Source organism: Vitis riparia, chromosome 1, assembly GCF_004353265.1.
Source record: "Vitis riparia cultivar Riparia Gloire de Montpellier isolate 1030 chromosome 1, EGFV_Vit.rip_1.0, whole genome shotgun sequence".
Classification (NCBI taxonomy): domain Eukaryota; kingdom Viridiplantae; phylum Streptophyta; class Magnoliopsida; order Vitales; family Vitaceae; genus Vitis; species Vitis riparia.
The window spans coordinates 19821390-19965568 of record NC_048431.1 but is presented as its reverse complement, the minus strand read 5'-3'; the positions used below and the strand labels follow the sequence as shown (position 1 = coordinate 19965568).

The following is a 144179-nucleotide window of genomic DNA, read 5'->3' as shown; positions in this document are numbered from 1 at the left end:
GAGTGGGATTTTTGCAGAAGTTCCTTGTTCGTGGAACCTAACCCTAAATCTCAATAGGCTTTAGCTCAAAGGCCCTAATTATGATTTATGAATAGGCATGCTGAATGAAACTTGATTGAACAAAGGCCTAGCTTGGACATTAATATCTTGAATCCTAGGTTACATCAGTATGACAAGCTTTGAAAATAGAGTCGCAAACCATGAATTTCCATCCATTTCAAGTTTGAAGTAAAAAATGTCACAATCACATGACATAGAGAGAGAGAGAGAGAGATGTTCACAAGATTGGAAATTCACAGGAAACCTCTAAACTGGATAGGCATAATAACCCAAAAGTCATTTAAACCAATCTACTCATGACATGTGCTCAAGCCTGTTACTCATTTTGATTTTGCAAAATCCCACTATATATGCTTGCAAACCACTTCCTTTTATTCTATATTATACCAAATTATTCTACCACCAAAGTCCTCCATAATAGGTTTAGCGTAAAGAAAAATTGTGCCAAGAGTTGACGGAGGAGAAGGTAGCCCATGTGTAATGGGTGGTGCATGGAAAGTACTGTCCTTCTTCTTCCTTTGGCTGAGAATTGAGATAGCTTCACCCCATGGGATTAGTTGGGAGTTGGGGGAAGGTTATGGTCCATACCTTTGACCCACTACAAAAGGATGGCAGTCGGTCTAAGTTTACAACTTCACTCTCAAGTTTGTTATACATGTAGGGGCGAATATGGGAAAAATGCATGGCATGCATCAGATCAGATGTAAGCTTGGCCACCTTGTCTGAAACCCTGTGCTTTGGGGCTGCTAGAAAATTTTGGGCTAAAGGTGGTCCAAGCCCAAGGGCTGCTCGGCCTGACCCATGACAGGCCCAATAATTAGTAGATGGTGCTCTCAGTTTCCTAGAATGCAAATAGCACACCTAGTATACTGCAGAAAACAAACCAGAAACTTCTTTTTAATGGATTTCATGTAGGATATCTACCAGAATACACCTAGAATCTCACTAACAGGAATTTCCAGTGGCTATGAAAAGGAAAACTAGATGGATGCAGAGTGAGATTAAACAAAGGATGTACAATGGTCACCTACCAAATTAGCCTAAACATTTGGTCTAGCAGTTGCGAAGTTCAGAGATTTCAAGTTTCATAGATAAAAACATGACATGGACTGTACTCTTCACTCATACTACTACTATGAGTGGAAAAGGATTGAGCAATGACCACAACATGCATGAGCTCTGTACATGAGAATCAATATTCCATTAATATCTCTTCTACTACATGAGCTGTGTACTAATGCGTCTAGGGGCATGGCACTGGGCAAATATCATTCGTTCACAATCGCAAATGGAAATGGAAAAGCCATTTAGTCAATTGCAGCGATCAGTTGCTATGTGAGTAGCATGATTTGACTTGGCCATAAGGGTGCACGTGGGTAGAGCCCTAGTTTGTTGCCACTTGTTTTATTGATTGGGATGATCACTTAATTGCTAGATGCTTGACTAAATGATTGTCATTAATGTACAAGTATGATTAGTTTGGTAAATAACAAGTAGCGCTTAATTCTAAGGCTATGTTTGGTTCTCGGAAAATTTGAGGGAAAATGTAAAGGAAAGAAAATGGAGAGGAAAAGTAATAAGAAAGAAAAAGTGAAGGAAAATAAAAAATAAAGTTAAAGATAATAAATTATTTATATTTGCTACTTCAAACTAATTTTATTTATTTTAACTCATTAGTATAAAAATTAAATAATTTTAAAATGCATAAGTTTTTAACTAATTTTAATTATATTTAATTTTCTTTGGAATATTTTATAAGACAACCAAACATAAGAAAATCATTTTTCTTAACATTTTTTTTTTCTTTCCTTTGGAATTGACATGTTCAAAGCTCTTACATTTTGATTTGCTTATATGCATGATCTCAATATTTGTAATAAAGAGTAGGTTAGGTGGTGCATAGTTTACTAAGTAGTGAGCTTATCGATTTGAGTAAGGAATTCATTTAGTGAATAATAGAGAAAATAAATAATTTAGATATTTATCCTTAATTTAACTATTAATATTTATCTATTTATTATTAGTTTGAATTATAGTAGAATGTAAAGTTTGAATTAGAGTAAAAATCTACTATTAGTTTGAATTGAAGTAGAAGATAGAATTTGAATTATGGTAGAACTCAAATGTATTTATATATAAATATTCGTAATCATCAATGCAAATGGTATGTCATTCATAATGTTTTTATCCAATTTAAAGCATTCATAAAAATAAAAAATAAAAAAATCGAAAAATCATCACATTCTACTCTGGCAATGGTGGGGAATATCAAACCCTTACCACATTCTTGGCAACTAATGGTATTTCTCATCTTACCACTTCTCCACACACCAGAACAAAATAGATATTATAAATGTCATCATTGTCATATTGTTGAAACAAGTTTATCTCCTCTCTCATGTTTCGATGCCTCTCTCATATTAGTTATATGCATTTGCCACTAATGTCTATCTCATTAATCACATGCTAACTCCCACTCTTCATCTTTCCTCTTTATAGGCAAAACTTTTTGGATCTCAATCAAACTACTTTGAACACCATGTCTTTGGTTGTTTGTTTTATCCTTAGCTTCGTCCATATTCTCCACACAAACTTGCATCTCGCTCCACACTATGTGTCTTCCTCAATTATTCTCTTACCCAAAATGCCTACCTTTGCCTAGATTTTTGTACCTCCAAAATTTACACCTCTACACTTTCTTTTCAATTTTCTTCAAAGTCATCTCAATCGTTTGCAATCAGATACCTTATGTGATTGGCTCCCTTATGTGTTTAATTTTCTAATTTAACCTTCCTTGATACCCAACCCCTTCATGTGCATATCTTCCCCTTCATGTGCATATCTAATGCCCTCCAAGCCATTTGCATCCACACGTCCACCTCATTCTTTACCCTTGCATCATTTTTCACCTCAAGTTATTATTACCCTCTCCACTCAAATCTCCTCTTTTAATGATTTTAAACCTGCCTACCACCACTACTACCCAAGCTCTCAGAGATCACAAATGGCATCGAGTTATGTTAGAGTATGGTCAACGTCGCGATATATCGGCCATGCATGGTCAACGCGGGTCAACGAAAGTCAAACACCCGAGAGGATTTGAACCCCAAACCAAAAGGTTTGGGGTTCACCCGCTTACCACCTGGGCTAACTTGCCCTTTGATATATAATATGCAATAAATTTATATATACTTAAACTCATTATATAAAGAAAATATAAGAATATTTTAAAGAGCAAATTAATTATAATTATTTTATAATTAAATGCAAAATATTTTAATTAATTACCAAAAATATAAAAATTATATAATTTTCTTCATAGTGTTTTTAATATCATTAATAATTAATTAAATATTAAAAAATTATATATATATCATAATTTATTTTATATTGTTTAATACAATTGAATTAAATGGATCATATTTTAATACTAATATATATTTTAAAATTAGACATATTATAATCAAATATCATGATATTAGGTGTAATTTAATAATAAATGTACAATTATAAAATTCATATTTTTATTGATGCATACAATATTATTATCAAATATGATAAATCATGTTATACATATATCAAAATTTTCAATAAAATAACTTTAAAATGTCTATTATACTTCTAATTATATTATTATGAGGTTTTCCTTACATTTTCATGAGTTTTTAACAATTTTAAGCTTACCGATATTTTTTTTCCAAAATATCCGCCGATATATCTCTGATATATCCGATATATCCGTAAAATCGAAGTACCGATATATCCGTGATTACCGATATTTTTATCCTTGGTTGTAAGTGAATTTTTTGTACTATGTTTACCTGATGGTTCTATTGACATGTACAAAGCAGGACTTGTTGCTAAAGGACTTTACCAATGACTGTGTATTGATTATCGTGATATGTTCAATCCTACTGTCAAAGCCACCATTATAGGCCTAATTCTTAGTATTGTGGTCAATCATTGCTGGTTTCTAAGCTAACAAGATGTTAACGATGTTTTTATTCAAGGCCACTTGTTTGAATATGTTTTCATGGCTCAACCTTCAAGATTCATTGATCGTGATTATCTCAATCTTGTGTGCAAACTTCACAAACCTATCTATGGTCTTAAGCAAGCACCATATGCTTGGTATCATAAGTTCCATCAGTTTCTTATCATCTCTAGCTTCACCAACTCCCATGCTAATAGATCATTATTTTTCCTCAACATTGGTGGTATCATGGTCTATCTCCTTGTTTATGTTGATGACATTATCATTACAAGTGACAATGATGGTGTCGTGCAGGAGGTCATCTTAACTTTTGCACAATAATTCTCCTTCAACAATGTTGGACCCCTTTCTTATTTTGTTAATATTGAAGTCACACAACATTGTCATGGGTTATTTCTCTCTCAACATCGATATATTGGCGATCTTTTAGCTCATACTCATATGTTAGATGTCAAACCAATCACCACACCACTTGCTACGTACTTCTCAAACTCTTAAACTCCATACTAGTATCGTCCTATTTGATCCAATAGAGTATCAGACTATTATTGACAATCTTTAATATATTTCTCTCATTTGGCCTTATATCACTTTTACAGTGAATAAACTCTTATAGTTTATCCATCACCTTACTATTGATCATGGTTTAATTCTTTATCATAACTCCCACATCTTTCTTTATGTCTTTTTTGATGTAGATTGGGTTAGTAATAAAGATGACTTTACTTCTACAAGTGTTTACATTATCTATCATAGTCATAACTCTTATCTCATGGAGTTCCAAGAAGTAAAGAATTGTTACACATTTTTCTATAGAAGCAGAATATCATTTTGTTGCTCTTACATTTGCTAAATTATGTTGGGTATGCTCATTTTTTATTGAAATTGGTGTCTATGTTCCCCGAGTACCTATGATTTACTACTATAATGTTGGTGTTACTCATCTTTGCTCAAATCTAGTTTTTCATTCCTGCATGAAACATGTTGCATTGGATTATAACTTTATTTGTGAACAAGTTCAAAGTGGTGCTCTTTGTGTGACTTATTCCTCCTAAGATAAACAAAAATATCTGGCAACTCCAACTTTTCAAAAAAATAATTTTTCATCATAAAAACGAGTCTTGTAGTGAGAACGCACATAAAATATACAAGTCACATTCATCCAATTCTTAAGTAAAATAAACATTGTAAGTTTATGTAGATTTTTAGTTTTAAAAAAATAAAATAAAATAAGACTAAAACCATAAAATTTGAATTAGAATTGAATTTTAATATTTTTAAAGTTCAATCCCTACAATACATCAAAATTGAAATAAATCATGAAATTTCTTTATTTATAGCTAAAACACATGACTCACACTTATTTAAATATCTATTAAAATGAATAGTTTTAATTATTTTTTGGAAATGAAAATTTAGGATTCAATATCCTTTCTCAAATTAAAAATTTGGGGAAATAATGAATTAATCCTAACCATACATATGTCAATCATAAATTCATTGATTTAAAGATGCACTACATTCAAATGAGTGAGTAATCAATGAAACTTAACTTAAAAAATTTCTAGCATTTTCTTAACAACCAGATATAATTACAAACCTTAATTACTCATCAATTACCAATTTTATTACTAATTACATAATTAAACATTTTAAAATTTTTATTATTGTAATTTATTTTGATATATTGGGATATTTGAAAATTGTTATAAAATAATAAAGTAATGTTGTAAAATAATAAAATGAAAGAAGAAAAAAAACAAGAAAGAGAAATTATAATGTAGGAAGAAAACTACATGAATTTTCATTAGAGGTTTCTCTCTTTTATAGGAAGCCACAAAAAAATATACATCATTACGGATAATCATCTACATGTTTTTACAATTCGATAAATTCTCATATTTTATAACAATCTCCCTTGGATGGTCATAAGAATATAGTAATTGTCTTGTTAAAAACCATGCCAGTAAAACCAGTGTGGTTGTAAAATTGTTGGTTAACAATTTTAGTTTATATAGCTTCTAGTTAAACAACAAAATTTTAGAAATTGTCCATATGAGTCCTACTATGAAATAATTATCAATAGAAATTTTTCATAGTTTCTACCTATAATAAATTTTTTGTATAGCTTATGGTTGTACAAAATTAAAATAACAATATTTTCAAGTTTCTACCTTAAGTATAAAAAATATGGCTTATATGGCTTCTGGTTATGAAAACATTTTTTGTATAGTTTCTACTAGACATTCTATTTTATCATAACAAAAATGTGTAAATTTGTACATAACTTTGAGTTATGAAATATTCATTGTATAATTTTTGGCTATAAAATTATGTTTTGCATAATTTCCAGTTATACAATATAACTAAAAGAAATTAAAAGCTAAGATCTTTCATAGTTTTGGGTTATGATTATTTTATCAAAAATAAATGCAAATTGTTAACCAAACCACGTACACATATGAACAAAAAATAAAGAAAAATACATGATTTTTAATATGACTTGATGATTAATGTGATCTCTACATCCACGAAGTGTATTAACACTCAACAATCCACTAATAAAAAAGAATAAGAAGAGTTATAATGGTGAAGCTCTAAAAAAAAACCCCTTAATTGCGGTCGGATTCTCTAAAAAACAAAACCCTAAATATAAAAGAGTTAAATATATAATATGAGCAAACTTATCAATCATCACCTAAAACAAAAAAAAAAAAACAAAAAAACTCCAAGGAGCGCTGCCACTTTCAACCCTTGCGAGCTAACCGAGCAACTCGACCTCTGACATCCCAAGTGAAGTGCAACAAAACCGATTCAAACTTCACAATTCAACACAATTTTGTACATAGCTTCATGCTATGAACTATTCATTTTATAGCTTTTAGCTTTATAATATTGTTTTGTATAATTTCTAGTTATATCATATAATTAAAAAATAATAATTAGAAATTATATGTATAACTTTCAATTATGCACATGTAATTTTGTAATTTACCTTATAATTTCTAGTTATAAGGATTACACATATATTTCATAACTTCTTATTATGATTTTTTTTTTTCATGATTTTTGACTATAAAGAAAAACATATTTTCTAAATAATATTTGCACATGTTTATGCATTAAAATAAGATAAACAAAATAGAAAATCAAAGTATGATTTTATCGCATATAAATAGAAAATTAGAGTATAAGTTTATGACATAGATTTCATGTGAGAAAGAAGAGAAAAAAGTCTTTCTATTTCTTTTGTAGAGACTATTGGTATTGATAACTTGTTATAGAATAAAGTGAAAGAAAAAAAAAACAAAGAAAAAAGATAATAGAATGCATTGAGAAACTTGAATGAATTTTCATTAGAAGTTTTCCCTTTTTATAGGGAGTTAAAAGTGTAGTGCCAACAAAAGCTTTGATGCTAACAATGTTAGTTCAAGAACACAAAGATAAAACAATCACACATACGGTACACGAGGTTTTAACGTGGTTCGGCCAACCATGCCTACGTCCACGGATGAGAGATAATGATTCCACTATACAATAGAGAATATTACAGAGGATAGAACCAGATACAACTATTGGGTTTCCGAAACATCCCATATTTCCCCACTCCTTGTATCCATACCTTACTACGAGTCATCTCGCTCCACCAGGTACCTCCCGTTCTTCCTCACATCTCTATCTACCTTGTATAGTCTCTACAGGCCCATCTCCATCTCATAACTTTTTCTCCTCATGATCTAGAATATTTATAGAGATATTTTCAACAACCTTCCTTATTCTATAAGGAAGTCTAATATTACAATAATATATCAACCTAGAAATATTCTATATAATATTCTTTACAAAAAGGAATCTATACTAATTAGGAATTTGGGACACTTCCTAACAATCTCCACCTTAGACCAAATTCCATGAAGTTAATCTTCAATCTCTCCATGACACAAACTTTTTTGTATTATATCACCACGAGAGAGCAATCGACTCCACCTTCAGTGAAAATTCCTTTTGTTTTCATCTTGTGTGCTTTGTGATCTTTTGCTCTTCCAGAAATCTTCAACCCAAGCTCTGATACCAGTTGTAGTGCCAACAAAGTAGGGAATTAAACCGAATTCCCAACCCGTGAGAAACAAAATTAAAGAAAACACACGCCAAAGAAAAGATAATCACACGCACAAGACAGTATTTACGTGGTTCGGTAATTTGCCTACATCCACGGAGTTGCAGGGATATCACTATTATCAGGGAAGAATTCAGAGTACAACCTGGCGGCTACAATATTCTCTTTATATATATAACACGACAACCCCACCACACTAAAAAACCCTAATCATAAAGGGTGGTTCCACAATGGGCTAAACGGCCCAACAGGCCTCAATAAATCTCCCATTAAGAAGTCATGCAATATTATTCGGGTCGGGTCGTCAAATTGGATCAAACAAAACTAGGCTCCACAAAGCCCAACAAATCTCCCACTTGGAGACTAGTCCAATCACCAACATCAAACCGCTATCCTCCAAGAAACAATCCCTCATCCCTACAACTCATCCTCCTGTCCTCAAGCTAGAAGACCAATTGAAGCTGCGCACAGCTTCAACTTCTCAATAGTGACACCCTTAGTCAACATGTCTGCAGGGTTCTTAGATCCACAAATCTTCTCAAGCATTACCAGTTTATCCTCAACAAGATAACGGATAAAGTGGTATTTTGTTTGTATATGTTTCGACTTTGAATGAAAAGCCGAATTTTTGGCAAGAAAAATTGCACTCTGACTGTCACTGTGTAGAATGCCCATCTCCTGCTTCTTACCCAATTCATCTAAGAAACCATGTAGCCAAATCATCTCCTTTCCAGCTTCAGTTGCTGCAACATACTCAGCTTCTGTAGTAGACAAAGTAACAATCTTCTGTAGATTTGAAACCCATGATATAGCTATACCACCTAGAGTAAAAACAAACCCAGTAGTACTCTTTCTACTATCAATATCACCAGCAAAATCAGCATCTACATAACCCTACAATTTCAAACTTGCACCTGTGAAGCAAAGATATGTATCTAATGAACCCTTCAGATATCTTAGAATCCACTTGACTGCCTCCTAATGCTACTTTCCAAGCCTACTCATGAATCTGCTCACAACTCCCACTGCATGTGCAATGTCTGGCCCTGTACACACCATAGCATACATCAAGCTGCCAATAGCTGAGGCATAGGGCACCTTGCTCATATGGTCCCTTTCTTCTTCTGTCTTCGGTGACTGTTCTTTGCTTAGTTTGAAATGGCTCCCCAAGGGTGTGCTCACTGGTTTAGCTTCATTCATGTTGAACCTGCTGAGAACTTTCTTCACATACTCTGATTGTGAAAGCTTCAATGTACCATTAGCCTTATCTCTAATGATTCTCATACCAAGGATTTGCTTTGCAGCTCCCAAATCCTTCATTGCAAATTGTTTGGACAATTGCTTCTTCAGATTATTAATATTTTCAATGTCAAACCCTGCAATAAGCATATCATCCACATACAACAGTAATATGATGTAAGAATTGTCAAAAGACTTAACATAGCAACAGTGATCAGCTTCACATCTCTTGAACCCAATTCTATGCATAAAACTGTCAAACTTCTTGTACCACTGTAAGGCCATACAAGCTCTTTCTTAGTTTGCAGACTAAACTCTCTTGTCCCTGAACAATGAACCCTTCTGGCTGAATCATGTAAAGGTCTTCCTCCAAGTCACCATGAAGGAATGCTGTCTTCACATCTAACTGTTCAAGATGTAAGTTTTCTGCAGCCACCATTCCAAGTACAAGTCTAATTGTTGACATCTTCACAACTGGAGAAAATATCTCTATGTAGTCAATGCCCTCCTTCTGTTGGAACCCTTTAACAACTAATCTGGCCTTGTAACGTTTGCTACCATCATGCTCATTCTTTATTCTGTATACCCACTTGTTGTGCAAAGCCTTCTTTCCTACTGGCAATTCAGTTAGTTCCCATGTCTAATTCCCCAACAGGGAATCCATCTCATCCTTCATGACTAACTCCCACTTGCTTGAATTCTCATCTTGCAAGGCTTCATCATAACACTCTGGCTCACCACCATCAGTCAACAGGAGATAATTTAAAATAGGTGAATAACGCTGCAGAGGTCTAATGTTCCTGGAAGATCTGCGAACTTCAGCTACAGGTGTACTCAAATCTACCTGTGAATTTACATTCTCCTTATCTTCTTCACCCCTTTTTTGGACAGTACTTTCAGTCAATTCATCTAAGTTGACAAACTTAGATTTCTTTTTATCTATCTCTGTAACATCTGACACTACAGTTGACCTGTCCTTGTACATAACCTGTTCATTAAATATCACATTTCTACTTCTGATGATTTTCCTGTTTTGTTCATCCCAAAACCCATAGCCGAATTTCTCATCACCATAGCCAATGAAAAAACATATTTTTGACTTTGCATCAAGTTTGCTACGAGCATCAGAATCAATATGAACATAAGAAACACAACCAAAAACTTTTAAATGTGAAAACTTCACCTCTTTACCGCTCCAAACCTCCTCAGGAAGTCTGAACTCCATGGGAACTGATGGTCCTCGGTTTATCAGGTAAGCTGCAGTGCTAACAGCATCAGCCCAAAAAATTTTGGGTAGTCCAGCATGCAACCTCATACTTCTAGCACGCTCATTGAGAGTTTGTTCATGCGCTCAGCCACACCATTCTGCTGTGGTGTCCCAAGAATGGTCTTCTCCATCCTAATTCCCTGTGCAGCACAATACTCATTGAACCCTCCATCTATGTACTCTCCTCCATTATCTAACCTCAAACATTTTACTTTCAAACCTGTTTCTGTCTCAACCATGGCCTTCCACTTCTTAAAAGTTTCAAATACATCAGATTTATTTTTAGAAAATAAACCCATACCTTTCTACTTGAGTCATCAATAAAAGTGATGTAGTACCTTGAACCTCCTAGGGATGCAACCGGAGAAGGCCCCCACAAATCAGTGTGTACTAGTTCCAATTTTTCAGCCTTCGGTGTCCTGCCAGTTTTCAAGAAGCTTACCTTTTTTTGTTTTCCTAAGATGCGACTTTCACACATGTCAAAATCAATGGATTTCAATTCTAGTAGTTTTCCTTTTGACAACAGCATCTTCATCCCTTTCTCACTCATGTGACCAAGTCTACGATGCCATAGGCTTGTATCAGTACTTGCATCAGCAACTGCAATTATGTCTCTTGGACATGAGGTCATATACAAAGTACCAGTCTTCTTTCCACGAGCCAATACCCTAGCTCCCTTTGTAACATTCCAAGTACCACCAACAAATAGTATTGCATGTCCTTCATCATCAAGTTGTCCAACAGAAATTAGATTCCTCCTCAGGTCAGGAATATGTCGAACCTTCTCCAGTAACCAAACAGACCCATTGGGCAACGATATCCGAACGTCTCCCAGACCCACAACATCCAAGGCTGAACCATCAGCCAAATACACCTTACCAAAATCACCTGCAACATAATTCTGTATGATTTCTCGGTGTGGAGTGGTATGAAACGAAGCTCCTGAATCCAAAACTCAATCATCAAGTGGACTGTCTACTGCAAGAAGTAATGCATCATGTACTTCTTCTGTTACAACATTAGCAGAATCATCTTCATTCTTCTTCTTAGGGTTTTTGCATTGCCTTTTAAAGTGACCTGTTTTCCCACAATTCCAGCATTGTACTTGTTGGCCTGATCTAGATTTGCTTCTGTTCCGATTAGAATTTCTGGAATTTGATCTACCCCGATTTGAATATCTGTCATTACCTTTGCCTCTTGTCTCAAGGTTTAGGGCAGAACCAGATCCTGAGGTTTCACCTGCATCTCTTCGGCGAATCTCCTCAGCCAGAATTAAATCTCGTATATCATTGTACTTGAGCTTTTCCTTTCCCGTAGAATTGCTTACTGCCATCCTCATTGCCTCCCAACTGTTTGGCAAAGAAGCCAAGACGATCAGAGCACAAATCTCATCATCAAAATCAATTTCTACAGACGACAATTGATTTGTGATTGTATTAAATTCATTCAGATGTTGTGCTACTGATGCATTCTCTGTCATCTTCAAATTGAACAACTTCTTCATCAGATGCACCTTATTGTTTGCGGACGACTTTTCATACATACCGGACAAAGCCTTCATCAAATCTGTTGTGGTCTTCTCCTTTACAACATTATGTGCAACAGACCTAGACAGAGTTAACCTAATAACTCCTAGAACCTGTCTGTCAAGAAGCGCCCATTCCTCAGCCTTCATACTCTCAGGTTTTGTCCCCAAAAGAGGCATATGCAATTTCCTCCCATAGAGATAATCTTCAATCTGCATCCTCCAATACGCAAAGTCTGTGCCATCAAACTTTTCTATTCCAGACGCCTTTCCTGCTTCCTCTGCCATTGCTCCCACTCAAACCTAACCCTAGGCTCTGATACCAGTTGTAGTGCCAACAAAAGCTTTGATGCTAACAATGTTAGTTCAAGAACACAAAGATAAAACAATCACACATACGGTACACGAGGTTTTAACGTGGTTCGGCCAACCATGCCTACGTCCACGGATGAGAGATAATGATTCCACTATACAATAGAGAATATTACAGAGGATAGAACCAGATACAACTATTGGGTTTCCGAAACATCCCATATTTCCCCACTCCTTGTATCCATACCTTACTACGAGTCATCTCGCTCCACCAGGTACCTCCCGTTCTTCCTCACATCTCTATCCACCTTGTATAGTCTCTACAGGCCCATCTCCATCTCATAACTTTTTCTCCTCATGATCTAGAATATTTATAGAGATATTTTCAACAACCTTCCTTATTCTATAAGGAAGTCTAATATTACAATAATATATCAACCTAGAAATATTCTATATAATATTCTTTATAAAAAGGAATCTATACTAATTAGGAATTTGGGACACTTCCTAACAAAAAGATTTTCCTAGGGAGTGACAAAGAGATATACATATCATCCACATATTCCTTGATAATTTCTCATATTTATAACAAAAATATATTAAATTACCTTTTTTTCATCCATATTCTCATAATTCGATAAATTCTCATATTTTATAACAGAAATATATTAAATTATCTTATCTTAATATTATAAATTATCAAGGTAATAAATTGGATATGTTGGATACTCTTAAATAGCATTAAATTTGTGTTTTGTTTCAAAAAAAATTCAAATGCTTTTTCCTTAATTATATAAATGGGATAAAAGGGTTTGATATATTAATTACAAATAATTCTCTTTTAATTTGGTGGGCCCATCCTATTTGTTATTAAATAATTTTTGAATATTAAAGTGGTTATTTTTAAATAAAAAAAATATTTTACTAATTATTTTACAAAATAATTGAAGACATATTTTGTATTATTATTATTTTTGAAAAATAAAAGTTTCTTACCTTTGTTATTAAAAAAAAAAGTAAGAAAAATATTATTTTTAGAAAGCTCATTTTTAATATTATGACATTAGTTGTTGGAGTTGGGTTTGGGTGCCCAAGTGGGCTAACCCGACCCGACCTAAATAAATGAGAAAATGGCGAAGCAGATTCTAGGAGTTTTAAAAGTACCTAGAAATTGGCACTATAAAAAAATAAAAATAAAAAGTTTTTTTATTATCTCTCTCTTTCTCAATCGATGAGAAGTCTTTCTTTTTTCTCCCTTGAAAACTAGAGAAAGAATATATTTTCTTTTCTCTTTCTGAAAATGAAAAATGAAAAATGCATTTTCTTCTTTCCCTTAAAAATAAACAAGAAAGAATATTTTTTCTTCTGAAGAAACAAAAAGTCCTTTCTCTTAAAGTTATTTTGTTTTCTCCAAGAAAACGAAGGTTAAGGCTATGCTATGAGAAACAAATGGTTCTCATATTCGTAGTTTCATTCATGACTTGAGGCGAAAAATTTGGCTAGTGAAACAACCAATCTGGATCTTGGGCATTTAAAAAGGTAATGGAAAATCTTATTATTCATCATTGGTATCAGAGCCCTATTAGGTTGTTTTCTGGTTTTTGTTTTTATTTTATTTTTCTTTGTTTCAAAAGAAGAAGAACATTTTTTGTTTTCTTTGAAAAAAAATAAGTAGAGAAAGAAATGTTTTCTAGTTATGGTTCCAAAAAAACTGATTTGGTCGAAAAAAAAAAAAAAGATAAGAGCCACTAGGAGAAAAAATAGGTTCAAAGTGTAACCACTCTAGGAGTTTTGGACGAAATTCAAATGGACAATAAAAATAAAAAATAAAAATAAATAAAAAGACAAAAGCCATAATTTCTAGTTATGGTTCCAGAAAAACCCTTCTCTAGAACAAATAAAGTGGAATTTTTTTTTTTTTGAAAAAGTAATAATAATACAAAAATTTAAATATGTTTTGATGCCTTTCTCATGCTCACTTGAGACCCAAGTTCGAGCTTTGATGCCTTCATTCCTATTAAGAGAGAAAGGATTGCCCATGAAGAGGCTTGATCCCTTGACCATAGGTATAAGAGTCTTGTACTGTACCAACTAGGCTAGATGTTTTTTTTTTTTTCATAAAAGACTAGTTATTGAAAACAATATCTAGAGTTATGGAAGACATTGTGAATAATCCTAATATTGTTGTTCCTTTTAGCTTTAAGAGAGAAGATTAGTTTTTTTTCTACATGTTACTTTTTTTTTTTTTTATGTTTTATACATGAAATGTAAATATCTTATATGCAAGATATAACATGAATATTTATCGTTTGAAAAATATGTATGTCTTTTATGTACATGCATATCTTTAAATATTCTTTTATATATGTTATTGATACATGCTAGTTGTATAATATTTTTTTTATGGAGTGGGAGATTTTAGGCTAAAAAGAAATTTAAGTAATTTCTTGCCTAAAATTAGAAATAGTTGCATAGATTATTTCTAATTTGAAATAATTAAAATTGTATATAAGAGCTAATTGGGAACATAGTAAACTTTCATTTCTATTGCAATTTAAGGTTATTACACATTAGAAGATGATTAGAGCAGGTAAAAGTATCAATATCCATAAAAGTATCAATTAATAAGATTGTGTAATATCTCTAAGTAGTTGAATATATCAACTACAACTAGGAACGTCATAGTATAACTAAACGAAGCTGAGAAACTAAATAGCGATAATTACAAGATTTGGTCTTGCAAAGTTTAGTATATCTTTGAAGAGCGAGAGACTCCTGATACACTAAATCATGTCATGTAAGAACCTAAACAAGGAAACTTTGCTTAACATAGAACAGATTAGGAGGCTTATATGGCCTAGAAGAAAGAGTTCTTTAACTCGCATTACATTATTAAGTTGTATGCAAGATGATCTCTTGATTGAGTATGAGGTATACCAAACTGCTCATGAGATGTGGAAAGATTTAAAAGAAAAGTATGGTGGACTTTCAACTACGAAACTGAGAGAACTTGTAATGAAATTTGGAAATTACAAGATGCGATTGAACCATACAATGAAACAACATCTCAGAGAGATGAAAAGAATTATAAGAGAGCTTAAGACACCTGGACATGTCCTCACTGATGAGCAACAAGTTGAGGCGGTCATCAGATCTCTACCAACGAGCTGTGAACACATGGTGGTGAACATGACACATAATGAGAGTGTTAAGACCTTTAATGATATAGTTCACCATCTTGAATTAAAAGTCGAGCGACTTGTGGTTGCTAGGCCTAATGAACAAGCTTATGTAGTTAAATATAGTTCATGCAAAACTTTCGACTTTAAGCGTAATAGAAAATTCTTTAAGAAGAACAAGAAATCTGACAATGCTTCAAAGAAATGAAAAACGGGGGCACGCAAAAAGTTCAATCGTGCTAAGAAAGATAAGAGCAAGTTCAAATGCTATAATTGTGGCAATTAAGGTCACTTTACTCGTGAGTGCACTAAGTCAAACTAGACTTAGTTCCCACTAACCATATAGCTAGAGACCAAGGTGCATATGTAAAGTTTTGACGAATTAGTTTTTGTACAAGATGAATCTATGTAGGAAACAACATTAAAGTTGAGGTCAAGGGTATTGGAACGTGTAAATTGGAGTTGCATGGAGGATGTACCTTATTCCTACATGATGTTCTTCATGCTACAGATATCGATGAAATTTGGTCTCTATGTTAGTCCTTTTTGGTTTAGGTTTCAATTTGAATTTTCATGATTCAATAATGGAGTTGTATTTGGGAACAACATATTTTGGTTCTCGATTTATTTTGCATGGTTTTATGATTCTTGACATTGATAACTATGTGTTGTCTAATACTAATGATAGTTATTATTCATTAATGATTACTTCTACAAATGTGTGTGATAATATGATCATATGACATGCTAGACTTGGGCATATTGGACAAGGAAGAATGAATAGACTAACTAGAGAAAATTTTCTTAGTCAATTCACTAAAATTGATATGCCAACTTGTGAATATTGTCTATTTGATAAAACTACAAGAAAACCATTCGGAAAAAGAACTAGAACTAAAACATTATTACAATTGATTAGTTTTTTACATTTGTGATCCTATGAGTGTTAAAGCAAGGTATGAGGCCTTGTACTTCATCACATTTATAGATGACTTTACTTGTTACGATCATGTTTATTTGATTTTTCATAAGTTAGAAACATTAGATTGTTTTAAATGCTACATTAATTTAGTTGAGAATCAGTTAGACAAAATGATTAAAAAAATAAAGAATAGACTGGGGTATAGAATATCTATCAAAACAATTTAAAGATTTATGTCATGAAAAAGGTATTGGTACATAATAGACTATTCCAAGGACTTCACAACAAAATGTTGTTGCTAAGAGGAGGAATAGAATGTTGTTACACATGGTTAAATGATTCGTTCCCAATTGGTGTCTCAGCTGATTCGTGTCCTCTCAATGGTCCTTGACAGTGGTGCCATTTGATTCATGTCCAGCTGTTGTCCCTTGATTGTGGTCCTCAGAAGAGAGTAATCAACAAAATTTATAACCTATTACACCATGTACTAGGATAGCCTTAGCTAGCATAGCATAGTGGCTCTAGGGTCGTTCATTGGGATGGGTTTTCACTTCACAATTGATATTAATTCAAAGATGAATTGGTGCCTTTTCATTTCAAGGTTAGCTTTAAAAGAAAACATAAAGATGTTTAAATGAAAAAGGTTTGGTTTTAAACTAACCAAAAATAGAAACCGATTTTACTTACAAAGAAAAGTGTTTTTTGGAGTTTAGATCACTAGGTTCAGATTCCTCATACAAAAAGGGAGTTTCGGTCACTTGTTTCTTTTCCTCGCATTAGAGAATTAACATATAGTTAATTCTCTAACCGGTGCGGTACAGATGCTTCCCCTTAATGGGTTCAAACACTAAATTCCTCTCACTGATGTAACTTGCAATGGCCCGTGCCTCTCACCTAGCATTTGCCATTCAAGGTGATCTTTAACCTTGGACTTCCCGTCTCAAGCTCGCAAGAGATAACTAATGGATGTCTCCTTAGAGTTTAAAAGCTTACCAAGTGTTGGCTATTCTAGAAAATCCTACCTTCAAACCACCTCCCAAAGGCTCGCAAGAGATAAACAAGTGCATCTCAATGGATGGAGATCACTTGCCTTATCAAGTGTTGGCCCAGGTGAGTTAAAGGGGTTTTAAGTTAACTAAAAAGATAAAAATCATTAACGGGTCACACTTTCTCTTAATTAAAAACTAAAACAACAAAACTTCCAATTTATGCATGAAGAAACTTACCTAGCTTTCTTCACTCCAAGAGACGAAGAGTCTAGCCTCTCATCCTCTGAGGAAAAATCCTCAGAGTTTGGTTGGCTAGAAATAAAAACTAACGAGAAAACAAAACTATGAAGAAGAAATAGAGCAAGTGCTCTGTATTTTACTTCCTTCCAAAACTGTACAAAGGATGCGTCGTGATGGATCTATATGGATCAATCTCTCATCTTTACATTGGTTCAAAGATATATATAGAGAAGATATTTTCTAAGAAATATCCCAATAATATCTTTGACTGATTACAAGGAGAGAATCCAAAATATCTTGAGAGAAAAAATCTAACTTAGTCGGTGGCAAATATCTCAAGATGTCGGTCGGAAATATCAGGAAGCTTTAGGAGAATACCGCGACACTGTATACTGAGAGAAAAACTCTCCGGGTAACCGCTGTCTGAGGATCCGAATATGTATATCCGGAGAAGTTGAATCGTCTTCCTCTCATCTCCGGATGTGAGATATCCGGATGTAAAATGTCGGCACACGACTCACATCCGGATGTAAAATGTCGGCGCACGGAACGTCCTCCTTTCCCATCCAGATGTGAGATATTCGGATGAGGTGGAATGCCAGCCGAATAGAATTCTTCCCCGTGTGCAAGGTGTAGGGACCCTTTCCCGGACGACACGGGGCGTGCAAGGCTATCCGGATCAACTCCATCCGGATTCCCAAAGAAGACATGTGGCGCGCTTTCCTATCCGAACTCCCTCAAGGAGAAGCACACGACACTCTTGAACATCACACCCGGACGAGAGTATTTCCTATCCGGATATTCTGTCCGGATCATTGACTTCCGCCGCCATCCTGTCCAGACATCTTTTACTCCTTGCGTTCCGGATTTGCTTATGGCAAAGGACTTCAAAGCTTTGGTTCTTCATGTTTCTGAGCTTTCCATTGCTTTGCCATGGATTCCAAAGAACTCTCCTCAATCTCTGATTGCTTTGGTGATCAAAAAACTATCAAAACACCAAAACTTAATACAATTTGATTAGAATTGATTACAAGGGTCCTTAATATGTTAATTGGGTTAAAAGGTGATAACTACTACTCAAAAGTGTTTATAAGAGTTAATTACAAGCTATGAGATAGCACTTTTTGAGTAGTAATCACTCCCCCCAACCGACATATTGCTAGTCCCTTATCAATGAAGGAGAGAAAAATAAAAATAAACAAACTATAATTTACAACATCATGCTGATAAAAAAAAACAATTTTCAAGTGGCATGATGATCTAACTCTCACATGGAATATTAAAGAAATAAAACTCAAACTTCAACAAGAGTTATCAAATAACTTGTCTAATCACAATTCTTAAAGAGAAAACATTATGCAAATTTAAGCTTTTAAAAGAGTTTCCACTCCCAAAGGGTCAAACCTTACTCTTCCACAAAAATCTAAGTGTTATTTATTAGTTTTTGAATATAGTATGTTGAACTAATCTCTCCCCCTAACCTAGTTCTTTTTCAAAGCTTAGCAAACTGATCAACCTCCAATAGGCGAAGAACGCACCTCTTTTTTCACAATTTTTTTCTTGTAGGAGTACAAGGCTAAATGTATTATTTTCTAAATTGTCCATGTAATGGGGGTCCATCGATGACTCCCAACCAATTAAGGTTTAGGGCATCAAGTTTTAAGGATCTTTCAACCACTAACTCCTCGGATTTTGCCCCGGACTTTTGAGAATGAATTTTTAATACCCAAACACCTACAGTATGTTAAACTCCACCTATCCACCCTTGTAACGAGCATTAAGGTCGATGACTCCCAACCAATTAAGGCTTAGGGCACCAGGTTTTAAAGATTTTCACCATATACCCCTCAGACCTTGCTCGAGTTTTAAGGCAAGCAAACATTTTTTCTTTCTTTCTTTATTCTTTTTTTCAAAGGCTCATTGGCCTTTTACAAGGTGTCCCAACACTATTAAATGAGGTCAAATGTACCAAGTCTAAAATTTTCTTAAGTCAAGAGGGAAATAGTTTTTCATCTTATAATCGGAACCTATTGTGCACAGTGTGTGAATAGCTTAAAGTGGAAGAACTAAGGTTGAATTCAATAGAAGCTTCAACAATTCATCACTTTAGTAAGCATAATACAAAATCGAAGTCAAGTGAAAAAACAAAAATTCAATTTCTCCCATTTCATTTTGAAAATTTTTCCTTAATAACCATGGAGAGTAGAATAAAAAAAAAATTTAAATTAAGCAAAAAGCAACTAAATTACCAAAATAACTTAGCATTTAATAACAAAAAACTTCCTTCCTCAACTCTCTGATGCGACTCATGGTAGCTTAGCTTTAAAGGCGTATCAACAAAATTTATACCTTAAATACTATTACTAAAGTAGCCAAGCTACTATAGCATAGTGGTTCTAGGATCGTTCACTGGGAAGGGTTTTCGCAAACACAAGTGATATTCAAATTAGGAAAATAGGTGATTTTCTTATGGATGTTAGCTTTAAAAGAAGATGAAAATGTTTGAGAAAGATTTAAACTAATTTAAGCTAACATTAAAGATTATAATGAAAGGGTGTAAAAACAAGTTTCTCAAAGATAGGATAGCTATGCTTTGGCTCTTATGCAAATTGGAAATCTCAGGATAGGCTCCTCGCGTTGGGGTTGCAACTATGGTGATGCTTGCTTCCCGAACCGGTATGGATTTAGCAAATCAAGTTTTAATCCTTTAAAATGGCAAAACAGATGGTAGTGGATTTTATCAATGGTTATTCACCTTAGACTTCCTTTGAATGGCTCGTAAGAGATAACTAATGGTCTAAAGCCAAAAGCTTACCAAATATTGGCAACTCAAAGTCATTCCAGGTGATAAACTCACCTTTCAATGGCCATTGAAATTGGTTCTAACGGATTAATGCAAAACTTGGAATTGAAAACCTCACCTTCCAATAGCTCGTAGGAGATAACTAATGGATAGAAATCCAAAATCTTATCAAGTATTGGCCGTTGGAAGTTGTCCAAAGGAAATAAAAACCAAAATTTACATTAATGAACCATTAATGAAAAACGACTACCTTACCTTCCGGGTGTGAGAAATTTCCATGGGATTGCATCCAAGCCATCACATAACATCCACACTTTGAGAAACTTAAAGGTTTTAGCCAATCATCCTCTGAGGAAAAGTCCTCAGAGGCTGTTTGGCTACTAAGAAAATGAGAAAGAAAAGAGAAAAGAAGAAAATCAGAGCTTTATATTTCTAAGCTAATGTACAGAGAATCGATCTCCCAAAATCCTATCTATTCCCAATCCAATTTTTTTTGGAGGTGTTGTGCACCTCTATATATAGCAAAATTACAAGATAAAGCCTTATGATGGCTGAATACAAGGTTACAAAAGGAATTTACATGAGAAAATATCAAGCTAAAAATATCTGGGAAGTCGGTGGTGCGTGCGTGGAGAAACAGAGGAGATTTGGCATTTTCGCAATGTGAATTTCTCCTTGCGAAAATTTCGCAATGTTGCGAAATGGAAAAATTTCACATCGTGAGGAAAATCCCCTTGCGAAATTTCGCAAGGAGAAATTCACCTTGCGAAATTTGCGCAAGGTTTGATGCAGTTGTCTTCCGAAGGCCATATCTTCCTCATTTCAGCTCCAAATTGTACACGGTTTGAAGCATTGGATTCTTGACTTCCTGAGATTTGAAATGGTATATAGCATGTAGAAAATGGACTTCGGGAAGTGCCCCAAAAGTGCGAAAGAAGACTACAGCTGCTGTCCTCTGTTCTCCTCTTCTCTCCTCTTCTCCATTGTTCTTGTTTGTGCTCGTGTTTCCACTTGAAATTCAAGCCTGTAAACTTCCAAAATCCTTGCTTTAACTTGTCCAAGTAGCTCCTCCATCATTTGGCATGCTTGAATTGATTCATAAGCTGATAAAAACATGTAAACTTGCCACAAAATGGTTAAAACCAATTACTAAGGACCTTAATGAATTAATTGGGTTAAATGAATATGATTACTACACAAAGGTGCTTAAAACCATTATAATTAGGTCTACAAAATAACACTTTTTGGTAGTAATCACTCTCCCCCCAACCAAGCTGAACATTACCCTCAATGTGACAAAAGCGATTGAAAAATAGGGAGGAAGTGGTACCTCCTTAGTGACATAGAGTCTGAGTCATATTGGAGAAACCACATGTTTAAAAAAAAAACAAAAGAGTTAGTGAGTAGAGAAAATAGAAAAATGTCAAGTTTAAAATGATGTCTATATATGATGTATCATCAATAATACATCTAATCCCAAAATATAAGACATAAAAAACATGGAGCTATATATAATATATAAAGACAAAAAGTAAAGAGATGATCAAGTAGTGGTAAGGTCCTGTGGAGCTGATGCATCTGTGGTGGCCTCCTGAGTGGGTTGGATCAAGACTTTAGCCTCTGTTCTGGTAGTCTCCTTAGGTGGCATAGTCTCCTCAACTGGAGTTTTCAGTTGGAGCTATGGGCTTTGATGGTTTTAGGAGGTCAGAAATGGAGTGAGAGGCTTCATGTGTATGATCTCAGTGAGAGGGCTCTCATTTTTAGATGTATGGTTGCGTGGTTCGTCTTCAAAGGGCCATAACTTTGTCGCTTCAACTCTAAATCGCGTACCATTTGAAGCATTGGAGTCCTGACTTCCCAAGCTTTGAAACGACATATGGTATGCATGAAATGGACTTCGAGAAGTGATCGAAATGTGTCTAACAGTGGCCGAAATGGGGGTGCGGCTTCATGGTGTGCGTGCTGAAGGATTTTAAGGCATGCAGATTTGGAGTTGAAACGAAAAAGTTATGGAGATTTCGCAACCATTTCGCAGCTGTGAAATGAGTGTACGGGGCTGCGAAATGGCACTTGTGTGCCAAAGGGTGGTTTCGCAGCTGCAAGACACCCTTCCAAATGGCTCCTTGGCTGCGAAATGGAGGATTTCAAGGCGTGGAGGTTTCGCAACCATTTCACAGAGGGTGCTAGGAGGCTGTGAAACCATCTCGCAGTGAGAGGGCAATTTTCGCAGCGGCTCCATTTTTGCTTTTTGAGCTCCTCTTGATTCTCAACTTCCTTCTTTCAACACTTTTGACATTCCTCTTGATTTTGATCATCCAAAAACCTATGTTATATCAAAACAAATTAGAATTAAAGCATTGAAATCAAAATAAAAAACAAAAAAAAATATGGACTAGCTAGTCTTTAGAAAAACCAAGTCCATCAAAAAAATTTGATCCTGATTTGGCTTGCCCGGATCCCATATGAAGTTTGCATCCCTCACTTGAGATATGCTTTGTATGATTTTGCCATAAAAAGTTTGGGGGAAAGGTGGAGGGATGTAATTTTTCATCATTTCTTTCTTGATGACTATCCTCTATAGTTTTCCTTGTATATTAACGTCATAGCCATCTTTCTCTATTCTTTTCCCCTTTTTCTTTCCTTTGATTTCCTCTCTCTTTTCTTTCTCTGTTTCACTTTCTACCATATCTTGTAGCTTGGACATGAACAAATCAACCTCTTCACCACTCCTCAAAGTGATAACCGTTTTAACTTCCTTCACCATTGAAGATTCTCCCTTTTGAGCTTCCACTTGATGGAAACCCTCAGAATTTTGATGAGGTTGAGAAGGAAAGTTTCTTTTTTCTTGCATTGTGTTGAGGTTGGCAAATCTTGAGATTGAATATTGGAGATTATCTATCTTCTGAGATAGATCATTTTGCACTCCATCCATCTTTTTGTTCAATGAACTCTCTACACTGTCAATTCTTTGACTGAGCTGAGCATTGATGGATTTTTGTTCTCCAATAAAATCTCCCACAACCTTGCTGAGATTCATTATTACTTGATGAAGGTTTGAGGCTTGCTGAGGTGCTTGAGCAGGTTGCTGGTACTGAGGTGGCTGTGGTTCCAAAGAGAAATTTGGATGGTCCCTCCAATTGGAATTGTAGGTGTTGCAATCACCAATCATTTCTCTTACCGTTGGAATGGTAGGACACTCTTTTACCAAGTGCTCATAAGATAGACAAACGGCACAAGGCATAGCTTGCAATGGTGTCTGAGAGATGGCTTGCACTTCTTGCATCTTCTTCATTTCTAACTCTTCCAATCTCCTTGCCATAGCTGCAATCTTTGCTTTCATGTCTATGTCGTCATTCAAAATATTCATCTCACCCTTAGCATTAGGTTGAGACATCATTCTTCCCATATTTCGAGCATTCGGTTTATTCCATCCTCTTGAAAGTTCAGCCACATATCTTATGAAGTTCATGGCTTCCTTTGCTGTCTCGTATTCAATATGGCATGCACAACTAGCAATTTGTGAATTGAAAACAGAGAAAATAAAAGAAAACAAAAGAAAAACAATTCTAAGAAAAAATTAAGGTAAACTAAAAACTAAATAAAAGGTATATTAAAATATGAACAAATAAAAAGAAACAAATAAAAAGAGTTAGTAAAAAGAAAAGAAAAGTCACCAAACTTGTGATGAAGATCACAAGTACTCTGAAAAGGTCATATCATTGTAAAGTGGCACCATCCCCGGCAACGGCGCCATTTGATTCGTTCCCAATTGGTGTCTCAGCTGATTCGTGTCATCTCAATGGTCCCTAACAGTGGTGCCATTTGATTCGTGTCCAGCTGTTGTCCCTTGATTGTGGTCCTCAGAAGGGAGTAATCAACAAAATTTATAACCTATTACACCATGTACTAGGATAGCCTTAGCTAGCATAGCATAGTCGCTCTAGGGTCGTTCACTGGGATGGGTTTTCACTTCACAATTGATATTAATTCAAAGATGAATTGGTGTCTTTTCATTTCAAGGTTAGCTTTAAAAGAAAACATAAAGATGTTTAAATGAAAAAGGTTTGGTTTTAAACTAACCAAAAATAGAAACTAATTTTACTTACAAAGAAAAGTGTTTCTTGGAGTTTAGATCACTAGGTTCAGATTCCTCATACAAAAAGGGAGTTCCGGTCACTTGTTTCTTTTCCTCGCATTAGAGAATTAACATATAGTTAATTCTCTAACCGGTGTGGTACAGATGCTTCCCCTTAATGGGTTCAAACACTAAATCCCTCTCATTGATGCAACTTGCAATGACTTGTGCCTCTCACCTAGCATTTGCCATTCAAGGTGATCTTTAACCTTAGACTTCCCGTCTGAAGCTCGCAAGAGATAACTAATGGATGTCTCCTTAGAGTCTAAAAGCTTACCAAGTGTTGGCTATTCTAGAAAATCCTACCTTCAAACCACCTCCCAAAGGCTCGCAAGAGATAAACAAGTGCATCTCAATGGATGGAGATCACTTGCCTTATCAAGTGTTGGCCTAGGTGAGTTAAAGGCGTTTTAAGTTAACTAAAAAGATAAAAACCATTAACGGGTCACACTTTCTCTTAATTAAAAACTAAAACAACAAAACTTCCAATTTATGCATGAAGAAACTTACCCATCTTTCTTCACTCCAAGAGACGAAGAGTCTAGCCTCTCATCCTTTGAGGAAAAATCCTCAGAGTTTGGTTGGCTAGAAATAAAAACTAACGAGAAAACAAAACTATGAAGAAGAAACAGAGCAAGTGCTCTGTATTTTACTTTCTTCCAAAACTGTACAAAGGATGCGTCGTGACGGATCTATATGGATCAATCTCTCATCTTTACATTGGTTCAAAGATATATATAGAGAAGATATTTTCTAAGAAATATCCCAATTATATCTTTGACTGATTACAAGGAGAAAATACAAAATATCTTGAAAGAAAAAATCTAACTTAGTCGGTGGCAAATATCTCAAGATGTCGGTCGGAAATATCAGGAAGCTTCAGGAGAATACCGCGACACTATATACTGAGAGAAAAACTCTTCAGGTAACCGCTGTCTGAGGATCCGAATATGTATATCTGGAGAAGTTGAAACGTCTTCCTCTCCTATCCGGATGTGAGATATTCAGATGTAAAATGTCGGCACACGGCTCACATTCGGATGTAAAATGTCGACGCACGGAACGTCCTCCTTTCCCATCCGGATGTGAGATATTCGGATGAGGTGGAATGTCGGCCGGATAGAATTCTTCCCTGTGTGTAAGGTGTAGGAACCCTCTCCCGGACGACACGGAGCGCGCAAGGCTATCCGAATCAACTCCATTCGGATTCCCAAAGAAGACATGTGGCGCGCTTTCCTATCCGGACTCCCTCAAGGAGAAGCACACAACACTCTTGAACATCACACCCCGACGAGAGTATTTCCTATCCGGATATTCTGTCCGGATCATTGACTTCCGCCGCCATCCTGTCCAGACATCTTTTACTCCTTGCGTTTCGGATTTGCTTATGGCAAAGGACTTCAAAGCTTTGGTTCTTTATGTTTCTGAGCTTTCCATTGCTTTGCCATGGATTCCAAAGAACTCTCCTCAATCTATGATTGCTTTGGTGATAAAAAAACTATCAAAACACCAAAACTTAACACAATTTGATTAGAATTGATTGCAAGGGTCCTTAATATGTTAATTGGGTTAAAAGGTGATAACTACTACTCAAAAGTGTTTATAAGAGTTAATTACAAGCTATGAAATAGCACTTTTTGAGTAGTAATCATTAAATCAATGGTGGCTCAAGCCAATCCTCCTATTTCATATTGGGGAGACACATTGTTGACTACTTCTCATGTACTTAACCAAGTACTCTCAAAGTTTGTTTCATTTACTCCATATGAGTTACGGAATAACCGAAAGCTTGACCCTAGCAATTTGCGACCTTGGAGATCAGTGGCTTATGTTCACAATTCTTCTCATAAATATGGAAAATTAGATCATAGAGAAAGAAACTATATCTTTATAAGATACAGTGAACACTCCAAATGGTATGTGTTCATAGGTGAGCATGAAGATGGAACAATAACTATATTAGAATCACGAGATGTCACTTTCTTAGACGACGATTTCCCACGTACGGGTGAGATTGATAGGGATTTACATCTTTATGAAATGATGGATCCCGACATAAGATCCATACTCAAATAGCAATTGATGCTTGAATCGAGTGGGAGTAAACTAGTACTTATAGCAAGTACAGTAAAAAAAGTTGATGTTGAGAAAAAGTTCTTGATAAATTATTCCTCGACGATGATTTAAGATTGAATGGGAAGTTCATATTGTCACTCAATATGATGATGTTTAGTCTAAGTCGGTTCAAAAGACTCTTACTTGCCCAACTAAGGATGAATGGAGAAAAACAATGGAAGAGAAATTGGAGTGGATGCGAAAGAATCAAGTTTAGGACTTGGTTGATCTGCCTTCAAATTGAAAAGCTATTGGAAACAAATGAGTTCTTAAAATAAAATGAAAGGCAAATGGATCCATTGAAAATTATAAAGCTCGATAAGTGACTAAAGGGTATACCCAACAAAATGGTATAAACGATGAGGAAACCATCTATCCAGTAGTTAGGTTTGCCTCAATTCGCCTCATTCTAGCTATAGTAGCTCATATAGATTTAGAGCTACACTAAATGGATGTTAAGACAACTTTCCTTAATGGAAAGTTGAATGAAGAAATCTATATGAAACAACCAGTGAATTTCATTATCTAAGGCCAATAGCACAAAGTGTACAAGTTAAATTGATTGATTTATGGCTTTAAACAATCATTAAGACAATGACACTTAAGATTTCATTATGCAATAACTTCGTATGTTTTCACAATGATTGATAAGGACCATTGTGTTTATATTAAGCAAAATAAAGATAAATATTTGTTATTATCTTTATACATGGATGATATACTTATAGCTAGAAATGATTTGGAGTTTGTATAAACCATTTAAAGATGGTTGTCATCAACTTTTAAGATGAAAGATATGGGAGAAGCATTTTACATTCTTGGAAAAAAGATCCATAGTGATCGTTCTCACCAACTAGTGACTCTTTTACAAGAAAACTATATTAAGAATATCCTTGAATGATTTAATATGCAATATTGCAATCCCATTGACACTCCATTTGCAAGAAGTGAAAACTTAAGTAAAGAAATGAGTCCAAAGACTCTAAAAGAAAAGAGAAAAATAACTAATGTTCCTTATTTTGGTGTTGTTGGGTATCTAATGTATGCTACGATGAGTACGAGACTATAAATATATCTGCTATATTGTTGGGATGGTGAGTCGTTACTAAGAAAATCCTAGAATGATGCATTGGAAAGCAGTAAAGAGAATTCTTCGATATTTAATAGGCATTATGGACTATTCTTTTTGTTATCAAGGCAAATAATTTTGCTTGTAGGTTACTCACATGCCATTTGGGCAGGTGATCTAGATGAGCACAAATCAACATCTAGATACACATTCTTGCTTAATAATGGTGCTAGATTATGGAAAAGCAAGAAACAAACTTGTATAGTTTTGTCAACCATCGAAGCTGAATTTACTGTTCATTCAACTGTAATATAAGAAGTTGTATGGTTGAAAAGATTTTTGCAAAGCTTGGGAATAGTCAAGGATGTTTTTGAGCCAATGATAGTCTAAAGTGATAGTCAATTTCAGACCATTTATGTAAATGGTCTGAAATATCATGGAAGAATTAAACATTTAGATACCAAGAATAATTTTAAAAGAGATATTATTGCACAAAGAGAAAATGATCCTGAATATTTACCTATATGTGATATGGTTGTTGATCCATTCACGAAATCCATTCTAAGAACATGTTTTTTGTACATGTAAAGTCATTGGGATTGCGTAGGTTATGATCTATGTGGATCATATGTCATGGATCATTATTGATTGAATATAAGATACTTTATACATGATAAAATGATATGAATATTTGTTATTCATATAATTGAATATGTAATTAGTACTTACATATATAAGTATGTCAACAGGCAGAGGTTGGCTCTCTCAAATGAGCAATTGTCCCAATCAATATGTTTACGAGTTGAAATGAGACACGTTATACTAATGTTGATAAATGAGTGAAAAGTATACAAGAGATGATGAGTGTCGCCTTGATTAAGTGTCAAGATGAGGTCTATAGTAAATGACATCTTGACTGAATGTAATCGCCCACAATTACATTTGCCTATTTGAACCGGACTTGAGTTTTAACATAAAAGGTTTAAGAAGAACCATAGATGCAAAACTCAAACAAGCTATTAGTGTGAAGCTCTTAGTTGAGGTTTGTATGGTGGTAGTTTGACATACACTCTCTAAGTGAAGAGAAACCACCATAGCATGTATTTCATACTACATGTGTTTGAATGTGACTAATAAGGAAAGTGAGTGATTAATCCTTGCATCCTCACTGTGTGAGATCCTTAGGGCTTATTACAATTATGATAGCCCATATTGTACTCATTGTACTTTTGACTATGTTTTGAGGTGACAAACTAATGATGCTACTTTGGTTTGTTTCTGACGAAAATGAAATAATTTATCCTTATGGGACATATTGGGCAAACAATTAATTTAGATCTAAAAGGTATGAGCTCATAAGGAAGACTTTTTTTAGTTACATTGATAAAGATGTGTTCATGTTCGACCGGTTATATTACTTTTGTAGCTGATATAATTATGAATGCATTTATAATATTGGATGATATACAACTTTGAGGGATTAAATGTATACAAATAAATGTAACTAAATAGGTCTGGGATACAGCGAGAGATGATTATTATTGTTCACTCATATTTTTTTGGGTTGAGCTATTATGTATCCCTAATATGTGCATAAGTTTAATAGCTCCCAAATTGCAGGTGTGCTTGCATAGTCATACGACCCATTTGCCTATATGAATGACCTTCAAAAGTGGAATATAATGGACTTGGATGAGTGATTGGGCTAGTTCAGCCCATCTTGTGCAAGTGGGAAATGTTAGAGTTGGGTTTGAATGCCTAAATGGGCTGACCCGACCCAACCCAAAAAAAATGAGAAAATGGGGAAGCAGATTTTGAGAGTTTTAAACTACCTAGAAACTGCCATGATTAAAAATAAATAAAAATAAAAGGTTTTTTTTTATTATCTCTCTCTCTCAATTGGTGAGAAGTCTTTCTTTTTTCTCCTTGAAAAACCAAAGAAAGAATATGTTTTCTTTTCTCTTTCTGAAAATGAAAATGAAGAATGCTTTTTTTTTTCTTCCTTGAAAATAAACAAGAAATAATAATTTTTCTTCTGAAGAAACAAAAAGTCATTTCTCTTAAAGTTATTCTATTTTCTTCGTGAAAACAAAGGTCAAGACCCTTATGCTATGAGAAACGAATGGTTCTTGTATTCGTAGTTTTATTCATGACTTGAGGTGAGTGAAACAACCAATCTGGATCTTGAGCATTTCAGAAAGTAATCGGAAATCTTATTATTCATCATTAGTCAAATAATTACTCCTCAAAATGGCCTCATAAGATGATGTGCCCATTCTATTTGTTATTATATAGTTTTTTTTTTTAATGTTCTAAGTGTTTGAATTTTTTAAAATATTTTGTAATTTATGTTGAAAACACTCTCATAAAATATATTATCTCGTTTTTCTGTTAATTTTGGGGAAAAAAAAGGTTTTTTATTTTTGTTTTTTTTTTCTAAGAAAGAAAAGGTTATTACTTTTGTTATTTTAAAATAAATATTTCTTAATTTCTAAAACATATTTGTCGTTCATCATAAAAAATAAAAAAAAAAATCTCTTTGAATATGTCCAATTAAAAACATACTTATCCTTGCAAAAACTATTTTCTAAAATTTATTTTAAAAAAATTGTGGCTAGAAAAAGAAAAAAAAAAACGGTTAAGAAAAATGATTTTTTCATATTTAGTTTTATTATGAAAAATACAAAAAAAAAAGAGTCAAATTTAATTAAACTCATTAAGAAATTTGTATATTTTTAAATCATCTAATATTTATATAGACATGTTAAATAAGTGAAAAAAAGTTTGAAATAGTATATAAAAATAATTTTTTTGACTTTAAATCTTTTTTTTTTCTTCTACTTTTCATCTTTCTATTTTCTTCCCCTCACATTTTTTTTCAAAATTTTCTCGAAAAAAAGTGTGTTTCCACACATTCATGTAAAAATAAAATAATTATAAAATACGAACCCTCTAAAAATAATTTAAGTTTCATAATATACTTATCAATTAAAAGATAGTACCTAGGATAATTAAAAGTAATATTTATATTATTAAAAGGTAGAAGTTAGAGGTAGAACATTTGAGCAAAAAGTGTATGAAATGCTAATTATATTTTATTATTTAAAAATTTAAATATTTGGAGCAACTAATTTGTTAATATGATATAAAAGTTATGAACTTAAATAGGTGATTATTCTTTCATAATTAATCTTATGTATCATTTAAACTTTTTAATTAATTATTTTTGACAACAGAAATAAGAAATATGTTTTTAAAAATAATGAAAATAGAAAATATGTAAAAATAATAAAAATAAAAATGTATATTTTTGGATAGTTGTTGTGAAAGTAATTATTAAATTATGTTGCATTTTAAAATATCCAACAATTTTAATATTAAAAAAGAAATGGGATAGTTCCAAGACTTAAAAGGGTATTTTGGGGAGTAGGTTGGGTAGGATGTAGGAACAAGAGATGGTGGAATCAAATCAATCTCTTTACATATCCACCTAATGTTTTTATGCATCTACCTATTTTTATTTTTATTTTTTAAATAATTTTTATGTATAAAAAAAAAATTAAAGAAGAAGGTGAAGAGAAAGGAAAAGGAAGGGAAGGGAAGGAAAGCAAAGGAAAAAATAAAAGGAAGAAAGCAAAGAAAAAGAAAATAAAAGAAAAGATAGAAGAAATATGGTCAAAGATTTAGATGACCATATTTTTATCAGTGAAAATTAGTTTTAAAAAATAGTAACGGGAAAACCTTGTTTGTTAGTGAAATTTCTTTTAGGAGGAAAAGCCAATGAAGCAATTCATTTCTGGTGCACCAGTGAAATTGATATGCATGTATCTTTTGGGACTATCAAATCTCCACATACTCCTCTAAAATCATGTGTTGAATGAGCAACGGTAGTTAGTGATTTTGGGTTGAACTCGTAAATATATTCAGTATTTAGACCATGCCTTGTCAACGAAGGTGATGATGATTCAGGCATGAAATGGTCTGTGCAATACTAGGTCCTGTGTGGTCCGAGTAACATGCATGATCTTCCTCCACCCAAGTAAGTGGGTTTGAACTTTGAACTCGTTTTTGAGATTTATTAAATTTAAGTTTACCAATTCGAAATGGCTTTGTCAACTAAGGTGACGGCTCTATGTTAGGGGGCACGATGATGTGTCTTTGACTCATTTCCATTTTCATATCTCTCCTTGTGTAATAGTAAAGCTCATTGAAGTCAGTATCTTTCACAAAATAGACAAACTTTGCTCCTAAGTAAATAGCTTTAATGTATGAGGCAGACTTTTTTGATGGTAAGGAAATAGCTGAGTTAAAATTTTAATTTTTTTTTAAATATTAAACATATTTTAAAAATTATATTTGCTTTTTTAATTTTTAGAAGGATATTGTTATAATATTCTCCTAAATTTCTTCAAAAGTTTTCATGACCCAAACTAAAACTAAAATTAACGGCAATCGCGGCGACTACTAAACAAATGGAATAAGATTTCTTCGCCAATGATTTGGTGACACGTTTCAGGAAAGGGCACAAAAACAACCACGGTTCAACAAAATAGAATTGATATTTTACTTTAGTGCCCTTGAGCCGTACACACGTCCACTTTCTAGGATGACCGTTTCACACCGAACAATCCGGGGGCGGGGGACCCACAGACCTTTTCATTTAATGGCCGGCGAGAGATGTTGGCGTCAGTTCGCCGGTTGAGTTGCTGACTGAGGCATGGGAAAAGGAAAAAACAACTAGCGTATCTTCCCATCCTTCTATCCCCACATCACGACGACCACGTCGTCTTTTGACTCCTTCTCCTCCCTCGATTCCCTCCAATTCTCCTCCATTTAATCTCTCCGATTTCTCCGTTCCCCTCCATTGCTTTCTTCGCTTTGGGTTTCGGCAGTTTTGTCGTTTTTTTTTCTCATTTCTGATTTTATTTCCTAAATTTTTTCTTTTTTTTTTTTGGCGGAAATGGGTTCACTGAACGGAGATGGAATCGCTGGCTATGACATGGCTGGAGAATATGAAAGAAAGGGCGAGAAAAATAGTAAAGAGGATATTTCAGGTGGATACGTTTGCGAAAATTTCTCCAGTTCCGAGATTTTCTCAGACGGGGGAGGTTTGAATTCCGATGATAGTGGAAAACAGGAAGCAAAGCGATGTCCGTTGGATATGATAAAAGATTCACAGGAAGCTATGGAATTTGATCAACAATTCTCTGAAATCGAGATCGAGAAGAAACACGTACCTGTTGAAGATCGTCAGGACATGTCTGCAATGACGGAAAATTTGAATGAAGTTCAAAATGTTCCATTAGAGGACCTTGGCTCCGGTGCTGATACAGCCGTTAGCTCCGAAACCAACGGCGATGAACAGATCATTCCTCCTCATTCGCAGCTACCAAAGCCAGAGGCACCACCGGGACTCTTGAATCCTCCATCGATGGAAGATTATTATCGAGTAGAGCGATCGCAGTCCTTAACGGAGAACTTGCCAGCAATTGGTAAATACATCCGAGACCGGAGCAATAGCTTATCGGCGGCAATCGTCAAGCGGATATCGTCTTTCAAAGAGAGCGATGAATCGAAATCGAAGTGGAATAATGTGACAGAGTTCAATCTCTCGGGACTCAAGGTGATCGTGAAGCAGAAGGATGAAAACAGAGACTTCGCGCTCAAAGGTCGAATCAGTTTCTTTTCCAGATCGAATTGCAGGGACTGTACTGCGGTTCGATTGTTCTTCAGAGAGAAAGGTCTTAAATTCGTGGAAATCAACGTCGATGTGTATCCGTCGAGAGAGAAAGAGCTGATGGAAAGAACTGGGACGTCGTCCGTACCACAGATTTTCTTCAACGAGAAGTTCTTTGGAGGTCTGGTGGCTCTGAATTCGCTTCGGAACAGCGGGGACTTTGACCGTAGGCTGACGGAGATGCTCGGGAGGAAATGCCCCGACGACGCTCCAGCACCACCGGTGTACGGTTTCGACGATTACGAGGAAGATACCACCGACGAGATGATCGCGATAGTTAGGGTTTTGCGGCAAAGACTGCCAATTCAAGACCGTCTGATGAAGATGAAAATCGTGAACAACTGCTTCGCCGGCGCTGAGATGCTGGAGGTGATGATACAGCACTTCGATTGCGGCAGGAAGAAGGTACGTTGGATATCCTAATCTAGTGTGTCGCACACCACAGTATTAGATGGTCTCGCGGGAACAAACTTCATTTTTGTCGCATCGTGCGGCACTGACTCCGTGAGACTATTTAGTTTGGTGGGGTGCAATACATGGGATTATTCTCATCCTTTTTCTTTTACTGATTCAATTTGAAATGAAGTCAAGACTGCCAAATCGCTGACTAGCCGTAGTCTGAGGGATTTAAAAAAAGTAAATAAAAGCATCGAGTAAAACACGTGACCTAGAATGACGGTTATATCCTTTTAGTTAGGAACGTACACAGGAGCTGCCAAACACCAATGATGACGAACACGCCTCAGCTATGATTAAAATGGAGAATCGGCACTCTCTTTTAGTTTTACCCAAAATCAAATTATAATTATAGTAATATAATAAGAATTTTTTTTTTTTTCTTTTTAAAATCATCATTTAATGATTATACCAAATTGGATTTTCATGATTATACTAAATTAGTTTTTTTTTAACATTTATTATAATTTATTAATCTTTTTAATTATTAAAGAAATAAAGATACATTTCTAGATACATTCAAATAATTATGTCTAATTTTAGCTTCATCTAGAAGGGAAATTATTAAAATCATGATCCTTATCCCATATTATAATCATGGATTGGATGGATTTCTTTTCTGTAGGACAAGTATTTTTCATTTTCTAGAAAATTATATATGTTTGTTGGGATCCAATCATCCAAAACATTTTTCACATGGTGAAGTGATTCACTACTAAAAAAACACTATAAAGTGAGCTTACTATAATAATTTCAGCTTCAAGATGAAGTCTTAAAAATTGTTTTTTTAATCTATATATTTAAATAGTTGCAACCAGCGTAGATTAAGAATTACGCTTGAATGAGTCTGGTTAGTTTTATAGATATTTATTTGGAATTAAATTTTGGAGAAGAGACTGTTTGGTGAACTACCTTTTAGGATTAACTTCATATATTATTTCAAATTTTTAAAAATTACTGATTAGTGATTACCTAATGTGTATTTGCAAATGTACTTGTTGTTTGTCGTCTTGGATCACATGTCAACTCTCCAGCTTCATGGTTATTATGAAGGGGTGAGACACCCAACGGGCTGATATGATTCTTTTGAAAGTTAAAAAGTTTGAAGCCACTTATGGCTGTTAGTGAGAGGGGGTCCCATCTTATTATACAGGAACGCTCCCCTTTTCAAAATCTTGGCTCCCTCATATTACCCACCTGTTCCATGCTTTTGATTGATTGTTATGACCTAACACCCATGAGCCTCCTACCCATTGCCTGGCCTTTCTCGTGGGCTGAATTTGTTCTTCTTTGAATTACCACAGCAAAAGGTAGATGCAGTGAAAAAAAAAAGGCCAAATAGTAAAGACCTTTAATTTTGTAAAATTGGATTGGAGGAGCAAATTGGTCTTTTCTTCTTGTTCTTCCTTTATACCAATATGGGGCCTTTTCATTGTTACATTATAGAAGGCTAGGAGTTAATTAAAATTGTTTAAATGATATATTTATCTAAATAATTGCTTTAGTTATATGATTTTAGTTTTTCAAAAATTAAAATATAATTAATTATTTAATAAGAATAAATGTCAAATTAAGTATGCCATACAATCATGTTGAGCCAAGTATTGCTCTGGGAAAGTAGACTGTGTTAGGCATCCAAGTGCATCTTGGAGTTAACCTGCCTTGTGAATTATTTTGAGGAATGCAACACTTTGTATCTGCATTTTTGCATGGGTATAGCGTTATTACTTCTGATTTAGCAAAAAAAATATATAACAAACGATGCCAATCTACTGGAACAGCAGATTGGTGAAGAATTAGATGAATAATTCTTATAATTTCAAATGTAACTGTTTGTATCTGCTTCTAAGTATTTATATCTCTATGGGTCTCTTAGTGAAATTTATATTACAATATATGTAGGCCATTGAGATTGGGAAGCAGTTGACTAGGAAGCACTTCATTCATCATGTCTTCAGGTAAGTTCTCATCCCTCATAATGAATCTATTGACTCTGTAAGACAAGTATCAGTTTTATATGATCTCAGTACAAGTACCATCTGCAGGGAACAAGATTTTGAGGATGGAAATCATTTCTACCGTTTCCTTGAGCATGAGCCTTTTATTCCTAGATGTATCAATTTTAGGGGATCAACAAATGACAGTGAGCCCAAAACCGCTGCTGCAGTTGGCCAAAGGCTCACCAAGATAATGTCCGCAATTCTTGAGTCCTACGCCTCTGATGACAGGCGCCATGTTGATTATATGGGAATTAGCAACAGTGAGGAATTCCGGAGGTATCACTACTTGTCAATTGATTTAATCTGCTTATATAATCTATATTCTGCCTTTTACTCATGCTATCTATTAGTAGTATAGGAATGGGAAGCTATAACTTTCATTATGCATTATCCTTTTTCTATGAGAAATACATAAGATTACCGTCCTCTAGAGTCAACTAATTAGCCCTCTGGTGGTTTCCCAGTTTTTCTTTTGCTTTTTTGAATTTAGAATACACATTCTTTCTGGGGCACATCTCTTCCATTATTTCCTTTTCCCTGTATTTTTAGACTGATCATATGCAAAAGATGCTCCTAGAAATGGCCAAGCATGCTGTAGATATCAAGCACCCAAGCCTATCAGGTTGGAACAACTAACAGTCATGGACCAGGATATTCGAACTTTTGTCCAACTTTTAGTTATGCAGACCAGTGAGGTGTTACCGTAGAAACAGAGGCTGTAATTAGTGTGGTATTTGAAGAAATAAAAAAGAAGCAAGATGACCACAATGATAAAACCCAAGGATTTCAAAGGTAAGGATACTTTTGCAGCCTTTTTTCTTATATTTTGGTATGAGGCAAAGGATTGATCATCCTTAGTAGTGCTTATTATCAAAGGTCTATACCCTGTGCTAGAAACTAAGACTAACCTTGAATATCATAAACTTTGCAATTAAGCTTCTAATGTTGGCTATTTTGATTTTTGGATTCTAGTATGTGAGTGGGCAATGCATTAGTTATGGGACCTTCCTTAACATATACAAGCATTTGAGTAATGGTTGTTTAGTAATGTGCAATAGTTGTGTGGCCTTGTAGGCATTTGTAAGTCATTGAGTCCTTGCAAAGGCCTAGAGAGTCAGGTCCTTATACCTACCCCTCATAGTAGTCTTGCCACCTTAGTATGGCCTCCCCGAATCTCTTTCTCTTCCTTGTAAAGAAATAATAGAGGATTGCTATGAACCTGAATGGAATCCAGAATGGAAACTCTAAAGTAGATCCCTTGAATCCAAACAAGTTTCCAAAATTTCCCAAACACATCAAACTCTCAAAATCATCACTCCTTTCAAAGAATCCTCTCTAGTTTTGGTATATAGATCTTCTGTGGTGGCAATTCAAACAGTTTCTATCGGCAACCATGAAACCATCTTTGGTCTTCCTGTCCATCCATCCCATACCCCAAGGACTATAAAAGGAAGGGCTACAATGGTTCACATCTGAGTGTCACAAGGATAGGCATTCAACCTCTTTCCTAGAAAGAGGAAATGTTAGTTGGCTATGAGCTCTTCTGATGTTAGATGGAACAAGTTCAATGATGATATTTACAAAGATTGAAGCACGCCCACACAATGTTCATCATCCTTCCAAATTACACTAGTGATTTGACTTGACCTACTCTTGCAAATACAATTAAGATTCTTGCCCAACTTTAGAAGTTGATAAGAGACCAAGAGAAACTTTCCTTGCAGCACCTAACTCATTGATATACAATTCTACAGAAGCTAGTCCCAGTCCTTTCTGTGGCCTCCAACTCTTCCCCCATGACATTATTCTGGTTTCTGAAAATATCACTCAACCCAAAATTTTAAGAGAAGCATCCTTGAAGAGAAATTTCCTCACATTTCCACTAGTGTAGGAATCCTCTTATGAACATTTCTCCAAGAGATGTCCATTAGTACGCTTTACATCTCCTTGAAAGAAAACTCCTAGATTTCCTACCAAACCTTGGCATCCTACCTTTGTACAAATGCTAGCTAGAAGGTGAAAAGTTCCTGGCCCACACTTGCCTAGAAAAGCTCTTTTACCCTCCATAGCAGATCTACAGGATTTTGTCTTTTTTCACCTCCTAACTTTAGAACAAAACCTATACCAAACTCTTGCTACCTGAATCAGCATATGTATTGCAGAGTGAATGATGATGAAATTATGGTTTCTAAGTACAGATTTATGCTACAATGTGCCAAGTAACAAAGTGAAGTTACTAACTTGAGAAGATAGTTGCTTAAGCAAATTGCAAAGATAAGTTTCAGAAAGGTTTGTGGCAGCTTTTGTGATTTTCAAGAAATGGTTGCATAACATTCTCACTACAGCGAAGAGAAGCCTGGCTTGTCAGAAACAACCTGTAGACTCCATATCACAGAGAAGTGGAAAAAAGCTTCACAAAATCACTTGGATAAGAAACATGGCAGTAAAACAAGAGTTTCTTCTCTGTAAATGATGTGATCTACCCAAGTTTGGGTACATCAAGCAGGAAAGCTTCTACTTTGTACACAGTGAAGGGAGCCTTTATGCCCAGCATGCCCAAACCAATTATAAATCTGTGGAAGTAGAACTTAAGTGAGAAGGAACTAGAGATCTTTCTGAGATTAGCTTGGCAGATTGTTCAAGTGACAATGACAATAATTCTAAATAAAAGTGATCAGAAAGACAGCTTAGAGGTTGATGAAGAGTTTGGGCATCAGTCCTCCTCCCCTACACCCGAGTAATGGTTTTGATTGACACAGATTTAAACCATATGATGTGAGGAAGAAGTATTTGCCTCCAGAATTCTGGACTTCTCTGAAGCAGCTTCCCAAGTAGTTTCATAGAATTGCCCACTTGATTCTGTAGCTGTACTCAATTCAGATATACCAAAACCCCACTTATGACCAAGGAATGCATTGATGACCTAGTAGATCCAAGACCAGCACATGCACTCAGTCTCTTACATTTTAAAGAAAAAAGGGTTCTCAAGCAATGTTGTACTGGGAACAGAGAAGTATTTTGTTGGCCCTTACAAGGATTACTGGAAGATACCTCACCATTCTATCTCTCCTAGGCATTCTCCAAGATGAATAGGTCTGCAATGGATGCCTCAGAGTAGCATTTAAATCAGGTCTGATGAGAGACGAATTTGATAATTCCCTATTAGGAATTGAGTACTTATTGACTGATGATTACCAGGCAGCTGTGCTCTAAGAAGAAACATTTGGGAAAGATAAGTCTATGGCATTACACCAGGAAAGACTTAGCTGTGCGGTCAAGAAAACTGACTCCTTCATAGCATACCAGTTACTTCCAAATTAGAAGGTTAAGTTATATTATGTCAAGGTTTTCTCAAATGTGGAGGAGAATTATGCGAGTACGATCATAAGAAAGGGGAAAATTGATTGCTGCATTTAGGTGTTGTGTTGTGTTGGAATTATATTGCAATCTAGTCTGTAATAAGATAGCTAGACAGCATTAGTAATTACCTAGTTGGCTAATAGGAAAATTAGGTTTTAGCTAGTAACTGATGCAGCGGGTACATGATGCTGCAGTGGATTTTATGTTTGCATCACTGTGACATGGGTGGTGTAACAGCAAGAGTTGGAAAGGAAATTCTTTACACTCTGAGAGTTCCTTTCATGAAGTTTTAATCAATGGTTAGCATCACTTTGATGCATGAGTAAGGATTCAACTGTTACTAGGGGGTTTTAGTCTATAAAGAAGGGTTGCATCTATTCTTTTGTTCTTTAAGCACATTTCTCTTTGTGGTAAATTGCCTGCAGTTCATGTGATTCAAATTGTCCTTTTTTCTTATTGTTATATTCTTTGTTCTTCAAGCACATTTTCTCCATAGCTAATGCTTAATATGATCTCTAAGAAACCCTAAACACAATTTCCCAACTGAAATGCTGGATTTTGGAAGATTCTCTGTATAGCATCACTTTCCTGTGGGTGCTAAGCAAATCATTTCATCATTTGTAATAGGGATTTAGCTGTCAGTTGTACCAACATTGGCATTATGCCAACATTACTACTTCCAATCGCCTAAGTAACCTTTCTTCACTGATACTAGATGGTCCATCAAGTTGAAATGAACTTAAATTTGATCAAATGACAAGAGTTCATGAATTTCCTCCACTTTCTTTCCTTCTAGTGAGTTTCTTCAATATACTTGAATGTACACAAAACTCTTCCTCTCTCTCTCTCTCTTTCTCCCTCCTTCTCCCTCCCTTTCTCCTCCCTCCCTCTCCTTCTCTCTCTGTCTTACACACACGCACACACAGTGTTTCTCCCTTCAGACTGGTCTTTGCATAGTGGATCATGATCCACAATGCACTGCAAAAAATGCAGTGTCCCACACTTTTAAGTTAATGAGGCCGAAGTGATGTTATTTTCTAGTTAAAATGATGGTGATGGGTATAGTCAGGGGTGTGATGGTGGCTGCTAGTTAAAATAGTTGTGGGGACCAACAATAGTATGCAGTTGTGTTCGCTATTGGCAAAAGAAAGTTGCATTGTTTTGTCATCATATTTGATGTGAACTAAAAGAAGCAATGGTGAAGATCAATGGTTTATATTGGCCACTCTTGATCTGGTTGCAGTTGGTGGGTTCAAACTTGTGAATTTAAAGCACAGGACCTAACTTTCTTATTGATTATGCATGTGTTGGTAGTTCATCAGTTGATAATTTGAACATTTATTTAACTTGAACAGATGAATTGTGGTTCACCATCCAATCTGATTATGGTCATGGAGAGCTTAAACTGAAATAATTTCTTTTGAGAGTAGAATGATGTGGCTACCAAGGCGAAATCTTCACAGCACACTGTTTTGTCATTACTTTTCTCATGATTATAACTATTCTTTCTTCTCAAAAAATGCAGATATGTAAATTTGGTTCAGGATCTTCACCGGGTAGACATCCTAGCACTCTCAACAGATGAGAAACTGGCCTTCTTCTTGAACCTGTACAATGCCATGGTCATCCATGCAGTGATTAGAGGAGGGCGTCCAAATGGGGTCATTGACAGGAGATCCTTCTTTTCTGACTTCCAGTACCTTGTAGGAGGCAATGTCTACTCCCTCAACACAATTAAAAACGGGATCCTCAGAAATAATCGGAGATCGCCATACTCCTTAATGAAACCCTTCAGCAATGCTGACAAGCGCCTAGAGGTGAAAACCTTTTTATCTACTACATTTTCTTTATTTTTAATCCACGTTTTACATTCTAATGTGGAAGCTGGAACTGCAGCTGGCCCTTCCAAAAGTGAATCCATTAATCCATTTTGGACTCTGCAATGGAACAAGATCAAGCCCCTCGGTCAGGTTCTTCTCACCCAAAGGGGTTGAAGCAGAACTAAGATGTGCTGCAAGAGAGTTCTTCCAGAGGGACGGGATAGAGGTGGACTTGGACAAAAGGACAGTCCATCTTAGCCGGACCCTCAAGTGGTGAGTCATGAAACCATTCCCATTTTTCCGTTTAGGACTGGGAAAATAATGCTAGCTTCTTGTTTATTGATGGAGGACCTTCCTACACTGCAGGTTCAATGCAGATTTTGGACAGGAGAAAGAGGTCCTCAAGTGGATCATGGATTACTTGGATGCAACTAAAGCTGGTCTGTTAACTCATCTGTTGAGCGATGGAGGACCCGTTAATGTGGCATACCACAATTATGATTGGTCCGTGAATTCCTGAATTCCCAAATTGATCCCTAGTTCATTCTCATGGTTTGGACATGGCAGTGTGTGAAGCATTTTATAATAGGAGTGCCTAAACTGGTGAGATTGATCTTCTTTATTATGTAAATATTGTAGATTTTGAAAACCCTGATCATTGTGGCCCTAAGAAGAGGCTTCAGAAGTTAAAAGAAAGTATATTTTATATTTTTCCTTTTAGGCGTTATAATCCAAGTGTCTGTTTTTCTTTCTTTCATTTTTTTCCCGGTTGTAGAGAAGGCGTGTATCTTGGTTGAGTTTGAGGAAACTAACTCCAACCCAACTCAATGTTTGGGCTTATTGAGTGGATTTTAAGTATCATTTTTAATTCTTGGATTAATTTTGGATTGAGGGTTTTTTTTTTTTGAACTTAGAATATAATTTACATTCCACTTGGATGAATAATTCAGATCAACTCAAATAAGAATTAATAATTTTTATTATATTTAGTATATACTTAGTATGTGGGAATGACTGTCTCATTCATTTTCTCTTTCATTCTTATGTTTAAATAACTTAAGAGGGTATTTGGTACCTTAGAATAAGGAGTGATAATGAAATAAAAAATAATTCCAATAAAAATCAATTTTCACAAGTGAGATTTTAATTTATATATTATGATTTATTCATCTTATAAGAAAATATAAAATAGTCTCAAATTTCTATTTTATTATTAAATTTTGATTCATCAATCGAAAATTTATTTTAAACCATGTGTAACGGTGTTATTGTCAATTTATTTATTTTTCATTCCCATTCATCATTCCCCAAACCAAACAATGTCCTAAATATTTGAAAAACATTATTTATGGGTAGATTTAATCTAGTCCACCTAATTCAGATTTCATTCATACAACTCAAGCAATCAAGTCTAAAAGCGGGATTAGGCTTAGGTTGAGCACCTTAAATTAGTGTGTGGATTGGGTTGAGCTAGTTGGTTGCAAACCCGACCCAACTTACCCATGTTGCAGTCTTTGAGCCCAGCCCAACCCAAGAGGGGACTTTTATTTCATAATCCCAAATTTTAAAAAATACAAATAGCCAAAATAAACATGTTTGATATTTTATTTTCAAAAAACGGTCTGGAAAATGATTTCTGAAAACAAGTTCTGGAACATGCAAAAATTGTTTCTAAAGTTGAAAACAAACCATTTTCCAAAATTTTATCATTTAGGCCTAGCCCAAAGGGTTGATCGGGCCCAACCGTCCAAGACCCAACTCCAGGCCATTTCCGACCCTGCAACCTGCATCAGGCCCAACCCAACCACCTTCCCTCCTTTATTTCCCGCCAAAATTATATATAAAAAAACAATAAATAAAAGGCCGAATTGCAGAGACGAGGCTAATCGGATATGGAGAAATCAGGAGCGGCGCCCACCGGTTGCTACAAGTGTGGCCGCCCTGGCCACTGGTCACGTGACTGCCCTTCCTCTAACGCGAACCCTAACCCTAACCCGAATCCTAATTCTCAAAACCAATACTCCTCCTTTAACAAAGGCACTGCCTCCAAGCCGCTAGCCAAATCCTCCGAGAAGCCCAAAAAGGCCCCGAGAACAAGACCCAATCTCACTCCCGAGCTTCTTCTCTCCGACAATGGCCTCGGTTACGTCCTCCGCCACTTCCCTGGCGCTTTTAAGTTTCGCGGCCGCGGACATGAGGTACTGGCGTTGTTTGGGTTTTGTGTTTTTGGCTTTAGGATGATGAGGACATCTGATATTTGCTTCATTTTCTTGTTATGGATCATGGTTACAGCTCAGTACTAGTGGTATTTGTTCTCATTTTTAATCGTTTAACATTCTCCTGAGGCCTGGGGCTGGGGTTAGGGTTTGATTATTAACTCTGCAGCTGTAATTGTAATTTTGATCTAGAATTCCTCGTCTTGACTTGTAATGTTGTTTTGTTGGATCTTCATGGTTGATTTTGTTGCACTTGCACATTTGAATTGAATTACACGCAAGCAGCGAAAATGAGATCTTACGAGGCAAATATTGTAGGGTTTGTTTTATGGGTAGCTTTTCTTGTAAGTTCCTGATTCTTCTTCCGAGCAATCTCTTTCCGACTCTCTTTCGAAAATTTTCCCATGATTTTTGCACATCTCCCAATCTTCTTTTTTTAAAAGGCTGTCTTGCATTAAGAGCTCTCTTGTCCATGGAGGCAAGTCGTATAATCTTAACATAGATGCTAAAGCCTTGTTTATGATAGTTATTAGCTTCTGCTTTTAAGAAACAGAAGTAGAAGTTGAAGGAGATTACTATTGCTGTGCAGTTGATTGGAAACTATATTTTAAAAATAATTTTATTAGACACAGAGGATAATTTTGATAATTTCATAAATTTTAGGAAGTAGAAATCTTCTTCCTACATTGCATTTCATCAGAAGGTGTCTCCTTGTTAATCCAAAATTTTTGTAGATAAATCACTCTAGGAAGTGGGTGGCCCATGTTCGAGAGTTTTGTCCAAATATTCTTAAAATCTGTGTTTGATGTTCTAATATTGTTTTTAGCATTTAAGATTCTCTCCCTAACAGAGCTTAAGAAAGAGGATAATACAAGTTGGCAAAAAGAGATATCACCAGCTTAGGCAGAGGGAATTACCATGGGGTAAGGGTACATTTCTTGTCATTCTAAGTCTTTGTTATGGCTAATATGTATATGAACATAAATCCATGGACTCTCAATAACAGAAATACAGGTCATAGGAATTATTTGGCCCATTAGAAATATGGAATCCTTCATTACAAAAGGCTAGTAAACCACCCCAATAGACCTATCAACAAGCAAAGAAAGTTCAAAGGATGTTATTGCATTGGAATCTCAAAAAACGTAGCAAAATAGCAACTTAAGTTGATGTGGAAGTGCAGGTTAATGGAAAATCCATGTTTTTTTTCTATGTTTGAGTTACTCATGTTGGTACATCCTGGGTCCTAGGGATGTCAACAGGTTTGACATTGTTAGCTTGTTGATCATGATATTAAATACCTGTATAAATCTGAATCACACAAAAAAACATAGTAACCCATCAAATTGCAAATTTGCAAGCAATGCTCAGAATCAATTTTTGGTTGATTAAACTTTCCTATAGGTGCGTTATACTTTTATGTCCTTTCATTCTACTAGATCTTTTTCCCTTCTCCATGAATTTCCAAGCTAAGGTATAAGGAAGAAGAAAATGTCATGTCTTAGTATTTTTATTTCTTGTTCTCATCCATTATTGACACTTGGTGCTAACTTGATGTAAATTAATTTTATGGTAATAATAAATATTTTTTTGATAGGCTCATTTTTGTTATGATTATTAGTGCTTCATTTGCCTCACCTTTTATGTTTCAAAGAATATTCACCAATTGTATTTTGCAGGTTAGTGACTTGGGGAACCTGATTGGCTTGTACTCTGAATGGCACTCTCATATGCTTCCGTACTACTCATTTGATCAATTTGTACACAAGGTGGAAAAAGTGGGCACAACAAAACGTGTGAAGGTATATGATATTCGTTTTTGTAATGATTCCACTTTTCTAATTTTTCAACATGATGAAGAGACTCTGCTTAACCCTCTAGTGAACTTGAGCTCTGATTTAACGTTAAACTACCAATTTAACCTAAAAGTTTAAACTGTTAGGTAATAGACCAACAATATATATCAAGCAAAGAAACATGTTTTTCAATTTGCATTTGGCTGAATTAAGAAATACATTTATTTATTTTGATTATAGTGTTGAGAATTGGATATGTACATGAACATAAGAAGGAAATTCAAGAGATAAAGAGTTGGACTGTTGCTGATAAGGTGTTGTTACCATAATGCCATTTTGTTCTTGAAGGGGTAATTAGTTTCTTTGATAGCATGGATTCACATTGTTATGCCAGTGACTCTTGAGGATGACCCCAAGGCAATCCTGTGAATCTTGTAACTTTCCTAATGTTCTTGGTTTTTATTTTTATTTTTTAAGATAAAAATGATACTTAAAGAGAAAGATCATGTGACAAAGACGAGAACTCACAGGAAGCAATATCCATTAAAGCAACCAAAAGGATAAGGTAATAAAAACATTGATAAAAGGAATCTATCCGACTTTGGTCCATGAAAGTATTGTTGCATAAGTAAAGGATTGACCCAAGTATCATGCCTTGGTTGCCCTAATTCTATTAGCAAATTCAGCTGGTATCTTGAACTAGGACAAATGGTTCTCAGAAATGCTAGTTGGAGTTGACCTTATGAGAATAATTCTCCACTAAGGGGGCAGTAATTGCTTGAAAGTCTTCTATATTACTGGATCTAAAACTCATGCACTAAAGGATTCTCAATCAGCTAGTTTTCAGATCAATGATGGTATAATGACTTTGAGTCATTATTAACTTCCGCATGGTCATAGTAATTTATTCTTTAGATATTTGGAAAAGATAAATAAAGAGGAAGGAGAAAAAGCTGGAGAAAATAAATGAGATAAAGGAGCGAATTAAAGGTTCTTTTTTTCCCTTTATTTGTTTGATAGGCATATAAAATGATTTTACAAACAAAACTGAAGAAATAATGTACCAAAGTAAATAGGACATAGATAATGGGTGCTAAAAGGCACAACAACAAAAAAAAAGAACATAAAAAACAATTACCTCCCTCAATGAGAACCAATCATTCTATAAAATCAATTAAAGACATTGGACCTTCTTCCATGTGCAAATTAATCTGCAAAAAAAGATAAGGAAAGTACTTTCAGGATTTGGTCGGACTGGTCCTTACTTTCAAACAATCTTTGATTTTTTTCTTTCCATATTGTTGAAAAAATGCACAAAGGAGACCTTACATCTTTTCACAAAGTAGTCATGTTAGCCTAAAAGGGTCTCTCTGATTGTGGAGGATAGTACCCGAGTTACACCAAAGAAAGAGAAGATTAACTGCTATAAAACCCTTGTCTTATCTTTCTTACTTTAGTTTCCTTGAGATTCAGTGTGTATTTTGGTGCTTGAGTTAGTCATTTTTGCATTATTTGGCGGCAAAGTTCACTACGATAGCACCATTTATTTGGAGTTGCATCAATATCCTTGGTTTCTGGGATTTTGAGCCTTAAGTTTCACATGAACTGAATGACAGTTCAATAATTTTGTGATAAATGTTGTTACAAACTCATAGTCAGCTTCTTTTGGCCTTTAACCTCCATAAATCTCTGGTTAGTTCTTTGTTGATCCTAACTCAGTGCACTGTTTATATCAAAATATTAAGAGCATGGGTACAAATTTTATCTTGGTCAGCCCCAAAAGACTCCTGTTGTGGTAGATTGGACAAGCTTTAAAATTAGCATTTTCTTGAAAGGTAAATCCAGAGCTATTCTTTGTTGTAATATATTTTTGAGGGGATGGAAGTTATACATTTTAATTGACCTTTTAGTTCAACAAAAATAATGATAGAGGTGTTAGACTGTTAGCATAATTTAATTTGTGCGAGGCTATTTGTATTTGTGCGTGCAGACTCTAGAATATGAACTTTTTAACTTTGTGCATTATAAATGGAAGAGGAGAAGAAGTAGGGTCAAATCTATGAGTAAGGAAATTTTAATAATTTGCCCAATACAAAGTAAGCTGTAACATTCTACCATTTTGGAATTATTCTGAACATTGAACTACTCCTTCCACCAATATAATTCCTTAATGCGGGGTTGTTAATGTACAAGAAGTACTCTCTGCATATAGTTTTCCAATTAACGTTTAAGAATATGGTTTATATTCATTGAATAATCCAAGAACAGCAGGTTGCTTTTGGTTATCCATAACAAACTTCATTTCTTGATTTCTGGTTCAAATTGATTTGATGTTTGTGAAATTGCTATGCACATACCATTTCTTAATGTTCTGTATTTTTTTCAACAGATGTGTATCAGAGAGTTGAGAGAGAGAGTCGAAAATGGAGGTGATCTGACAAAGTTCCATGAACCACCTGTTGAACATGAAGATTGCCCAAATCATGAGCAAGGTATATTTACTACCTTGCCGCGCCCCCCTCCCCCCAACAAGGGGACACTTGGTGGACACATTCATGCATTTTAATTCAAGCAGAAGTGTAGCAATCTCAATACTATCGTAGGCAATGCGATAAAACAATTTGCATTCAATAGTTTAATATGTAACTAGTAGTTCATATCATATCCTATGCCAAAGTTGGTCCCATTTGACACCATAACATAAACTTGAGGTGAGATTGGGCTTGGTTCAGTGCTGAACCCCACCCAACTCACTTGAGTTGTGAAATTTCCATATGTTCTGTTTACTGTTGACACCTGTAAGTGATAGTTATTCCCTTTCTGATGATGTATGTTGCAATAGGACAAAGTTTAAATAAATGGTCCATTAACACTGACTCTATGGAAATTAAGAAATAATAAAATATGTGGTTCAGTATTCTTGGGAATGTAGTAGAGAATGTTTTTGTTGCTGACAGCCAACATAAAAGGGAAAGTCATGAAGCTTGTTCCTTCATTTTTGTAATCTTGTCTAGCTTTGATCTAGGGCTTCGAGCTACTGAAGAAGTTATGAACTCAGTGGATCCAAGTCATTATCAGGGAGATACATCTTTAAACCATGAGGATGTACAAGAGGACATGCTTCATGAGGTTTATAGGAGTGCTACTGAAGTAAGTATAATCCTTTCAATTTTTTATTTTTTATTTTTTATAATTACCTGTTTGTCTTGTGCTTGATATAATTATGCTGTTTCTATATCTTAGTCACAAGACACTAACTTGTTTGTTGAGTGTCTCTTTTATGGAGCTTAGGCAACTATTTTGCCTAATCAAGAAGGAATAAATAAGAATAAGTTGACAATTGCCTTTTTTCCTTTTTTTCCCCCTCTATTTTGTTGATAATTGTGACTCCAATGAGTTTTCTCAGAATAAATATGGTTTCTGAGGTTAGTGATAATTATGCATGGATGGATAAAAATTTTATGGGACCTGATCCCTGAAACATTTGAAGGAAAGCCAGCATTCTTGACATTCAGATGAAAATTATTTGTGCTATTATTGCTGCTGCTACTTTGGGTCTATATTGGTGGTGTGGTTCCCTCTGTTAGATTCTGTTATGGAGCATGATCCTGTTATTTAAATCCAGTTCATGTCCATCACTTCAATGTCTTTATCCATCTATGAGGTCCTGTATCTATTTTCTACTCCTATGACTGGCTCCTTACTAGCATTTAATATCTAGGGAGCCCTAGCCGACCTATATAACGCATAATTTGAGAACAATGGTTATCAAATGATATGAATAAAGTATTATTATTCATAGATTGGCCCCGACTATGTATCATAATGCTAATTTTTTTGAATAACCTGTTTTAATTTCTATGTATTACTATTGTTTCAAGATAGGCTTGCTTTGCCATTATAACTGCAGGAACCATCTCAAACCTTGGCCAGTGACATGGTTGCTGGGGATGTACCTTCTGAAGGTAGCTCCGAGAAAGAATTACCAAATCAAGTTCCTGAGAATGGACCTATTCGCTCTGATATTCAGATCACAGAAGAGCAAAAAGCTCGAATGGAAGCTAACAGGCAGAAGGCACTGGAGAGAGCTGCAGCCCGGGTCCATTTGCAGCAGGCAGTCTAACCTTTCTTTTTTCTTCTTCATTTTGTGCATTGCAAATCCTATATTAAATTTCTGTGTCAATGTTGGTTATCATTCCCACATTTACAAACGATAGAGTGGAATATATAACAAACAATATTATTTCTTTTAGGCCTCTGTGTAGCAGTTTCTCATTTTTATTTTTTGTATTTTGTTTTGAACTTCTAGGGGGGAGGTTTCATTCTTCAAAAGCCTTCCACATGATTGAGAAGACAGATTTCTCCTGTGTTTCTTTTTCTCTATTATATTATTTATGTGAAGCTGGTTAGTTGGTGAAAAGGAGCTTTTCATTATGCAAAAGAAGTGATTGAATGTGAGTCGGCCAAGATGCAATATGATATGGAGGTTAACATAGCCTAGAATGACCAAAAACCAAACTCTTGAAGCATTCTTGATCTTCATGCACTCATAGATATAGTGTCACTACCACAAGATGTATAGAATTATGGTGTTGTTCATCCATTATGCTTTTTGGCGACTCTTAAGAGTAGGGGAAGATCATGGGCACCATCTGAGTATTATTTAAATATAGCTTGCGAGCCAGGGAGTTGCTTGTTCAGGCCTTGAAATTGAAAGACTACCCAAGGGAACTTAGTAGATAAGCATGGAGAGAAAGATTAGCTTGCTCTGATGCCTCAGGGCCACAGTTGATGCTTAGATGACCACAAAACTCACATGAATTTCATCTCTAGATTTTGACCGGGTTTGCAGAAAGTTTTGGATACTAGTTTGAGTTTATTGTGTTCCACCCTCAGGCAGATGAAGGATATGGTTGGAAGACTATAGAAGTGAGTCGAAAGATAGTTGTTAGAAATATGAACTGCATTTGGTTAAGCCAGTATTAATTCTCTATGGTACATGACTATAAATGCAAGATTAATGATCTTAAGAGTTGTTCATTCTAAGATCAAAGCTTTCTCTCCTTGAAATTCTTTCTTTGTGTTCTAAGTTTTATTTTTGAATTAGAGCCACTCTTGACAAAAGGTGATGGCTTCCTCTAATGGAAGTTCTGCCACTCCCGAATTATCTTACAAATCACAGGTTATTCTTGGTCCCACTTTGAAATCCTTGAGATGTCCTATTTATTCGCATATACATTAGTCCAATCCAGGGAATCTGAAGATACCACATGATAGGTTGGGCACAGGTACTACCCAAAAAGGAATCCAACCTCAGTACACGACTAGTAGAGATGTAGTCGTTACCTGAAAAGGCAATCCCAAAAATAAGTCGGGCCAAACTTTAGTTTAGTCAGACAAAACAGGTCATGCTGTAGATACCACCTGAAAAGGCATTTCAAAGGTTAAAAGGCCTTAAGCATAGCGTAGGCCTTTTCTACTTGGAACAAAAGCCATATTTGAAAGGATCAGTGATACAGTTTGAAATTGAATCCACTTAGAAGGGTTTGGATGCTACCCATATTATCTATCGTCCAAAGCTTACTTTCTCCATTAAAACATTGTGAGGAATAATAGCAAGGATGCACCAACAACAGATGGAAGCCTTGACTTACAAGCAGCTTGTGAACAATCGAGTCAACATGATGAAAGACTTTCTCTTAACTAGCTTGACAAGACTAGCGACCTAACTAGATTGAGATTTTGAGTTTTGGAGGGTCTGTAGCTACCACGATCGTCTTAAGGACACGGACGGAACAGAGCATCAGCTCCAATTCTCACACCTACCCGAATAGGAGATCTTGAAGAAGTTGACCATAGAAATGCATTACAACCTTAGGATGCAACCCCCATCTCTTGTTTGCTACTTTTCCAATTGATCCAGAGGTTCACATGACTGTATGACGCTTTTACAAAGTAACACACCAACTATGTTCAAACCTTGCAAGCAATTAACAATCTTTCACATCCAACAAAAATCAAGAGAGCCAATCCAAGTTTTCGTGCACTAATTCACTCGCAAGTTAGCCCAAATCAACAACGACCACAACAACAACAATTATAATAATAATAATAAATAATATTAATTGCCCTTAAAATGGGGTTACATCCTAGAAATCCTCTACTACGCCCTTTAGCTAAAACAATACAAGCTTTTATCAACAATTGTTATTGAAGGCAAATCAACATTCAAGCATGGAGGAATAGTGGGGTTCACTGGGCAGGCTGTAAAAGGGAGATAACTATTATCTATTATGATCTATTATGGGAGATCACTATTGTTTGGAGAATATGTTTGAATACTTAGGGCTTATTTTAGAACCGTTCTAAAAAATAAATTTTTTTCTTTAAATAAAAAAAGTACAACATATTTGATAACTGAAAAATATTAAATAGTTTTTATTTTCACTTGTCTTGTAAGAGTTGTTTTAAAAATAACTGTAGCAATATAAAAAATGATTAAAATAAACACTATGAATTTTTAAAACATTTAAAATAAGTTAAGAATATTTTAAATTGTCAAGCATACTTTTATTCTACGAAATATCAAATAACAATTCTTAAAAATTGTTTTCAAAAACTATTTTTTCAGAACTATTTTTTAAAATATTTTTCAAACAGAACCTTAATTTTAGTTTCCATTTTCTAATAATTTGAGTTCAAAAAATGGAAGGGGTGGATATTAATTTGGTGCTTCCAAAATTTTCTTAAGAGAAATGGAAATAATTTTCTAAAAAGTGAAGATACAGACTTAAATAAAATAATTTAAAACATAAGAGGAATATAAATATTTATGAATAATATTATAATATTATTATCTTCTTCCTTTTTTATTACCAATAATATTATTTTTTTAATAAAAAATAGTTTATTTTAATAGATCAAATTATGAACAATTGGCCAATTCCTTTGCTAATCATAGATATATTAGTTTTTTTTTACACCAATTAAAATAAATATTAGAAAAAATAAAATAAAAAATATAATTTAAGTGTCATTTGGATAAACTTTTTATTTTTCATCTTTAGAAATAAAAAATACTAATAACTTTAACATATAATATAAGAACTCTACGAGACTTATCTTAAAAAGATAATAGTTTAAAACTATTTAAACAAAATTGAGGTATCATTTTTAAAAAAAATATTTTTACTATTAAAAATAATAGTCTTTAAAAGTGTTTTTTAAGAATAGGAGATAAATTCATATTTCTATGTAAGAGTTCTCTCACATGATATATACAACTTATTATTATTTTTTATTGTTGAGAAAGTGTATCTAAACAAACATTTATTTAATTATTTTTCATATAAACTATAGTTCATGTCATGACACGTGCCACGACATGTGGCACATGCGAAGATTGGTTTCATGACTTATGATAACACATGACGCATGCTACAACCCATGGCATGACAAGTGATGTGTGCCATGATGAGTGATTAATATCAAAACAAAAAGAATACAATTGTTCAATTCATTTCTATTCCCAAAACACTTAGTTAACTACTATGAATACTTGTCTTGTAATAGTTTACTCTACTTGATTAGAGAAATGGAAAGTAGTTAGAAAGAAAAATAAAGAAAGGGAGAATTCATCCGGCATAGAAAATAGAGAATTAAATATCCCTTGACTTCATCATCGGATCTTCTTCATCGAGAGGTAGAAGTCACTGATCTTTATCTAACTAATTTTGTTTTTCTTATTTTTAGTTTGAAAAGTGTTAATTAAGTTATATATTTAAGGTTTTTAAAAAATAACAACTCATTGACCTTAATTTGATAACTAATTCATTCTCGATGAATATATCGATAAATTAACAAGATTTAATTAGGTAAACCATCCACACTATTTTAAATATTTACATTCAAAATTATATTTTTAAAGCAATATTTGAGATATAAATTGTTTATATCGATGTCATATTATCACTTGTTTTGCCTAATTCATACTTTTTCAAATTAGGGTTGAGATTGATGCTAAGCTTGAATAGCTTTCTAATGAGCCATTGATAGCTTTGAGGGTTCAATCTCCATAGGTCATATATAACTAGTCAATTTAATTTCCCATTGTATTAGAGTTAGACCATTCATTTACCTTGTAGATGTATTTGATTTGAGGATATCTTAATTAAGGAATTAATATTTTAAGAGTTAGATCATTCATTTTTTTATTTTTTTAATATATATATATGTATATTAATAATCGAGAACTTTTAATAACCAAACTATTAGGACTCTTTTCCATGGTGGCCTAAAACTCGAGATGTTTATCACCCCACAAAAACTAGCATCGGGTAAGTTCAAGATATCATTGGTGATATGATTCAAACTCAAGATCATTTGCTATTTATTGAAAGCATACTTTTCCATTAGTGTTTGCCCTCACCAATTGGGCTATCCTGACCAGAATTCTCAAGATTCCAATTCTTATAACTTATCTATATGAGACTTGTTTTTTTTTTTTTTTTTTTCCATTTGTAGGGAATAAAAATAAAAGAAAAAGAAAGTTAACCAAATACTAAAATAGGAATAAAATAGGATGAAAATCTGAAAATTTTAAATTTAAACAAAAGTTAAAATAAAAAACTAAAATGGAGATACAATTCTCAAAAAGGGTATATTTGTTTTCTAAATGTCTTAACTATATCAACTAAATAACAAAGATCCCATTTTCAAGAATATATTCCAAGTATAACATTGTGGTTCAGATGTAGCTTACTTTAAAAAATTTTATTTCCTAAAATATAAAATATTCTCAAACCTAGGGTCTTCCTCTGCCTAGCTTATGATAATACCCTATTGTTGTCATTAAAAGGAAAAGGGGCCATTGTTTGAAACAACCTTTTGTGATCAAAGACAAAGAAATATGTTGAGAGCTTTTATTTATGCCCTCCCACTGGGGAGCAGGGCCAAGTATCATGGCTTCATGGCTTCTGTGGGTGCTATTAATGTTAGGATAAGGTCTCTATACTCAAATTGTTTTGGGTCCCAAATATTCTACATACCCTTCAACAGACTCCACCTACCCCAAATGTTCATTTATCTTGAGTTTAGGTTCACTTCAATTTAAATAAAAGTTTGCACCAAAGGGATTATTTATATTTCAAATTTCAAACAAAAATTTAAAATTTTAGACCATATTTAGTATTTATTATTGAAAATATTTTTTTAGTGTTTAAAAAAAAAAAAACATGTCCCATTAGTGGTGGATAGGACGAAAAAAACTCGTCTCATTGTTATTCCTATTCATTCATGAAATAATTGATATTTTTTTTTTGTTATTAAAAAATACCAAGGAAAAAAATATAGTTTTATAATGAAAAATAGAAAAATAAAATATAATATAATTAAAAATTTATAAAAAGATTTAAAATAAATTAAATGAATTTTGAAATAGTATATAAAAATAATTTATTAATTTAATTTTTTATTTTATCTCCCACTCAAAAAGCAAATATATTAACCTCTTCCATTTAAAAAAAAAATATTTATTTTAGGCTGGTCAAAAGGTAGAACCCAGAAATAATTAAGATGATTGAGAGGTGGGTTGAGAGGTGAAGGCAGGTTTTCCAGACTTTTGCCAGTCAAACGTTGAGAAAACCAAGTTCTGAAACGCAGGCCAATAGGATTTTATGATTTCAGCGGCAGTATCGTCACCAGAATCTACCGCTCCAACCAGGCTCACACATGACAGCTGGCAAAATCTTGAGCATCCCTTTAACGTGAACCCAACTATATTACTCCACTCCTTCCTTTATGCCCCCACATGACATGCTACGTGATTAAATGTTATATTGTTGGTTCCCCCATTTATTATTATTCACCATTTCGGCCTTCAATTCTCTCACCCATTTTTTCTGAATCCTACTCATGTTCTCTCCCTTGAATTATTTTCACTCCTGTACCCATTACCCATTGATGGGTCTTTGGATTTTTGGGTTTTTGCAGTCTGCATTTTGCTTTCAGACTGATCATGTCATGAGAGCTTGAGGTTCTTGCTGGGACTCGGTTTTGAGCAGTCCGAGATGTTGAATCAGGAAAAAAAAAAAAAAAATTCATTCTTTTTTGTTTGTTTAATAATGGCTGCTGCAGATTGAGAATATAGAAAAGAGAAAAAGAAAGGCATTTCTGGAGTTTGTGCAGTGTTTGGAGGGAGCACTCACGTGACGGTTGGGGCTGTGTGTCCGTGAGTTTTTTTGCCAAGCACGAAGTTGGAGAAACGATGGTGGAGTCAGAGCTTCAGAGCTCTCCAATGGAGTGAGGTTTGGGTGCCTTTTTCTTCCTAGGGTTTTCAATTCTGTGGAAGTGGGTAGATGGAGCTCTGCTTTCACTGTGATTGTCTCGGCTCGTTTGAAGCTGTCGAGTCAATGAGTCAAAGAAACAAAAGGCACTGATCGTGACTGAATTTTGGCGCCTTTTTTTTCCTCCCTCTGCTCAGTAAAATGGTAGATCTGAAGGATTGGATACGGCAGTCACTGAATAGTGAGAGCAAAGGAAATTTCTTGTGTCGATTTCAACATTATAAGCTTTTGATTTGATACGAGTTTTTGATTTCATGGCAAGGTACTCGTTTTTGTTGTTTTTGTTCTCTTTGATGCACCTTCAACCTCTGGTGAGATCAGGCGATGGTGAAACGCTTCTAGCCCTAAAATCGTGGATCGATCCTTCGAACTCGCTGCAATGGAGAGGAAGCGACTTCTGCAAATGGCAAGGAGTGAAGGAATGTATGAGAGGCAGAGTCACCAAGCTTGTTCTCGAGCATTTGAACTTGAATGGAACTTTGGATGAGAAGAGCCTGGCACAGTTGGATCAGCTTCGAGTGCTCAGCTTCAAAGAGAACTCTCTTTCCGGCCAAATCCCCGACCTCTCCGGCCTAATCAACCTAAAATCCCTCTTCCTCAACAATAACAACTTCTCCGGCGACTTCCCTAGCTCCCTCTCCGGCCTGCACCGCCTCAAAGTGATCGTCCTCGCAGGAAACCAAATATCCGGCCAGATTCCAGCGAGTCTACTCAAGCTGCTGCGACTGTACATTCTGTACTTGCAAGACAACCGCTTTACCGGAGAAATCCCTCCCCTCAACCAAACTAGCCTCCGGTTCTTCAATGTGTCTAACAACCAACTCTCCGGCGAGATTCCCCTGACTCCCGCTCTGGTTCGATTCAATCAATCATCATTCTCCAATAACCTAGAACTATGCGGCGAACAAGTTAATAGTCCATGCCCCCGCTCGCCTGCAATCAGTCCGGAGTCTCCAACAGTGCCAACCCCAAGCTCATCCTCCAAACATTCGAACCGCACAAAACGCATAAAGATAATCGCAGGAAGTGTCGGTGGAGGTGTGCTTCTAATCTGTTTGATTCTGCTCTGCGTGAGTTATAGGAGGATGAGGAAGAAGACGGTGGAGGAGAGGAGCAAAGGAAAGGCCGTCGGCGGCGTCGGATCGCCGGAAGCAGCGAACGGCGGTGGCGGCGGAGGAGGCGGGAACAATGAGAGAAAGCAAGGGGGGTTTTCGTGGGAAGGAGAGGGACTAGGGAGTCTGGTATTCTGCGGGCCAGGGGATCAGCAGATGAGTTACAGTTTGGAGGATTTGTTGAAGGCGTCGGCGGAGACGCTGGGGAGGGGGACGATGGGAAGCACGTACAAGGCGGTGATGGAGTCTGGGTTTATAGTGACCGTGAAGAGGCTCAAGGACGCCAGATACCCCCGGCTGGAGGAGTTCAGGGCACAGATGGAGCTTCTAGGGAGGCTGAGGCACCCCAATTTGGTGCCTCTCCGTGCCTACTTCCAGGCCAAGGAGGAACGCCTCCTCGTATACGATTACTTCCCCAACGGCAGTCTCTTCTCCCTCATTCATGGTACGTACCACCGGCGCCACCCCATTTTTCATCTCATTTTTGTCTTTCCTTGGTAATATTAATCTTTTTTATTTTATTTTCCTAATATCAAGTTTAACCGCCGGCTGCCCGATATCGGTAATCTAGATAGATAAGAAAGATGATTTTTAGGATCGAAAGTTTAGGCATTATTTGGCAGAAATGTTTAGAAAAAGGCTGTCATCATAGGGCCCTTTTTCATTATGGATAGTCCTGGAGACCACACTCATTCACACACCCAGCCCCACTCCCAATCTTAAACCAATAACATTTAGGTATTTGATGTATTTATTTTAAGAAACTCTGATTTAAATTGATAGTCTAAACGCTTTGATCATCTTGGCAAGGGTCCTTGATAAAACGACTCGTGTTAGAATTAGAAATGAGGTTGGGATTTGGGAAGTGAAGACATTTAGGTAACGAGAAATAAGTAGGAAACAGGAGAAAAGTGTAGGAGCTTGGCCACAACCACAAGGATGACACCTCAAAATTTTTGTATCATTGATACGTTTTTTTCTCTCATTATTTGGAGTTCACGAAATTTGTGTGGTGGGAATTAGTAGTCACTTGAGAAGTGGGGGAGTGCTGAAAGTACATAATATGGATCTGGATGAAGGGGCCCGGTGCTCGCCTGGTCGGACAGCTCTGCTCTGTGTCACCTGTCTGCACTCTTCACAACACGTGTGGCCCCGTCAAATGCCCTCCCTAACCACGTCCCCTTCTTAAAACCAAGCAAAGCCATTTGGAATTTCTTTCTTGCCCGCTTCAATCCAAAAATTCCCCATACTCTGTAATTGTTTTTAAGATGAAAATTAAGGCAAATGATTGGATTCTCATTGGAGCATGTGAATTAAGCATCTTTTGAAACACGCGCAAGACGCTCTACGAATTAGAAAATGCCAAACGCAGATGAGAGTAGAAGCTCCCGCCCGAGCGCGGCTACAGAGGAATTCGCTCTCACTCTCAGTTTAATGAGCCCTAGAGAAAGATACAGTGAGCATCGGGCGAAGTGCTAGCAGGTCCAGTAAAAGAGCTGCCCCCTGCCTGTCCTATTTGGTTCAGCCATGTGAAAAGCGGGGGTTCAGGACACGCTCATGTGCCCACCCACTCCACCTGGTCCCACCACCCACACTTCATCTCCCGTCTTTCTAAAGCAGTAGTTAAAACCAAATCTAAATGATAGAAAGCCATTCATCTTTTTGGTATTTTAATAATGTTATGTGTCCGTGTCGCAGGGCTTTAGCTTTCTCTCTCTATCCATCACCGTCTGGGGGATTTTAGGGGAACCTGTATATATATTTGGATTTACTGATTTGTTGGATGGGGAGGTAAAAGCAAAACGGGCATGTACTTGACAACTAGATAATTATAAAAACCGAAGCTGCTTTCTAATTGACAACCAATTTTGAGTCTGGCCCCCGGCCTCTAGTGTTGTCCCGCTCACTCACCCCATTATTATACACTGCGTCTCCCCAAAGTTCGTCGTCTTTTTACTCTTATTAATAGCTATTTTGCTTTTCCAAATTCTTAATTATTGTACAAATTGCGTAAGAAAACATTGTTTACAGATGGTTAGCTGACTGACTTATCATTATACTTGACTAAATTAAATCTTTGCTGTAAAAAGTCTGGTCTTTTGACACTGGATTCCGGCTCTCTCTTAATTTAGACTTGACACCTACAACACGTGAGATTTAATTCCCACTCCTTACTCCTGTGCTACTGTACACATCACTTTGCTTGAACATGATGATCATCTCATTTACCCATGTGAACTGTCCACCTTGCTGATGCACTGAATTTGGAAAATTTTCCTTTCTTGTTCGATTGGATCTAAAAATATCTTGAGAATTTTTTTTTTTTTTTTTAACTTTTTGTTGAAGAAAAAACAATTTAATCGCTTTGGTCAAATTTAGGTAGCTATCATGTGATTTCATTTGTTTCAGGCTGACCCATTTAATCAGTGCAACTTTTATTTATTCATTTGCATGTGATTGTGATGAAAAAGTCATATGTTCAAAAATGTAGAAGTAATATGAATTTCATGGAGGATAAAAATGTTTGTCCATATATAGGATTAGCAAGTTTAGATGAAGTTTTAAGTTCGTGCACACGCCAAAAGGTAGAAAGAACTCTTATTATCAAGCAAATTCCCACGTATAGGGGAAACGTGTAATTCCAAACCAATGAAACGTTAAATCGTACCGGTTCTGAGGCCTACTTACCTGCTTTTATTGACTCTTAAGAAGCTTGATGAAAAAGGTTGACAAATAAACAAAAAATCACCCTTTTGAGACTTTTTACTTGTATGTTCGTCTGCCAGCTTTTTTATCCTGTTTTGATGAGCTTGCTGCAAATAGTCTTTCTGTAAACAGACTACAGCATTGTGGCCTTGAAAGTTTTTATTAACTGCTGCCACACTGGAATCTCCTCTTTTTGGTTGATCCCCCATCATGCAATGTGAATAATTTTCATGGCATCAGTTGAATTTCTGTTTGCCTATATATTTGAGGATGATATGAAGAGCTGAGTTGCAGTTGAGTTCCATGAAATCAACATATTTTCTACCATAACTTGCTTGTGAAAACCTACTTTTAATCGCTAATGATAGATGTGTCTTCCCCATGTCTCTGATCACTGATGTCTTTCATCCCCCACAAAAGTGACATCTTAGCCCAGAGAGTTTGCAGCCCTCCAATGAGTCTATGGAAATGTAAAACCAAACTTGAGTTTGACTGGAAGGTTGCTTCAGTCTTGGAAATTCCACATTTTTATCGTATTTTATTGGAAAACAGTTTTGATATATAATATCATCGTACAATATCATGATGAAGGCCTTTCTAGTACAATGAATGGTTGATAAAGTTGATTTATTTACTTTTTTCCCCTCTTCCCTTCATTTCAAATCTTGCGGGAACTTCTAGATGGGAGGTAACCTTCCTAGGAATGTGAGTCTTGGGGTGATTTGCTCTGTTGACTTATGTGATCCCTAGAACATTTGTGGTCATGGCAACCCAATTGTTTGGTTTATAGTTGTTGATTTGAAGATGTAAATCTCTTCTCCAATCTCATGCTTAAGGCCACTTATAAAACAATTAAATATCTCTAATAATCTTTTAAATATGTTTGCCAATTCCAAACCATTATTGATATGCTTTAACCAAGCTTTTTTGTCCAAGCTTGATCGATTTCCTTGCAAAATCTTCATATGTTATGGGACCAAAATGAGAAAATAGTGCTTCATAAAAGTGTCTTTTTCAAATGTTTGTTTAGTCCTCTCATAAGACTACACTGTCCTCCTGGTGGACAGAATCTGATTGCACGTTGTGGGTATTTTCAATGTTAAAAGTAAAGGATCATTCACAATAGTTTTCCCAGTCCCTCATATTTTCTCTAGAAAACTGTAAAAATTCAAGCAAATTACTCTCAAATGTAGTTAGCAGATGTTTGGAGCTAAACAAGGACCAAAACTACTTTGTTTGCTCATAGGTAGCCGGAGGCACTTTAATGGTAAACTAGTTGTACTTAAGATTTGTGGTGGCCACCTAGTGTCTTAGCTCACCTAAGGCCTCAGTCTGTTTGCTCAAGGCCTCAACATTCCCATCATTACTCTCACAAGGATACTTCCCCCTTCTATTATCATTATTAGACCATTCCACTGTGATACAAATGAATGGACAGATGAGGGATGATGGTGGCAGTGTTGAGAATGAGTAATTCAAACTCTTTTGATGAAATAATAATATTTTTCTGTGTTATTACAGAATGCTGTAACAATTCATTTATAGGTCTAGATTCTACTGAGGTATGATATAGGAGATCACAATGAAAGATAAGTTACAATCTAGGGAATGCATTAGTCTGAGGAAGAAAACTACTACATGAAGGAACTAGGTTACCATCAGTTGGACTGATGACATAAAAGGAAGAGTTGAGAATGCCTTTAATCTCCATGTTCATCCTCTCTTAAACTCACTCTTGGAGGTAACTGTCCTCTTCCATGCTGGAGAGTGATCAGACTGCAGGCCATGCAGCAAACATTGATTCCCATCATCTCCCCCCTAACAAGGACCAACTCCTCAAGAATAGAAATCAGAAGGTTGAAGATGTTGTATCATGATCCTCTCCATTACCCTTTATCAAGAACAACATCTTTTATTTGTAATGGCTTTCCTTTCTCCACTTTTTGTTGTAATGAAGCTGGTCTTATGTGCTTTTGCTCGGTTTCCTCAGGAGTCAAGTATTTGATGGTAGTTATTGGTAGTGGGACTATCATAGTGGGTAGTTAATTGGGGTCAAAGTGATTTACAGGGGCTGGAAGGTACCGTTTCCTTCTAATTATAGACTTTCCATCTTGTAGTGGGACATTGGGGCCAAACCAACTGCCTCCAGGAGAGTCCTTGGGTTGAACATCTTAGGATGTCATCTTTGAGCCTTCAGAAGAACCAGCTTACAAGAAAGCTCTCCACCTGCCCCATGTCATGATTGACTAGCTTCTTAAACTTCATTTTGGTAGTCACATAAACTTTACATTTGATGAATTTTACATGGGGAATTCAATATGGTCCACAGAGTTTATGGGTCCATTCTACACAGTCAAGTCTTCAAACAAATCAGTCTGTTCCAATAGTAAGATTGATCATTAATTTTAACAACTTTAGCCCATTGGAGAGCCTCCATTTCCAAATGGAAGGATGCTTGACTTGTTGAGGGTTGAGGTTTGATGTTAGTTGAAGAATTTCTTGATTGTAGTGTCATCTCTATTGATTTTTTCCATTAACCAAGGAAAATCCAGCCTAGTGATCTGACAAGTAATCATTTGTTTCAATTCTCTACTTCTTGGATTGGAATCATGCTTGTTTCCTGGACTTGATCATAAGGATCAGGTGTCTTCATATCTGTTTGCATGAGATGCATGCTTTTAGAGAGATGATTGTACCTGGTGTTAAGGGGGAGATCATCTTTGTCACTTCATGCTAAAGTTCATTTACCCAGTCTAAAAATGTATGGACGCTTAGTATGATACAAGATGATAGAAGCAATCCTGGGAACTATGAGCAAATCAAATAAATTTCTTAGATGAATTGATGTGTTTTTCTGTGCTATTTCAGGAGATTGTTGCAACTAATTATAGATCCTCTCTAGAATACTTGGAGGCGTGATCTTAGGAGGTCACAATCTAATTAGGGAATACATTCTTAGGAAGGGAGCTAATTCCTTCTTATCTGGCACAGCCATTTATTATAATGGAAGAGGCAAGGATTCCTCAATCTCCATGCTCATCTTCGCTTAAAATCATTCCCAGATATAACCATCTTATCAACAAACACCAATTACCAAAAAAAATTCCCAATTCTAGAGGGAAAACCTCATTTGAGAACTACAGAATTGGATTCAGTCATACCTTTTCCAAGGTTTAGTATCTCTAATAATTAGCAGAAAAGTAATCAATTCAAATGACCCAGCAATGAGATAACAAGTGGACAATTCAGGCCAATAGATGATTTAAATGACTGATAACATATATCTGAACCCTTTATTATTTTAGCCAACTTCATACTTGATAGATGGGAAAGGATTCTGCTCATGCCACTGAGTGGCATTAGACGAAATGTTGAAACTCATCCATAGGTAAGAATCTGAATCATCAAATCTCATGGTATGTTTGATGCCTGCCTATAATTGGTGGATGTTGCCTGTGGACCTCTGCCATTTCACCAAACATTGTCCAACGTCAATTTCAGGTCACAGTAAAATAGTAACACATAAAAATGAAACACTCGTAGTAAACTAGTTCTTAGCATAGTTACTCAGCTAGCTTTGTTTTATTAAAGTAGTTTCTCTACTTGAGGATTATGGAGTTCATTTTTATATAGGAGACAAGAAAAATATACAAAACCATGCAATTAAATTACTTTTTAACATAAAAACTCATTTTCAGAGGACTCTCCAACATATAAAATTATGTATATGGATTTAGATATAGGATATGTATAGATAGATATAGATATATAGTTTTTTCCAATGTTTTCTACCTCATGTGTTTTCTACCAACACCAAGTCATTGTTGATTAAGAAGCGCAAGTATGTTTCGAGATTTTATGCTTGCAGGGAAGTTAGTTAATTTTTAAAATTTTCAGTCTTGGAGGGATCACATGATTGGTCATTGTTGTGTATCTAACAAGGGATTTATCATGTTGTTTCTGGGTCATATAAATAATAACAATCCAATTTTCAAAGGTGGATGCCGCATGCATCAAGAGACAAAATTCTAATGTTTTGCATAGTAGTGGATGCTGCCATATTATCACTGAAGATGATTGTCATGTTTTGATAACAGCATAGACCTAACAATTTTTTCCAGAGCAGCATGAAAATTGTCCATTGTAAGATGGTGGGCTTTGTCATTGCATTCAGACTCCGCTACTAGTAGCCAAATAGAGTTGTCTGTTTTTCTAAAAGCTAAATCTAAATAATTAGGTCTCACAGGAGGATGACTATTTCCATAACCATTGTTTGCCCTTGCATTTGTATTGTGATTGTCTTTGTTTCATTCATTAACAATTGTACCCGTACAGGATCAAGAACTTCAGGTGGTGGAAAGCCTCTTCACTGGACATCCTGCCTAAAAATTGGAGAGGACTTGGCTACTGGGTTGCTCTATATCCACCAGAACCATGGCCTAACCCATGGGAACTTGAAATCATCCAATGTCCTGTTAGGATCTGACTTTGAGTCATGCCTCACAGATTATGGTCTCACCACATTCAGAGACCCAGACACTGTAGAAGAGTCCAGTGCTTCTTCCCTTTTCTATAGAGCACCTGAATGTCGAGATATCAGAAAGCCGTCCACCCAACAGGCTGATGTCTACAGCTTTGGTGTAATCCTATTGGAGCTCCTAACAGGTAAAACTCCCTTCCAAGACCTTGTTCAAGAACATGGTTCAGACATTCCTAGATGGGTCCGTTCAGTTCGTGAAGAAGAGACTGAATCTGGAGATGACCCAGCCTCTGGCAATGAGACCTCTGAGGAGAAACTTGGAGCTCTCTTGAACATTGCAATGGCTTGTGTCTCACTATCACCCGAGAACCGGCCAGTGATGAGGGAGGTTTTAAGGATGATTAAGGAAACAAGGGCAGAGGCTCAAGTGTCATCAAACAGCAGTGACCACTCACCAGGGAGATGGTCTGATACAGTTCAGAGCTTGCCCAGGGAAGAACATTTGAGCATATGAGTGGTTGGTAGATTTGGCGGCTGAAGCATCGTGTACTCTGATTTTTTGAGTCAGATTTTTATTCATCAACTAGGCTTGTAGAGTGTACTGGTGTAAAGGGTTTTAATATTTATTCTTGTGTTGTTTCGGACAGTTTGCAGTCACAGAAGGTTGGATTACTTTGTGTGAAGTTAATAATTTGGGGAAGGGGAAGGGGAAGGGGCTTTGATTTCCTGGGGTTGGTGGTGGTTCTTTTTCAACTATGAGAGCAAAGTCATTTTTTATCTCTTTTTGGAAACATCTCATTCACAGTCTACAATTCAAGCGTGATATGGGAGTTTACAACTCTATTGTTTTGAACTTCGCTATAGCATACAGAACTGCAGACACTCTAGGAACCAGGATGCAGAAATTTGATTGAGAATGGGAGAAGAGAGTGTAATCAGGTAAAACATGGAGATACATGCAGGAGGCTTAAGGCTTAAGAGAAAGACACCTATTCACTTGTTATTGCTACTATTCCTCTTGCTACTGGAACAGTAGAGTAAGGACATCTATCATCTCCTACTCATCTCATAATGGAAGGACTCCGGTCATGCGTTGGAATGAAGAAAAGAAGCACCGAAATATGCTAAGGTGAGTGATGAGACTTCACCAACCTTCTTTTCCACCTCGCATGCTCTCTTCTCATTCAACATGAGGGTGCTTACATACTCCATTCAAGAATTTGTTGGTAGGTATTTGTTACATGTTGTCAGTGAATGAAATGGGATTGACTAGTTTAAGTCAGGTAATTTTGTTGCAAACATTTTTGGATTCATTACACGTAATTCTTTTGCTATTGAAAACTTGAGATTCGCCAATCAGAAATGTGAGAGTGCTTGGTATGGCCAATGGTAACAAAAAGATGTGAATTGGTTTTATGTAGAGATGATCAGAAAAATAGGCTATTAGGAATTTCACATGAGCCCTCAAGTGGCCCGTGTGAGCATTCAAGTGATCTAGGTAATTTTTAGTGCTTTATATAGTTGCAACTTGTACGGATTAGTTGGATTGATTTAGTTGTAAAATTTCAAGATTGCAATAAAGAAGTAAAAATAAGTTTATATTTTTAAAAAAATGAAAAAATATTTGATATAATATAAATTCAATTTTTTTTTTCTTATAAGTCTAAAAAAAATGAATATTATTATATGAGATGATAACATTTAAATATTGTAAAAACATTAAATTGAGTTCACATTAAACTTGCATTATCTTAAACCTTAGTTGAAACCCAACTTGAATTAAGCTATTGAAAAAATCTAACCCAAGTTTAACCTAATATTAAAAGTAATTGTTCAGGCTCACCCAAATGTCAAGTTGGGTTCGGGCCAAGTCAAGCCAAAATCTATCTAAGTTGTACCTCTAATGTTTTGTTTTAACTTTTTGGAATGTTTTATTTTAAAAATTATGGTTTTCACTATTTAAATATGCCTTACAATGATAAAAAAACAGTGAGACACCTTAAATTACTATTACCATTATTCTTCCATGTATTCGCATACGTCCCAAGAGCCAAATTTGTTATTTGAGGTAGAGTTGTGGTGATTTTTATTTTTATTCTTGGACAACCTACTTTGATAGAAACAAGTAATATCCCCGTCGGAAAGCACATATAGAGTTTTTCATGGGAATACAAGGTGAATAAGTGCAAAATTCCATTTAATTTGAAAGGAGGCCTCCATTTAAGTTAGACGAGACCGGAAAACCATTGGTGAGCTTAAGCGTAAATATGAATGAGATAAACTTGATAACAAAGAAACCTTACACAAGGGTCCTTTATAACAATTTTAATAGTGAGTCCTAATATATTCCACAACATGACAATATGTAAAACTAGTAAAGAGGTTTAAGATATTTTACCCATTAGTTAGGAGACATTTCTATTGTGAAGTTGTTCAAAATTCAAATACTAACTGCTAAGTTTGAAAGTAGAATACAAGAAAATGAAACATTTTTCATATTTTTATGCAAAGTTGAGTGAAGTCATCAACTATAATTTTAATCTAGGTAAGAAGATCCTTGAATCTAAGGCAATTAGAAAAAATTCTTAAGTCTTTCTTTAAGGAATTTAGATCTAAAGTAACTATCACAAAGGGAAGCAAGGTGTAGAACCTTAATTTTGTTCCAACTAGTATGATGCAGGCCCACTTTTACACATTCTTCAATATTCATTTTGACATTGTATCAACATTGTTCCACTATTACTATGTTTTAATTTTATTTTGTATTTTAAATTTAACTTTTTTTTTGTTTCCATTTTTAATGTGCTATGATAAATGTGATGTGTTGACTCTCCAAAGTATATAAGCATGTTCTCTAACCCAATTTCAGTTATGATTTTGATTTAATTTTTAATTTTTAACTTTTATATAATTGTAAATAATAATAATAATAATAATAATAATAATAATAATAATAATAATATTTTAAGAGGAAAGCCTAAAAATCAAGAGTGAGAGTATTAAAAGGAGCTTTAAAAGTTGAAAATGTTGACCTATTTAATAAAATTTAATCTCTTGAATCTTATAACAAAAGTTTCTTAATAAAATAAATTTATAAGTTTGTGCATAAATTCATTCACGGGGAGAATAATACAATGACAATCAAAATTAATAAGATGAAAAATACTAGGCTGGAACCTTTCATTCATCCTTAGGATTAGGCATTGATCCTCCAATGATTGTAATATTAACTCAAGCTCTAATATGATCAAAATTATTAGTAAACATCTCTTGTAAAATATGAGTAATGTTAAATCTCTCTAGAGTCTAAATCTCAATTTCTCCTATCCATATTTTCATTTTTGCTTGACCCTTTCTCTAAGGGGTTTTTGTATAACAAGTGCATAATGTTCACTAGAACGTCTATGGATTTTATCATAAGCTTGATGAATTAATTTCAAGTTATAAGCATTTTCTACTATAACTAGTGTTCAAAATAATGTCTCATTCTTTCATAAAATATTCCACTTTTTCCTGCATAATGGATTCACTATTTGCTTGCCAACTTTATATAATTCAGAAAACAATAGTTTTCTTGAAGCCTATTGTTCATACCTCTTATCAAAAGATATTATTAAATTATGTTTGATATCTTAGAAGAAATTATTCATAAAGGAAAATTAGCTAATGATGAGAGTGGACTTGGCTACAAAAGTATTGTTGAGGTTCCCACTAGTGGGAAACAATCTTTGTACAACCTTTGTAAAGGCCAAGGAAGTTGCTTCTCCATGGAGGCATCCTCAAGTACCACTTTTTTCTTTGCTTTTTTTAAAGGTTTGGCATAAGCAAAATAACTATTATTGTAGGCTCCTTGATAGGTTTCAAGCTCATAAAAATAGATAAGCGAATGAGTCAATTTCCTTAAAAAGTAAAGTTTGGACATTAAGAAGAGTAAAGCCTCTTACACTAGGTGTAGGAGTAGAAACAATCAAGTAGACACTATAGGAAAAAAGGTCAACCATAATGCTTTTTAAATGTCAAGAAAGACATTCAATGATGCTTCCTCAAAGCGTCATCTTCTAGCCTATCATAGTAAGTATAAACATACAATGATGCTTTCAGAGAGCCATTAAAGACAATCTTGATGCTTCAAAAAAAATTTATTGTGGGTTATGTCTAACTATATTGACACTTTTATAAGCACCATTATTGAGCATAAGAAACCTTGACACTTTCTAGAAGCACCATCATATAACGGTTTCAAAAGTTTGTTGGCACATTTAGGAAGCATTATTATTGATTTCAATATACCTTAACCCTTGAAAGAAGTGTCATTTTTAAGGGTTTAATTACCTTGGCACTTTTGAGAAGTGTCATTGTTGGTTGCTCTTATTCCTAGATACTTAATAGATGCACCAAGGAAGATTGTTGTTTAATTTAAAAATTAGTTGTACCTATGGCCATGTTATTTTTCACCTGGTATTGAAATAATGAGAACAGATACAAAAAAAAAATAAAATCATGTACTAACAAAATTAAATTAATTATCACTAATTTTATTTGTCTCTAATAAATGAAATAACAATGATAGTACAATTCCAATATTTAGTAATTGCATTTTATAAATGAAAAACATAAGAAAGCTCAAAAACATTAAAATGAAAAAGGAGTGATAGTTCTAACATTCACTTCCTTAACATAGACCATATTTTCTTTACATATCACCCAATTATGCCTTGATCTTCAATATATTGCATCATGCTAGTTTATTTAACTACAAGGTTTCCCATTAAGATAACGTACATGAAAAGAAACTAAAATTAATTACAAGTTCAGAAAGAAGATAAGAGAGTATTGTTAGATATATAAAGGATGAAATGGTAATGATAATATAACAAGAAAACAAATGTGTATACCAATCTACAACTATGGCCATAAGAAAATTTACAACAAAATTATTGTCAATAGTTATAATAGAAAGAAAATTATCAAATATCAGATAAGAGAACAACAACTTTGCCCAAAATAAAAATGTAAAATAAAACAACTTTGCAGTTGAGAATGTTCAATTAAGCATCATCTAATAGTGACGAATCTTATCAAATGCATAACATCAATAATGGAGGTTTGGAAATATCATATGACATGAAATGAATAAGGTTTTCACCATAATAATTTATTAGCTAAGTTTTTTGCTATGTTAAAAGGATCATTATTTCCTACCATCGGACATGGACTATAGTACTACAATCAAAATGCAAGCTTTTATCTTATTTTATATATTTATTGCAATTTTTTAATTAACAAATAATTTTTTTTCTATGAAATTTTAAAATAGCATGCATGCTTCAAATTGTGTATTTTTATTTTTTATTTTTTAAAATTTCATTTATATATTAAAAATTAGAATTATTAAACCCAAATAAAAAAGATCAAATAATTGTTTTTTTGTTTTTACTTTTTGTCAACATCAAACTCTTTTGCACTTTAATAATTTTTTTATTTATAATTAATGACATTTTGTATATTATTTTTATAAATTATTTAATAGTTTTGTTTAATTTTAAATTTATTATAAAAATGGGTATATATATAATTAAAATAAAAGGTAACTTTCTATCATAAGATTGTGGAAAAAGAAATTTCAAGAAATATTTTAAATTTTAAATCTTCATTTATATATTTTTTATCGTAAATAATTTTGTACTAAAAAAATAAAGTTCATAGTAGAATGCCAAATATTATATGTGAATTATTCTTGCCATAGTTTTAAAGGTGAAAAGTAAATTTGTAACTGAAAGTGATATTTGACCACAAATAATTTTGTGGCAAAAAGTAAAGTTTATGACAAAATATCATATATAGTTCTATAATGATTCCTAGTATATTTTTGGTAAGTAAAATTATAGGTTACATTTTGCAATTTGTGGTAAAAAAGTAGAGTTCATGACACAATGTCATATGTTGCAAGGGAATTATTTTGACCATATTTTTAGTAATTAAAAGTAATCTTATGACGAAATGTAACATTTTATCATGAATAATTTGGTGGCAAAAAGTAAAGTTCATGACCAAATCCTATGTATTTTGCGAGAGTTATTCTTGCTATATTTTTAGCTATGAAAAGTGAATTTGTGATTAAAAGTGACATTTTGCTTTGAAGTTCAATTCATGGCAAAAAAATTTGTGGCAAAAAGTTATATTTGTTGTAGCATCATGTTCTTATTCAATCTCCCCAATAATTATTTAAAAGCATAAAAGATATTAATTGAATAAATTTAGGCACAAATTTGTGCATTTTTTTATTTCATTCATGGCAACAGTACCATTTTTATGACATCACATAATACTCATGCATATAGACAACTTCTTTTTAAAACTTTATAAAGTTTTTAAAAATATGCAAATAAAAATTTCCATTTGTAAATCTCAAAAATATGTAGTGAAAAAAAAAGGCTGGGATTGGGATGCTACCAAATGGCAAAAAATCACAACTTGTTCCACTAGATTCATATGGGGAGTAGTACTTAGAATGACTCAATTTATGATAAGTATACATAGCGATGCATTTTGCCTTCTTTTTTTTTTTCTTCCTCTTTTCTCATTTGCCTATTACTTAATAGAAAACTTAATTTATAAATTCATATCTCAATTCAATTATGTGTTGAATTAATGTACTGTTTTATATAGTGAAGAAATAAACAAAGGCAACACAACTACTGTCTTGTTAAGCTCATCATATGTTGACACCTAAAATCCATTTAATTTATAGATATTTTCTTTTTTAGAAATCAAAGATGTGAAGATAGATTCCTCGAGTATCATGGAGTTTCTCATGCATAAAGAAAACAATAAACTTACTATGCACTTGCGAGAAACTTTAATGAAGAATGAGTTCCAACAATCCACTTGAATGATGTGGGTTTACCTATTCCATGAATCCATGATCCCATTTGTGAAGACTTTTTCATTTTCACAAAGTAATAAGAAGTAAATTTAATTTAACAAACTTACTTTGAATCCTTCTCCAACTTTACTCAAATTTCAAACTCCAAAACATTTAGGGTTTTTTTATTAATTGCAACATAACAAAGAAATTGATTTTCTTCATATAATAAAAATAGAGTTTTGAGAAAAATAATGGAGATAAAATAGAACTACTTGGGCTAGTAACTTGTAACATCGAAAGTCACATTGCACCAAAAATAATGAAGATGAAAGGGAACTGCTTAGGCATAAGAGTTACTAAGTGGAAATTGAATCTAATATATTGTGATTCCTAAAAAGAAAACAACTCCAAAAAAAAAAAAAAAAGATAATGGAAATTAAGATGTGAAGGAGGTAATAGTTTTCATTATTTAATTCCATGAATGCCTCTCTTTCTTCTTGAAATTCCATTTCCAAAAACTATAATTCATAATAAAATCATCCAAACTATGGTCTTCTTTATACATCTCTGAGATACCACGTCCTTGATTTTGTCTTCCTCAAATAACTTTCCTATTCAATAAGTAGTAATTTCAAACAGTACTAATTTATCTAAGTATAGGAAAAAAAAAATTAGACAAAGAAGAAACTAACTGGTAGTGGCAATGCTTGATAATAGATTTTACAAGTGGTAACCTTTTATGGAAGTCTATTATGACCATCCCAACGGGTTAAGGAATTTTGGTGGTGGCTACCGATGTAGAATCAAATGGTTTAAGACATCTTAGTCATGAATTTCACTAAAAAGAAAGGGCAACTTAATAATTGGAGAAGAAATGGTTTCTTACCAATTGAGTTATCAACAATTGATAGATATCGACTAGATTCTACTTTAAAAGCTTTGATCTAGAGTGAATGCCAATGTTTATGGGGAAACTTGGTAAATCTTTGAAATTAGGTTAGCTCTAATTGACACAGTTGGGGTTTGGGAAAATGAGAGGAGGGATATCTAATGATTTATTACGGGCAACTCATTGATTGGTGGTTCATTGGCTAATCTTGGTAGTGATCTTTAAGCTTTCTAAGGAAAAGTCAGGTTTTGAAATGGTGAAGGGAATATTTGCCAAGTGCTTACCTGCTTGTGGTATATGGCAAGTGCATTTATATAGGTTATTTTATTCACCTCCCTTGAGGTTTTGGCTAAGTACACCTAATTTTCATTGGTTTGAAATTTCATCAAATACCTCCCTTATTTTGAGTAGGAGGAGAAGTGAGTAAAAATGATAAATGAAAAAGAATGTATTTGATGAATTTTCATATTAATGGAGGCTATGTGTATTTAACTAAAACCTTAATGGAAGTGAATGAAATTAACTTACATATACTTTAGGGTAATGACATTTCATAGAAGCGCCAAGGTAAAATTTCATAACCATGATGCTTCCAATAAGTGCCATTATAGACTATACTATATTTACATAACCTACTTCAAACAACAATGCTCTTGATAAGTGCCATCTTATAACCAACTATAACTAAATAAACCATATCAAAAAATGATGCTTTTAATAAGAGCAATAGAATATAAAACTATAAGAAACGATGATGCTTATAATAAGTGTCATTGTAAATCCCTATACAATGATACTTTATAAAAACGCCAAAGATTAAAGCTTCATGGTTTCCTATTTTTATAGTAGTGACATGCCTCCAAATTTTAAGTAAGTCTGGGTTAGGAAAAAAAATCTTAGATTACACTTAGGGTTAGAACACCTAAGTGCCAAGATAGGGTTAGAACATCTAGTGATTGGTACTTTATTAGTGGCTACATGAGACATATGACAAAGGATAAGAAATTCTTTAGTACTTTTGAGGAGTTCAATGGTAGTAATGTAATTTTGGAGATAATAATAATGTTAATGTTAAAGAGAGACACACTGTTTTCATTTAAGCTTAATAAGGTTTTTTTATGTTGAAAGGGTGAAAGAAAATTTAATTAGTACTTGTGAAATTTATGATGATAATTTGAGTGTAAAAATTTTCCAAAATAGATGTGATGTCTTAAATAAGGAAATGAAGCGTATTTACTTTAGATATAGGATCATAAATAATTGTTGTGCAATTAATCTTAACCCTAGTACCTTTTTAGCATGCATTAGTGCCAAATTAGATTCAATTGAGTTGTGAGGCAAGAGGCTAGGATACAAATTTTAGAGATTTCATTAAGATAGTGATTATGAAGCTAATTAATGTCCTTAAATTAAGTGTTCCAAGAAACTTAATTGTGGGGAGTGTCTTAAAGGAAAACATGTTAGAGGGTCACACAAGAGCATTATAGATAATAATACTTCCAAGCCACTATATTTGTATCACATTGATCTTATGGGTTCAATGAGTACAAAGAACATAAATGGTAAGAAGTATATCATAATTATAATTAATGACTTTTCTAGATGCACCTTTGTAGCTTTCTTGAGATAAAAAATTGAAGTAGTCAAATACCTTAAGGTCATGTACACTAGGATTCAAAATGAGAAAGGTCATCCTATTGTTAGGATTATGAATAATAAGGGGAGAGAATTTAATAATGTTGACTTTCATCAATTTTGTGAAAGTTACGTTACAACATATGAACTTTTAACTCTTAGAACACCTCAACAAAATGGAGTGACTAGGTAAAAGGAAATATAAAGTACTTCAAAAAATTAAGTTAAGGTTCATTTTCATGAGTTACCTACTGATTTTTGGTCGAAGCAATTAAAATAGCTTGTTACACTTCTAATAGGTCGAGTGAAACAAAAAACTAAGAAAAATACATATGAATTATAATATGGAAATAAACCTAGTGTTAAGTATTTCAAGGTCTTTGGGAGTATGTACCATATCCTTAAGGATAGTTAAAACTTAGGAAAATTTGATATTATGTCTAATTTGTGTGGTTTTTTTTTTTTTTTTTGTTATTCATAAAAAAACAAAGCCCATAAAGTATATAATCTTAGCTTAAAATTTACTTGGAAATCTATAAATGTGATCACTCATGACTTGATAAGATGATGATCCTTAAGAATACCTAGGGAAAAGAATGAAGAAGTTCTAGAAGACTTGAATGGCTTATTAGATGAATTAAAAGACTTAAAACTTGATGAAAAGAAAATAAGAGTCAAGTAAAACAAATAAAGAGTTCCTAAAAATCAGTTTATGTCAAACATGATTGGAGACATTTCTCAATCTATGTTTACAAGGAGATAAACTAAGTTAAAGGAGATAGAATTTTTGTTATACCTCCTAGTTAGAGCCCAAAAATATTGAGGCATTATGATATGAATCTTGGGTTATTGCACTACATGAGGAGTGAAATTGGTTTATTAGAATTGATGCATGATAGCTAATCTCTAGGCCTCAAAATCAAAATATGATAGTTATTAACTATATTTTCAAAAATAAATATGATGACTATGAAGTGGTTATTAAGATATAGGCCTTAGAAGTAGAGATATAATGTAACAAACTTGATATATTATTTTATTTCATATTAGTTCTTCTATCATATTTTTATTATCTATGTGTTAATTCACTTGTAGGAGTATTTAGGTCTATATCACTTGCATTGAATATAACTTGAGTGCATTAGAAATTATATGAAAAATTCAAGTCTTGGGTTCCTTACAAGATGATAAGTTGTTTGCAATTGGTTTATAGACTTGGATAATCCATTGGAGGTCATAGTGCATTACCTTCAAGGTGGTAGGATGACTAGCCTTGGTCATCGAGACATGTTTCCCATGTTATGTATATTAATGTGTATGGTAACACTAAAAAACCTAATAACTGGAAATAATATGTCAAAGTATCATACGAAAGCATTTCAAGCAAAACAACATAGTTATTACAATTTTTAAGATACAAAATTTTGAGTACACAAAAGCTCACGTTAGAGCTTAGTTACAAACCTTGTACATAGGCAAAGGAAATGGTTATATACCAATAATCTATTAAAAAAGAAATAGATAAAAAGGGCAAGAATGACTACATATGTTGTTGTTTGTCCTTCGGAACTTCCTTACACTACAAGAAAAAAGGTCATTGTTGACATATATTATCTTGACTTAAGGTGATATGTGTCAATGTTGCTTATTTTAATGAACAACTATGACATATACAACTTGTTTAAACCAATAATGACATATATAAAATTTGTTGAATTCTTTCATGACTTATATAATAGAATCTTGACAGATAATTTATAAGTCAATGTATTCAAGGTACTTAAATAAAATCAATAATGATAATAATTTGTTTGATATGTGTATATCTAATTTACTTACTAAGTATTATAAATTGAAGTGACAACAATCAATTTTGATTAAGGAAGTTAATATTTAATAAATTTTTTTAGTAATGTTAATATCAATTTTCATTATGAGTTTAATATATAAAAATTATTATTGGAAGATGAAATAAATAATACTATTTTTAATTTATTGAAAAAGGATATGCGCGGTATTTTGAAATTTGTTATAAAGTCCTATAAAAAGAGAAAGGAAGGAACGGAAAGACATATTTTATACTTCAACAAGCCTTTACCATTTTCTTTACTGAAAACCCTAAATTTTCACTCTCCATTGAAAACCCTAACTTTTGGAAGACAAGAAAGAAGGGAGAAAGAAGGGGGAGAGCCATCGTTCTTAGAGAGAAAAAAGAGAAGAGAAAAATGCAGGTTTTTTTCATCTTGCCCAGATTACATCAAAGGTCTGATCCCACTTCGTCCGTGGTCCGATCGAGCTAAAATTTGGAGGAAAGTTTCATGACTCATTCATCTTCAATCTGAACGGTGAGGATCGGATTTGTAGTTTTGGAAAGTTATTAGAAAGAAAGAGGAGAAGAGAGAAAAACGCAGGTTTTTCTCATCATACCCAGATTTCATCAAATGTCCGATCCCGCTTCGTCCGTGGTCGGATTGAGTTGAAATTTGGAGGAGAGATTCGTGGCTCATGTATATTCAATATGAACGGTGGAGATTGGATTTGGAGTTTCGTACAGTCATTAGAGAGAAAGAGGAGAAGAGAGAAAAACGCAAGTTTTTTACATCATGCCCAGATTTCATCAAAGGTACGATGTCACTTTTTCCATGGTCTGATCGAGCTAAAATTTGGAGGAGAGGTTCACAACTCATTAATTTTCAATTTGAACGGTGAAGATCGGATTTAGAGTTTTGGAAAGTCATCTTTCGGCCAAAAATAGAACCTTTGTTTTGGTGGGCTTTTCTCTCCGAACTGTTTTGATCATTAGCTTTAATCGAGGTCAATTCGTGGTCCGATTGAGTTGCAATTTTAGGAGCACATTTAGGACGCATTGATCTTCATTCTAACAGTGGAGATTGGATTTGGAGTTTGGAAAAATGGTATTTCAGTCCGAGAACCTTGACAAAAGTGAAAGAAACATTGACATATGTCATAGTAACAAAGATTTGATCATTGGTAGAAATAGAAACAACCTTGACATATGTAAATGTCAAGGTAGATTTAAACTTTTCTTGACACTGGCATAGATGAGATATATAAATAGTAACATACCTTGACAGATATACCCTACCTTGATGGTGAAAAACTGTCAACGAAAGACTTTTTTCTTGTAGTGTTACTATCTAGGTTTTACTAAGTCCTTTTCTAAAAAGATTAGAGAACTATAAAGTGAGTATAATTTAGTGAATGATAATATAATGCAAGCATTAGGATAATCAATCCAAATTAGAAAGAGAGTTTCAACATGTCAATAACACTTACCACAAATAATTTATAGTTTAACAATAAGATAGTGTTAGGACAATAAGTCGTTACTTTTTGTTAGCAATTTTGTTTCAATTTATTTTCTAGCCTAGGAATCTTTTTAGATAGTGACTTACTCTCCATTGAAGGTTTAAGGTTGTTGTTCGTCCAACTGAAAAGTTACAAATATATCTATAAAGGTTTGACTTGTGGCAAGTTAGGTGATCAAAGGGTATGGAAAATATCAGCATATTTTTCTAGAATTTAAAATAGTTTATTAAATATTTAAAAATTGCAAGGATTGCTCGAGCAGGGTAATAGCACTCAACATTGAAATTGCTCAAGCATTGTCATTACTCAAAGACTTGAGTAGCACTTAAGCACCTGAAGTGCTCGAGGCATTCATGTGGTGGTTAAGTGCACTTGAGCACTTGTGCAAAATATGCCTAAATATGATAGAATATTTTCGAAATATTCACATAAATCAAGTTTGAAAACTTTGAAATATCGATTCCCTAGGGCTTTTATGTCCATATAAACCTGATTATAATCCTTTTTCGGGAGAGACACCTAGAGAGATTGATAGAAAGATCAAGCCTACCTTGCCACACCATTCTCAATCTTTTAAGAAAGATTCACAGCATTGAATCTAGGGTTATTTGAAAACTCACATCCCTTCAACAGGGTTGAAGCATATTCACTTGAGCAATTGGAGGTTGTTATGTCATGAACGCGGATCAAATTATGGGTACTAGAGAATAAGTCTTTAGGGTAAATAATTCAAGTAAATTTGTGTGACTTGATCTCATATGGTGGATTTAAATTAGAGGTTTTAGATCCCGTAGTTTTTATGTCCATAGTTAGTGTGAGAGTTTTTCACATAAAAAATCCATATGTCTCATTGCTTATTTCAGTGATTATCTTAATTCTTTTTGTCATAGTAATTATCATTGATATCTCGTAGATCCCAATTCTTAATCCTTATATTATAATTTTTAAATACACTCATTTAAACCCCCTCTAGGTGTTATCCTATTGAACCATGGTTTTTCAGATAGGTATACAATATCATATAACCCAATGTATAATCAATCAACCACATGCATAATATACAACTACAGTGCTACTACAACTTTTGATACATCCAAATATAAAGTAAATATCATTGCTACCACACCCCTTCTTCCACCAGTATATATTATATGTGTCTATAGATGATATATATCTCATATAACATGGTGTTAAATATGCATAGTGCCCCTATGTTACTCAACACACTACTCAAATGCATATGTTGGAAAATCTCTTATTCCTTTACACTTTTTTTTTTTAAAAAAAAAATCATATTTTAAATTGAAAAATGCCCTTAGTTTGAGTAAATTCCCTTTTCTATTTCAAATGAAAAATGGGGAAAGTAACAAAATAATTTTAATTTTCCAATTTTCATATAAATTTGATGATATAATTATTCAAAATTTCTTGATGATATCATTTTAGGGTCAAATAATAATATGTTCTCTCTTTATGTTTACTTGAGACTTTTTTTGTTAATGACAAAAAGAGGGAGAAACGATATTTTGCTATATTGGTAGCTATTTTATCAATATTAATTAATGTTTTATTATATAATGATCACATTTACGCCCCATGCTTATTATCAATATCTCACCACTTATTGTTTTTAGCTCATTATGTTGCTTTTCATTATTACATTATTTTTTATTACCCTTAATATACTGCTAAAAGTGCTTAAAAATGATAACATTTTAAATCAAAAGAAGTATATATTAAAGGGGAGCATTTTAACAACTTTGGTTTGTCATCATAAAAAATAAATAAAATAAATAAAATAAAATAAAAAATTGTTAATCTCATATTTTGATGATAACAAAATAAGTTTTGGACTCAATGGTTTATCTTGAATGTGTTAGGAAAGAAGATCTCCAAAGTAGTAACCAAGAAGAAGTCACATTAAGCTAAAAGGAAATCAAGAGAAACATATCAAAGAGAAGGTTTATCAAGATTGATCTTTAAATTTCTCTTATAAGATTATAATTGTGGGTGCTCTAAATTAAGATTATATTTCAAATTTTTGTTAAAGGACCTTCATTCATGCAAGTGCCTAAATTAATTTTATATTTTTGTAAATTGGATGAAAATTATTTTGAATAAAAATTCAAGCTCAAAACTTCTTAAAATCACTTTTAAAAGGGTATATCAATTATGTTGGAATCATACTTGTCATGCCCTATTTAAAATTGGTCATAAATTTTTAAAATTTCATAAATTGGTCAAAGTACATGAATTGGTTAAATGGGTTGGGTTTAACTGGTTGAGCTTGGACAAAATGGCACAAACTACCATAAGTATGTTTTAACTAGATGTGGCTAAAAACATTGACAAGTTGAGAACCAAACAAACCAGTTGGGCTTGATTGATAAAGTTTTGTTTCCTAATAGTCACTTGCTAAAGCATTAAATGCAAATGGTTAGTAACTAGTCCGTCCAAAAATGTTGATAAGTTAAGCCCAGTTGTATCTAATGACTAGTTTGGGTTTACTTCTCTTATATAAAGGCATCAAACTTCATGTATTAAGTATAAAAGAGTTTCAAATCCTTATTAAAATATCTTTTGAACCTTAAGAAAATATTTTAAGTGCATTGGGAGTAAATTTGCATTTCATTCTCGATGCACATTTAAATCCTTCTTTCATCTTGTATCCAGTTTCACTTAGACTGGTACAAGAATATTGTGAGACAAATTTGTCCAATTGTAACCTTCTAAGTTTCTCAAATGTAATGTTACTTAAGGGGTTTGCTAAGTATGGGTTATTATTTGGAGAGTTCAAGAGTGAGACATCTTTTGAAGAAAATTGTAAGACTCATTAGAGTCCATTACCCCTAGTGTAAAGCTTGAAGTTGGTTTGAAAGTCTTCATATATTGAAACCTTGAGGTTAATTAAAGCAAAATGAGAATGGATGTAGTTGTAAAAGGAGACCAACACCCCCAAGGCACATCCCATGTTGTATCATGCCCTTCCAAATAGGTAGAATTTATGAGAAATTTCTATACATGCAACTAACAACAAAGTCAGATAGAGGTTCCCATATCCCCAATAACCGCAAGCTCTAAGAACTTGACTTGCATAACACATGTAGACCCAAAATCAGAATCAACTATCCAACATTTAAGTAATTTAAGATTTGCATTTGTTTAACTCTCTTAGGAGAAAGAGACGAAAAATTTTGGTTTCAATTCCTTAAAATGAAAAATTAGAAGAGACCTCATGCAGCAGTTCCAATCTTTAAAGTAATGAAGGATGGCCTCGAGTGGGTATGCTCCCTTGTCCTTACCCAAATGGGCATATTTGACACAAGCTCACATAATTTTGGAAGCATCCTTATTTGGGGTTTGGAACGTCTACCCTAAAAAATAAACAATATTAAAATTTGAAGCTCATGGTGGAAACTTTAATTTGTTCATTATCTAAGAGAATAGGTTATGAAACAATGTGTCATCTTTAGACTTTAGTGTCTAAACCACTTAAGATAGATTATATATGATATTCCAATACCTCCGTTGAATCATATTTTGTTGTTCTCTCATTTGAAAGACTTAATTAATTAAATTCCATTGTTGTAAGTGAATTTAATGCTTTAGGAACTTAATTTTAAGTTATTAAATATATACATTTGATAAAATAATTTAATATTATAACTAAAAGTAATTAAAAAAAATAAAATAATGACTTTTTAATTTAAAATATGTTTTGCTCTAATTACCCATATCTTTTTCGTTGAACAAACAACTTCAATATACACTTACAATCAATGAGATTAATAATTATGTAATTTAAAATTTTAAGATTTTTTTTTTAAAAAAAAAACCTTAATGCTTAGAAAAATAATTAAATAATAAGTTTTAAGTCAATAATTTAATTTAAAATCATCTTAATTCATTAAGCATTAAAGTTTTCCCAAAAACAGTTTTAAGAATGTTGCAAAATAAATATTAAAATATAAATGGTTACTAGCTAATTTTGTTAAGGTATCAACAAGTTTAATATACAGTGTTATTATCACGATGCTATATCGGTGATCAAAGAATTAATGGTTCTTGATATTCTATTGGTGACCAAAGAAGTTAATGATACTTCAATAGGTTCCTCTTAATGGTATAAACAAGTTTCGAATTTGTGAAATTTAATAAATCCACATGATAAATACCTACATGAAATAGAGTGAGCCATTATAAATGGTATTAAAACCAAAACTTAATGAATTCATATGACAAATACATACACAAAAAACAGAAAGCCAAAAGTGAGTAAACTATTATAAATGATATCAAAACCAAACTATGATATGGGCATTATGTTCCACATGATAAGGAACTTGAGCACCTTTTAATTATGTAAATGGAAGCCAAAAGAGAGGTGCATGCATTTCCCTACCAGTTCAAACTGGCGGATAAATGATTGCTTTTGAAGGTGTTTTAGGAGATAGCCCCAGTCCTTGCAGCAGTTGAGGCGAGCTTCATGTTGTCCAACCAGTACCGTCCACCACATTTTCTCAACTATTCTCGACGTGTAGAGAAAGAAAGCGATGTGTTTTTTTGTCTTAGGGTTTGGACATTAGTTTATAGAGCATCCATCAACTTCCACTTTGGACGTACCCTCCTAGCTACAAAACACCAACCATTGTTCTTCCAAACACAATATGTTCCTTCTATTTCATCTAATATTCTCAGTCCTATGCCTGCATGCAAACAAGCATGGAGATTTTATATATACACACATACATTAGTTGATTAAAATTATCTATGATCCTTGTCTAAGGTCTAGGGGTTTAGGTCAAAGAGGGCTTTGTTTTCTATTAGCCTCGGGCATCTGATGCCTTCCAAACAATAATAATATGCCATCTCATTGGCTGGTTTGGAGCTACTTATAGTTCAAAAAAGTTTGGCTTACATACAATAATATGATTTGGTCTCCCATGGCCACGGATACTGCCATTATGTGACGTGAAATCTGAAATAATAGTTGGATAGAATACAATTTGGTGTTCCATGATCACGGGTGTTAGTGACTAACAAGCCAAGAGTCAAATGGATCAAACGGCGACATGTTGTTCCTCTGTCTTTGGACGGCATCCCATGTTCTAATTCATCTCTAATTTAAGGTTAAGACTCTTCTAAGCGGCACCATTTTTTTTTTCAGCTTTGAGTTGGATGTGAATGAATGCTTCTAATTTGTTGGTTGTGATATGATATTTTGAAGATTAAGAAATTGAAGAAAAAGAGAAAGGAAAGAAGGAGGTTGTAGTTTGAATCCACACATCTACAGTTGGTAAGTTGATATTCTATACTGAGAATATAAGGATATATATGGCAAGCTAAGTACCAGAAGGCAACTGAAAGATACATTAAGCAGTTGAGGGAATCAAATAAGAGATTATTCCTTTGGGTGGGGGGGCTGAACTATCGTTTCCTCATTAATCAACTTAATTTCTTCTTTTTTCAGTGATTCGGGTTTAACTTAAAACTCTAGTTGAAGTAATAATATAAAAACTAAAAGACATGTTCTTGCTTGGCAAGAATGGAGTGCAAGTGGAATATCGCCATTTATCATAGAAAATGGAGTACAAGATACGTCCACAGACATGAATCAGAAGCTCGAGCAATTGAAGTTCCAGAAAGAATAAAACTTGCACAAAGAATAAAATCAGTTCAAGTTGCAATTTGAAGACAGGGATGTAGGTCGAGGAGTTGAGTTGATTGGATTGATGGGTTATCGTAAATTGTTGATTGATGATTCTCACGTCCCTTCCTACTTGGTCTCCTGTGTCAAGTGCTGATATTGTTGGTTGGTATTCTAGCATTTGTTTGATGTTTGATACTGATCTTGAAAGCTTTTTATTCATTCTGCATTCTCTGGATGCTCCAATTCTGCTAAAGATGAATCCAACGTTATCAACTTTAATAGCCAAAAAATGAAAAAAAAAAAAAAATGCATTTGTAAGCCAAGTTATACAATTTTGGTTTCCTTTCAAAATCAGTCTTAATTAGTTTTCTCCCTTTGGCTTCATTTTTGTAATGAAAATCAATTTCAAGGCATCCTTAGTCTAACTTAGCTGGTGAACTAGTTAAGGATGTTTTAATTTCAATACATCCCTACTTTCAAGCACATCTACATATTTTCTTCCCCCCTCTCTCCCCCTCGAGTTTGTTCTAATCGTACCAAAACCATACTTCATTCACTAACTATAATTATATCATGGTTACGTCTTATATTACCTCAAGGGAAAAGGAAACTATTTCAGTAAAATTTAACAATCTTAATTCCCTAACGATCGCACCAAAAGTTCGAGTTCCTTTTGGGTTTCCTTCTTGATCAATAATAACGACACCATTATCGTCATATCATATTATCATTGAATAACTAACATAACCACACACTACTTATCATTTTGAGTGAGCAAAAAGACTGATAAACCAATCAATCGAATCAAACCAAATCAAGATTAGATTTTTGGATTATAAATATTTTCTACCTTTAAAATCAAACCATACATATAACTTTTTAAAATCACCACTAGGGCACTTTAAATGTAACTTGAATTCTCATATCATATGTTTGATGTTTTAGTTTGAATTACTATGAATATCTGTCAAGTCCGATGTAAAAATGTTTACATTATTACATGGGCATACAATATTTTATGATGATATTCTAGATAGTGATACTTTTGGTCGTAATTCTTCTAATGTGGTAGCGGAATAAATCTAAATGAGGTAAAAAAAAAAAAAAAAAAAGGAATAAATGTGAATTGAAATTGGTTTGGATTAGTGGACAAATGGATTCTAAATTAATTAAAGTCAACTAATAGGATTCGATTCTCAAATCAAATCGGTTATAAACAGGAAACAGTGATTTGAAAGTTTAATACCAACATCTAATCTTGATCAGTTTTGAGGTACAGTAAATACTTAAATTGTACGCTAAGTTAAAGATAAGGCCATAAGGGGAAAAATGAAATTCATTCTTAAATATTCCTTGTACACATAATATTTTATTCCTCGAAGGCAATAGGTTTTAGATGCCTCTTGCACCTAGTAGTTTCTTTAAATAGAAGAGCACATTCCAAAGAAGGCTTGTACTTTTTCTCTCTTTTCTTTGCTTTTTGGTTGGCCCTACTTGTTATCAAGAAAAGTCATGCCGGCGCATGAGAGCTTCGAATATAAAACATAAAAAATGGGTGGGTAGAGGGGCTGTGTGTACTGTTTCTGGAAGAGTGGTTGAGAAACCAGAAAATGAAAAGCCTACTTTTTCTTCTCAACTCCTGAAAACAATGGAGTGAGGCATATTGAGTCCCAACCCAATGGATCATCCTTTTCCATGTCGTCATTAAAGTAGAATCCAAGTTAGGTTTTGGTCTGGAATATTGATCTCTTTTTTTTTTCTTTTTCATATTTTCTCACGCTCCAAAATTTACATATGACTTGGTCCCAGTTGGGCAAGTTTTAAAGTGCTCTCCTTGTGACAATTGTCGCTACATGGAAGCTCTACTTGTGTATGTCTTTTTCTCCTTGTGCTCCTTGTCCCCTTCGTCATTCTCTTTTCTCCCCTATATATATACCCCTTTCAACCATCATTATACACCCTGCACTTGCTCTTGTTGCACTCCCATAAGCTGAAGTGTCCATTTCAGGAGAACAATGACCAACGCAAACCCACCTCTCTTGCAACATTATGGAGTTCTTTGCCAACACGGAGAAACTCCTGCAGTTCAGCAACGTGATTGTGGGAACAATGGAGCTGCCATGGAGGAATGCCAGCTGCCATTGATAGATCTTGAGGGCCTGTGGAGTGAGAGTGAAGAGGAGAGGCTGGCCTGCGCATCAGCAATTGGTAGGGCGTCGTCCAAGTGGGGATTCTTCCAAGTGGTGAACCATGGGATCAGGCCTGAGCTGCTGAGTGAGATGAGGAGAGAGCAAGTGAAGTTGTTTGAGACACCATTTGAAAGGAAGGCTGCTTGTCAGCTTCTGGATAATTCATACAGGTGGGGAACTCCAACTGCTACTTGTCTCAAGGAGTTCTCTTGGTCGGAAGCTTTCCACATTCCTCTCACTAAGGTTTCAGAAGAAGCTTGCTATGGAGAATTTTGCTCCCTGAGGTAGGCACCAACTGCAGCAGAAACCAGTTACAGTCAGCAGTATGTGTGTGTAAATAACCAGGGTGAAAAATAATGTTTGTTTGTCTTCTCCTTTACTAACGGAAATACTGGCATACAGGGAAGTGATGCAGGAATTTGCAAAGGCCATGTCAAACCTTGCAAGGTTGCTTGCAGGAGTTCTAGCAGAGAGTTTGGGACACCAGAAGGGAGTGTTTGATGAAATTTGCGACGAAAGCACCTGCTTTCTTCGCTTGAATCGCTACCCTCCCTGTCCAGTATCGCCAGAGGTGTTTGGCTTAGTCCCGCACACTGACAGTGATTTCCTCACAATACTTTACCAGGATGAAGTCGGTGGACTTCAACTCATGAAGGATTCCAAATGGGTAGCTGTTAAACCAAATAAAGACACACTCATTGTCAACATTGGCGATCTTTTTCAGGTAATTGTATGATCGTATAGTTGTTATACTCGGCTGATTTATTGGTCAACATTCAGGGCATAGGTCTAGTTGGCCTTATTTGGCCTTATTCGGCCTTATTCTTGTGCTGCCTCAGACAGTGTCGTGTTGCTTTCCATATAATAACAATAACAACACTTCAATTCAGCCTAACAGTCCTTTTATGTCCTGTGTTGGCACTTTCCTTTTGTCCAACATTCCCCCAAGTCAAACCAAGTTGTAATGGCAGCTATTAATATAAATCATTTGAATAGTCAATATCTTCTCTCCTTCTGATAATTAAATATTGCAGGCGTGGAGCAACAATGAGTACAAAAGTGTAGAGCATCAGGTGATGGCTAATGCAATAAAGGAGAGATACTCAATAGCTTACTTCCTATGCCCCTCATATGATGCTTTCATAGGGAGTTGCAGCGAGCCTACTATTTACAGAAAATTCACTTTTGGAGAGTACAGACAACAAGTTCAAGAAGATGTCAAGAAAACTGGACACAAAGTAGGCCTTCCAAGGTTTCTGCTTCAGACCACACAATAGATCATAAGCATGGTTGTTCAAGACATATAGCACTACATTGAGTTTGTTTGCATTAAGTTTGAAGGAGAAACCTAATCCAACTGGCCCACCATACTTACCATAGTAATTTCAGAGCTCAAACAAGCAAACCAAAGAGAGATCAGAGAATAGAACTGTAAGAATAACATATGTTAGGAAGAAATAATTCTATTTATTGTGTATGACCTCTTAAGAGTTTTTATGCATTCTGTTGCTGGATTTGGAGATAGATAAATAAATAAATAAAGACCAAAACTTTTTCCTCTTTCTTATTTTACCTTTTTTTTTTGGTTGGGGGGATTGTTGTTGTTGGATGTGGTGGAGGGCCTTCTGAGTTTCCAATAGTGATCTACCTTGCAGTTTGGATACAGAAAAGAAATACCTATGCTTAAATCTATGCATGCATGTGAATATTTTGTGTTGACTGTCGTGTCATGTCCAATCATAAATATATAATTAGTTAAATGCACATTGTATTTTCAGGTTTCAGGCTTGGAAAGATGTAAACTATCAATAAGTCCAAAAACACAAACTTTATGTTCTTATCGGACTTTGGCAGGACTGGCACCATCTGTAACAAAATGGAAGACAAATTCAAAGTTGTACCAAGAGCAAAGGTGCCCAAACATGCAGCAGTGAGATCTCCAAAGCCTTAACGCTCATTGGGGAAGATGGACAAAAAGATAATTTGGGTATTCCTGCAATATGATTCTAAGATTCTTGGCAAATAAATGAACCATATACAAAACATAGAACCACGGTATTACCAATCCCAGCTCCATTATTTCTAATACATCTAACATACTGTGGAAAATTACTATGCTTAAACAAGAAGCATCTAAAAGCCAATCTTCAAACAATCATAAGCAAACAGCTTAATCAGCTCAGTATGATTGTTACACCCTAAGGATAAATTTTCCCCTGAAATCCTGAAAAATAGAACCCACCCTAGATTCCTTCTCCTGGAACAGCTGTGCTCAACAGATCTGAGAAAGTTATCAACAAAAAAGTTCAAATGGTTTTCTAAACCTGAACTTAGCTGCTTTCATCCAATGATGATATTATGCCAGCTAGAGAAATACCATTCCATCAAAGTGAGGCATCAGGTCCAAAAATTGTATACAAAATCACGATCTGGACTGATGTGACATTGTCCTTGAAATTCTCTCGTTTGTTTCAAGCCAAACCTTTCAATGAAAGGAGGAAGCAAGTTGAAATGATTAGCTTCTAAAATGTTATATAGAGCCACCAAGATTTTCTTAGTTTCACAGGAAGCCGCTTTTTGGAAGCAGACATGCCATGTAGAAGTGGTCTTAAGATGTATAGCTCCACTGTCACCAAGATACAACTGACCTCTTAAGTAAAGTCCTTGGAGCATTTCACTTGATTTCTTTCTTCTAATTTCATTTTTCTTTTCACACAGACCATTTCTTAAGTGCCCAAGACATCTCAAAATCCCTTTGGAAGTTCAAAATAAACAAAGAGAAATTTACATAACAAATTGACCAGTTTCACCTACAGAATGAGAATGGCATCTATCATACATCAATTGAACAGTGTCATAAATTTGTCATTATCATCACCTTGCATTCAAATGAAGTATGATCCTCACTTTTGAGTAGCCTATGTATCAGCAAGAGAATGCACTTCATAAGAAGTGTTCATCCAATGTCCATCCACAAAGCCAAGCTAACACTTAACCAAAGAAGAGATCCCCATAGTTGTTAAATGCCTAGGACAGGGGCTAGCTGGTAGCCTAGGCCGTTCCCTGTCTCACATGTAAGACACTTCTTGTCAATGCTTCACGTGGCTAAACACATGTTAACATGGCACCAGTTCTATTGCTTGCTTGGACACTCACGAAAGGCTCCACCTTTGTTTAGAATGACACGTATGCATTTTTTTTGTTACACAGCCTATACCTATTTCAAGTCACTGATTTCTTCATGCTTTATTTCCTCATGTTCTTCCACATGCAGAAATGAACTTATAAAAAGGAAAATTTTGCTCATAAATGTATAATACATTAGAAATGATAAATACAATATTGCACATTTATATAGAAATTTTCCTGTGCCTAAAATTTGAGGAGTTGTAGTGTTTATTGCTGCATATGCTTGTCAAAATGGGAAACCTGTCTCCTTATTCACAAACAAGCACCCAATGTAAGATGTAAAATATAGCCTATCAAAAGTTGATTCTCTTGTAACTTAATTAACACTAATTATCCTTTATCAAACAATCTATCACATACAATGAGAATATTGGAGAGAATTTCATCTACTTAAAAAATAAAATAAATAAATAAAATAAAAAATAAAAATAAAAATAAAAATAAAAATAAAAATCATAGACAACTTCACCATCAAGAAACTAATGCTAATAAAATTCCCAGTTCCCAACATACCTATAAAACATGGAAAAGATTACCCATCCTTTGTTTTTTGCAGGTATCACCATGCGGCCTAACCCCAATCACCCTTTCACTTCAAGTTAAAAAAGAGAGTGATCAAATGCAACAATAGTAGTGGCTGACAAACATATTATGACAACCGGATAGAAGAAGCAAGATATCAGAGAGTGATAGAATTCTAAGAAGGAATATTCTAGAGAAAAGATAGAGGAAAAGATTTTAGAGGACTGTGAAAGAATTGTCTTCTTGACTAAAGAATGAGTCTCCATATTTCCGCGGTATATTCCTACAGCTTAAATACTATTACAATTTGTTAAGCATGAGTTGTCAAAACTAATTCTTAACTAATCCTCTCTAACATCCCCCCTCAAACTCAAGGTAGAAAGATTTTCTATCTTGAGTTTGTGTTTGAATTCAATAAACTGAGTTGAGGAAACTGTCTTTGTGAACACATTTGATGGTGAACCTCTACCTCCTTCCGAATGACCTTTTCACGCACAAAATAGAGATCAAGCTCTATGTGCTTTGTTCTTACATGAAGAACAGGATTTGCAGAAAGCAAAACTGTGCTAAGGTTATCACACCAAACCAGGGGAGGCTTAACTAGTGGAAATTGCAACTCGCTCAACAATGACCTTAACCATGTGATTTCAACCACCACACTGCAAGACTTCGACATTCAGCTTCAATACTAAACCTTGAAACAGTATGTTGCTTCTTAGATTGCCAAGATATCAAATTTGGTCACAAAAATACACAATGGCCTTAGGTCGAGCATCTGTCATCGAAATTAGATGCCCAATCAGCATCACAATATCCAACCAAATCAAGGTTGGATGATCTCTTTAAGTGCAAACCATATTGCAAAGTGCCCTGTAAATGTCTCAAGATTCGTTTCACGGCCTTCCAATGCTCTTCTGTAGGATTCTACATAAATTGGCATACTCTATTCACACTGAAGGAGATCTCAGGTCTCATGATGGTCACATACTAAAGAGCCCCCACTGTACTCAGATAACTATGTAAATCCTCCACAAGATCACCATCTCCAACTCTCAATTTTAGACCATTGGGCAGGGGAGTTAATGTAGGTTTGCAATGCACCATTTTTGTCTTTTGTAGCAAGTCTCAAATAAACTTAGTCTAGGATAAATGTAGGCCATTATTAGTATGAGAAACCTGTATACCTAGGAAACAATGCACTTCCCTAAGGTCTTTCAAGGAAAATTCTGAGTTCAATTGAGCTATTAAGGAAGTAATTGCAGCCGTGTCACAACCAGTGACCAAAATGTCATCAACATAGACCAAGACATATGTAGTATAACTAGGAGTGAACCTTAAGAATAGTGACAAGTCAGACTTGATTGACACAAACCCAAAACTCAGCAATGCTTGATGGAGCCTCTCAAATTAGGCTTGTGGGGCTTTTTTCAAGCCGTACAAGGCCTCATGAAGCTTACAAACCAAATCAAGATTTTTTTCATCAATAAACCCCTGTGGTTGTTGCATAAACACCTCCTCTTGCAAATCTCCATTGAGGAACGCATTATTTACATCCAGTTGCTTGACTGCCACCCAATTCCTTGAGAAAGCAATGGTGAGGACAACTCTTATTCTAGAAGGTTTAACGATTGGACTAAAAGTCTCAGTAAAATCAAAGCCAACCTGTTAGTGAAAGCCTTTGGCGACCAATCATGCTTTATACTTTTGAACACTATCATCTGGATTTTCTTTAGTTTTGGAAACCCATTTGCAACTTATAGCCTGTCTACCAGTGGATAAAGGAACTAGTGACCAGATGTTGTTCCTTTGTAATGCATCATACTTAGCCACCATAGCCTTTTTCCACTCATCTTGTTGAAAGGCAGCTGCAACACTCAAAGGTTCTCTTACTGTAGTAATAAAAATTTTGGGTTTAACAATTCCACTCTTTGCTCTAGTAATCATCGGATAAGAATTATCAGCATCCTTGGCAGCTCTCCTAGTCACACCCGCATTTGCAATGAAAGAGACAACATGTTGTACAGGAGTAACAACTGGATTAGAAACAACCTATTGAAGAGCAACAACATAAATAGTGACTTATGCAGGTGTTGTAGTATCAGTACTATTAGGTGCATGTGTGTGAGTGGAAGCAACATTATCCATTTCACTTATTGGCCTAGCTGAAGAAATGGGAGAAGTAAGAGTAGGCAACAATGTTGGAGACAATATTGGAGGAGAGGTTGAAGGAGAAAAATGAGAAGTAGAAGGGGAAACAGTAGAAGGTAAATGAGATGAAGCTTGAGTAGATTTAGAATAAGGAAATGAGGTTTCATTAAAAATGGCATCACGGCTAATATAGACTCAACCATTAGAGGACATACATTTGTAACCCTTGTGATTTAGACTATAGCCAAGAAAAGTGCATTCTTCACTCCTATATTGAAGTTTACGGGTGTCATAGGGATGTAAGTCAGGAAAATAGGAGCAGCCAAAGACTTTGAGGAAAGAATAGTCAAGTATGGACTTGAACAAGACTTCAATGGGACATTTGTTATGAAGTACTGCAGTGGAAAGCCTATTTGATATATAAACAACAGTCCTAAATGATCCATCCCAAAATTTAAGGGGAAGACAAGCTACATGAAGGAGAGTTAAACCATGTTCAACTATGGTCCTATGCTTACGTTCAGCAACACTATTTTGTTGTTAAGTATGTGGACAAGAAACACGGTGCACAATGCCATTTGCAGCAAGATAAGATTGAAAGGCACAAAATTAACCCCCCGCTCCCCCAGTTTGTTTGCAAGGACTTGATTTTTGAATCAAATTGCAACTCCACCTGAGTTTTGAAGTTTACAATGGTTTTGATAGCTTCAAATTTATTTCCAAGTAAAAATATCCAAGAAAATCATGAAAAAACATCCACAAAGTGAATATAATACATATATCCACTATTAGATAATACCAAGGTTGGACCCCATAAATCTGAATGAATTAACTCAAGGGGTTTGGTATAAACTGTATGAGACAAAGAAAAAGGAAACCTATGTATTTACAAGATGAACAAAAGTTGGAGTCCATTTTATTTATATTGGCAACACTACATTTAGACATAACATTTTAAATTGTTGCAACCGAAGGATGACCCAATCTTCTATGCCACAAATCAAAGGTAGATGACAAAGAAGTTATACAAACTTTAGAAGAAAAGGAACTAGCAACAACAGAAGGAGACTTCGATAAGCTTTGAGCTAGTTTGAGAGCAAGATGTGAGGAGTCAAAAGCATACAATCCATCTCTCTCAACCATTAGAACAGCTTTGGTTACCTGATCTTTGACAAAACAAGAATCAAAATGAAATTCAAAAAATATTTTATCATCCTCTGCAAATTTGGAAACTGACAAGAGATTTTTGGTAATGAAAGGTACATGAAGGAAGTGATTAAGTAAAAGAGGTTTAGATGAAAAAGGAGATTAGAATTCAGATTGGCCAATATGCTTAATGGACAAAACTGTTCCATTTCCAACATGAACCTGATCTTGCCCAGTAAACTCAACACTTTTTATCAGATTTGCAGGATTAGATGTCACATGGTTTGAAGCTCTAAAGTCTGGATACCAATTGTCATCACCAAAGACTTCAAGAGTTGGGATAACACCATTTACTTGGGGTGAAAAGTTGTAATAAGCCCGAAGAGAAGGGTTCTTGCTAGATAGATTCTATGATACCTAGAAAGTATGGTCAAACTTGTAATAGCACTATGCTACTACATGACCTATTTTACCACACAGTTGGCATATCGGTTTCTCGTTCTTATTGCCAGAGTTCGAAGGAGGTCTTGCTTGCAAACCACCTCTGTTTCCTCTACCATGAAGCCCCCTCTGACCTTTGTTGCTTCTTGCATTGCCATTCCAATTGAATCCACGGCCACCATTGAAGCCTCCTCTACAACCAAAGTCTCCACCTCATCCAAAACCACCATTGTAACTTGAATGACTACCTTGAGAGTTAGTGGCATAATAATCCTGCTTAAAACGATTCCATTTTTCTCCAATGCTAGGACTTGCAACATGAGCAAAAGGAGAGGAGTCAAGAGAACTGTTGTTCTTCTCAACTCTAGATTCATGAGCCATCAAGAGAGCTTCAATTTTTTCAACTGAAAAACCATCATTCCTCAAAGTGACTAAAGTAAAGAAAGATTCATAATCACTAGGTAAACCATCAAGAATTGCTTCAACATGATCTTTGGTTGACAAAGAAACACCAACAGACACAAGTGAATCAACACAAACCTTGATCTTCACAAGGTATTCATCAATTGTTGAACCTCCCTTCTTGGTATGTTAAAGTTGATTCTTGAACTGCTTCGACTTGGCTCGAGTCTGAGATGCAAAATATTGTTGTAATTGTCCCTAAAGAAGAAAGGATGTATCATAGCCAACTAGTCAAGGAAGAATCGACTCAGAAACAGATGAGACAAGCCAAGAGAGCAGTAGTTGATCATGTTGTTCCCACTCAAGGAATTCTTTAGTTGCTTTTCCAAATCTTGCATCTTCTCTGGTGAGAAATTGAACTGGTACTTCATCCTCACTGAACACAAACTTCTGTAGCCCATAGCCTCGAATCACAGAGACGATCTACTGTTTCCAAATCAAGAAATTCTTGTTGTCAAGCTTCACGGACAATGAGTGATTGAAGCTAATTTGAACAAAACAAGTGGATGACAAAGGATTTGGGTTCGCTATTGCAGGACTGATATTGACCTCCATTGAAGAAGATCCTTGCTCTGATACCATGATAGAATTCTAAGAAGGAATATTCTAGAGAAAAGATAGAGGGAAAGATTTTCGAGTACTATGAAAGAATTGTCTTCTTGATTGAAGAATGAGTCTTTGTATTTCCTCTGTATATTTCTACAGCTTAAATACTATTACAATTTGTTAAGCATGAGCTATCAAAACTAATTCTTAACTAATCCTCTTTAACAGAGAGATCAAGAGTGACAGAGAGAGAGGAAGCAAGGCTAAGGAAAGGAGAGGGGAAGAGGCAAAGGGAGAGGGAGAGAGGGGTGATATTTACTAGGGCTTAGAAACAGGGAGGGAGAAGGAAAGGAAGAGACTAAGAATGAGAGAGAGAGAGAGAGAGAGAGAGAGAGGGGGGGGGGTAATGTTTACGTGCACCTAGAAAAGGGGGAGGAATAAAGCAAGAATAAGAGAGCAAGAGAGCAAGAATGAGACAAAGGCAACATTTACTTGTGCCTAGAGAGGGGGAAGATGAAAAAGGGAGAGAGTAAGAGCAAGAATGAGAGAGAGGTAATATTTACTTGGGCCCAAAAAGGGCAGAGAGGGAAAGGAATAGAGAGAGAGCAAGAATCAGAGAGAGAGAGAGAGAGAGGAAGAGAATAATTACTTGCAACTTGATCTCAAACCTTTACTTTTTGCCCATCTCCTCTCCTTTCTATAAGAGGTAAAGACTCAATTTATTTGATATTTTTTTTTTAAGAGAGATGAAATATTTATTCAGCCTTGATTTAGAACCTTTTATTGTTCTTTTTCCTTCTATTGCCCATTTCTAGAACAAGTAAAGAATCAACATTATTTGATTATATATATATATATATATAGATAGATAGATAGATAGATAGATAGATAGATTTCATTATACATCCTAATTAAGAATACTTGTCTATTGGCTTGTTTTCTACAAACCATGCTTAGGAATTGCACCTTTGCACACCTTAGAATTTACCCAGTTCTTTTCAAGTTATTGTAAGCAATGAAATAGTAACAATGCTTTAGTCTTGTCAGGTCTTTTGCTTAAATATTAATTACTTGCAAAATAGATCATCACAATACTAAGTTAAATGGGGGATCACCACCCACATGTCAAAAAAGAGGAAGACATAATCACATACCAAGGTGGGAGGCAGGTGGACTGTTAGGACTCACTATGCCTAGGTAGGAGGGTCACCTCCTCACTTCACTAGCTAGTTGTCTTTGGTCTAACATGGAAAGGTTACCTCTATCCCTAGAATAACACTTGTCCATGGGGATTACCTACCCACCTAACCCATAAGCAAAGCACCTTCAATGAGTACCTCACCCCACCTTCCCTAGGAGAGTGCTCATTCATGTTAGCACCTTCTCTAAGAGGGCCACGAAGGGGACCCATGCACATTCAGCAATTACCTCTCTATACCATTCCATGAGGGTGAGCTCAACCCTCCTGCTAGTGATTACATAAGTTTGTTTGAGGGTCTTGGTTTAACAATTAGAATTGGAGGCTCACTAACATAAGAAGATTCCAAGCACTCGCAAGTTCGCTTCAACTAGATTGCGAGAGAGGGGTGTCCACCATACCACCATGAGACATATGCCACCTTTAACGCATTTCAAATCAATAAGGCCATTAGCTAGCATTGTGGAATTATAAAATCAAAGCGCACACACACACACACACACACACACACATATATATATAAAGTCCACCCTAGAGATTCTTTAAGAATTATTAAGGCACCTCCACTTTCCAACCCCTTCGTCTTTGCCAACTTACTCATCACTCCACTCTACATTCTATAAATAAAAAAAGAGGTAAATCATTGTTTAATTTCTATAAAATGGGTTAAAAGGATTTCTAGACTACAACTAATTAGGATTTTTGAGTGTTTAGGGACTAGATTGAAGGTACAAAAGGATTTAGGTTTGAGAAAGTATGTCTTTGAGTTTGTTTAAGAAATCCCAGTTGCTTGTGACCTCAAACCATGATGAAGCAATCAGGTCTTTTATAAATTCAACCAAAAACCCATATCAAACTCTAATCTCATTCTAAATTAAGGAACCCTTCTTCATAGATTCTCAAAAACCATTCAAAAGCAATATTGACCAATAGAAAATAAAAATAAAAAAACTAAATAAGACTCAAATTCTTTATGGAAGAATGTTTTTGAAGATAAGAAGTTAATTGAATTAGAGCTCTTAAAATTAAAAAGTTTAGCAAAATAAGAATCTCCTAGAAATTTACAAAAAAAAAAAAAAAAAAAAATACTTTAACAAAGGTAATGAATGACCAAGTAAAATGAGAAGTTGTTTAACCACCTTATCATTCATTGTGGGGGTAGATTATTGTTTGTGGGCTTTGATTTTTACTATTTTTTGTATTTTTTGGATCTTACCTCTCTTGATGAGTAGATTATACTACATTGGCATAAGATGTCGAGTGGCAAGCATTAGCACAAAGTGACAAAAGCATCACCATTAACGACACCCTAGAGAGTGCAATAGTGACTAACCAACAAATCCTATTCTACCACTAGAAATGCCTGATTTAGTATTTACAATATCTTGCCTATCATATGTACTTCCTTTTTGCAAGAACTTGGTACAATTGCACTAGACAAACTAAAATTATCATAAAATCAAGGATAAACATGTGAAATTTATTTCCACCATGCAAATTCAAGATGTTCTAATAACTAGTTGACCTTTTTGGCTTACCTCGGTTTATGGTCCCAACAAGTCCTTTTTAGCCTAACTTTTCCAAATTGGTGTGTCAAGGAGGGAAGGGGGATTTTAATGTTATAAGAAGAATCTTTGAAAAATTGGGTGTATCCAGAATAACTCATAGCATGAGTGATTTTGACAAATTAATAAATGAAGTGAATTAATAGACCCTCCTCTCAAAAATGCATCTTTCATTTGGTCAAATATGCAAGAAATCCCTATTTATAAGAGGTTAGATAGATTTTTATACTCAAATAAATGGGAGCAAAGGTTTCCTCAAAATCTCTAATGTGCTCTCCCCAAATTGACCTTAGATCATCACCCAATCCTCCTAGACAACAATCCATTTAAGTGGGGTCCGACTTTATTTAGGTTTGAAAATATGTGCTTGTTCCACCCTAATTTCAAGGAAAGATTTAGTTTTAGATGGAGTGAGTGTCAAGTTAATAGATGGGAAGATTATGTTCATGAAGAAGCTACAATTTGTCAAATCAAAGCTAAAAGAATGGAATAAGGTGTCCTTCGGAAATTTAAAGAAGAAAAAAAAAGTATTCATACAGACATTACCATTGATGCTAGTGAGTAGGAGGGGAATATGACTCCTGAGCAATTAGCTTTGAGTGCCTTAAGAAAGGGGGAGGTTGAGGAGTTATTGTTAAAGGAAGAGGTGTATTGGAGACAAAAATCTAGGGTTCAATGGACAAAATAAGAGGATTACAATTCTAAATTTTTCCACAAGGTGGCTAATAGTAGGCGAAATAGGAAATTCATAAAATCCTTAGGGTCTAAAGAGGGAGAAATTCTAGATAACATTTAAAAAAACAGTAATACTCCAAGCCACTTGGTGCTTCTTGGAGGATAGAATGATTGAATTGGTCTCCCATTGCAACAAAGTGCTATTTGATTGGATCAACCTTTTTCAACAAAGGAGGTTCACAATGCCATTTTCCAATTAGACAAGGAAAAGGCCCCTGAACCTGATGGTTTTTCCTTTGCTATGTTCAAGAGTGTTGGGATGTGATTAAGGAGGATCTACTAAGGGTGTTATCAAAGTTACATAATAATGAGGTTATCAACCAAAGCACCAATGAAACTTTCATTGTCCTTGTGTCAAAAAAGAAACAAACCAATAAATTTTGAATTTCATACCTATAAGCCTAGTCACGATTCCGCAGTTTTGATTGCTAATCATATCTAAGGTCTTATCAAGGCAAATCCAAAGAGTCCTCCACGAAATCATACACATTTCCTAAGGAGCCTTTGTTGAGGGTAGATAAATTTTGGATGCAATTTTGATTGCTAATCAAATAGTGGATGAGAAAAAATTTTCAGGAAAGGGATGTGGTAGTTTTCAAAATGGATTTTGAGAAGGCATGTGATCATGTGGATTGGGGTTTTCTAGATCATGTACTAGAGTAAAAAGGGTTTATCACAAAATGGAGATCTTAGATGAGGAGTTATTTGTCCTCAACAAGTTTTTCAATCTTGGTGAATGGAAAGGCCAAAGGATAGGTCAAGGCAACCAAAGGTTTAAGACAAGGAAATCCTCTTTCCCCGTTTCTTTTTACTATAACAACTAATGTATTAAGTGGGATGATGTTGAGAGCTAAGGAGAGTGGACTTTTAGAGGGATTCCTAGTGAGTAGGAATAGGTTTAAAGTATCTCATTTACAATTTGTAACTGATACCATCTTTTTCTCTAGAGCTTCTATTGAAGATCTACGAAACCTTAAACTAATCCTATTAGTTTTTGAGAACATATCAAGGTTAAATATCAATTTAGACAAGACCACTCTAGCTAGAATTAACACAAGTCAGGATTTGATACTAGGTCGGCATCAATTCTTGAATGCAAAGTCTCAAATTGACCTTTAACTCACTTGGGTCTTCCATTGGGGGTAATCCAAAGGCAGTTGCATTATGGGATCCAATTATTAACGGGGTCTTAAGGAGACTAGATGGATTTAAAAGGGCCTTTTTATCTCTAAGGGGTAGAATTACTCTAATTCAATCATGCTTATCCCACATCCCTAACTATTTCTTATCTCTTTCCAAGGTTTCAGTATCAATAGTGTCTAAGACTGAGAAATTGCACAGAGATTTTCTTTGGTTGGGAGTTGGGAAGGGTAAGAAAGATTATCTCATTAGTTAGGATTTAGTGTTTAAGCATAAAGAGTATGGAGGTTTAGGACTTGGGTTGATCTCTCTAAGGCATCATGCTCTCTTAGGGAAATGGCTTTGAAGGCTCCTTAGGGAAAGTTCTGACCTTTAGCATCAGTTATTTTAAGCATTTACTGTACACATCCTGATGGATGGGAAGCCAACATTATAGAAAAGAACAGCAAAACAGCTACAAGTCTCAAGCATATGACTAGGACATGTATAAATCAAAGAAACGCTACACAATTCGAGGGAATCAAAGCATATGCTCCTCATTTTACTAGTCAGTCTACAGCATGATTAGCTAGTGTGAAGACCACGAGAAAGAAAATCCTAAGTTTTATTAACCACTTCTAAAATTTGGTGAGCCCACCATCATAATTGGATGGGCCTTTCTCCAATTTAGATACCCAAGAGCTCTTCTTTAATCTCCAACCCAAGCCCAGTCAATTTGGAGAAAGCAGGTACCAACTCACCCCTGTGTTCTTTGATGACTTCCCCAACATCCAACTCCCAAAGCAAAGCCATCAAAATTTTGCTTAAAGCCACAAATGGGAGGAGGATTAACCTGCAAATGCTAGACTCCCTCCTCTCTTTGGTTACCCATACATGAAGCCTTCTAATCTAAAGGTATGATGCTCAGTAGAGGACCAAGCAGTATCTCACAAATCCAAGAACATGACAAAAAGAAGAACCTCTCTGACATATCCTCTATAAAACTCTTCTAATCCTTAAAAAATCGGGAAATTTCTTCCCAGCCATATCTAAATTAAAGCAAAGAAAGTACACTGCCAAACATTCTACTACAATCTCCTTGAAAGGAAGTAACAACAAACTTTAAATATCCTCTGGGAGTCATCCAGTGCATGTTATTCCAAAAGTTTAAATAAGCATATTCATGTGTTTCTTGTAAATTTAGTTTGAATTTAAAGAATAAATTACTTATTTTGATTAGAGCTCAACATTAAAAATTGATTTAAGTTATTGGATTAGTGGGGCATTTAGCAAGTTAAGGATCACTATAGTAAGCAAGAGACACATGCATATATATACAAACAAATCAGCAACTTGATAAGAGTCAGCAGCCATATATCTCCTGCTCTTTGAAACTTCAGTCCTTGGAGATGTTTTATTTCCAACATATTTACATACATAAATCAGTATTTCATATATCAGCTCAGAATTTTCTGTATATGGCACTATCCCAGAACAAGATTATACACAATACATCCTTGAGCAAAAGTTACAGACCATGAGCAGAAGGGGGAAATATGCACCTGGGGAATATGATGTGCAGCAGGCATGAGATTAACTTCAAAAGAGCAGATGATAAGTGTGCAAAGGTTGGCAAAGTATGTTGCATTCTCAGTTTCCTGCTTCACCACATTGTAGTGCTCTTTGTCATAAGATATGGATGTTTCATTCAATCAAGGAACACCGCTACCTTGTCTTTGAGACTGCTCTTCTTCTTTGTCAAGGGGACCACCATTTCTTCTTGACATTGTTTTTTGAACTCATGGACAAATTTCACATCCTCAGTAACAAATGCAAACTGCTTTTTCTCCTCTAGGGGTTTCTTGAGCAAGGGACCCAAAAACAGGTCCAACATGTCTTGAGCAGGATCACCAGTTCTGCTGGGATTGCTGACAATTCCATCACCTGCTGAAATCATAGTCAACTTGTGAGAAGTTACTGCATCTTGTGCAGGTAATCTCCTATTACTTTGTGCAGCATTGAGAGAACCCCCTGCCTCATTCCTATAAAAGTCTGTAGCTGGAAATTGGCTTTCCAGTTCACATTCTTTACTATTCAACTTGTGCTGCTCCATAACCTTATCAGCTTTGACATACTGCAAACAAATGATAGCAACTTGAGATTTCTCATATATTACATATATAAATGATGGTGGTCAAGTTGTTTCATCATTTGTTATTGCTTAGGTGTTGTGCTTCCAAAGTGAGGATGTCCTGATTATATAGGAAGGAAAAGCTTGTTTATTTTGGGAAATACAACTCTATGTTAATTTTGGCGTATGAGAAAAGAATGAAACATAATGCTATGTTTGATTCCAAAAAAATACAAAGGAAAGAAAAAAAAAATGTTCAAGGAAAATTGATTTTATCATATTTGGTATCTTCAAATATAATTAAAATTAGTTAGAAACTTATATGGTTTCAAATTATTTTATCTTTCTATAGGAGAGTTAAAATAAGTTAAACGAGTTTGAAGTAGCATACAAAAATAATTTATTGACTTTAAATCTATTTTTTATTTTCCTCCACTTTCTCTTTCCTTCTACTTTTCCTCCCAATTTTCTTTCTTCCACATTTTTTCACAAATTTTCCAAAAACCAAACATAGCTTAAGAATCTTAGATTGGATAGAGCAATCAAAATTGCAGATGAAAAAATGTTTATTATGAATTCCATTTCTGGTCAAGGAGATCCATAGCAAATGGGAGACTATCCTTTGTAAAATTTATTGATGCTTTAGGCTGTCTTTTAGATGGAGGGAATCTCTTTGCTTTCATTTTTCACATGTTCCATCTTTAGTTTGATCCCTGTATGGTTCTTATGTACCTAGGTTGCATCCCTTTAGTGCCTTTTAATTTAATTAATTTCTTACTTACATATTAATCCACATATTCGCACCCTCATGTACAAATTCACATATATTGTGAAAGCTTCCTAGGCCGCTAATATTGCAGGCCTATCTATGATCCCTATTGTGAATGTCAAATATTAAGTTTATAAAGATTAAAAGAGTTGCCTCTCAATCAAAGTTCTATTTTTAATTTTTCTAAAATCTTGTAGAAGGGCAAGATATGCCACTTCTCATGAAATTGTAGATCAATAAGTTTTATATCTCTTTCAATTAATCTCCCTTTTTGAATGACTTCTCACTTTTTTTAATCTTTCTACTACCTAAAACAATTATAAAATGATTAAGTTATATTTAGTTTCAAGCTTCATAAAAGTCCTAAGGAAAGAAAAAAAAAATCAAGAAAAATAAATTTCTCATGTTTGATTTTCATATTAAAAAATATGAAATAAAATTAAATATATTTAAAATTAGTTAAAAATCTATATATTTTCAAATTATTTAATTTTCATATAAAAAATTAAAATAAGTTCAATGAATTGAAAATAATATATAAAATAATTTATTAACTTTAAATATACTTTTTATTTTCCTCCTGTTTTTCCTCCTTATACCCTTTCCCTTACATTTTCAGCAACCAAACATAGGCTTAAATAAATGGAAAGACAAGTTTTTAACATGGGAAAAAGAATTGAAATAAACAACAGTTCTCCAAGTAGGGATAATAGGAAAAGGAAAAGGAAAAGGAAAAGGAAAATCACCTCTTGAGCAATGCTCATGAGATCTTCCACAGTCAATTCCCCTTCATCTTCAGTTGGAGGTGTGATTCCAGCTTCCTTCCTACTTTCAACCCTTGAATTACTCCCTTTCCGTGTTTTTCGACCCTTTTTGGGAGCTGATACCTCAACCGAATCAGTTCCACGCACATCACCACCATGATCCGCATCTTGTAGTTTCAATTTCCTCTTCCTCCTCTTGGTTTCACATTCTGAGGGTAAAATTGACTTCACCTCCAAAGTTTCCTTGGCATCCCGTTCTTCTTGTGTGATCCCGGAATTTGAATTCGATGGCCTGATATCCTTGGATGACGAATGTATTAACTCTCCGTCATCGGACTTGCTTGCAGCCACACCCCGCATCCACGGCGGTAAACGCCTCTTTCTGCTATCATCCATCTTCTTCTTCTTTCTCCGGCCCCTAGGGTTTCAGCAATTGACCTCCTTTGTCTCAACCTCCTGGATTTGATTCGCCTGTGGCTTGTGACATTCCCTCAATCCCCTCCCAATTTAAAACCATGACATTTTTTTTAAAATTTGAAAAATAATTTTGTATGTATCAACCTACATATTCCCATCACGATGCGAATCTTTAATTCAATTCGCAGGCTTGACTTGAAAATGATACAAAATTTGCGGGTCTGGAGTAAGCCCAATCGTATTCATGTTCTGGTCATGCTTGAGTTGAAGCCTTGAATGTGAATGTGGCTGAATCGATATATGATTCATTCCTTCAGATAGTTGTAGATTTTAAGATTTTTTTTTTTTTTTTTTAATAATATTTTTATTAATAAGTTGTAATAATTTTAATATATTCTGCTGTAAATCATTTTGAAAAATAATCAATTTATTATTCATGTAAATGTTGCTCTTATAATAAGATCGTATTAAGAAAATTTGATACAATTACTAGACGGGTTATGCTTGGGTTGATCAAATTTTTTTATAATTTTTTATTTTGACACAATTTATATTTAAAATTTTATATCCTAATTATAACATTTTATAATTTGTTTTGACTTTGGCCAAAGCTAGCTTGACTTGAGATCTTGATTGAGCTTTTAGACAACATAGGTTTCGACGAATGAGTGTTTAGTAAATCAATATAATAATTTAAAGTGACTTAATAATTTATTTTAAGTCATTATGTAAATCAAATATGGTCGATAATAATATAATTTAATAATATGATTTAAAGTCAAAAATAATTTTAAGTAATAAGTAAAAACAATTAATTTATTCTTAGGTCCACATTTTTTTATTTTACTTTTTTATTAATATTTATTATAATTACTTTCATAATCTCTTTTGTCACTGTAAAACCTTTATTGTTATTTTATTTCTTTTATCCTAATTATTAATTTATAAAGATCAATATGTCATTGCGACGATTTAAAATAAATTTTAAGTCAATTTTATTAGACAATTTTAATAATTAAAGTAAGAATTAAGTAATAAGTTGACAATTAATTAATTGATTAATAAACAAATATAAAATAAAATAACAAAATTAATTTTCTCTATTGGAGATAGCAAAGGAAATGAATAGGTGCAATAAAAATGAACGACCAAATGGATGAATGACAAAACACAATGAACAAGGAATGAGTGGAGGATGAGCAACATAGGTTCATGGAGAAAAATATCATACTCCAAAAGATATATGCCATCAAAACAACCTCTAGAAAATATTTGATTTTCAAGTCATATTTTCAACAAAATTGTTATCTTCTTCAAGTAATCAAATAAGCATGAATAATCCAACAATTATGTTTATTTCTTTCTTAATTCTTTCTTTTCTCAAAATCATAAAATTTCTCCATCAAAATCAATCCACGATGAATGAAATCATTTTTTATTTTATTTTATTAAAAAAAATGAAATTAATCAATTAGCAATCAAAAATCATAACAATTTTTTATTAAAAAGTGATTTGCAAACGAAATTGGCAAACTAAGTAATGAAAAGTGAATTGGTAGATCAAATTATTTTCTTTTCCTCCCTAAACACAAAATACATTCACCAATTTACCAAAACTATCAATTCATTGTAAATAATCATTTTTTCCTTTTTATTTCAAAATGAATTTCTAAATGAATGAATGAATAAATAAATAAATAAAATAACTAAATTATTATTATTACCACTATATTTCCTACAATTACAATTATCACTTTTCTTCAATTCCTTTTCCTATTTTACTTTTAATTATAATCTAAATTATTTCTCCAAGATGTTAGAATATAGCTCAATTGTTTTATTTGTTTTTATCTTGTTATAACAATCTATGTAATTAGGAAAACTTGTTAGGATTTAGTTATGTAATTACACAAAAGTTGGTTTACTATCACTCAAATATAAAAGGAACTTTTTGAAAGACTTTCTATAATAGACATTTTCAAAGAAAACCAAAGTCACTTTGTCTCCCAAAATCACTTTATTTCTCTTTATTTCACCTCTTCAATAACGGTGGAATTGCTTCATCCTCAATCTTCATAGGAGCTTTGTCGTCAATTTCTCAAAATTGCCATGTTTTACCACTTTTATCACTAAACCAAGCCCTTGACTTTACAATTGGATAGGTCAAACCATCTCTTGTAGAAAATGCAATTGCACAATGTCATTCTAGCAAATGGCCTTGAGTTCCTCATTGATGGCTCTCATCCATGTCCATCTCTAATGTGTGAAGACGACATTACAATGCATCTTGAATTTTTTCTCTAGAGTTGTCAAAACAATCTACTCATGAGTTGGATTTACTCCTCTTACTAAGAGTGTAATAACTCAAATTGTTGGGATAATCATTGCTTATAATTCTTGATTGCACTTGAATGAAGCATTTTGTTGCTTCAAAGGCAAGAATTATGCAATTATAATTACAACTTTAGACTATAAAAAAAAATGGACAGTCAATGCTCAAGTATCTCCAAATTAAGAAGATCATTGATAATCTTTCTACAATCGGGAAATCTATTATTGAGCAAGATCAAATCTTGTATAGTCTTAGAGGTTTAGGGTATGAATACAATTCCTTTGTTATTTCTACCATTTCTGGTATGAATGCACCTAACCTTGATGAAATCAATAGTCCCTTCATGTTATATTCCATGAATTTGATTTTCCTTTTGTCTTATCTCTATTGTCATCCACTTCATCTCTATATTCCACACATTCTATTATACCATTAACTTTTTCATTTGATCTTTCTTAGAAAGAAATAGCTCTTGAGCAACAAAAAGGATGAAATTGACATCTTTAAATAAATAAATAGATAAAAACCAAAGGAAGCTTGAGCAATTATCTGAGGGGGTAATGACATTGTGTCTTCAAGTTGTAGTGCTTAAAACCAAATTGGTTATGAGTCACTGATAGTTTGCTCATTACATAAGCTAAACTTCATAATAAAAAGTTTAGGACAACATGTGTGGGAAATTCAATCTTGTTTTAACTTGAGCTAGGAAGATCTGAGGGGCAAGTGACCTAAAAAGGTCTTCAATTCATGGTACCTTGGGTGAATACTCGAGAGTTGCAAATTAAATGGATCCCTATTGAGTCATATAGAAGGAGATTTCCAAAACACACACTAATAAAAGAGAATATATATATTTCCTGTTGAGCTAAAGAGTGATGAAATTTGAGTTGAAGGGAAAAATATTAAGAAAAATACTATGACATGACACTAAGGTGGCGTTTATTTTTTTGGCTTAATTCTAAATAGAGCTTATATTTAACTTAATACTAAATAATGCTTAATAGTATTAAGTATTAAGTTGTTTGTTTTTTTATATACTAAAAACCAATATCTTAATATTTTAATGAATTAAAAAAAATATAATTTACATATTTCTAAAAAGTTCAAAATAATAAAATTGTTATAATAAATAATTTATCATTATCATCCTTACAAAAAATAATTAATATATTTATTTTTTATATAATTAAAATAAAATATTTAAACTTAATAATCTAAAAAATAATGGATTGATAAAACCTAAATCAAATTAAAAAAAAAAAAACATAACAATTCAAGTACATATTTTTCAAATATCCAAAGACATCACATTTTATGATAATATCTAAACATTGCATTTCTTACAATGGTAAAAAGCTAAAAATGACAAGTTAATTGAATACTTGAAAGAGTTCATTTGCGATTTGGTCTCGGAACTATTGCATGAATTCTTGATCAGGTGCTGCAAAAAAACTGTTTGTAATTGAGTTTTGATTTTGATTTGCATTGTCACTTTCCAATTCCACTTCATTGTCATATTCTGAAAATAATCTATCCGCAACCGAGACTTGTCGAAAAAAATTGTGAATGGAGAAGCATGCCATGACAATTTTTGTTTGAGTAGTAAACGAATAAGGTGTCATTCTCTTCAATATTGGGAAACATGTCTTAACAACACCAAAAGTATGTTCAATGACATTTCTTAATCTTGTATGACATTGGTTGAATATCTCTTTTTTTCCTGCAACTTTACCACCACTACGAAAATCACTCAGCCAATAGCATACATTACGATATGGTGCCATAAAACATCGAGTGTGTGTGTATGCTCTACTAAATAATATTTTTTCTGAAAAAAAAAAATTGAGTTGATTATTATAATGAATAAATACAAATTATATTAAATAAAATGAAAATAAAATATTTACTTGATGGGGGCATTGGAAAATTATGTTGCGGGTTACAGATAGTTTCTGTCAAGACTCTTGAATCATGGGTTGTTCCTTCCCATCCAACAACAACAAACCTAAATATCATGTCAAAATCACAAACTGCCATAACATTCTGAAAACATTCTCCTCTCTCACGACCTCGATAAGGTACTTGTTGATTAGTAGGAATGCATGCATGGATAAGAGTTCCATCAATTGCACCAACAACATCCTACATGGTAATAATTTTTTAAAATATAAATAATTATTTTTATATGAGAATAATACAAACATGATATGAATAATTAGAAATAAAAAATAATATACCTTAAAAATTTGTCTTAGCCGACGATTGGAGATACCATTTAATTATCATTGAATGATGGAAGAGTAATTATCTCTTTTGAGAAATTCACCATGACCACTAAAACCTCATGGAAGTATTTGTGAATTGTTTGACTTGAGTGTTGGAATCTATTCTTAATCAATTGATTCCAAAGATTATGACTAATAGTCATAAGAAACATGGTCATTTTTTCTTCAACATTCAAATGTTTACTGTCAACATGCCATCATTTTTCTCGAAACATGTGACATAAAGAAATAAATCCATGTTTTTTCATCCACATTAGTTCATAACATGTGCTAGATGAATCATCTAAAAGCTCTTGAATGAAAAGTGAACCTGTAAATGATGATGTAGAGACTCGTTCCTTATTAATGGATGAGTCACTTGATAATTGGAGCAACAACACAACCAATCTTTTTTGTTAAACTCTTGTCACTTCTAACTTTGTATCTTCATCTTCACTTGATGATGATGAACTTGAACTATTTGAGTGATGTGAAGGATTCTCCATAAGAATATCTATTATAAATAAATAATAGTTATGAAATAAAAGCATAACAATACAATCAAATAGTTATAACAATGTATGAGTAACAAATATCTAAAACAAATATCCATAAAATGTAGAGAGAAAGTCTTATAATTGGAAAAGTTTAAATGTATCAAATATCCAAAACAAACAAACCAAATGTACCAAATTACAATCATCATATAAGCCATATACCATATGCATTCCACAAATCTAAAACAAACATTTAAAAAGTTATTTTCGCAAGCTTTGAATCCATCTCATTCGCTCTTTGTCACTTTCTATCTCCACCCACATCTCTCTATACTTTTTCTTCTTGCAAAACGCATTAATTGCTACATAGTATAATGGATCCTCATAAGTCAAGAGCCTCTTCAAAATCTTCATGTATTCTTTGACTGAGGGTCTTTCAAAATTCTCCAACACATTCATTATTCTATTCATTTCTTCTTGAGTTTGCTCTTTCTTTCCTTTCTTCTGTTTTTTCTTAGAACCTTCTGCTTCATTATTGGTATTTCTTGGCAAATTCTAATCTTTTTCTAAACTAATTGAAGTTTTGCTAGGCATAGATGTAGAATGTGTTGATGATTCCTTAGCCCTAGAAGCTATCACTCCTCTAGAGCTCCAATTTTTAGACCTAGTAGCTAACACTCCTCCAAACAATGTCTCTAATTCTTCTACATTTGCTAATGGTTTAAAACAGAATTGTTTAGCTTCTGGATATTTCTATTTTACAAGATAAACAACAAATTACTCATGTATACATATATAAGACAATTATTTTTAAAATTCACTCAAATCCATAAGAAAACTACTTGTAGATATTCTTCCCATTTTTCAGCTGACCAATCAAAATTTTTGGTTATAGAGTTATAACCATGTCCTGTCATAGTCATCATTTTACTCCAAATGAGATATTGTCTTTTCATGTAATCCCACCCATTCTTAAGTTGTTTTGAAGTATAGCGTTTTCCAAGTAACTTCTCCAACTCTTCAGCAATTCGAGGCCAAGCACTAGACTTTAAACCTCCAAGTGATCTAAAGCCTTTGTTTGCCTCTTAAAGACAAAGATCAATAAAGTGTTTTCTTTGGATGGTGTTAGTCCAATTTGCCGTACCAATTTAAACATTTTGACTCATTACTATACAAAAAACCAACCAACATTAATGATTAATTTTCATTTATTTTTTTTAAAAAATGTCTAGTGGCATTTTGCATATATATCTAGTATGTGGATTTGAAAATTAAATTCAAATAGTAGCATTCAATTAGAGACAATAAATATATAGTTTGGATGATGGACGAATAGACAATAAATATCAATCCATTCACATGTAACCATTCTATGTAGAGAATGAATTCATCTAGCACAAGAAGCATTAAAATCCAAATTATGCCAACAACACCTAAAGAGAGTTTATAAAAACTGTCTAAAGTCCCTTAAGATGTTTTTTTCTAAAGCACCCAAATATGGACATACACAGAGAGGAAAGTAGGAAAGGTGGGAAACATAATTTTTTTTTCATTTCTAAAATTATTGCCACTTCCATCTGGTAGTTGGCTGAAAAACCAACACCAAATGAGCTCGGTCAGTCCCAACTAAAATCTACTCTATGACCTGGGAGAGTTGCACTTGTGAGAGGAGTGTGAGAAAGAGAGAGAGAGAGAGAGAGAGAGAGAGAGAGAGGTGTGTGTGTGTGAAAGAATTGGCCTGAGTTGTTTGTGAAATGAAATAAACCTCTTATAGTCTTATTGTTAGACTAAATAATGGTTGTGTGCAGTGCAAAATTCAAATTGGGCCTGGAACTACCACACCTAAAACATAGCAATGTTTTACAATATAACAAGATGTATTTAAAATTTAAATGAACTTTATTTTCCATAAAAGAAAAAGCACAAAAACCTATTAAGGTCTATTTTGAATCAAAGAAGCAAGAAACCTAACCCCACCCATTTGAAATACCTAGGTAAAATTTAGAGGGGTGGTGACTTGCATCAAAGTGCACAAAGTAGTTAAGCCTATTTTAAAAACAAGTTATTAATTTATAAGGGTTGTGGTAGGAATGGAGGAGGTTATAGGTTATATTCCATGTTAATATCATTAAAAAAAATAAAAAATAAATAAAACAAAAAAAACATGGGAAAAAAAAAATCATTGCAGAAGGTCCAAAAACCACAAAAAAGTATACTATTCGGATGTTAACATTAGAAGCACATCTAACAAGATGGTGAGAAGTAAATCTCCAGTATGTTTGACTTGAGAAAAAAAATCCATATGCTAGTATTGAATTCAAGAAAGGAAGCAGCTAGCCAGCTAACTTTCAACACTAACAAAGGCTTTAACTATAAGCAGAAAAAAGTACTGACAATATCCTACAAAGTTCTAACAGAGACAATCCAATGCCCTAAATGTTAACAGAAGGAATAAACAATTGTCTAGCAAACACAATATTCACTTTAGTTGCTCTAGAACAATCTTTTCTTCTATAAGCAACCTTAAGAAGTTAACGGTCTCTAAAATAGCCACTAGTTTAATAATGCTATTTTCTATAACCATAAATCCGGTAACACCAAGAATCCCACTAGAGAACAAAATCGCATTACATGCCTAGTCAACACTAAAAGCAAATTCACCTTTGATCCATAAGAAGCATAGAATGTTGATGGGATGTGCATCTGCCATGTAAACAGACAAAAAAAATCTAATTGTGAAAATCTTCATCTATAAACTGGATAATCACAGAAAGAATCTAACTGTGAAAATCTTCATCTACAAACTAGGATGTGCATCTGCCATTTATTCTTATTCTTATTCTTTTTCTTTCCATTTGATATTTTTGAAAATCCAAGTAAGCTCTATACTCTACTCTAAGGCCTCAGTCAGGAAAGCTTGAAAGGTTGGGATTGGGCCATCAATTGCATAAACTAAATAAGAGGTTGGGTGCCATTCACCAATTTATGGTTCATTTTAAGGGATTCAACTGTTCTCGTCTATGCCACTTTTTGACAAAGATGGGATGGTTCCGAGAAAATATAACCATCCACTTGAAATGATTGGATTCTTCCAAGTTAAAAACACAAGACAATTAACTCACGAAATTATGTAAGTAGGTAACGTTCTATGATTGATAATTTGATTGGCAGAAGGTTTTCAGAGGAAGAGAATAATTTCAATGCAAAACAACAGAAAACAAGAACACGGAGTCAAATCAAGCAATAACATACATTCAGAAAATGCATATTATTGTTTAAAAATTGGTTAACAATTCTCATTTTGATATTATTATTTCCTCCAGCAACCAAATACAAGTGAATGACAGAGCTTCACTCTACTCATTAGACAAGTGAATGACACAGTACAAAGGCAACAAAAAACAACCCAAGCAGGCAGAAAACAACCCACAAAATCACACAAATGGTTCCTCAAAGCTAGAATTGAATCACACAAATGCATCCACAAAACCCATGAACATCTCTACAAAATTCGTTGAACTTACAAACCCATTAAACCCACTCCCACAAAATCAAAATTCCAAACAAAACCCCAAAATAAACCATTGGCATGAGAATCATAAAGAATCGTACTAGAGAAGATATTAATAAACCATTTCCAAACAGAAAACAACCATTCTACCTATGGTTTAACCCCATTGCCGAGAAAGAGCAAGAACGAAAGTTGAAACCTAAATAAAGAGAGAAAATGGGGAATAAATTACCTTAAGAAAGCTTGGTGATGGTTGTGGAACCAATGAGCTACATAGGGATGAGGTGAGGGTTGGGGATCGCTAGTTGCAATTGAGACTAGAGAGCTACAAGGGATGGGTTAGGGTTGGGCGTCAGGCGTTGGGTTGCAATCGTGATTTGGAGAAGGTTTAAAAAGCTTGTTTTTTTTTTTATTTAGAAAAAGCCAAATATTTTGGATTTTTCTATTTAGACAAATTTTTAAAAAATTCAGTAATAACTCATCAAAAACTAGAAAAACAAACAACCTAAATTTTGAAAGCAAATTGCTTTCAGCAAAAAGCCAAAAAAACAAACGCCGCCTAAGCTAAGGTGGTGTTTGTTTTGTGGCTGAATAGAAAAAAATCAAAATATTTGATGTTTTTTTTATTCGGCTAAAAGTAACATGTTGACATCGTCCAACATAACTGAAGTGAACTTGTTATCAATAGGTTCACTTTAGTTATGTTGGACGATGTCAACAAGTTACTTTTAGCTAAATAGAAAAAGCTAAATATTTTGGCTTTTTCTATTCAGCCAAAAAACAAATACCACCTAAGTCTAAACATAGAAAATTTAGATGGAAATACTTTATCAAAGATAACTTAAGAGAAAGAAAATGAGATGTTGAACATAGATTCATGCTAATGTATAAGAGGTCAATGTGAAGAAATTGAGAAATCATGTTTTGTATGTTTTTTTTTCTCAATTTCAGGAGAATTTTGATGACCTAGGTATTTTATGCAAAAAACACTATTTGAGTCACCATGCTTTATGAACTCTATTGCAATTGTTCTATTATTTGCTAGGAACTAGCAAAGTTCAAGTTAAAATGATGATTAGAGCTTATGAAGTGAATTATGCATTATAAAGGCTAAATTTCTCCTACTTAACTCGAATTGTTGCTAAGACCCTAGATTTTGATCTAACCTATAAGTTAAGCTAAATTTTAGGTTTGAAGAGTGAAAAAAATACAAGCTTCAAGGGAAATTTCAAGACATATATATATATATATATATACAAGGCTAAATTTCCCCTACTTAACTCAAATTGTTGTTAGGGCCTTGACTTGGATCTAACCTACATTTTGAGCTAAATTTTAGGTTTGAAATATGAAAAGAGTACAAGTTGCAAGAGAAATCTCTAGTCATGGAAATGAAAGAGTCAAACATACTTAAAAAGAGACTCGAGCCTTAAGAAACATGATGATAAACAAGTAGCAAAAGAGGACAAGTGGTGAACATGAAGCATAAGTAATAAAGCCTATGAAGGTGTCTAGAGAAGATGAGGGCATGGTCAACTTGCAAAAATTTTAAGAAGGGTTGTAAGACAATTAATGATTGGATGGAGCAAATTTTGACTTTGAATTGATTTCTAGAGTACTTCTTGAGATCATTCTAAAACACGCCACATATAAATTCAGAGCTCATGAAGTTAGGAATCCAAAGCCTCAAATGGTGCATAAATCAAAGTTAAAATGAAGAAACTTTAGTTAGTTGAGCCAGGTAATGAAGAAGTAGAACTCCATGTCAAAATTGCATAGCCATTTCAATAGGGTTTTTTGTCGAAATGAAAATTTATAGCTGGCAATTTCACGTCAAAACCAAGGTAGAAATACACCATTTCATGTCAAAATATCAAACTTGCCATGTTGAAATGCTTGTTTCCAATCCAACACCAATTGTGAATTCTCCAACACATGAAGCATTTTGACACTTCTCCAACCCTAAATGGGCCTCAAACATTTGAGATTTATTTATTTATATTTATTTTTAGTTGTTTTTAGGAATTTTTGGGAAATAAGTTGCCAATAAGAATGTGCCACGTGTTTGGTTTTTGCCCAAACTATAAAGATGGAACTTTAGGTCTTTCTAGGAGCTCAAATTTCTTTTAAGGAGAAAAATGCATAAAGAGGATCTTGGTTTGTTTTTCATCTTCATTATTGTTAACCAATATATTCTTTCTGGTTTCTTTAAATTTCAAGAATGTTCTTTCAACTTCTTTAATGAATTGTCTATGATACAAGACACCCATGAGAGGCTAAAAAACTATCTTGGGTTGTGAAGCATGAAAACCTAGGTTAAAGACTAAGGAAACAATGGGTAAAATAAAAAAAAATAAAAATGGATTGAATAAAAGGTTAAGACATAATGAATGAAAGTAGAGATTGTTGGGATAAAGTCATAGAAAACATGGCATGACATAACACATTTTAGATTAGTTAATAAATTTATTTATTTATGTTTATGGTTCTCTTTATATTATCCAGTTTGCATTAATTAGTAATTTAAACATTCGTGCTCATATAACTTGCATTGTACATGATTTATAACTTGGGTGTATAAAGAGTTGCACAAAAAAATTGAAATCATAAGTTCCTTACAAGGTAATAAGTAGTTCACAATCAATTCATGAATATAGTAAATCTAATAGAGACTATAATGTACTGTCTTCTAATTAAATGGATGACTTATCTTGTTTATTGGAATGACTTTCCTAGAGTAAGTGCATTAGTGTGTAAAGTTACACATTAAAAGGAGATCAGGTTGAAGATTGTTGGGTGGGCAAGTTTTATGACATTTTCAACATCTTTTGCAAATTGAAATTAATTTATGAACATCTAGATCACAAGTATAATTCCTAAACCTCTAGCTTTTGACTTTTTAATGGTTTTTAAGAACTTTGTTTTCTACTGCATTAGATCTAGAGAAGCTTAGGGATAGATCCATGCATCCTATGATCCAAGGTTAGGGAACAAAGCAATCAAAGGTTCCCAACAAAGTTACTCTTTAAGATTGGTTTGCATAGGAAATGGTATAATTATTCATACCTTAATACCAGTGATTCCTAGTAATTTTTAATCCCCAATTATTTAAGGTTTTGCTATTGTTATTTATCATAAAGCAAATCTAGGTAAAGACTTAAATCTTAGACCTAAATCCAAATTTCATATCCATTCATTTAATAGGTAATTCAAAATGGAATAAAAGATTAAAAGTTGTAATACAAATGCAACTCTGAGTTATACAACTCAAATTGATGTCGTCTAATCATATATTTTGAATACCATAAGATTAACAATAATAGATGTAGGAAATTAAACCGAATTCCCAACATGTGAGAAACAAAAAATAGAGAAAACACACGCCAAAGAAAAACACTCACACGCATAAGACAGTATTTACGTGGTTCGGCAATTTGCCTATGTCCATGAAGTTGCAGGGATATCACTATTATCAGGGAAGAATACAGAGTACTACCTCAGCGGTTATAATATTTTCTCTCTATATATAACGCGACAACCACACCACACTAAAAAACCCTAATTACAAAAGGTGGTTCCACAATGGGCTAAACGGGCCCAACAGGCCTCAGTAAATCTCCCATTAAAAAGCCATGCAATATTATTCGAGTCGGGTTGTCAAACCGGATCAAACAAAACTAGGCTCCACAAAGCCCAACAAATCTCCCACTTGGAGACTAGTTCAATCACCAACATCAAACCACTATCCTCCAAGAAACAATCCTTCATCCCTACAACTCATCCTCCTATCCTCAAGCTAGAAGACCAATTGAAGCTGCGCACAACTTCAACTTCTCAATAGTGACACCCTTAGTCAACATGTTTGTCGGGTTCTTAGATCCACAAATCTTATCAAGTATTACCAGTTTATCTTCAACAAGATAACAGATAAAGTGGTATTTTGTTTGTATATGCTTCGACTTTGAATGAAAAGCCGAATTTTTGGCAAGAAAAATTGCACTCTGACTGTCACTGTGTAGAATGTTCATCTCCTACTTCTTACCCAATTCATCTAAGAAACCATGTAGTCAAATCATCTCATTTCCAGCTTTAGTTGCTGCAACATACTCAGCTTCTGTAATAGACAAAGTAACAATCTTCTATAGATTTGAAGCCCATGATATAGTTGTACCACCTAGAGTAAAAACAAACCCAGTAGTACTCTTTCTACTATCAATATCACCAGCAAAATCAGCATCTACATAACCCTGCAGTTTCAAACTTACACCTGTGAAGCAGAGACATGTATCTAATGAACCCTTCAGATATCTTAGAATCCACTTGACTGCCTCCCAATGCTGCTTTCCAGGCCTACTCATGAATCTGCTCACAACTCCCGCTACATGTGCAATGTCTGGCCTTGTACACACCATAGTATACATCAAGCTGCCAATAGTTGAGGCACCTTACTCATATGGTCCATTTCTTCTTCTATATTCGGTGACTATTCTTTGCTTAGTTTAAAATGACTACCCAAGGGTGTGCTCACTGGTTTAGCTTCATTCATGTTGAACCTGCTGAGAACTTTCTTCACATACTCTGACTATGAAAGCTTCAATGTACCATTAGCCTTGTCCCTAATAATTCTCATACCAAGGATTTGCTTTACAGCTCCCAAATCCTTCATTGCAAACTGTTTGGACAATTGTTTCTTCATATTATTAATCTTCTCAATGTCAAACCCTACAATAAGCATATCATCCACATACAACAGTAATATGATATAAGAATTGTCAAAAGACTTAACATAACAACAGTGATCAACTTCACATCTCTTGAACCAAATTCTATGCATAAAACTGTCAAACTTTTTGTACCACTGTCTAGGAGCTTGTTTAAGACCATACAAGCTTTTTCTCAATTTGCAGACTAGATTATCTTGTCCCTGAACAATGAACCCTTTTGGTTGAATCATGTAAAGGTCTTCCTCCAAGTCACCTTAAAGGAATGCTGTCTTCACATCTAACTGCTCAAGATGTAAGTTTTCTACAGCCACCATTCCCAATACAAGTCTGATTGTTGACATTTTCACAACTGGAGAAAATATCTATGTGTAGTCAATGTCTTCCTTCTGCTGGAACCCTTTAACAACTAATCTGACCTTGTAACATTTGCTACCATCATGCTCATTCTTTATTCTGTATACCCACTTGTTGTGCAAAGCCTTCTTTCCTACTGACAATTCAGTCAGTTCCCATGTTTGATTCCCCAACAAGGAATCCATCTCATCCTTCATGGCTAACTCCCACTTGCTTGAGTTCTCATCTTGCAAGACTTCATCATAACACTCTGGCTCACCACCATCAATCAATAGGAGATAATTTAAAACAGGTGAATAACGCTATGGAGGTCTAATATTCCTAGAAGATCTGCGAACTTCAGCTACAGGTGTACTCAGATCTACCTGTGAATTTACATTCTCCTTATCTTCTTCACCCCCTTTTTGGACAATACTTTCAGTCAATTCATCTAAGTTGACAAACTCAGATTTCTTTTGATCTATCTCTGTAACATCTAACACTACAGTTGATCTGTCCTTGTACATAACCTGTTCATTAAATATCACATTTCTACTTTTGATGATTTTCTTGTTTTGTTCATCCTAAAACCTATAGCTAAATTTCTCATCACCATAGCCAATGAAAAAACATATTTTTGACTTTGCATCAAGTTTACTACGAGCATCAGAATCAATATGAACATAAAAAACACAACCAAAAACTTTTAAATGTGAAAACTTCACCTCTTTACCGCTCCAAACCTCCTCAGGAAGTCTGAACTCCATGGGAACTGATGGTCTTCGGTTTATCAGGTAAGCTGCAGTGCTAACAGCATCAGCCTAAAAAGTTTTTGGTAGTCTAGCATGCAACCTCATACTTCTAGCATGCTCATTGAGAGTTCTGTTCATGCGCTCAGCCACACCATTCTGCTGTGGTGTCCTAGGAATGGTCTTCTACATCTTAATTCCCTATGCAACACAATACTCACTGAACCATCCATCTATGTACTCTCCTCCATTATCTGACCTCAAACATTTTACTTTCAAACCTGTTTCTGTCTCAACCATGACCTTCCACTTCTTAAAAGTTTCAAATACATCAAATTTATTTTTCAGAAAATAAACTCATACCTTTCTGCTTGAGTTATCAATAAAAGTGATGTAGTACCTTGAACCACCAAGTGATGCAACTGGAGAAAGCCCCCACAAATCAGTGTGTACTAGTTCTAATTTTTCAGCCTTCGGTGTCCTACCAGTTTTAAAAAAACTCACTTTTTTTTTTGCTTTCCTAAGATGTAACTTTCACACATGTCAAAATCAATGGACTTCAATTCTGGTAGTTTTCCTTCTGACAACAACATTTTCATCTCTTTCTCACTCATGTGACCAAGTCGCAGTGCCATAGGCTTGTATCAGTACTTACATCAGCAACTGCAATTGTGTCTCTTGGACATGAGGTCATATACAAAGTATCAGTCTTCTTTCCACGAGCCAATACCCTAACTCCCTTTGTAATCTTCCAAGTACCACCAAAAAATAGTATTGCATGTCCTTCATCATCAAGTTGTCCAACAGAAATCAGATTCCTCCTCAGGTCAGGAATATGTCGAACTTTCTCCAATAACCAAACAGACCCATTGGGCAACGATATCTGAGCATCTCCCAGACCCACAACATCTAAGGTTGAACCATCAGTCAAATACACCTTACCAAAATCACCTGCAGCATAATTCTGTATGATTTCTCGGTGTGGAGTGGTATGAAACGAAGCTCCTGAATCCAAAACCCAATCATCTAGTGGACTGTCTACTGCAAGAAGTAATGCATCCTGTACTTCTTCTGTTACAACATTAGCAAAATCATCTTCATTCTTCTTCTTATGGCTTTTACATTGCCTTTTAAAGTGACCTGTTTTCCCACAGTTCCAGCATTGTACTTGTTGGCTTGATCTAGATTTGCTTCTGTTCCGATTAGAATTTCTGGATTTTGATCTACCTTGGTTTGAATTTCTGTCATTACTTGCCTCTTGTCTCAAGGTTTAGGGTAGAACCGGATCCTGAGGTTTCGCCTGCATCTCTTCGGCGAATCTTTTCAGCCAGAATTAAATCTTGTATATCATTATACTTGAGCTTTTCCTTTCCCGTAGAATTGCTTACTACTATCCTCATTGCCTCCCAATTGTTTGGCAAAGAAGCCAAGACGATCAAAGCACAAATCTCATCATCAAAATCAATTTCTACAGACGACATTTGATTTGTGATTGTATTAAATTCATTAAGATGTTGTGCTACTGATGCAATCTCTGCCATCTTCAAATTGAATAATTTCTTCATCAGATGCGCCTTATTGTTTGCGGACGGCTTTTCATGCATACCGAACAAAGCCTTCATCAGATCTGTTGTGGTCTTCTACTTTACAACATTGTGTGCAACAGACCTAGATAGAGTTAACCTAATAACTCCTAGAACCTGTTTGTCAAGAAGCGCCCATTCCTCAACCTTCATACTCTCAGGTTTTGTCCCCAAAAGAGGCAGATGCAATTTCCTCCCATAGAGATAATCTTCAATCTGCATTCTCCAATACGCAAAGTCTGTGCCATCAAACTTTTCTATTCCAGACATTTTTCCTGCTTCCTCTGCCATTGCTCCCACTCAAACCTAACCTTAGGCTCTGATACCAGTTGTAAGTAATTAAATTGAATTCCCAACCTGTGAGAAACAAAAAATAGAGAAAACACATGCCAAAGAAAAACAATCACACGCACAAGACAGTATTTACGTGATTTGGCAATTTGCCTACGTCCACGGAGTTGCAGGGATATCACTATTATTAGGGAAGAATACAGAGTGCTACCTCAGCGGTTACAATATTTTCTCTCTATATATAATGTGACAATCACACCACACTAAAAAACCATAATTACAAAAGGTGGTTCCACAATGGGCTAAACGGGCCCAACAGGCCTCAGTAAATCTCCCATTAAAAAGTCATGCAATATTATTCAGGTCGGGTCGTCAAACCGGATCAAACAAAACTAGGCTCCACAAAGCCCAACAATAGATACCCTTGATTGCCTTAAAGCCTTAAACCCGAAGTGGGCTCATGGAACCCCCAATCTTGAACCAATTGAATAAAAAAATTAATTAATTCTCCTATTTTGAATTAGATTTCTTTAGCACACAAAAAGTTTATTCAAATCAATTTTTATTGAAGGAATTGATACAAGAATCATTTTTAAACCTTGCTTGACAAAATCCCATAGGTTAATCCTTAAGGATAATGCCTGAAGTACTATGCAAGTTGTTGTGACTCTTTTTTTTTTCTTGACTAAAGTCACTATTTAATTTAGGCTTAATATTTTGTACAATAGAGAATAGCGGCCACTTGCCCAAGCTCTCCTTTACGAGAATGTAACTTGCTTAAGCATATCCTTGTGTAGGCTTGGGCAACATGGTTACACAAGTTTTCCTCTTCCGGTGGACTTGAAGCTTTTTTTCCTTTTTTTTAGTTAGATATCTTTTGCCTCCTTCTCTTGAGCCTTAGACATTCCCTTCCATCAAGATTTTAAGCCAAGATTGCCTTTGGGAACCTACAAAATAACCATAAAAACAATCAAATGCAAATGACTTAGGCATTAGTGACAAGAATTTATAATAGATGAGTTTTAAATAAAAACACACTAAAAACAAGTTCCTCGGAGCCCATTGATTGCTAGTTTGGGTCCTTATCAATCCATAATGCACCACTTTCCCTTGAGACCTCCTAGTAGTTTGAGCTAAATGGCAAGGAACCAAGGGCACTACTCATAAACTCCCATTACCTACTTATACTGCCTATTTATCACTATATGACACTTCTTGTAGTTTGGGTTGCCATCAAATTGACACTCCTTTCCAAGCAAAAGTAATTAAAATGAGATAATTTGAATAAATACAAAAACCAAGACCTAACAAAGACAGATGAAAAACTCACTCTGCATATTTAACATTCTATACAGATTAGGGTGGCATAGCAAAAGGTGAACTTTGATAAAGCGAAGAAACTCATGAACTAAATAAGGGAAGGCAATCTAAGACTTGCTCGAAATTGCTCATAGGCCAAAAAAATAAAAATAAAATACAACCCATGTGAGCTAGAAGTGCTTGTTTATGAAGATTCACCCATCTAAGGAGTATGTGCACATGAAATGAATGACATACTTGTCATCAATCTAATTGAAAAACACTCTCTTACTTGGACAATCCGATTTTGGCTCTTTCTTGGCAATGTACCCATCCAAACCATAAGTGGCACAGCCTAAAGATAAGGGTATAGTCTCAGGCTATGTTTGGTTACCGAAAAATTTGAAGGAAATAAAATAGACAAGAAAAAGTAGAATGAAAGAAAAAGTAAAGTAAAATAAATAAAAAATAGATTTAAAATTAATAAATTATTTTTATATGTCATTTAAAACTCATTGCACCCCTATTTTAACTCTTCATATAAAGATTAAATCATTCAAAATTGTATAAATTTCTAACTAATTTTAATTATATTTGATATTTTTTGATATTTTTCATAATACAACTAAATATTAGAAAATCATTTTCCTTAACAATTTTTTTTTCTTTCCTTTATACTTTCATAGAATCAAACATAATCTTTGTGTCTAACTGACATCTTTTCTCGATGGCTTCCGTAAGCCAGGTAAAGGATCTCCTTTGATAGGAAAAGCACACCAAAACCCTTCAAGAGAGGTGAATAAATAGCCCCAAACAAGACACACCGAGAAATACAACTTCATAAGCAATTAGACAATCGGAGAAACACTAGAAAACCATGGGCCCCCCTACTGTGATACCCTCACCCACATAACCAAATAATCCAAAGCAAAACAGCACCAGCCCCATACGTAATCAAATAAATATGAGCATAAGAATGCCCAACAATATGTTGACAACCATAAATATGAAAGTGACCTGAAGAAAAGAGAAAGTTGGGAATAGCTGAGCTTAAACTAGAAGCAAGAAACTCCCAAGTGACACAATGAGAGACCAACGTATGGCAAGTAATACCACCAGTCACTCAATACCACCAAAATCAACAACCACACTACGGGAATAGGACATGTGGCAAACCTTAAGTGTTAACATTTTATCATTAGATTGGGTAGGACCATAGGAGAGAAGTGGGCATCTCTGTTTTTGCTTTATATCTTTCCCATAAAATAATCTAGATATTAATGTTAAATAGTATACAGATGCATAACTGGCTTATGATCTGCCTTTAGCCATCGGCTGGGTTTGGGCTAAGCCCAAAAATTTTCTAGAAAATTTTAGTACATTTATTTCTAGATTTTTAATGTTGTTGTGTTCTTTTTTGAACGAAAGTTTAAAAGTTTAATTTGGTCTAAAATTAGACAAGTTAAACAAGAACCAGTTTTAGAACTTGATGCATCTATTAAAAATCCATTTCTTAATCAAATTAAGCAGTTCTTTTGTTGTAAATTTTGCTTCACCAAAAAGTTTTACAACAAACTTGGAGGGAGAAAATGATGAGGAATAGAATCAATCTTATTTGACATATTGACTAAAATTCAAAAAATCAAGGTAAATGGTTTCATAAAAAAAAAAAAAAAAATTATTGAGGGTTTTTTGGGTATATATTTGATTTATTTATTTATTTTTGGGTCTCATTCCTCATATGATTCATCTTATTCTTTATTTAATTTGCAGCCATCTCATTACATTCCAATGATTTCTTCAATGTCATGGCATCCAAATAGACAAATACCTCATCTCACTAACTAACAAAAGCAATAATAAAATTTGACAAATTTCTTGGGAAAAAAAATACCCTAATTAAAATGGGTCTTATAATAGAGAGCATAATAATAAATACTGAAAAATGCAGGTAAAAATCAAGCACCAAACAGAGGGTCTACTCCAAAGGTTCACTTGGGTCACATAAATAATTTTATACACATAAAAAGCTTCTGGTCTTTTTTTTTTTTTTGCCCCTTTCTTTTTTCCTTTTTTTTTTTCCTTTTTGAACCCAAAATTCAGAGATCTGGTTAGAACGCTCTCTCCCAGGAGGGCCAGGAGTCTCTGCATTTTTATTATCCAATGCTTGGGGTTTCATTATCTGGTGAGCTCAACATTTCAGGTTCCAAAAATGGCTTCTCTACAAATTTTTCCATCATGGGACCCAACCTATGATGAGTTTTTCTTGTGTACACAAAAGGAAGAAACCGCTCCTACCAGGGTTTTCTTCTTTTTTTTGTTTTTTTTTTTTTTTTTTTTGCTTTTTTTTTCTTCCTTTTTTTAATGCATTTACAGCAGAAAAATTTTTGTACTTACATAAAGACCACATAAATTCAACTCTTATCTCAAGAATACTCCATCAGCATCTCGGCTCCTGCTTCACATGGATTCCACTCGGCAAGCCATACATCATTGTCTAAAGATACAAAAGAGAAAAAACTGAGGCAGCATGGGTAGATCCAAGTTGACAGTTTATGCATACAAGTGAAGTAAGCATATTGACATTTCATTGTATGGCATGGCAATGCTTTGTCTAGTTAATAATGAAAAAAAGAAACAGGTTCGAGCCAAAAATCAATCTTATTACTGATCCTAATTCCATTTTGAGCTTGATGACAATTCCATTTCTTAAACCAACGTGCCATCCCAATCTAACACATTAATTTAATTTAAAAAATTGGGTGTAGATGAGTTGGTTTAAGGAATGAAAACGAAAACAATTGAAGTTTAATTTCTCGTAAAGAGGAAATGGAAACTTGCAAACTATATCATTATTGTATATTGACAGTCATTAAACAAAAGAAAAAAAAAAAAAAAAAAGCAGTGTAGACTGTTTGCATAAGTAATTAATGAACCAGAAGATCAATTTCGATTTTTTTTTCTTTTTTTTGTTTTTTTCCTGTTGATACATCTACATGATGTTTTCATATTTAGTCAAGTAGTAGAGAAGCTTGGAGGGATGAAGGAATCTCCATATGACCTTTTTAACTAGTATGGATAAATCAATCAAATTCTTACAAAAATAAACATTATAAGATGATATCATTGAGGAAGAAACGAGTTGAAAATGGAAATATTTTTAGCTTATCATGCATATATTGATGTGTTCTGATGCTTTTAAAGAAGAGTATCTAGTGACTTATATGTTTGCTTCAAGTGTCCCTAATTTCTCAGGTGATGTTTATTCAAAAGAGGCTTGTGTACGTGAATGTGTATCCAAGTACGACACAGAATATAAACAAAGCACATCAAAGACTGAAGAAAAACAACAAGCAATACAACACTCGAATGCTCGCCCAATTAAACAATAAAAAAAAAAAAAACAGGGGGAGAAACAGTTTCAATTCCCAACGAATCAAGAAACCACAAAAAATAAATAAATAAATAATTCAATGAAGGGATTTACGTTTGTATTACTCATAGCGATGAATTGTGAGACAACCCTAAGGATTTCAAGCATGTTTCCAGACAATCACATAAAAAACTGCAAGATGAATGTTTTTTAAGGATTAAATTACAGCTCACTGAATAGACCTTAAAAAAAACAGGGAAAGATGGAATGGACATCATTGATGCACTCACACTGCCACTCTCATGCATGCACAGTCTCACATGCACGTCCATGCCCGGCAACTAACATGCAAGCCTCACATATAAAGCACAAACATAGAATTAGTGAAATGAGTTGATTTTCATGAGAGCTTACCTGAGATGTATTAGGCAGAATACTATTTGCAAGATCCTCATTGATGTACACATTGAGTGGTGGCATGTGGCTCATTATGCCAGGCATATCTCTCATGCTGCAAGAATTGAAATAGCATTTTCACAAACCAAAATAGCAACACCTAACCATAAGTATGAACTAGAATAGTTACAACAACATTACTAATCAAATTGAAAATATCCAGATTCCAGAAAATCAACATACTCATTTAGGATGGCAGTAATGTTATCCCTCGTGCGACAGAAGAGGTCAATGTTATCCTGTAACTGTTTGTACATGTGTTAAATTGAAATTCCAGACAAAAACTGCAATTGCTTTATGTAGATAACAAAAATTTAGGTGCACAAGTATATGGTGACATGAAGAACACAGAACAATAAAAAGAAACCAAATAAAATAATGACAAGAATAAAACAAGACCAAATGAAGCCATTTTCCATCCTGTGCTTGCTAACACATTCAGAAGGTTCAGGCCTCCAGTTGTCAAGCACAGAAAAGAATAAATCAAAAAGAGAAATTCATACACAAAGTAAGGAAAGGAAAAATAAAGGGACCAAGTTGACAATGCAAAATCTAGTGCATATACTTAGTTTCAAATAGTTCAGCTGCTTGTTTTCTGATTAACGGACTGGAGCAGAAAGTAATAGAGATGAACAAAGTTAGAAAGTTAGACCCAACTGCATCCTAAGTCCTAACATTCACCTACATATAGAAATTTAAAAAAGAAAAGATGACTGAAAAGGTGAAATGTTACTTAAACCTGCCCTAGCAACAACCCTGAAACTTATAAATTTATAGCAGCAAAATGTAAAAGACATCTAAAAGAAGCATCAGCTATTCTCATATCCAAAGCATAACATGGAAAGGGGAGGGAGAGAGGGAGAGGGAGAGGGAGAGAGAGAGACAGAGGATGAACTCTCATCCTTCCTTGTATATACTCTCTCTACATGTAATATTTTCACATGCCTCATCTAAAAAATTGAAGGAAAAGAAAGGCCCAAGAAATCACAAGCCTGATATTATACATCACCACTGCTGCAATGGATAAAACTAACACACATCTTGAAGTTGAACGAATTGGGAAGCTTTATGGCCTCTAGTTCAGTAAAATGGTTTGCAGAATCCACACTTCCAAATTTCAATTTTGTATTTGGAAAAGAAAAATATCAACACATTCATAGTTATGGACAGAAATAACTACTATATGAAGGATTAAAAGTGCTTCCTTTTTTTTCAAAGAATAAAAAAAAAATATTTGAATTGAGAGATGAGAAAATTTTACAGACAAGAAAATATCTGCAAGTGCTGAAAAAAAAATAGAGTCCATAGTAGAGATATGGCATATATATATATAATATCAGAAAATGACAAATGTATTAAAAAAGAATAAAAAACATGAAAAGTATGAGAAATCCTCCTCATAAAATACAGACCTGATCAAATGGAGCTAAGTAAACCTCCTCTATAAAAAGGGGATATACAAAACGTACAAAATCTATATGGGTGTGACAACTCCTAGTCTTGTAGACCCTTCCCTAAGGGTGCAAATCGACAACCAACTAAGTTGAATTACACTCAAAGGATAGGGTTTAAAAATGTCTGTACAATAAGCCCAAAAAGAAACAAAGAAATGAAGCGCATCCCACATCATCTCTGGTGTCTTCCAAGTGTCCTCAAAGATCCTGGCGTTCCTCTCTCTCCACACAATCCACAACAAAAAGAGACACACGATAGAAGAGAGATAACATATTAGAAGGTTGCTAACGAAAGGGGGGCACAACCCAAGTGCATAGGACCTGTCATAGTTTGCACCCTTTATTGCATTCTTCCAGAATGCAACAGAAACCATATCTCGGCATTTGATCTGAATTAGTGATACATCCAGGCAGTTTCACACCACTATTATAAGGAGATCTCACTTGGATAACCTCAGTTGCTCACCTCTTAACCCCCAGGGGAAGAGCAACCAGATAATCCAATTCGACCATTTTTCCACCTATCCAACCATTCAGTCTATTCCACATTGCAGGTAAGGATATAAATAAAAGAATCCAACATCAATTTGTTTGCACCATCTATCCAAGTTCATCAAAGTATCAAGTTCCTCACTTCATTATGTTCATGTCCCCCACTTGCGGTTTTACATCTTTCTGAATTGGAAAATGAAACCTAAGTTGCTGTTGGATTTGGATATATTACCAAGTAAAATTGTGGTAAGGCCCCAAGCCTAAAGAACAATTCCTGTTCCCCAAGATACAATACCAATTTGGGATGCGGTCTAGGAATTCTTGCCAGAAGTGGTCTATGTTTACCCTTTTTATAACTTCCAGACTGGGCATACCCAAGCCTAATAAACTATTAAATTTTAAACCTAGGATCAGAAGGCTAAGGCAGCCCACCTCTGGTATGATCAGAGGAAATGGCTTCTAGGGCTCTAAACAATTTGGTGTCCTGAGCTGGCCTGACACCACCTTATTCTTGTATAGGGCCTTAAATCTCTAATTCTAAGGGTTACTTTTCAACTTAGAAGTAAAAAAAAAAAAGAAAAAAGGACAACAACAGAAAGAACATGAAAACAAAAACCATAATAGCTTCTCCAATATCCCTAGGCAGAAACTATTGAATTTTGAATAGTGGGTTCCATTAACCTTAGTTATTTTACTTACCATAGTTAATACCTCTATATACCCTTTTTTCCCTCTATTTGGCCCATGGCCACTCATCTAGCACCTAATAGACCATCCAATTTTTTCCTCTTCCCAAGATGCATTCTGGACTTTTCTGCACCTATTCCACCAAGAAGCCCACCTACTCTTGTTCAATTCTCAGTGTGATTGGCACACCCCTGCCACATTCAGTTTCTGTCTGCCACATACCCATAGCCATCTTCTTCCTTGAGTCAGAAAGTTGTCTACTCCATCACACAAAATCTTCTCATTTTCCTCCCTCACTACTACTTTCATGGGTATTCTATGCAGCATCTCTTAAATTTCACATTCTCTACTTTCAAATTTAGTTGACTAGTATCATCTCATCAACTCTGAACACCACCTAAGATTTATTGATGGTGCTTTTGAACTCAAATTTTAAACATGGAACTAGCTGGCTACCCTAACCGATAGCCTGACACATGCTTTAAAACTGTGCTGAAAGGGCACTGGTTTATAGAGGAGAGCGCACAGCAAGCTAATGAGACAATCCTCATCATAGCCTGGTGCTTTTTATATTTTTTATTCTATTACTTGATATCTATATTAGTTCTAACCATGTTTATTAAGTCAATGATCAACATCTGATTTTATGACCTAGTGCTGAAAATTACAGGTTAAACGGTTAGTTATCAGAAAGAACAATGGTAAAAAGCATCAAGACCAAGTGGCATAGTCACCACATCTTAGCTAGAGATTCTTGGTTGCAGCATTCATATTGCTACATCTTCTGTAAAATAAGCATCTATAATAAATTATCTAGTCTAGCAATGATTGATCATAATCATTAACTCAAAAAGACTATAAGACATAAAACTGTTCCCTCAGCACTGAATTGGCCAAAAATTATAATGGATAAACATAATTTGCCAGTAGGATGCTAGGATTTCACCTCCAACCTAATGCAAGAAGTTCACAAAAATGGGCAAAGAGGTCCAGGAAACAGCTATGTAAAGAAAAATATGAATTGAAAGGTTGCACTCATTGGATGATGACTGAGAACCTACTAGATTGATGCAACATGGCTACAAGATCTCCTAGGTTGATTCTCAATATTGGCACCATTAACAGGTCCAAAAGCCAACATGCAAATATGATCTGGCATTCTTCACATAGGCAAAGTTAGATAAAGCATTTTTAGACCAAATTTTGGTTTCAAAGCACAGTTCTTTGAATAAATTATCATGAAATTGCTTCAGGTATGAGATTCATTTATGGGATTAATAAAAATCAGCCTGGTAGTTAAAATGCTGAGAAAGGACTTGACGTGATAAACATTGTGACCATAGCATGTTGGAGACACAACATGGTGAATAGAACTAGCACTCTATTCACCATGTTTGTAGTTAGGTTCTTCTTAGGGTGCGATTGCTAGTTTTTGTGTATTCGCACCTCCTTTCTCTTTGGTTGCTTTGTATATGTCATGTATACTTTTTGTTTTTTAATACATTTGCTTTTACCTATCAAAAAAAAAAACATGGTGAATAGAACTGTAAGACCCTTTTTCATTTGCCTTTTGCTCAAGCTAACATTTACTATTTCTGTCAAACAAATCCAGACTAATGTAAAAGACAAAAAAAATTAAACAAAAAGCTAGGGCACCAGATATCTCACCTTGAAAGTAGAAAGGTTAGCTGTGATTTGATTAAAAACCTGAGCATTCTGTTCCAAAAGATGTTTGGCTGTGTCGTTTAATGCTGAGACTACCCAAAGAAACATGTAAATAAAAGCTTGAAATAGTTTAAGACCAACGTAACACCAAAATATAATTTAGAGGAGCTATGGATGAGCTCAACTTCAAGAAGTGAAATGAAGATAAAGCATGCAGATTATTACAAAAATAAATAAATAAAATAGGTAATAATAATCATTTGTGGTAACCTTGAGACTACAGGGAACAGTCATTAATAAGAAATACACATCTAATTCAATCTATTTACCCCATTCTCCCACCATAGGTTAGTGCAAACACATTGCTGGTGCCACTTCTTCTGCAGGGAACCAGTCCATATTTGTGCCGAGGTTAACCCTGTACAGGCATTCACATCCATTGGAGTTCATTCTGGTTGGTTTCTAGACATTTTTCTTGTATAACTCTTTTGATCTGTTTGGCCAGATATGATTTCCCCAACATGCTCAGAGCTGCAGGAATTTTTCGGTAATATCTTGATCAGTTTGGATGTCTCCAGAAGTCATTATCAACATTTCCACGCAGCTTCTCCAGCAGATGCCAATATATTTGACAAAACAGTTGAACAAGAGCAAATTTTTTACTATCTTCTTTTTGAAAGGCACAAAAAAGAAAAAAAAAGAAAAAGAAAAAAAAAAAGCCCTATTAAGTAGAGAACTATCATTGACAAGAATGAGAATTCGTTCCACTAGGTCAAAACCCAATAGAAAAGGTCAATCATAGACAAAATTAGAGAAAAAAGAGTCCAAAACCCCTATACATATATAACTTAACACGATGATGAGGGGAAATGATCCCCATCAAAGCACAAAAGGAATTCTTGCCTATATCAGCAAGGCTATCAACTTCTTAATTTGCCACTCTAGATCTCCACGAATAGATGCATCCCAGCACTTCAGCCTGGACCACTATTCTCTAAAGCCAATGAGCAAGCATATTCCCAAGGTCCATTCCAGCTTAGCCAATGAGATCACTGATCCTAAGTCACCTTTCATCAACATATCAAACAAATCCAAAAATCAAACTTTTAAATTCTCTGACAAAGCTAGGATTTATGCCTCAATTGCAAAACCCACACCAATTAGCTTTGGAAAGGGCCTGATATATATCCTCCTGTCATCTAAAAGAACGCCACCAATACCCGTCTAACTTGTGCTATCCAAAGAACATCCATCAAAATTGAGGTTAATGGAAACACATCCAGGAGGAGGGGCGATGTAGTCCCAAAAACCACCTCTCCTCTCTTAGAATAACAGATGCATCTCCAATCCAACAATAAGATGCTGAATGGCACACTTTTCAACTCCTCGATAACAAACATCCAAAGTTTTGCAGGTCACTATCCCATAAATCATCCACCAATCAGTGTGTCCTATAAATAATTCTAGCACTTCTCTCCCTACAAATCACCCATACCATAATAGAATGGTTCCATTCCATAATGCACTCTATTGGGTGGTCCTTCCAAACCTTCAAAAGAGATCACCATCAAGTCTACAATACCTCTCACTATTAGCCCTGCAACCTTGAATTAAGGGGAAAAAAATTTCCTTTGCTCTAAAAGTAAAAGAACAAAGAAAAAATGGATGATTGGCAGTCTTGACACTTCTTTTTTTTTTTGATAAGCAAGCAATTGTATTAAAGGAGGCTAAGAAGCCGCAAAGCATACAGGTAGTATACGAGGCTACAAACCAGTCTTGACACTTCTTAAGCTAAGGAAAAAATTCAATGCTCAGTCATCTAGTCTCTCCTAGTGCTATTGGCAGTAATTTGTGGCGTTGGTATTGTGATTATTGAGGTACCTAGCTACTTAGTTGGCATAGTGACTCCATAAGAAGTAATGGCAAATGGGTTTGGAGGATGACTCCATTACGCCTTTTCTGGACAATTTACGAAGAGAGCAATAGAAAAATCTTTATGGAATAGTGAGCTCAAAGTAGATTTGAAAGAGCATTTTTTTTATATTTGTGTTCCTATGGATGACAAGGAATGTTAATCAGGCTTTCTTGATTTTGTAGATAGTTTAGGCTAATTAAGCTAAAGGTTCTTTTCTTCATTTCTTTGTTGCCTTTGTGTGTATTTTGTACTTCTAGTGTACACAGGTTGCAGGCCCTTTTTTGTTAGGCTCCTTAAATATATTTATCCTTTTTTTTTCCTTTAGGGAACAGATGGAGAACAATCTTAACAAAAAGGTTGATTTGAAGTTGAATCAAATCCTTCAAAATCTGAGTTGAGGTGCCAAAAGGGAAGATGATAGGCAAGATGGAGAGGAGTTGAGGTTTCTAAAGCTGAATTGGGTTCAGAGAAAAGTGTTTGGTGGCTTTGCTTGAAGGGGTGGAGGAATGCTGTCTTTTGGAGACAATAAAGCCCTTCTATCAGGTTTAAACACTGCAAATTCTAAAGATATGAAGGAAGAAGAAACATTTAGTTAAAACTGTAAATAGTTTTAAAAAAGAAAGAGCCTGTCAAAAAAAATGTTAAAACTGTAAATGGAAAAGTTACTAGGAAATTTAATTCAGAACACAAAATAAGAGATACGTAAGCAGATACAGTAATTAAAAGACAAACAAAGATCTCTACGAAACACTAACCTTCGCAGGGCAAGTGTTCATTCCGGTCCATATGTTGCATCATAAGAGAATATGTAGCCACATCCAGTGGTGGAGCTGAAGGTATAATAGCCTTTGAAGATGTTTCCACCAGCTTATCCTGAAGAAGCATGATCTTTAGAATACTGGTTCTTCAATCAACAATAGATCCTAAAGACATTAATTGGTTTAAATTAAAAAAGAAATCCTGCTTATGGGATTACAAGAAGCGAAGAGAGTTTTTTAATAGGCAAATGAAATAGATATTGAAAGGTTCCTAACGAAAGGGGGCATACCTAGTGAAACAAAAAATATATAAGGAGTGCTTAAGGACAGGTGAAATGGAAATGGACAAGAGAAAAAAAAAAGAAGCAAGGGGCAGCAGATCACCCTTACCCAAACCATCAGAAAAGTAGAAAAAGTTGTAAATATAAAACCACCTTTAAGTGAGTTTTTTAATCACTTTCTCGCAAAAATAGTTTACTAACAACTTGAAAGTGCAGAAAATAAATAAGCAAGACTACTATTCCTGAAAGCACAAGTGATAAAACTAACAATTCCTGCTTACCGCTAGGAACCATGACAGTCTAGTATACTACCAGACACCACATCAGTCAAGTAAAATATATCTTCTCAGAGTAAACTGAAGCAGAGAGTTTTATCAAGCTGAAATAGCAAGCAAATTGAAAATGGATCGGTTTGGCTGCAAGATCTGAAAAAAGGACATAAGAATAGGGAGATTTAAAATCTAAAGATCGACATGGGTTTTGGTAGGCTGGAATGGGAGAGCAGGATTCTTGTTGTTAACTAAAAACAATTTGCGGGCCATGATAATGATGAGGATACTACCAACATACTTTTTGACAAGCAATGATGATATCACCAACATAACCACCACTACTACTACTAGTATTTTTTTTCTTGCAACACATGGTGTTGTTAAAAGATAAGCAACTATTATTACAATCACTATCAGCGGCAGTGGAGGCATGAGTCCTGATGCTGCAGCTGCTACTGTCACTTCTATAGCTACTGTTGTTGTGGCCACTGGCAAGAAGATATCAATATTACAGCAAATGTATTTTTTTTATTTTCTCCAGCATAAATAATTATTTCTACTTGAGGCATTGAGCAACCATAGAGCTACCTTGATAATTTTTTTCTCTCTTTTGATAACAAACTTTACTTGGCATACTAGGTAAAAGTAAGACTATGCACAAAAGACAAAAGAAAGAGATATCCTTCAAAAAGAAAAAAGTAAAAGAAAAAAAAAAGGAAGGAAAATAAATATAGGATTCTGATAAAGGAAAAAGGAAATCAAAAACCAAACGTCCCATGGTAACAAGCCTTTGGCTTTAATAATATTCCCATCAAATAAAGATCAGAAATTTCTAAGAATTACACCTATACATGTACAATACATAAACATACCTTCCTAATGTTCACTTTCTTTCCCATATTGTGCTCTTCCTGTTTCCTTCTTTTTCTCTGTGAGAGGTTTACGATTAAGTAAGCACTTTCAGATCAAATAAGTATATCTAAGATATCACAAGTATGTAAATCCGTCTATAAAAATAAATAAATAAATAAATATGCAATCTAGTACACAATGCATAAGGAACTGAAAGCTTATACTATTGCTAAAATATGTTATTTTTTTAGCTGCCAATCAAAGAGAAAGAATACTTGACAAGAATTGGACCAAAGTGCACATGCCACATTTTCTAGACCTCAGACTACCAGTAGAGAAATTACAGACACCATTTAGTATGAGCTACCAAGCACTTCGTTTGGGTTGATTGCAAATAGAACCCAAATGGAAAGCAAATGTTTAATGGATCAAATGCCAAATCTTGGTCATAGCATTTTCAAACCCAGTACTCAAGAAGAATCCTCAATCATATATAAGCTCACAATTAGAAGGTGCCATCATCAAAAGGCAGCCCTGGGCTGAACCTGCCACTGTTGATTGTTTCTTACTTCATCACTACAAGATTCCCACTAACCTAAGTGGTGAAAATAAATCTCCAGAAGAGACATGCCCAGAACTGATACAAGCAAGACACTGAATCTACAGTCAGATACATGTTGGATACACACTAGAAGTATCCCAATTCAAAAGTAACTTGAGGTAAATTAAAGAGTCTCTGGAGATGCCTTGGATACAACCATATCAGCATTAAATATGGCAGGGTTAAAACACAACAAATTACTAAACGAACCTTAATCTATGTTTGGTATGTATTTTCGAAAGCAGTTCTTTAGTGTTTTATAAACAAAAGTCTGATTGAAAACTTGAGATATTCTTAACCTATTTTCTATGTTTTTAAATATTTAATAACAAATAACTTATTTGTAGTGCTTTTATTTTCAATTATTCTCCATATTTGTATAATTATTTTTTAAAACAATACTCAAAAAACAAGTAAAAACAACTAAAACATGTTCTCAGAAAACACTGTTTTATATTTTTAAGAATAGAAAATTGTCTCCTATTTTTAGTTATCAAATGTGTTTTCCTGTTTTCTGTTCTTAAAGCCAAAAATTTTTTATAAAAACTTCTAAACATACCCTTAGTTTGCACAATTATAGAAAGAGAGAGAGAATAACAATTATAATAGGGCAATCCTAGTATTTTCAATAATCAAACTTTCAGGTTGTCATATTATTAATAATAATTATAATATACAAACAGTAAACATGTTTCCATTTTCATATTCATACCTCACTCTATGTGAACATATCATCTTGTGCCCACATCCAATACAAGGGGCCATGCTACCCAGCCTAACCAAGCATTTATAAGATCTCACCCTAAACATGGCCAAATCTCCTGTACAAGCTCCCTTAACCAAGGCCGGTTTTCAAATTCCTTAACACTATGTCTGCAGTTCTCAGATGATGAGAAGTGGAAGAATGCATGTACAAACTAACAACAGTAACAACATGGATAATGTCTAACCAATAAGGAACAAATCAATCTTCTGAGAAATCTAATAGATACTTGAATCACCAAGTAAATATTTCTAATGCTTCCAAAAAGCTTAGACCATCAATTGTTTTAAGCGCACAAGTCGAATTTGGAATGGCCGAACTAGAATTCCATACTCTAAAAGACCACTTAGCATTAATAAGGAAAAGATAGACATTAAATAGTATGATGTATAATATCCTAAACAAATGGTTAATATTTCAATTGTTCAAGATGGGAATATAACCAAGGAGGCTTCGCAGAGGTTATTTTCCATGATCAGTATTCATTGTGTAGGCCCTAAAAATATTTAATATACGATGGCTATTTTCTTTGAGAGCTTTGGTAGGAGATTGATGACTATAATGATCATTGAGAAACCCAAGTCAAATAGGTAAAAAGAGATTATTCAGAATCATTGAAAAGAAATGTTCCATGCTTCTCCAAGCCAATACAAGGTACAGCTTAGCTACTGAAGCTTAGTTCTTGATATAATTGATGACCTAAAAGGCATGCCCACCATGGGGATTAAGATTAAGAAGCTCATCGTTGAAGGGGACTCCTTAGTCACTATTTGCCAGGCCAACATGGGAGAAAAAGCCTTCATTAGCAAGTGGTTGTGACATTCCTCAAAGAATGGACTTCTCTATGGCCCTCTATTATGAAAAGTAATCATAATTACACTCTGAGGTCACGAGCCTGTGGAAAGCTATTTCCTAGGGGATTGAAGTCTTTCCTCCTCATACAGGAAAGAGCAATTTGCTCATTTCTTTGTTGTACTCCTTCCATAATGGTTCAAGAGTTTGGGACTTTGATTTTCATAGAAGCCTTAACATGTGACAAGAATGTACACTTGCATCACTCCTTTTATTTCTTGAGGCTATAGCCTTATCCCCCTTCCCTTAAATGAGATATTTTGGTCCTTGGATGGTTGGATTTTTTTTTTTTTTTTTTTTTTTGATAGGTAAATTTTTGCCCCCACTGAGACTTGAACTTAGAACCTCCCACAAACCCTACCAACCATTTACCAATTGAGCCAGGCCCAAAGGGCAAAACTTTCTTTTCAAAATTCATCTTTCTTTTTTATCTCCAAGAAGAATAATCTGCCTTCTTTTTTTTTTTCTCTCTTTATCAGAAGCAAACGTTTAATTTCATATAATTTGGATTTTTGTTTTTTGTTTTTTGTTTTTACTTGCAAAAAGAGAAAATATATTAGAAATGACTAAGTAAAACATTCCATTTCATATAAAACAAATTAAAAAAAAAAAAAAAAACAGTACAAGGATGAGCTATCCCTCAAGAATGAGTCGAATTCACAAGATAAATACAGTAAAACATAAGAGTACAACTCAAGGTGGCAAAAAGCACTGACAAAGGATACTGAACAGGAAGCTCCTCATTATGCCAAGCAAACTGTGGTATTGTTGTCCATCCTAGAAATCCACGAGATAGAGCATTCCCAAACCCCATCCCCAACCCACCCAATAAAGGCCATCTTTTGGGCCACTTATATGAAGGTAGATACCAATATTTGCTTTATTGCTACAAAGTAATTATCAATGAAGTGTTTCTTGCAGAAAGTGATTACAACGTTCTTTATTACCTCACCTTTCCACTTGTGCTCTTCGCTAGATGTCTTTTTTCATGGCAGACATTCAATGGTTGGGTCCAAACAAGGTTCCAAATATGTTGATTAATGCATTTCAGGGATTCAGTAAAGGCACTAAGTGTAGAGTTCTTTGCCGTCATATGTTACTTGCCACTCTTGAGGTGACTTAGATTGAGAGCGATGCTAGGATAGTCAAGGTTAGACAGAGGTCTTGTACAAAGTTGAGATCTCATATTTGCTTCACCTCTCTTTGGTTTTCCATGACCAAGGAGTTTCTTGGCATTTCTCGCCTTAGTTTTGTCGAACAGGGTGGCTATCAGCACAACCTCTCCAGAGAGTATGCTTACTTTGTAGATATAACTTTTGGTTCTCAGATGGGGTGTATTGAAGTTGTTATCATTTCATTGGGGGCATCTCATCCTTATCCATGAACAGTTTCTATTTTTAACAATATTTCTCTATTTCATATGTTAAAGACCAATGATAGAAGAGGTCTTCTTTTTATAGCAAAGCAAAAAAAATTTTGTTGGCTGGAAGAGGTCGTTGTTTTTATGACCACCGGATGAGTATTCACCTCTCTCTATATGTGGATACCCGTAGTTGGATTGACAAATCAGGTGGGTGATCAAAAGAGGAGAGCTATATCTCGTAAGGTGTTTACAAGGAATTATTATATTCCTTGAGGACAATCTTGGGGTGATGACAATTTGTGGTTGGATGGTTTTTTTTCTCTTGCTTTCTTTTGAAGGATCCCCCCTTTCTTCCTTACACTTCTTCTATTCCATTTACTAATTTGTTTCCTATCCAAATAAATAAATCATTAGATCTTCATATGTAACTCAAATTTTTCAATAAAATTAATTCATTGTATCCATTTTCTACGGAAATAAGAATAAGAAGAATACCTTTTTCTTTAATAAGAAACTAGCATACCAAGATTTTGTAATATAATATGCCAGGATTATGTATATTAAAGAACAAGAAACATCAGTCGAACCATGCTGAATACAATTTTTTTGGCTGATTTTATATATACCTCATTTTTTATTTTAATAAAAAATGAAAGTGAAGGTAAAAAAATGTCCTCATCTTTTTCAACCACCGTACCTAGTCAAAATCCAAAACCTAACTCCTTTTTCCCATTTCCCTTTCCCTTTCCCTTCCCTTGTCCTTGAAACATTATTTAGGGTGAAAGAAGAAAACATTGTTGCCCTTCCACAGTCAACTTTGGCAGGTGTGTGTGTGTGTATCTGAATTCTGTCGCATGCTTTATTTCAAAATGATAAACTGAAACTCAGATACAAGGAGCAAAGAGCTCACCGTCATCCACCTACACCTCAGGGCAACATCCCGTACAGTTTTGTCACGCAATGTAGCTGCAATCTTTATGTACCTCATAATACTTGGTTCATCAGCAAACCTATAAATTTCAACTAGGAAATCAACACAGGAAACATATACCTCCAAAAAGCATAAAAATAAAATCTGCCACAATGAGAAAAAAATATGACATCCATGTAAAATGGAATGCAAGAAATTCCAACTATGCTGCAACGAAGAATAGTAATATCAAACATCCAGCAGAAATTAAGATACAAGGGTGTCAGTAGCATATATCTACTCATGCAAATCCCACTAGGAAGAAGAGAGGCTAACAAATGATAATGATGTTCAAGAAGAACAAAAGAATTTTACAGCATGTTGAGCAGATGAGAACAATGAACAGAACATTTTTCCTTGAGCTAATAGAAAATCTACACCAAGAACCAAGCAATTCAGTACAAAAATAAGGAAAGCATGTTTTATAGTACACCTAAGTATTCTCATGAAGATCAGCAAATATATAAATTACCTTGGAAATATTCTCATGCAAAGACTTCAAACAGTGACAGCAGTTACCTTAACAGTAGCACTAATCACTTCGATGGCTTTTAGATTTTTTATCCACCATTTTTTAAACAGAAATAAGAAACTTGGATCTGTGTGACAAAGATTAATGGAAAGATCTTACTTGCTGGTATTACCATCAAAATGTTCAGTAAAACAACAGTCCATGAAGTTATATTATATGTAAGGCAAAAACTTAACCACTACCAACCATAACAATAGACACAAAGACTATGATAAAAAAATATATAATTATAGAAAACGAATATATGATTAATGTAAATAAATAAATTTTACGAAGGAAAGAAAGTTTAAAGGACCTTGAACAAAGTACATACTTGTCAAGACCTTCCTCCAATCTGTACTGTTCCTCTATAGACCACTCAACTGCCAAGCCAGTATCATGCTTCAACCCTGGCACTGAATCAAGGAGAAGAGAACCAGAAGAATTCCCAGCTTGAGTAATCACTGGGTTGTTGTTAATGATGTTGGAATTTCCCGGCATGATCATGCCGGCTGTATTAGTTACCCCAAAGTAACTGGCCATTGGAATCATTTCAGATGTACTATTTATTGCACCTGACTGAAAAGATATCGCATGCCGGTTCATAGCTGAACCTAGATTCTGCAAGTGAAAGCCAGTGTTCGACTCGGCAGCCATCTTCACACTATAAATTCTTTCAAAATCCTTAAAAGACTTCAGAATCCCAAATTTTTACATCAAAATTCGGAAACCTGAACCTGAACCTGAACCTGAACTTGGTCAGAATTTCAATCTGTAATAAACACACTGCTTAGGATTCCAAAGCTGAAAAAAAACTTCAGCTCCAAATCTGCACTCTGGACCCCACAATCAGAGCTCAAAATCATCAAAATTGCACTAATTGTAAACAAATGTCCAAAATTGAGCCCGAACAACACCTCAGTAATAACCCAGCAGCCCTTCCATCAACCAAATATCCAACCCTAGATTCCCTCAAATGCAGAGAGGGAAACAAAAAAATGTACCAAACCTTAAACCCAAATCCCCAACCCAAGAGCCCCAAAAACCACAGCACCAAACACTTAAACCCCCTCAAACAACCCCACCACCCAAAACCAACAGATTTGAAACCCAAAAACCTCCACACCCAAAACCCAGAAATCACACCTAAAACCCTAAATCAAAAATCTTCAAACAACCCCTGCAAACAAAGGGGTAGCACCTTCAAAACCTCTAGATTAACAAAAGCAGCAACAGGAGCTCCAAATTATTCAACCCATGACCAAAAAGAAAACTGTGGCAAAACCAAAAAAAATCAAGATATTTGAGAGAGATTGTGTGGGAGAAATGAAGGTGGGGTTTTACCTTTGAAGGTGAGGCCTAATTGGGGTAGTGCTTTTTCTTTTTCTCTCACTAGCTTTGTTTTTTTAGTTTGGTTGGTTTCTTCCTCCTTTTCTTTGCTCCCTCTATCTATTCCTCCCAGCCCAGCCAATGAGGAAGCTGAGAATGGAAAAGGCCTTTTGAAGGGTTTTTCTTTTTCTTTCTTATTTATTTTTTAAATAATAAAATAATGGATTGATGGTTGCAGATCTTGGAATTCAGCAACAGTGCGAATCCCCATAAGCATTTGATGCCAATTATTGTAATCGTCTCTCCACCTTCTCTTTTTCTTTCCCTTCCTCCTCCTCCTCTCATTTACTAGTCTTTTCACTTCTCACTCTTCTTCTTCTTTTCCCAACATTTCCTATTTTTCAACCACTTTGTTTTTATCACTCCTAATTATTAATTTTTATTTACTTTTATTATTATGATATAAAAATTTAAATGTTATTTGGGATATCTTCTTGCTTTTTACTTCAATCAAAACTAAAATTATAATTCTTTTTATATATATATAAAACCTCGGGAGAGCCAACACTCCACAACCAGTACCAGATAAATTGAGAGTATCAGTAGCAAGATTCGAACCCGAATCCCCGAATCATGTGCCAACTCGATTACGAGTAAAAATTAAAGTTAAAATCATGTTTCAAAAAAAATATATTGATATTATAAAAATTTTATTAAATATAAAAGAATTGTTTAATAAGTCAAAATAATTTTTTTATAAGAATTATTATTTTATTAGTTTTTGTATTAAACTCATTTTTAAATTATAAATTTTTGAATAAAATTAATTAAATAATATTGTTTTATAAAATTATTTGGAAATGAATCTCAATTTATTTTTCTTATTTATTTATATTATTTAAATTATTATTTGTATGGTTAGGAATAAAAGTTCTCATTTTTTTTATGCTTTTAGTATTTGCCACTAAAGTGAGGATATGCTCTAAAACTTTTTGTAATTAAGGGATGAGAAATTGTGGTAAATAAAAAATTAAATACTTTATTTGATAATATAAAACAAAATGGTGATTTGATTTTTTAAAATAAAAAATAAATTATATTGTAAAGAAATTCATTGTGTCTATTGACAAAGAAGCCGAGACAAAAGGGAGAATGATTGGTCAGAGAGGCTTGTGTGTGGGTCTGCCTACATAGACCACGAGACCCAAAAGCTAAGAAAATCTCTGTAATTGGCTGAATAAATAGTGTTGGTCTGATCCCATGTAAGATGCAAATTAATATCCATATGTGAAATAACTCATATCTTATTTTGTTTTTATGATAATAAGTAGAAAATAAGATAGAAATGTTTGGTTTCCAAGAAATTGAAAGAAAATGCAAGGAAAATATAATAAAGAGTAAAAAATGAAATAAAATAAAACTAATTTTAATTCTTATTAAATAATATATATATATATATATATATATATATATATACTTTTAATTAATTTTAGGTATGTTTTAGTTTCCTTGTCACTTTTTAAAATAAAATCAAATATGAGTAAATAATTTTCTTAATATATATAACTTTTTAGAAAAAATCTCGAGACTTAATTAGTGATTTCAAATGGTTCAAAATTATAATATCACTCAATGTTGAGTAGAATTTGACTTTGATACCATTTGGAAAGCCAGGAAAGGTAATAGTCAACCGTCTTCTCTCATCCACCATATAAATTGCATTCAAAAAAATTTTGAGATACATTTTTTTTTTTTTGTTATTTGATTAAAAGGGACATTGAAACTTAATTTTAGAAATCTAACCATTCATCATTTTTTTACCATATTTTGACAAAAATGTTCTCATTTATATATATATATATATATATATATATAATATTTTTTTAACCTACATGTAAATGTTTGAAATAATCAAGGACATTTATGTCAAAAAACAGTTACTTTTCAAATAAAAATATAGAAAATGTTAAATTCACAAATATAAAGACTATTTCATCAATTTTAACTAATTAATTATTATCATTTTTAAATATGCTACATCAAATTTTAAAAATATAAGACATCCATATTTGTTTTGCATTAAAGTACCTAATTTTATATAAGAGTTATTATATTTTTATTTTTATTTTTTTGACAAAAAGAAGTATATTTAAACAATACTTTAGTAACTTCATAAAATAAATAAACAATCCTAATTTATATATTATAATATAAGAAAATATCACCCACATGAAAAATGTGATTAAGGGTACAAAAATATAATCATAGTACTAACGTTTATAAATTGTAATTGTGGTACAAAGAATATAACAATGATATAAAAATATGATCGTGGTACAATAAATATAATTAAAGTACAGAAGGTACAAATATGTTTCCCCTCTTATGAAATCTTTGCCCACACCAGAATACGACCAAAGAAAGACAAGCAATCATGATACAATAATATAATTGAAGTACAAAAAATGTTACGAAAATATAAATATGTTATATTATGTTATTAAGGCATGATTTTTATTATTTTTTCAAGCTTATAAAAAATTACCAAATTACATTAATAATATTTTTAAAATAATAATTAATCAATTACAAATTATAATTTTTTTTTCATATTTATTCCATGAATGCAAATCAAACTCATTTTAATTTTCATGGCTAATTGTATTTCTCTTTCATTCGGTTTGGTTGTATATTTATTGTTTTTTAAAATACACTTGATGACCAATTATTGGTAGAATAATATGGTCTAGGATGAGAAGACCATGCATTGTCACAATAGTTTGACCCCAACTTTTTAGAACATAAAACTAAAAATAATCACTTTGTTTTGATTTTATGTTTGAAATAATTTTTTTTTTTATGCAAGTTTAAAATTTTTGAGAAAATTTTGACGAGGTTGTCAAAATTAATTCTTTAAAAATAATTTTTGATGATAGTTCATAGTTCTCAATTTATTTTTGGAAATAAAATTATATTTGAAAACTTAAATATAAATATTGCATTTTTGACATATTCTCCATGACAATATTGTATAATTATATACACTATAATTTTTTTTAAAAAATATGTTTTAATTTTTCAGCTATTATTAAAAAAATTTTAAAATATAATTAGGTTTTGTTTAATAACTGTTTTAAAAAATAATTCTGGAAAACATTGTTTGAGAACAGTTTTTGAAAACAGTTTTATAATATTATGTCGGACAAAGATTTGTTTGAAAACATGAAATGTTTTTAATTTATTTTTAATATTTTAAAAAATAATTTTTATATTTCGTTTTATCTTTAATCCTTCTACATATTTATAGAAATATTTTTTAAAATAATTCTTACAAAAACAAAAAAACAAAAACCCAACTAAAAGATGTTATTTGAAAAATCTTATTTTTGTTTTTAAGAACAAAAAAATAAAAAACAAAAAATAATTTTTCGATTGCCAAACATATTTTCGTAACCTATGTCAAACAGACCCTTAAAAACTTTACAAAAAGCCACTTAAAATATCTCAAAATTATTTTCAAAAACTATTCCTTCCCAAAACAAAAACCAAAAAAAAACTATTTTCTGTCAAAAAAAAAAAATATCAAACATATTATTATTATTATTATTATTTATAAGTTAGAAGATAAATACCACACGGAACCTATGATTAATAAACAGTGATTTAGCCGTATCATGAGTAATTGAAAAAACTTGCAGCTCTTCTCTTCTTGTTTCCATTCAACAAAGATACCTCACATCACCGTCCTCAAAAAAATAATGAAGTAAAATTGGAGTCACAATCACTCGAATGATCCATCCATCTGTAAAATTTACTTTAGTAAATAAAACACACCTTTGTCAATTCAGGTCATAGATCACATCTATGTCAATTCACTCCTCCTTTCTAAAAGCAAAGCTTTCCATTAATATATTTCCTTATAATATATCTATATTATTGTACTCAAATTTTCTCATAATTTACACATAAAATTACTCAAAAAAAAACCCAAAAGATATTATTTTTAGCTCTTTCATTAAACCCATATACTAAAAAATTGAGATAATTTTAGAGAATAAAATAATATTTTTTGATATATAAAGCACATATATATCTTTAATTAATGGTCATTATTAATTACTAAAAGTTAAAACATGGAAAGGTGTTATGATGATGAAAAGTTAATAAAAAAGTCACCCTCTCAATGGTCTCATGACGGGAAACATCCATCATAAAGTTTTTTGAGAGGTAATAATATCAAGTGGAAAAGCTTTCTTTATCATAAAAAGACGGTATATGTTAACAATCTTAAGAATGAACCAAAATTAAATAATAAATATTTAACTAATTTATTATAAGAATCAATCGAAAACAATCAATCCTAATCAAGTGAATTTAGAGTCTGTACACGTTTTTAATATTTTTAATATTTAAAAATTTTTATATTTCAAGTACTAAAAATACTTCTTAAAATCGTTATCAAACTCTCTTTTAATTTTAATATGTGGAAAATCAACCTGAACAATTATTTTACAAGCAATAAACCCAAATTTAATAGAGTGCAATCGACTTAAACTCTATTGTCTTGTGTGTCATATTGTAGGGGTAAGCATTAGGAGCAATTTTGACACTACGAGGAACGTAAGCATAAGGATTAACCTAGAAGCTCAAAGGAATGAATATCGACTCTACATCGTCTACATGGTCTCCATGTGCATGCATCATGGTCTCCCTGTGCTCTTCCTTATCCTTACTTTGTGCTCTTACTCACCCTTTTTCCAGTACTATTAAAAGGGTACTAGCTAGTAAAGCAAGAGTAGATGTTGACTACAATGATGGTTGTGACTCAGTGTCAATCTAATGCTGTGAATCACAATTGTGCTATCCTATGAAAGCCCACCTACATTGAGTACGGATCAGTGTGCTAATCTAATGTCATGCTTAATGAAATATCATCTCACGATGCTGACAATGTAGAATATTTGTCTTGAATGCCTTTGTGTCTCATAATGTGTTGAACTAGTACAAATATTGTGAATATATAATGGATATGCTAGATGGTCCAAACCTTCCGACATATTGTAATTAGGAGTAAGTTTGATATTAATAAGTTAGAAAAAATAAAAAATTCATATATTATTAAGAAATCATACAGTTTTTTTTTTTTTTTTTTTTTTTTTTTAAAAAAAAAACTGTATACATCACTAAGAATTGATACATAATTCACTTCTCCAACAATAAAAAAAAAAAAAGTTTGTACATTATTGCATAAAAAAAAGTTTCGTATACTGTTACATAAAAAAAGTTCGCACCCATTGATCGTGTTGTAAGATTACCTTTGATTAATGTTAGGACAACCCTCCTATTTGCATACCCCACATATGATTTTCACATTAGGCTCCCTCATATCCATCTTGATCTATATGTAATATGCATGATAGTCTTAGCCATCCCCTATGTCATAACATATCTAAACCAAGATATAAAATTAGGAAATTAGGTTTAAGTCAATGATTAGCACTCAAAATTGAGAAAATTTCATACTTAAATATGAGTTTAAAAATCAATTCAAGTGTTAAATTAATTGTTCATAGCTTAAATACGTACATATTCGAGGATTGATTAATTTGTTTATTTAAAGAAGAATGCAATAGAAAGATAGTAAAAAGTTTAAAATAAGCAAGTTTCAAGGCAATGCAAAAATTAAGGTTGATGAAGGCAAGGAGAAGAACCGGCAAAGAAGATCACTTGAAGTTTTGAGGATAAGAAAATGACAATAAGATAAGGAAGTCTAATTGTTGTCAATTTTGGAATGCATTTCCAATGCTAGTTCCACTAGAGCATTTTAGTATGAGAATGAGGAAATAGACAATGTTAGTTTGCCATCCCAATTCAATATTATTTCTAACTCTAAATTCAACAATAGGGGGTTCCAACATCCCTTTTGACGAAGGAGTAGGAATTATGTGAAATTTTGATAGCTCCTTAATGTAATGAACAATGACTTTTGGAGCCTAACATTTTGTATCAAAATATTATGATATTAGATAGGCGCATGCCAATAGTGGAGAATTTTGGCGATGGCTACAAGATATTTATAGGAACAACCAATAGTAGAGGATGAGATAGTTAAATATTCTAATATCAAGATTAAAATCCCAATTTCACACTAAAATTTTGCTAAGAAGGTTTTGATTGTTAAAAAAAATTTGTGGATAGGGATATAGATAGTGAAAGAAATATGGTGGAATCGAGAAAGAGGGGAAGCTGCCTTATTGAAGTGTCCTATAATAGATATGAGAGCCAATACTAGAGCTT

General features: G+C 34.1%; 6 protein-coding genes across 12 annotated transcripts; 4 read left to right on the top strand and 2 right to left on the bottom strand.

Moving 5' to 3' along the window:
• The first annotated feature begins 32675 nt into the window (after nt 1-32675).
• Nucleotides 32676-42219, top strand: LOC117922212. Its single transcript, XM_034840264.1, has 6 exons — nt 32676-34108; nt 36062-36117; nt 36205-36435; nt 41045-41336; nt 41416-41612; nt 41706-42219. The coding sequence occupies exons 1-6, from the start codon at nt 32927-32929 to the stop codon at nt 41857-41859; spliced, it is 2112 nt and encodes a 703-aa protein (XP_034696155.1). The 5' UTR covers nt 32676-32926; the 3' UTR covers nt 41860-42219.
• A 1001-nt stretch (nt 42220-43220) lies between these two features.
• Nucleotides 43221-49771, top strand: LOC117911234 (TIMELESS-interacting protein). Of its 2 annotated transcripts, none has more exons than XM_034825538.1 (5): nt 43221-43537; nt 45235-45357; nt 47741-47843; nt 48386-48501; nt 49262-49771. In XM_034825538.1, exons 1-5 carry the CDS (start codon nt 43232-43234, stop codon nt 49472-49474), a joined length of 861 nt encoding a protein of 286 aa, XP_034681429.1. In that variant the 5' UTR covers nt 43221-43231; the 3' UTR covers nt 49475-49771. The 2 variants fall into 2 exon arrangements, with proteins under 2 accessions (XP_034681429.1, XP_034681421.1); XM_034825530.1 differs by having other exon boundaries at nt 48377-48501.
• A 5386-nt stretch (nt 49772-55157) lies between these two features.
• On the top strand, nt 55158-65348 carry LOC117918514 (inactive leucine-rich repeat receptor-like serine/threonine-protein kinase At1g60630). Its single transcript, XM_034835240.1, has 2 exons — nt 55158-57251; nt 63848-65348. Exons 1-2 carry the CDS (start codon nt 55949-55951, stop codon nt 64504-64506), a joined length of 1962 nt encoding a protein of 653 aa, XP_034691131.1. The 5' UTR covers nt 55158-55948; the 3' UTR covers nt 64507-65348.
• An 18720-nt stretch (nt 65349-84068) lies between these two features.
• LOC117923744 lies at nt 84069-101987 on the bottom strand. 2 transcript variants are annotated; one of them, XR_004652676.1, is made up of 3 exons: nt 101271-101987; nt 99187-99758; nt 84069-84848 (listed from the first exon to the last, which is right to left on the bottom strand). XR_004652676.1 is itself a non-coding variant. In XM_034842182.1 (2 exons), exons 1-2 carry the CDS (start codon nt 101682-101684, stop codon nt 99333-99335), a joined length of 840 nt encoding a protein of 279 aa, XP_034698073.1. In that variant the 5' UTR covers nt 101685-101987; the 3' UTR covers nt 98956-99332. The 2 variants fall into 2 exon arrangements, 1 of the variants encoding a protein (XP_034698073.1); XM_034842182.1 differs by lacking the exon at nt 84069-84848 and having other exon boundaries at nt 98956-99758.
• LOC117920897 (gibberellin 2-beta-dioxygenase 6-like) lies at nt 84380-85846 on the top strand. The gene is made up of 3 exons (XM_034838589.1): nt 84380-84837; nt 84956-85277; nt 85588-85846. Exons 1-3 carry the CDS (start codon nt 84380-84382, stop codon nt 85828-85830), a joined length of 1023 nt encoding a protein of 340 aa, XP_034694480.1. The 3' UTR covers nt 85831-85846.
• A 16547-nt stretch (nt 101988-118534) lies between the features above and the next one.
• On the bottom strand, nt 118535-138028 carry LOC117913497. Of its 5 annotated transcripts, none has more exons than XM_034828488.1 (9): nt 136870-138025; nt 135983-136082; nt 131514-131570; nt 130086-130203; nt 127419-127507; nt 123301-123362; nt 123076-123172; nt 121686-121785; nt 118535-118936 (listed from the first exon to the last, which is right to left on the bottom strand). In XM_034828488.1, the coding sequence occupies exons 1-8, from the start codon at nt 137208-137210 to the stop codon at nt 121729-121731; spliced, it is 921 nt and encodes a 306-aa protein (XP_034684379.1). In that variant the 5' UTR covers nt 137211-138025; the 3' UTR covers nt 118535-118936; nt 121686-121728. The 5 variants fall into 5 exon arrangements, 4 of the variants coding, with proteins under 4 accessions (XP_034684379.1, XP_034684387.1, XP_034684395.1 ...); XM_034828496.1 differs by having other exon boundaries at nt 127419-127501; nt 136870-138023; XM_034828504.1 differs by having other exon boundaries at nt 136888-138023.
• Between the last annotated feature and the right edge of the window lie 6151 nt (nt 138029-144179).

Bases quoted from the DNA above. Each gene is read 5' to 3' on its own strand.
- LOC117920897 (XM_034838589.1), top strand. From the start codon at position 84,380: ATGACCAACGCAAACCCACCTCTCTTGCAACATTATGGAGTTCTTTGC. The intron at 84,838-84,955 runs GTAGGCACCAAC...ACTGGCATACAG, and splicing joins GGAGAATTTTGCTCCCTGAG to GGAAGTGATGCAGGAATTTG. The intron at 85,278-85,587 runs GTAATTGTATGA...TAAATATTGCAG, and splicing joins ACATTGGCGATCTTTTTCAG to GCGTGGAGCAACAATGAGTA.
- LOC117918514 (XM_034835240.1), top strand. From the start codon at position 55,949: ATGGCAAGGTACTCGTTTTTGTTGTTTTTGTTCTCTTTGATGCACCTT. The intron at 57,252-63,847 runs GTACGTACCACC...GTACCCGTACAG, and splicing joins TCTCTTCTCCCTCATTCATG to GATCAAGAACTTCAGGTGGT.
- LOC117913497 (XM_034828488.1), bottom strand. From the start codon at position 137,210: ATGGCTGCCGAGTCGAACACTGGCTTTCACTTGCAGAATCTAGGTTCA. The intron at 130,204-131,513 runs GTATGTTTATGT...ATGCTTCTTCAG, and splicing joins AGAAAGTGAACATTAGGAAG to GATAAGCTGGTGGAAACATC. The intron at 123,173-123,300 runs GTATGTTGATTT...CAATTCTTGCAG, and splicing joins ATTACTGCCATCCTAAATGA to CATGAGAGATATGCCTGGCA.
- LOC117911234 (XM_034825530.1), top strand. From the start codon at position 43,232: ATGGAGAAATCAGGAGCGGCGCCCACCGGTTGCTACAAGTGTGGCCGC. The intron at 43,538-45,234 runs GTACTGGCGTTG...TGTATTTTGCAG, and splicing joins TTCGCGGCCGCGGACATGAG to GTTAGTGACTTGGGGAACCT. The intron at 45,358-47,740 runs GTATATGATATT...TTTTTTCAACAG, and splicing joins GCACAACAAAACGTGTGAAG to ATGTGTATCAGAGAGTTGAG.
- LOC117923744 (XM_034842182.1), bottom strand. From the start codon at position 101,684: ATGGATGATAGCAGAAAGAGGCGTTTACCGCCGTGGATGCGGGGTGTG. The intron at 99,759-101,270 runs GTGATTTTCCTT...ATTTGTTTGCAG, and splicing joins TCATGAGCATTGCTCAAGAG to TATGTCAAAGCTGATAAGGT.
- LOC117922212 (XM_034840264.1), top strand. From the start codon at position 32,927: ATGGGTTCACTGAACGGAGATGGAATCGCTGGCTATGACATGGCTGGA. The intron at 34,109-36,061 runs GTACGTTGGATA...CAATATATGTAG, and splicing joins TCGATTGCGGCAGGAAGAAG to GCCATTGAGATTGGGAAGCA. The intron at 36,118-36,204 runs GTAAGTTCTCAT...TACCATCTGCAG, and splicing joins TTCATTCATCATGTCTTCAG to GGAACAAGATTTTGAGGATG.